General features: G+C 46.7%; 5 protein-coding genes and 1 pseudogene across 7 annotated transcripts in view; 3 read left to right on the forward strand and 3 right to left on the reverse strand.

The window, feature by feature from the left end:
• Positions 1–30,124: 30,124 nt before the first annotated feature.
• CRYGS (crystallin gamma S) lies at positions 30,125–36,571 on the reverse strand. The gene is made up of 3 exons (XM_041002816.1): positions 36,295–36,571; positions 31,652–31,894; positions 30,125–30,599 (listed from the first exon to the last, which is right to left on the reverse strand). The coding sequence occupies exons 1-3, from the start codon at positions 36,427–36,429 to the stop codon at positions 30,324–30,326; spliced, it is 654 nt and encodes a 217-aa protein (XP_040858750.1). The 5' UTR covers positions 36,430–36,571; the 3' UTR covers positions 30,125–30,323.
• A 3,258-nt stretch (positions 36,572–39,829) lies between these two features.
• Positions 39,830–76,024, reverse strand: TBCCD1 (TBCC domain containing 1). 2 transcript variants are annotated; one of them, XM_041002864.1, is made up of 8 exons: positions 75,960–76,024; positions 72,718–73,096; positions 58,172–58,327; positions 53,704–54,070; positions 50,901–51,087; positions 49,900–50,397; positions 46,204–46,352; positions 39,830–40,430 (listed from the first exon to the last, which is right to left on the reverse strand). In XM_041002864.1, exons 2-7 carry the CDS (start codon positions 73,051–73,053, stop codon positions 46,223–46,225), a joined length of 1,674 nt encoding a protein of 557 aa, XP_040858798.1. In that variant the 5' UTR covers positions 73,054–73,096; positions 75,960–76,024; the 3' UTR covers positions 39,830–40,430; positions 46,204–46,222. The 2 variants fall into 2 exon arrangements, with proteins under 2 accessions (XP_040858798.1, XP_040858799.1); XM_041002865.1 differs by lacking the exons at positions 58,172–58,327; positions 75,960–76,024 and having other exon boundaries at positions 72,718–73,340.
• Positions 76,025–80,904: 4,880 nt separating this feature from the next.
• On the forward strand, positions 80,905–100,081 carry DNAJB11 (DnaJ heat shock protein family (Hsp40) member B11). Of its 2 annotated transcripts, XM_041002681.1 has the most exons (10): positions 80,906–81,164; positions 84,245–84,401; positions 89,309–89,406; positions 91,669–91,801; positions 95,778–95,920; positions 96,396–96,478; positions 97,140–97,197; positions 98,288–98,399; positions 98,821–98,980; positions 99,642–100,081. In XM_041002681.1, exons 1-10 carry the CDS (start codon positions 81,097–81,099, stop codon positions 99,704–99,706), a joined length of 1,077 nt encoding a protein of 358 aa, XP_040858615.1. In that variant the 5' UTR covers positions 80,906–81,096; the 3' UTR covers positions 99,707–100,081. The 2 variants fall into 2 exon arrangements, with proteins under 2 accessions (XP_040858616.1, XP_040858615.1); XM_041002682.1 differs by lacking the exons at positions 91,669–91,801; positions 95,778–95,920 and having other exon boundaries at positions 80,905–81,164.
• A 12,016-nt stretch (positions 100,082–112,097) lies between these two features.
• On the reverse strand, positions 112,098–112,174 carry LOC121171424 (annotated as a pseudogene).
• Positions 112,175–115,990: 3,816 nt separating this feature from the next.
• AHSG (alpha 2-HS glycoprotein) lies at positions 115,991–123,724 on the forward strand. Its single transcript, XM_041002934.1, has 7 exons — positions 115,991–116,281; positions 118,196–118,306; positions 119,247–119,331; positions 119,956–120,119; positions 121,159–121,260; positions 122,380–122,463; positions 123,006–123,724. Exons 1-7 carry the CDS (start codon positions 116,066–116,068, stop codon positions 123,369–123,371), a joined length of 1,128 nt encoding a protein of 375 aa, XP_040858868.1. The 5' UTR covers positions 115,991–116,065; the 3' UTR covers positions 123,372–123,724.
• A 2,986-nt stretch (positions 123,725–126,710) lies between these two features.
• The window catches only part of FETUB (fetuin B), a 26,004-nt gene continuing 10,483 nt past the window's right edge, over positions 126,711–142,231 (forward strand). The window contains exons 1-4 of the mRNA XM_041002874.1: positions 126,711–126,778; positions 128,065–128,272; positions 128,713–128,823; positions 141,435–141,522. Coding sequence (XP_040858808.1) covers positions 128,066–128,272; positions 128,713–128,823; positions 141,435–141,522 — 406 coding nt within the window. The 5' untranslated portion in view covers positions 126,711–126,778; position 128,065. The remainder of the gene's footprint in view (positions 126,779–128,064; positions 128,273–128,712; positions 128,824–141,434; positions 141,523–142,231) is intronic.

Here is a 142,231-nt window from a genome sequence, read left to right on the forward strand (position 1 = left end):
GTGCAAGAAGGCCATGCCAAAGGCAACAGGAGGCAGAATAAACACAAAGACCTTACTTTTACCAGAGCCTGGCTGCTGCCCCCGGAGACTGCCTACCCTTCTTTTCCTAGCAGTGTCCTCAAACAGAGAGTTTTACAGGAAAGAGCTGTCATTCCTGGGTCACATGATGGCCGCCACCTCTCCAGCCTATGGCCTTATCTGTGAAGTCAGAGGGGCTGCGTGCTGGGAGCTGCTGGTCTTTACATTCTTTCAGAATTGTTATTAAATCAGGATGCATAGTCACCCGTCAATGTTCTCAAGGGGAATAGTTCTGGGAAACCCCACCATCACCCTTGGACACCAAAATCTGTGGATACTCAAGTCCCTTTTGTAAAGTGGCATTAGGGGTTGGCTGTAGCATATCATCCCCTATGCTTCAAGTCATCTCCAGATTACTTAGGTACCCAACACAAGTCAATGCTATGAAAATGTGCTTATTCTGAGTGGTGAAGGAAAGCATAATAAAGGGGGAGGGGAGTCACTACATGATCAGCACAGACACAATTTGGGGGGGACTCATTTTGATCCAACGTTGACTGAATCCTTGGATACAGAGCCTGAGGACTTGGAAGGCTGACAGTGTGGTTCTCTCTTGTCCAGAGACACCAACAATTTCTCTTAGTATGCCTGCAGGAGACTCGTACAGGACATCGGGACAAAAGAAGTCTGGAGTGAAAAGGAGCGTGCTGAGGTTGCATGAGTAAGTGCCTTTTCAGCCATCATACTCAGCATGGACACCCCAGAAAATGCCAGCGTCATCAGTAACACTGTGAGAACTGAACTATGGAGCCCATGCTTGGGGGCAACTCTCTCCCCAAATCTACTCCTCAATAAGGTGCACCTGCAAGCTGATTTAATAGATGGATGAGCACTCGGAGAAGCAGAAACTTGTTTCCCAGAGGAAAGATCTTCAATACCATTTGTGCCTGTCTCTGGCGTTCCCTTTGCCTTATTGAAAAGAAATTTGAAAAGCTAGAAATGCTGACCTGTTTCTTTTTATTCTTCCGCATGTAACTGACAAGGAGAGAGCTTTTTGAGGAGAGGAAGAGAGCAGTTTAAATCATTTTTTATCATCTTACTTGTAGGCAGAAAACTCACTTTTCCAGTTTGGTAAAGAGACCAGGAGAAATGCAATGAGTCACAGGGGAAAAACAGAGGAAAGAAAAAAGAAGCAAATGCCATTTCAGAAGGAAGTTGACAAGACAAGGGTCTTCAAAAGATTCACAGGAAAATAGACTCAAAAGCAAATGTATTTTGCTGCAAAACTTTCAGAAATCTGTGCAAAGATTTTTCAAAGTATGCATTTTACACAAACTCTTAGAAGTTTGCCATATAACTCTTTTCCAAAACACTCTTGGAAAGCATACCATCTCCAGTGTCACTTCCAACTTGCTATTGCTCTAAGGTAGGACAATGGGGGAAGTGCAGGTGCTGAGTTCAGAACCTGGCTTGGACCACACCACCCTCATGACCATGGATAGGAGCCTGGACCTCTCTTAGCCCCAGTTTCCTTGTGTGTGAAATGAGAGAATCCACAGCAGAGGGCCATGTGGATGTCAGCTGTGTGAGCAATGTGGCTAGCTTACAAACCCTACCTACCTGTAAATAATCACTCACTCACTGAAGTGATGCTATACAGGTATTTTGTAGATGTGGCTAACATCTACACACCCTCCAGTGACTTTCAGTCAAGGATGTTGCCCTTGATTATGTATCTAGGCCCCATTCATTCAACTGAACAAAAACCATAGCTCCCAGCTGCCAGGAATTTTGAACTTGTCTAGCCCCCACAATTGCATGTGGTAATTTCTTCAAATAAACCTCTGTCTCTCAATAAACATTTATACGACATGCATTTTGTTATGTTCTGTTTTTCTGGAAAACCATGACCCATCCACATGTAGGGAATGGAGATGACACATATACTAGACATGTGTGTGGACCTGCACACCTGCAGCCTGTATAAGGAGAACCAGCCTGGCCACAGGCCCTGTTGATTGAAAGAGAACATAACCTCTGGCCACAGCTGACTAGACAAAAGCAGGAATCCCTTGACCTAAAGGCAGCCAGTCATGGACTGATCTGATCTGATCTGATCTGATGTGACACAGAGGAATGAGCTAGGCCAATTGTTTTCTTAGGGGCTCACATAGGAACGTGAGAAAGAGTCCACCAGGAGGTAGAGTACAGTTCAGGCCAACTGTCAACACAATCGAAAAGACACATCACCAGTAGTCATGGAGTAAAACCCGTCTCATCCGGCCCACACGGTGTTCTACATTTCTGCTCATCTGTTACAAGTATTTAAAACTTGAGAGATTTTTGGCATAAAACCCCCAGATCTCTGTGTCTCTTTAAAAATCCAGCAGCTCTGCAGTGTGGGTTCTCTGTGACTGCCGTCAGCCAGAGGTGGAATGCCATAGCCACCCAGACCGCACCTGCCTCAAGCAGCAGCCCCCAGCATGCCCTAGTAGGCACCAGCTGGCCAGGCTCAGACCGCAGCTACCTGCCTAGCACATCCCTGGGCAGGTAGTGGTGTACAAGCAGACAGAAGGTCCCAGAACAACTGGTTCTCAGAAACTAGAGTTGCCTTCAATCAGAACCAGAGACAAATCTGAATATGGTTTCTGTTCTGAGATTTCCTTGAGGCTCCCTTTATCCTTCTACACAGTGCTTTTCAATAAACCCTCCTATACTCCAGGTGACCTGAATGAGTCAGCGGACAAGGCCCATGTTGACAGCAGGGATGAAAATTACAAGCAGGCATTGGAGGCAGCTGTTGATGTCTATATTTCATACAGGAGTGTCCAGGTTCAAGATCTGGCTCCACTCTCAATTTAAGCATCCTACTAGTTCATCCTCTGAGAGGCCGCAGATGATGACTCAAGTATTTGGGTCCCATCCACCCATATAGGACACCTAGATTGAGTTTCCAGCTCTTGGCATAGGCCTGGCCCAGCCTTAGCTGTTGTGAACATTTGGAGAGTGAACCTGAAGATGGAAGAGCTTTCTTTCTCTTTCACATACTCTCTTTCCTCATCTCTTTTTCTAATTAATAAATAAGAATTTGAAAAAAAAAATCTCACTTCCCGCTTCTCTTCCCAGGTCTCCCAGAATCCACATCTCCCAGAGGCTGGAGTCTGTACAATGGGTTCCTACCAAGGGGTTACACTCAGAGAACATTGCCCAGGGATTAGCTGAGCACCAATAGTGAGGATCAGATTCATTTTTATCAGAGGAGACACTGGGAGGAGTGCTTTGGTGTGCTGACTTTTGGCCAACAGTTGGTGAGCACTGAGGTCTCACAGCCACCTATCTGGGACTACCTGGGACCTAGTGTAGGCAAGGTGCAGACTAGTCCTCTGGACACCTGGAAAAGCCAAAGGTGATACATGTCCAGAAGCACTTTAAGGGGAACTGATCCACCAAACAAACAGAATGGAATCCTGGCCTAGATTTGGGGGCCCCCAGGTGGATGATGGGAGGGGTTCCAAGGCAGGTGGAGCAATGAGTTCTATACTTGAAGGATTCTGGGCAGCATCAACTTCAGGAGCAATCACAGAATGTGACGACCACAGATACGGCTGAAGCTCGGACTGTGGGACCTTAGCTCACACAGAATATCCCTTCGTGAAGTAGTCATTACAGACACCGGAGACTCACTGTTGGTTTACCACAAGTGCAGCACTGGCACTTTAATGTGTACATGGGGGTACAGCTCTGGGTGTCGCCCTACAGCACACACAGTGATCACTGCAAGTCCTGCTTTGGTCAGCATTCAACTCAGAGTGGGGGTGAACTTCAGCCGACTATAGCTGATATCACAGACTCCCAGGGACTCTGGGAGTAAGTCACCAATCTCAGGGAACAATGAGGCCTTCACCTGGAACAGTGCTATCACGCATTTGGGCCATCAAGAAAATGAAATAGGACTCTTCTCAGTCCTGGAGCCCAAATGTCCCATCCCACTGTCTGCTGTCCTAGAAATATCAGCTTGAACAACCATCAATACATGAAAATTCTTCACAAGATCTAAGGAAGTTGAATGAGAAATTCCAACACCTGTGTATTGCGCAAAAATAAGAAAGGCTCATTGAAGAGTATAGCAAGGAGAGCTTTTCTTTATCTGAATCACTACTGCCCCAGACAGCAGAGTACGAAAAGAGACAGCCTCTCTTATCAGGAGTTGTGGACAGGAAAAGAAAATGCCTGACCTGGCCATGGTCTGCACCACTGGGCCTGCCCCCGGCAAGCCAGCACTCACACATACCCTCAATGTAAGTCCCTGCACAACCCCAACTCCAGCCTTAGACCAGCCCAGAACCAGAGCAACCCAAACAGCCCCAGGTCAGACCCGCTCTAGTGGCAGACTGACAGGTGTGGACACAGGTTCCAGATCTGACCAGTGCCAAGGCTGGGACCTGCAGCTTATACTCCTGCAGGCACCCAGAGTTCAAATGCATCATAAAAAGGCCTAGCGCAGGGGCAGCACATGGACCCAGACTCAAGGACAGCCTCTGTGCGACCAGATCCCATAACCTGTGGACCCAGGCTAGCATCTACATACCTAGCCTCCAAGGTGTCCCTAGGGCCCAGGCTACAGGGTAGTCCCCAGGGCTCTAGGCACCAGGCTAGTACCTGTGAATTCAGGTTCTAGACTGACGCGACAGCTCCACTCCTGACACCTACTTTTACCCCAGGCCATCTCCTTGCTGTATCCTAGTCCCAGGAGTCCCAGAGTCCACTAAACTCAGGACCTAGTCCTGTTCTGATGGATCCAGTTTCTAGGGTCACCCAATTGTACTGCTACCAACTCTAACCCTACAGATTCAAAGTCTGGAACCACCCTAGCACCAGACCAATCCCTTCAGAGCCAAGTGCCAGGTCTATCTCCCTGCTGATCCAGGCACTAGGCCAGCCTGTCCAAGAATCTGACAAACCTGTAGTGGACCAGCCAAGCAGCCTGGCCTGAGTCTTTGGAAGACTGAATGTGAAAAGCTTTCTAAGACTAAGCCAGTTTTCAGAAGCAAGAATAAGTCCCTACTTCAAGTGCAAACACCAACATATGGCCATAAGAATCCAGCACAATCAGGAAAACGTGACATCACCAAGGAAACAACTGAAGGCATTAGTAACCAGCCCTAAACAATGGAAATGTGTAACTGCCTGATGAGAATCTCAAAATCAACAATTTCAGGGAACTTGGACTGCACAAATATAGAGAGGATGTGACAAAATCATGAAAATAATAAATGGCCAAAATAAGAAATTTAACAAAAAGATTGAAATTATGGATGCATTGTAGACCTGACCCACAGCCTAGCATGGGTCCCTTCTACTGGCTCCTTGCAACATCTTGACAGTGAGAAGTACCTACATGTCAAGTTTTAGGTCAATAGCTGGAGTGAGAAGTGTGGTTATCCAGGATGTAAGGAAAATGAGGTTGTTTTCTTAACATTTTCCTTGGTTGGATAACTAGAGACCACCCAGGTTCTTGAGCTGTAACTCTCATTTGAAAACAAGTGCTTAAATATCAGATTATTTTCTGGATCTAAAATTACATTTAAGGTAAGTAATTTGGAGGAATACACAGGACAGAGAAGAAAATAACCATTCCTGTTACTGGATGGCTATAAGGGGTACTGCTGCAGATGCCATGGTTTGTATCACCCTGACACCATGCCCTAGCATCCCATGGCCAGGGTCTGTGCCAAGCCCTGTGCCAAGCACCTGTTCCCGCTGATAGTTACCTGCTCCTAGAAGCTGCCTCCACAGTCAGCTCTATGTCTAAATCCCCTTCTAACCCTCTTTAATAGAGCACATTCTTTCCAAGGGCCAGACTGGAAGCAACTATACTAATACCTTCTGTGTTGTTTCATACAGCATGCCTGTAAAGCCAGAATGGAATCAGTGTATGTCTCAGAAGACAAGTAAATTCTGTGGAACCTTAACCTGCTGCCTCCCACCCAACTCTCATTACTGCCTGCTCCACTAACATCCCCTAAGCCCCAGGCATCTCCCTCTGCCAGCTCAGTAGCAGATTTGGAGTCAACTGGTTCTTTGGGGCTAACTGGTTCAGCAGGTGTTTGTGCAGGACCAGGTCTCATGCAATAAAACAAGGTCAGCTTCAAATAAGCTGCTCCTCACCAATAACAGAGCTCCCGGGGTGTGTCTGCTTTCGTGCATGTTTATTTATGACCCCTGAGTCTGTCTCTAACCAAAATAAGTTCCTTGAGTCCAGCTGCAGCATCCAAAGGAATTCATTTGCACCATGAACCTCTGCTAAGCACCTAGCATGTTTGGATTCTGTATGGGTGCAGTAGAGGACACCAGTTGGTTAGCACAGTGCAGTGACAGGGCTCCAGCAAGGAAATGTGGAAAACCACAGGAGACTTCAGGGTCAACCTCCTATCACCCTGGAAGGAAAATGAGGCCTGGTGAGAAGACCCAGCTTCTTTCCCCAGGGTGACATGGTTAATGTCAGAGTCAGATCTCAAATCCAGGTCTGTGGATTCTCTGCCATTCCACCATGAAGAATGCTTACAGCAGATGCAGTTGGATGAGCTGGAGGAGTTCAGAGGGTTGAGTATGGGCTATGTTGAATGGTACAGAATAGACCCCAACCAAGGCCACCCTGTGTCTTAGTCTTGTACTATTCAAAGTGAGACCAGAGGAAGGTGGAGAAAATCAGGTGAGGGTCAGTCCCTGGGCAAAATCCTGCAGTAACTGAAGCTTGTTTAACTTCTTTGTATTGGCCTAACCACAGGGCTCCAATTCAATGGGTGTAAGAATTGTCTGGGTGACATTTTAATGTATATTCCAGGACCCTTCCCAGAGAGTCTAAGTTAGACCCTGATTGCCACCATCCTGCGGTGACACTAAAATGACGAGGAACTCTTGAGGGCCTGGAAAAACAGGAACCGCCACCGCAACTGGCACACACACACCGAACGAACACATGAACACACACACCAACGAACGAGCGAACGAAAAGCCGAACGAAAAGGGGGCGAATGAAAAGGGAAGGCAAACAAAAAAATTTATTGCTGAAAGCAGGCTGCTTATATACAGTTCTCCACCAATCACTTCTCCCCGTGGGTCCACTTGGCGCTACGTGATAGGCCAGTAGCAATGACATAATTGCAGCGGGGGCATTAGCCTATTCCTGTGACTTCCTGTTTACCTGCTGGCAAGACCAACTCCGCCTCCTGGCCAGCTGCCATCTTGCGACAGCCTCTCACCGGCCCACAGGTCCCCACACCTGATGTTTCTGAGCCCCCCAAACATACATGCACACACACACACACACTCACTCTCCCAGGCCAGTGAAAGCCACAGGGGAGGAGTCAGAGCCCTGAGCTGGTCTCTGAGAGACTTGGAATCTGGAGCTAGCTGAATGAGCTAGCTGAATGAGCTAGCTGAATGACTTAGAGCTCTTCACTTCCACGAGCACTGTTACACCCAGGGGCTGAGCACGGTGACACAGCAAGCCCTCTGGCTCTGAAACTCCAAGGTTGGCTCATTTGACAATTCCACAGACTCAGATCCCTTGGTTTGGCCATGCAGACAGGCCTCTCTTTGGACATTATTGTCTGCTGCAGATGAGCTGGAAGGTGAGTCTATTACCCAGTGGGAGCACCCCAAGCCAGTGGGTACTTCCCCTCAAGAGTACCTTTCCCAGGAACTCTGAGAACAGAGTTTGACCAAGGAGTCTACATCCCTACCTGTGCGGAAACCTGCTGACACACCTGGGAGGGGGTCGGCCCAGAGAACATAGGATGGATGGTGCAGGATGTGAGAAGAGAAGGGGTTCCTGGGGACACATCCTGGGCCAGGCGTGGAGTTTCATCTATTGCCTCAGACCCTCGAGGCACCATGGAAGGGATAGAGGGGTTGGCATCAGCCAATTCAAGTTCCAGTCCCAGCTCTGCCTTTTGCCTACTGGCGTGAGTCCTAGTGACTGAGCCTTTTCTTTCTTTCTCTCGCTCTCTCTTTCTTTCTTTCTTTTTTTCTTTCTTTTTTTCTTCCTTCCTTCCTTCCTTCCTTTTTTTCAAAAACCCAATGGGCACACCTAAGCATCGCTGTGGGGTTGCAGACAAGACTCTACAGAGTAGACTCCAAACTGGCCTGCACTGGGAGGAGCCTAGTGATACCTCCCCATCACCGGTCACCGCCTCCAGCTCTTTGCGCCGCCACAAGGGGCACCGAGAAGGCATTACCACCCACTCCCTCCAGTCTTTAGGAATCATCCAGATAGGGCGCGGGTGGGAGGAGGACTCCTCTTGAGCACTATTGAGAAAGACTCAGAAGAAACATTTATACCAAAAGCAACTCTGGGCAAACAAAGGGGACATGAACAAAGCTAATATAACCCATAAAATAAAATCTGCATTAACAGATCCTACGAGGGTCGCCAATAAACCTAGGAACAATGGGGCCAATTGAGCGAGTGCTGTCTTTAGCTGAAGATTGCAGTCCTGGCCTGCTTTTCCAGGCCTCCTCTGCCTCCGGTGTGTTTTCTCGGCATGGGGATACGTGGGTGCTGTGAGCTGGAAGCACAGAGAATACATAGGCTTGGCTTGGGCTGTCCCCTCGCTAGATTCTCTGCTTCCCACGCCCCCACCCACTGGCAGCCCCTGGTGAAGGAGGCAAGCACAGCCTTGTCCGCACAGAGCTGAGGGGCACTCTGGGCTCAGACACACTTGCTCCCTCTCAGGTGGGAGCTGGACCAGCAGCCAGAGCCAGGTTGGCATGCTGCCTTCTGTGCTCCTGGGCTGGTCAAACTACAGCTAGTAGGCCTGAAGAGAGAGTGAGAGCCTCAATTTCCAGAAGCGTCCAAGAGTTGACAGGAGTAATGTCACAACTCAGGCTGCCCTTGCAGGATCAGGTAAGGCATCCTGGGCCTGAGCAGGGTGGCCAGGGTCTGCCAGGAATCTGATTTAAGCACCTGAGAGTATTTAGATCGGGAGAATCTTGAGGCAGTTAAGTTGACGTAAGTGGTGAGGGTCCAACCATGGGAGAGAAACCTGCCACAGGCAGGGCATCTCGAGGCAGAACTGGACCATAGGGTGGGAGGTACAGAAGGAATTCCCACTCAGTGCACCAGGCCATGAGGCAGGCTCTGTATTGGGGTTGCTGGAGGAAGAATGTGTTTGGGATTTCACAGTGAATCCCCAACGGGGATCTATTGCTGGGAATTACCACTAACAGTGCCAACAGGGCCTCAAGAGCCCTCCACAATTCTGTGGGCACATGAGTGAGGCACAAGGTGACGGGGCATGTTTGTGTGGGCTCACCGGGCACAGCACAACAGTGAGCAAATATAACCAACTGGGAACTCCCACAGCTGGTCCTGCCAGGCTCTGGCCCTCAGTTTGAAAGCCTGACCATTTGAGGCTGCGCCGGGGAGCAAGCTGCAGGACCACATGGAGTGACGGAGCCCTGGGTAACTGTGCCAAAAGGAGGGACTGGTGGACGCTCACACCATGTCAGGTATTTCTGGTGCAACATCTCCCTTAGTGTCACACCCAGGTACAGTGTGTCCAGCTGCTCATCCCACCCTCCCCATCCTGTTTGGAATATATGTGGTTTATGGTACCTCTGCAGGGGAACTCCATAAAGGGACAAACCCAATGCATTTCCTGCAGCTCAGCCCTGGAGCAGACTCCCATCATAGAAAACTAGCTCCAAAACCTTCCAGAACAGCTATATCTTTCCACAATCCTGAGCAAGAATATGTCCTTTTGGTATCAGGTTACAGGTGCTACCTCTACACAGGAAATGTAACCAGGAGGGAAGAACTGATGGCTTCTTTCCCTCGGCGCTCTCCTACCCCAGTGTATTGGTCCATCACTGCAAGGTTTCCATTGATGCATTCCTGGGATACTAATACCAAGTCCCTACAGCAGCATATGAACCTTCGACTTGGGTAAGCAAGACGCCTCCACTTCTGTATGCTTTCTCTTGCCTGCATGGAAAGCTGGCACCAGCTTTTCCCAAACAATGCACAATATCCCAGGAGGGGCAACAGGATGATTCTCTGAACACCAGTTCTCTCTGCCTTCGAAGGAAGATCCTGGCTTTTCTTCTGCTGCCAGTTAGAGACTTTCCTGCCTAGAAACTTTGCATTTCCTTTGAGGGGATCTACCTGTCTCCTGCTGTGTGCACACTGCTGTGGGGCAGATTAGGGTGTCTTGCTCCCCACTGCAAAGCTGAAGGATTCCTGGAGACTGCCCTCATCACACTTTTCCTTTGTCACCCCGCACAGCCAAGGAGGTGGGCATGTGACCTAAGCCCATCCAATCAAACTCATGTCTAGGATTTTGAATATTGAGCAGAATAAATACAAAAACACCAAATGGTAGAAGCAGCACCCTTTCAGCCATCTCCTGCCCTGCTTCCAAACTGTCTTCTGTGACCTTCCTGATAGACTCGCAAAACATTTCTCTTTTTTGCTTAGATTATGTTTGAGAGCTTGGCCAAAACCAAGGAGATAACTCTTTTTCTTAATATTATGTTTGATTCTTTATGAAATAAACACCAAAATGAAAGAATCAATTCATCCAAAGAGTAAAACTCAATGGATTTTAAAAAAAAAATCAATGGACTGATGCCGCCATGGTGCCACACGGACTAACCTTCTGCCTGTAAGACCAGCATCCCATGTGGGCATCAGTTCTAGTACTGGCTACTCCACTTCCAATCCAACACCCTGATAATGGCTTGGGAACTCAGCAGAGAGTGACCCAGCCCTCAGGCCCTTGCATTGACAAGGGAGACTCAGAAATAGCTCCTGGCTCCCAGTTCCAGATCAGCTCAGCTCTAGCCGTTGCTGTGACTTGAGGAGTGAACCAACAGGTGGAAGATACCTCTCTCTGTGTCTCTCTCTTTTTTTTTTCTATAGAATCTTTCTTTCAAATAAAAATATGTGATTTTTAAAAAATATTCCTTTTTTTATTTGAAAGACAGATTTACAGAGAAAAGGAAGGACAGAGAAAGCTCTTTCATCTGCTGGTTCATTGTCCGAGAGGCTGCAAAGGTCAGAGCTGAGCTGCTCTGAAGCCAGAAGCCAGGAGCTTCTTCCAGGTCTTCTACAGGGATGCAGGGTCCCAAGGACCTGGGCCATCCTCCACTATTTACCCATGTCATAAGCAGGGAGATGGATGGGAAGTAGACCAGCCAGGACATGAACCAATGCCCATATGGGAAGTCAGCACTTGAAGGTGGAGGGCTAATCTGTGAGCCACAGTACCTGCCCCAAAATATATAACTGTTTTAAAACAGAAAGCCCAAGGGACCTTTCTGCTGTCTGCTTTACTCTCTACTTCTTAGGGATGAACTGAAAGCAAACTACTTCAATTTAACCAAGTGTTGAATCCAGATCAGACCTCTCAGAATCCATCTTCCTTGTTCCTGCGAGTAGTATCTGCTTCACATCACATGCAGAGGGCCTAAGCCCATCTGCTTCAGCTTCAGGTAGGGGTGAGCTTCATCCAGATTCCAGTGAGCCACAATGCTAGGCAAACCACTGAACTGGATGAGATCTTTATAAGATTCCCAGAAAAGATACCCATTCTTATGTCAGGCTCAGGAACTAAACAGATCTGCAGAAACAAGAGCCAGGCTGGTGGGTGTGTAGAGTCCTTGCCTCACAGCTGAGTATACAAGTACAGGTCGAAGGCCTGGGACTCACCATGTTCAACAGCAAGTGATTGTTTTAAAGATTTATTTTATTTATTTGAAAGGCAGAGTTTCAGGGGAAGTGGGGTGGGGTCTTCCATCTGCTGATTACTTCCCAAATGACCACAACAGCCAGGGCTGGACCAGACCAATGTCAAGAGCCAGGAGCTTCTTCGGTGCCTCCAATGTGGGTGCAAGAGCCCACGCGCTTGGGACATCCTCTGCTGCTTTCCCAGGTGTGTTAGCAGGGGGCTGGATAGGAAGTGGAGCAGCCAGGATCCAAACTGTCACCTATATGGGATGCCAGTGCTGTAGTCATGGCTTAACGTGCTGCACCATCACACTGGCTGAGGTTTAAATGACTCAAGAGCATCCCTCTCAGTCACATAAACAATATTAAAAAGAAAATCAAGATTTTTTAAATGACTCAAGAGTCACTGGATTGATGTGTGACATCCCATATGTTCATTCAATCTAGAGATTCATTCCAACGATGCCTGAAACCTTGGGGCCAGCTCTGTGCCCCACATTGAGGCACATGAGCACCAGAAGATAGAAATTAGAACCAGAGAAATAGGAGACTCAGGTGGAAAAGAAGAAGGAAGTGGGCAGCTAGTTGAAGCACCATCACACCCAAGAGGAGATGGCGTTTTTCCACAACAGGGGACAAATCCAAAATGAAGGGTGGCCCTTCTATGCATGCAGATGAAGATCAGAATAAAAATATTTTGATCAACAGCCAAGCAGGCTCTCTGGGGGAGGCTGATGCATGGGAGATAAGAACTTGGCCTCAGGAGGCAGCCAACAGAGTCAAGTCAAGTTCTATCTGTTACAATCTTGTGACCTTGACCTCTTTGTCCTCGTTTGTAAAGGAATAGGGAAAATGGTGCCTAGCCCTGATGGTATTTGCGAGGTCACTAACATTTGAAAAGGGCATTGAATGGTGCCTGATATCCATACACACCTGCTATGGAAGTGCAGTGTATTGACTAGGACTATGCACCACAGTATGCCCCCCACTGGTAGAAGACATTGAACCTGGCTACTAGAGGCGCTTCCTGCATGGTGAGGGTGCTGGGACCAAGTTATCATACAGAAGAAACCACTGGCTTCACATCACACAGCTGCCACTGCAATCTGGGGTCAAGCACATAGTCTCTGGGTCTCACCTGCATGTCTAGACATGAAGCTGATATCATTGCATCACAAGGAGTCAGCCTTTATGTGTGCAGATGTCTCTGCAATTGTTCACATTTTCTCTGTTCTTCAAATCTCACATGAAAACGCAAGGTTTTTGCAGACTGATCGTGTAGACGTGGGCCCTAGCATGCAGTGGAGCCAGGGGAAGACGGTGGGGAGAAGGGAAGGATATAAGCATCACCAGTCTGCTACCTGTTAGTCTGGTTATACAACAACCCTCCTCCTTTTCCCTCCCCCACCCTTCCAACCCCTACTCCTCCGCCCCCCTCCCCCAGCCCCAGGCTGTTCTTTCTGCCCCTCTCTTTCAGGCACTGTTGTGTGACTCATCCTTCTTTGCAATGAGCTGTTATGTTCTGCTGCGCGCTTTGGCCTCACCAGGGTCTGGCAGTACAGATTGTTTCACCTGCATGTCTGGTCCCCTGCCCAGTGCTGTCCCTTGACCTGGATGCTCCCAACACAGGCAGTCCACAGGGCCCAATCTGTGTGCTCACTCACACATGCCCACCAGCACCTGGCTGGCCTGCGGGAGCCAAGAAGCCAGGCTGGCTAGGAAACTTGGCAGGGGGAGAAATCAGCTTCTTCTCTTGAAGTCTGTCTGCATTGTGACACAGGACTCTTTAATTGCACACCTACCTGTGCCAGGCATGCACAGGGACCAGCCAGGGCTCTACAGAGTCCTTCACTGCCCCTAAGCTTAGAGCCAATGGGAGGTGAAGTCAGGCCCAGATGAGTGCTTAGACTTGTACGGGCATTGGCAACTGCTGCAGATACAGGAAGGAAGGAAGGTCTCCGACAACTGCCATGGTCTGAGCAGCTACTGAAGTGCTGTCCCCAGTGCCTCACTTCATCCACATGGCTCTCCCGGGATTGGGATTCAGATTTCTCCTTTCCTAGACGAGAAAACTTGGGTTCTGTGATGTGAAATAATGTGCACCAACAGTAAGAGGTAGAACCAGGGCAGGATTCTGCATCCCAGGAGACGAGGCACCCACTCCAAGAAAAGGTAGAAATCAGGGGGGACCCAGGTCTGAACCAGATGTCAGGCAGCTCTGGGTGTCTGGAATTCTTTTCTTGTAATCCCCCCCCCCCTTTTTTAAAGCAGATTTGTTGATTTTATTGAAAAGGCAGATTTACAGAGAGGAAAGACGAAGAGGCAGATCTTCCATCCAATGGCTCACTCCCCAGGCAGCCCTCAATGGCTGGAGCTGTGCTAATCATAAGCTAGGAGCCAGGAACCAGGAACCTCTTCTGGGTCTCCCACACGGGTGCAGGGTCCCAAGGCCTTGGGCCGTCCTCGACTGCTTTCCCAGGCCACAAGCAGGGAGCTGGATGGGAAGCAGGGCTGCTGGGATTAGAACTGGTGCCCACATGGGATCCTGGCGCGTTCAAGGTGAGTACTTTAGCTGCTACACTAACATGCTGGGCCCCCTGCTGCTACTTCTAAGCAAGGGCTTTGAAGACAAGTTGATGAACACCTATCTGTCGTCCTCCCTCTCCTCCAGGGGCCAAGGGAGCCTGACAGCAGGTTTTAGTCAGGCCATTCACTGAAATGCCTCTCTCAGTCTCCACCTATGATTCAACACTGAAGAAATACAGCCCAGTGTTCATCTGAACAGAACACCTGCAACCCAGATTTATTTAGCACCTACTGGGCACCATTACTCAGTTACACATCATTAATAACCCATTCAGCTCTAAATCACTAAGCACAAACTCATCCTGCATGCCACCTCAAGGCAAGTTGGTTCGCACTTATGAAATGTTAGATCATTGACATTGGAAAATGATTGAAGCTCACAAAAGGAAAGGCAAGGGCTGGCTTGGGCTTCCAGAAAAGGAACAGATACAGTGCAAGTATTGCCCTGGTTATTATGCTTTCTCATTTTCTCTTTATCTTAGTCCTGCTATAGGACCCTGACCTCCATTTTCAGATGAGCTGAGGAGTCATGGGAGGTGGCCAAGGTCACATGAGAAGCAGCACAGCCAAGGGGAGAACACACCTGCTTGACTCCAAAATCCACCATAGAATGGAAGGAAGCTGGTACTTTACCCTACCTCATCTGTGTCTTGCAAAATGGGGTTGGGTTTAGTGTGGACCCAAGAGGACTAGGATGTAGTTTCCCCAACACTGGACACTCTCTCAGAAGAAGAGCTGAGCTGCCTAAAGTAGGGACCAGCCCCAGGAAAGCACCAAGTGACAGGCTGAGGGAGCTTTTGTACACTTCCTTCACCCGCTTTGTTCCTGGGTGACTCATGCAGCCCACAGAAAAAATTAATGTCTTCCCCCAGCAGCAGCAAATTGTATTTCCACATATATATATAAAAAACACAACTCAAAAAAAGGCCCTGGTTTATGCTGGGGACATGGAGCCATCCTGTGGCCACTTCACTGATCAGAATGGACAGTCAGGACCCCAGCAGCGTGAGGTTTTGCTGAAGATATCTCTGTGCTCTGCTCCAGCTGGGAGCCACCTGCCATGCCCTGGTCCCCTCTAAGCTGGTTGGTAGCAGAACTGACCCAGCAATTGCAGCCACCAGCATATGCATAAGCTAAATGGGGCAGCGGACTGTGCTGGACCCTGTACTAGCATTCACACATGCAAGAATCAGGTCTGGGATCACCTCAGACGAAGTTTCTTTGGTGATCTGTCCAACTGAACTGCTGATCTCAGAACCCCAACCATGAAGAGAAGTGCAGGTTCCATGGTCTGACCATGAAGTGCATGTGTTTCAGCTGAACCTCCTCGGTGGCTCAGAGCAGTGGATAGCACATCCAGGTGCACATGGAAGATACGGCAGTCCATCAGAACCTGCAGAGAACACCGGGTACCACAACAGAGGACAGAACAAATCGATCAACTGTCCCAGTCATGTGTTGGCAGTGAAAATCTGGGCAGAGTCTAAGATGGATTATGTCAGCCAGTGGATTCTGGAGAGATTACATCGTGCTTGGAATGGCAAGATCGGCAGCAATTCAGAACTGTTGTGTCCTCAGAGCATCCCCCCGTAGGGGACCCTGGGATGGGTGGGAGGCTGGGTGGGACGTCTCCCTTTATCTCCCCTCTTACCCTAGAAACAGAAAAAAGAGAGAGAGAGAGAGAGAGAAGGAGGAAACAATGGTCTTACCCACTTTCCTGTAGCCTTTGATCCTTTGTGCCTAATCAACTATGTAAAGATTATCTAAATAAAATAATAATTTTTAAAAATGAAATCAAATTCTTCCACAATAAAGAAAAGTTCCTGTTGTTGGTTTTGTTTTGTGGCTTTTCACTTGGGAGGATTTATACTGTGCAGTGGGGATCTACATGTCCAGATGGGAGGAAACAGTGCAGTGTGCAACTCTGCTTCCAGATCGAGGATGGACTCTCAGTGAAACTGTTGGATGTGTCTTGACAATGGGATGCTGGATTCTCTGCCATTACCCATGCCCACAATGACAGACTTACGAGGAACTATGCTGTTGTAATGATACGGGAGAACTCAGCAGCAGGGTGTAGCTGTGTAAAAATCATGCATTGGTTTAAGCCTGAAAACAAAATCACAGAACAGTTCTAATTAGGGTCTGAGATGGTTCTTATCCCTTCTCTTGTGTTGATTATACTTACCAAACTTAAAAGTGTGAGTAGTTGGTGGACAAAGACACTGTTGCTGGCAGCAGGGAGACAGGTAACAGTGCATCTGGACAAGCCTTTTCCCTCTCTGCCGCTTACACTAGAAGAGCCCAAGGCCTCTCGCTGTGCATCACACGCTCGCTGATTAAATCCCAGGCCGCTGTTCCTAGGAGAGTTTGTTACGTTAGCCAATATGCTGCTCTTGGTAAGGAGCCCAGCCAAGTGCGCTGTGCGACGTGCTGTCTCGCCTCTTCTGACACGCTGCCCACGGTTCTACCCTCGCCTCTGCCCACGCGTGTCTTCCCGCTTGCCAACTTCCCTCGTGCTCCCCTCCACCTACTCCCAACTGTGGGCCTCCTTCCGGCCCACCCGTGCACAAGGAGCGGCGTGCCAGCCCGCAGCTTCAAGCTGTGTTAAGCCCCATCTGTTCTCAGCGGCACTCAGGCCAGACCACCCACTACCTCTAGCCGTCCGCAGCACACAGGCTACTCCGAGAGTGCCCTCTCCGCAGGGCCAGGCGAGGGAGGCTCTTGATGCTGAGTCCCACTGGGCAAGAGCATTGGTCATGTGAGTGGACAATAGCATTTCACTGTACCTACTGAGGACATCCTTGTCGTTGCAGGGGGCTCCATGAGTCAGGGTCCATTCTAAGACAGGGAGTATCGCTGGGGTGAGGACCACACAGTCCTGGGCACCACCAGCACAAAGTTCCAGAAACTTCATTCAGTGTGAGATTTGGGTGTGAGGGGAAGTAACTGCATCATGGGAAGTATTGGGTGCTAAACCACCTGTGTTTCCCTGTATTTGGGTGCTACACACTTAGCATCCCATCTCATGTTCTCAACAATCTTCATGGTAGAAACTATTATCATAACTTTGCATTTAGATGAGGAAAATGGAAGTTTTGATGGGTTGGGTTCTTCTCCCAAAATATACTAAGTGATAAGACTTGTTGAAGGATTGGTCTTGAATTCAAACTGATTGAATGTGGACTCTGGTTCGGCCACTTACAAAGTCTGTGTCTTTGGGTGAATGAATAATCTATCCAAACATCAGCGATCTCTTCTGTTAGTGGGAGTAATGCTTTGGAGATGCAGGCGTGTCAGACAGATACGTACGGATGGAGTGACATAGTCTGTGCAGAATGTTCAGCATAATGTAGGATGTTCTCGCAATACATGCATGCATGCTGTGGTGTCAGCTGGATCTGATCCAGCTCCCCCTGTGAGTGCTGCAGAAGGGCTCCTGTGCATGCCACATGGATCTGAGTGCCCCTGCACACAGCCCCTGGGTGCTGGACTCACACAGCACCAGGCCTTCAAAGACCCAAGCTGAAGAAGTGATCTCATTCAAAGCCCACCAGCCTCCATATGGCAGCTGGTTCATTTCCCAGCTGCTGTACTCCGATCCAGCTCCCTGCTACTGAGCCTGAGAAAGCAGAGGAAAGTGGCCCAACTCCTCAGGTACCCGCCAAGCACATGGGAGACTAGAATAATTTCCTGGTTTCTGGTTTGGATCTGACCCAGCCCTTGGCCATTGCAGCCATTCAGGGAGTGAACCAGTAGATAAAAGATCTCTCTCTCTTTCTCTCTCTCTCTCAGGAACTCTGCCTTTCAAATAAACAAATCTTTTATTTAAAAAAAAAAAATTAAAAAGCATCCAGAACCCAGGCCATAGACTGGTAAGCAGGTAAGCAGACTGAGGCATGGACAACATTCTTAAGAAAGGACTCCTGTACCCGCCCACCCCCGCCCCTTGGAGGACTGTCCATAATGTCCACTGCTTGCAGCCACTTGGAAGCTGGGATGGTGACTGGCGAGCTCACTGCTGGATGGACTGCACTAGGAACGCTAAGGGAGCTCCTCCCCTTTCCTTCCAGAGCCAGCCAGCCCTGGGCTCCTGGGCAAACAAGGCTGTGGGTGTACAATTTGCAAGCCATTCCTGTGCTGCCTCTTGGCTCTGACAGGCGAGCCCTCTGAAGGCACAGGGGCCCCCCTCTGTCCCCTTTGGTCCCTCTACTGTAAACCTGTGCTCTCTTCTTCCTCACTGCAATGTGGTCCTTCCTCCCTCTCTGAGGTCAGGTATCTCTTCCCTCCTGCGCTTTTGGGAAGTGGAGTCCTTGCCATGAGGAACTGTAGTTCATGGCCCACCTGTTTCCTAGCAAGGTCCCCCTGGCTTGACCTCCCTGAGGACTCAGTCCTAGTATAGCAGCTGTTGTCTTGGAATGCTGGGCTTTTCCATCCAGATTTGGTCTGGCTATCCGCTCCAGTTTTCATTCAGAATTCCCCCTGACCACAGCACACTCCTGCATGCAGAACGAAGAGGAAAGAAAGCTGATGTGAGAGGAGGGGTTGGGGGAAGGATTAGGGAGCCAGAGCAGCAGAAGACAGGAGACGGGAAGAGGAGACTTTATAAAACGCTGCCTAGATTACTCTTGATCTTCTAGGTCCCGCTTGTGGGATTTCCAGAATCTAGCTATAATCCTTTAAGCCTTTATTATGTAAATCAGCTCCATTTCCTGTCCCTCAAGGAACCCTGATAAATATCTGAAGCTGCTCCCGGACATGTCTAAGGCTCTGCTGTGTGTGCCTCCTTTTCTAGAGTTTTCTGGGGCAGGTGAGCTGCCCTGCCTCTCTGCCTTGGTCGCACACACACATCCCATATGTGATTATGATCTGAGGAGCCATTTACCTGACTCCCTACCCCAGGCCTCTGTGGCAGGAACAGAGCATATTTCTAGACTAAGAGCCGGAAGTCTTCACCTACCTACATAGCAAATGGCCTGGGGCAGTGTTGTTTAATTAATGCTGCGTGAATGAATAAATCAGTGAACCAATGAAAGAATAAAGTGCCAATGCTGTCAACAAGTTGTAGTAAGCCTTCTAAGATGCAGCACTTCTAGAAATTTTCATTCTAACTTAAAAATTTTAAGAGTGCCATTATGTCCAAGAAATATGATATGAGACCAATTGAAACACAGCCTTGAAAAGAAATGGTAGAAGCCTTTCAACAGGGCTTTAGTGATGTGGGCTGTTTTCGGAGAACTTTCCCAGCCCACTTTTCCTAGCAAAAGCCTCCGTAGACAAAAGGGAAGGTCCATGACCCTACCCTAGCCCATAACAGACCTTGGATGACCTGTAGCTCCCATGTTCCTTTCAAAATGGAGGATGGCTACTTGCTGGGAAACAGACTGGGTCAATTTGGCCTCTGAAGCCAAGACAAGCAGAGGAGAGAATAGATGGAGAGCTGGAGACCACCCTGAACCTCAAACAGGTGTTTTGGCTCACCCTGGGAGAAGCCCACATGTCCTCACCAGCTTGGAGAGCAATGTATTTTCCTTCTTGGCCTGTTTGAGTTGGGTTTCTGAGCTGAGAAGGTAGAGGGCCCTGCTTAGTGAACGTTATAACTTGTGCACAGATCTGGACATGATGACCACAGCTGCCCAAACCAGCCAGCTGTGCAGTGCTAGCCCTTTCCTTCCACTTCTATCTGGGAAGTGTCATTTGTGGATCTTTCCTTTTAGCTGCAAGGGATGTCTGTAAGCCCAGGTGTCCCAGATGAAGAGGCCCCTGGCTTGGTTTAAGCCTGGCTTTTACTAATCTCCAAGACACGTGATGCAATAAGAACAACACACTACAAACCAGTGTGGAGTCAGTCATGATTGGTGTGCTGAAACATGGTGCTTAATAGCACATAAAATGCATGTAGAATCTGGCAAGGACAGAGACACCAATTGAAAGCAAGCTCTTTCCAATGTCTAGAATAGACATTCAGAAAGCACTCTTTAAATTGGGCTAAATAGAGGGGACCAGGGCAGTGACACAGCACGCTAATCCGCCACCCTACGACACTGGCTTCCCTTATGGATGTTAATTTGTGCCCCAGCTGTTCTGCTTCCAACCCAGCTCTCTAATTATGGCCTTGGAAAGCAGAGGTGGGATGGCTCGAATTCTTGGGCCACTGCATCCACGTGGAAGACCCAAAAGAAGCTCTTGGCTTCAGATTAGATCAGCCCTGACCATTGCAGCCACTTGGAGAATGAACTAACAGATGAAAGATCTTCTCTCTCAATCTCTCCTTCTCTCTCTGCATTCAAATTTTAAAAATAAATCTTAAAAATGAAGGAAGGGGAGGAGGAAAAGGTAAGAAGGAAGAGGACAAAACAAAGAGCCCAGCCCACTGGCTTTGAGGATTGGAACTCTAGGTTTTCCCTTGGGCAGCCCCATAGCATCCTGTCCTTCCCAACGCAGTCACTTCTGCTTAGTCACTAACTGAATTTGCTGGTATCTGGGGAAATGAAAAGGGGTCCTATGCACTTCACTGGGGCCAACTCCCATGACAACAGACAGCAATATATCCAAAGGCTGACACCCAGCTGCAGGAAGTACAACCCCTGCTTCAGTGAATGCTGAGGATGCTGGCACAAGGCTTCCCCTTTTGGGGGAACCAGCTAGACAGAGTTGCTTATCCAACAATTGTCTCTGGAGTGCCAGTTTTCTTGGGTATGATGGCTGACAAGCCCCTCCTGTTTACTAACTTGTTTCTCCACGAGGGAAACTTGCTTCTAATCGGGGCACAGAGAGAAACCAGGAGGACAGGGAGGGTCTCCCTAGGATGACGCAGTGGTGGCCTGGTGAGGAAGCAGACAGGGGATGTGAGGCCGGCCACATTTGGGACACAAGCAGAGGGGCCAGTGTGGCTCTGAGAAATCCACACAGGGTAGATTGGACAGGATTTTGTGGCCAGTGAGATGAGGAAAAAGAAGCTGGAACAGGAAAAGGGCTGGGTCCTGAAACAGAACGGAGAATGGCATTGGAAACAGAGCCTGGAGATCAGGTTGGGGAGCAAAAAGCTGAATCCCTGAAAGAGGCTAGTGGGAAGGCGACCAGAGGAGTCAAATGTTAGGGACCTGGGGAGGCAGGGATAGGAAGAACTGTACGGGGAAGGAGGCTGGGCGGGCACTATCCCCAAGCTTCCCTTTTGCTGCTAAATGGGAGCGGGGGTGTCTCTGTAGTGATTGGGCTGTGTAGCGGGCTGGGACCTGAGGAACATGAGAAGCAAACAGTGCCTGGGAGAGTAGGCGAGCGAGCTGATGGGACACAGCGGAGGGACTGCCAAGCACGGGCTGTTTTCTCCTGCCCTGCCAGCTGCTGTCAGTCAGGGGAGCAGATGGAGAAATGAAGGAAGAGCCACTCAGGACAGCAGCCATACCCTGGGAGCGCGGGAGCACCCAGAGACCCCTAGGGAGTAAATGCATTGCTGAGAACCCGCCCAAGACCTCGGGGGCCCAGGAAGGCATAGGAAGGAACTCCTGAATGTCCTCTACCTGCTCAGTAAGGTCCTACATAACACTCGTAAGCCAGGAAGAAGAGCACAAATACAGGCCAGTAGATTAGATGCCTAAATAGTCACATACTATAAATGACGTCTCCCTGCCGGCCTGCCTTCCTAGCCAGAGGTCTCACAACTTACTAGGATCACCCTTACAACCCCAGAGGCTTCGGGAGCCGGGCTTGCTAGGGGAACTTCCGAGGGAAGCTCAGATGTGCAGAAGCTGAGGCCCTGGTCTCGCAGCTGATGGTGCTGTGAACACACTCGGGAGTCCCAGGAAGACATTTGCTGGGTGTCGTTTTGCCAACTCTGGATTTCTAGGAGGCTCTAGGCACCTGCTAAAACCACATCACCTGAATAGAGAGAACAGCAGGAGCATAGTTCTCTTGGGAAATCTGGCTTGGATAGACATTTTGAAGTAGATGCAAACAAAAGCAGTCTTACCAAAAACAACCAAACAGCCTTCAGGTAAAATGGGGTATATCCACACTATACAATACTGCTTGGGCCCAGCACAGTAGCCTAGTGGCTTAAAGTCACTGCCTAGCACACACCAGGATCCCATATGGGCACCGGTTCTAATCCCGGCTGCCCCACTTCCCATCCAGCTCCCTGCTTGTGGCCTAAGAAAGCAGTCAAGAATGGCCCAAAGCCTTGGCACCCTGCACCCGTGTGGCAGAACTGGAAGAGCTCCTGGCTCCTGGATTTGGATTGGCTCAGCTCCAGCTGTTGCTGCCACTTAGGCAGTGAACCATTGGATGGAAGATCTTCCTCTATGCCTCTCCTCCTCTCTGTATATCTGACTTTCCAATAAAAATAAAATAAATCTTTAAAAAAAAAAAAGAAATGTTCATGGAAAATTCAATTACAAAGTAAGTTTACTTGGAGACCAAATATTTCAAATCTGTGCCTAAGGGTTTTACGGTAATACACACTTCTCCACAAACTTTTTGAAGATCCCCAGTAGATGAGGCTCAAAAGCACACTACTAAGTGAAAGAGAGGCACAGAAGGCTGCCAGCTGCCTGGTCTGCTGTGACTCTGGAAAAGGCAAACTGTGTGGTGAGACAGCTGGACGGTTCTAGAGCAGAAAGTGGGGCCAGGTGAGATGGGCTGCTGGGGCCCGTAAGGGAATGCTCTGTGTTGATTATGTTGGCGGCTACCCAGCTGAGTGTGTTTGTCAACAAACCATCCAAATGAGAAAAGGTGAGTTGTGTAGCTTATAGATGCTGTATCAATAAAGCCAGCAACCCAGACAAGCGAGCAAGCAGACGGCTCTAAAGCAAGCCATGGGTCGCAGCCTCCTTCTCCACTTGCCCAGGGCAGAGGCTGCCAACCTCCAGGCAAGGGGGGCCAGCTCCGCCCTGATGATCCCCTCCTGTAATCTCCCTTCACACACAAGACAAAGGAGAGACAGCAAGAGACAGAGGGCTTCAGGCAGGAAGCAGGTCAGGCTTCACAGCTTGGAGTTGGTGGTAAGCGGGCTCTTACATATCCATGGCAGAAAAAGGAGCTCTCGTTTCCAGAGCTGATGCGAACGCCAGGCTAAGGGAATCACTTAGTTTGGGTCTTTTTCACCTTCTAATCTATGCATCTTCTAACCCTATGCATTTTCTCTCTTCCATCTCTTAGATAACAATGTCTATGGACATGAGTTTTTTTTTAAGATTTATTTATTTTTATTGGAAAGGCAGATGTATAAAAAGAAGGAGAGACAAACAGAAAGATCTTCTAGCCGCTGGTTCACTCCCCAAGTGGCTTTCAATGTTTATTTTAAAAAAATTTTTTTACTCTAAAGATTTAGAAGCAGCCCCGGCCTTCAGGGCAGCCCTCAACATGGCACGCGGCTCTGGTTCATCAGCAGCCCACAAGAAGCTCCTCTTCCCTATTCCTTCCTTTCCTCTCCTTCCACTCCCAGGAACACAGCCCAAAAAGTTCTTTGGTCTTGAACGCTGGCACCTGGCACAGCAGCCTGATGGGGTCATCAAGTTTACTGTGAGCTCCAGGCGAGCCATCCAGCGTAAGCCGAGAAAGCGCAGAGGTCAGCAGGAAAGCCAAGTCCCAGCATTGTGAGGGTCCCACGGTTCAGTGAACAAGCTAATGGGGCCTCTGCACAACAGGATCCAATCTCTGCCTGCTGTGTTCCCCAGAGGTGAAGTGCTGGCAGGATTTCCTCTGAAGGCTAATCCATCCCAGAGCCACTCAGCCGGGGTGCTGAGGCCCTGTGATTGCTGACTCACAAAGGGGCACACTGGGGTTGGGGAAATGGGACCAGAGTGAAAGGAAATGAGATCAGGTAAGATCCTGAGGGCTAGCACAGGGTCTGGCAGAAACAGAGAGGACAGATTAGCTTCCCCTTCCTGAGGCAGCAGACGCTCCGCTGGCCCACCCAGAGTGCCTGGGCACTCCTGGATCCTGCACTGCAGCCTTGGGCTTCTCCAGGGAGGGTCTTTAAGGTGACTAAATCACCGATCACAAAACCACAGTCGGCTGGTCCCCAGTTTGTCACCACCAAAGATTTCTCTTGGACCTCCTTGTTAGGAATTCTCTAATTGGAAGATTCTAGAAAAGCTGTCTATTCAGGACCTGCTCCTTAGGGTTGCTTACTAAGCTGACAAATTTCCCATTAATATCTCATCAAATACCAACAAAACTTCTGGGAAAAGAGGATGGCCCAAGTGCTTGGGTGCCTGCACTCACGTGGAAGACCCCAAAGAAAAGCCTGGGGCCTGGCTTCAGTCCAACCCAGCCCGGGCTGGAGCAGCCATTTTGGTGATGAACTAGTGAATGAAAAATATCTCTCTCTGTCCCCTTTCCTCTACCCCTGTCTCTTTGAAACCTTACCTTCCAAATAAAATAAATCTTTTAAAAATCTGCTGGGGAATGGATCTAATTATCTATCTTACATTTGTGAAAGCTAAGATTAAAAAGGGCTTGCCCTATATCCTACAATTAGAAAGTAGGGAAGCTAGTATTCAATTTAGTTTCGTGTGACTTCAATTCCCCACATGCTGCCAGCAAGAAGAAATAGCCCAAGCCTGCCACACTTGCTGGCACACACTGGGACTGGGTGCAAGTCATGTCAGGCTGGAATGTAGTTATCCCCTAGTGCAAGATCCGGGATTGGGAACAGGCCTGGTGGGGGAACTGTAGGCATTCCCCTGCTGGGATGCAGTTCCTGCTGATGAGCATGAGAGCCAGAGCTAGGGGCAGGCCAGGCTAGTCAAGCCAAAAGCACCCATCAGTGAAGATATGGACTGGGTCTGGGGGTTGGGTGGGCTGAGCTAAGCTGCACCCATGGGTGTGCAAAAGAGCCAGATGGGATGTGGGATAGACCAGGCTAGGCAATAGCACATGCCAGCACAGGCAAAAACCAAGGCTGGGGGAGAGCCTGGTGGGGATTATTGGGGAGAGGAAGTCACCCTAACTAAGCCACAGCATCCTTTGCTGTGCCTAAAGACCAGACCTGGGGCAGGCTAAACTGGGTTGGTCCACAGTACCAGTAGGTTCATGTGAGAGATGGGGCTAGGGGTGAAACTGACCAGGCAACTGCATCCACCAGTACGTGCATTGTCTAGTACAGTGACAGATTTAACCTGATCCTAGTCTGGCTGACTCTCGTAAGAGTCAAGTCTGAAGCACAACAGGTAAGGTTTCTTAGAGGACTCCCCAGCTAGATGGCTGGGCTCAAACTCCGGCCACAGGGAAAGTCACAATGTATGTGTTCCAATCTTGGAGTGCATGTATCAGACTGGACCTCCTTAGTTACTGATGCCTGTGCAGTGACATTTCCAGATGCATCCAAGGGACTAAAGAGCCAGCTTATCTAGGTAAGCAGGGAATGTCACATGCCTCAAGAAACCACTACTGACTCTAGCACCCTCCAGTGGGTATCCTGGCCTGATCAAGGCAACCCTCCAGAACCCCTACCAAGCCAGCCCCAGACACAGTTATGGTGCAAGCCAGTGGGTGCTGTAGCCAAGTCTAGCCAACCCCAAGACCTTGCACTTGACATGCTATTGGGTGTTGTGGCCCAGCTAGGTAGACCCCTGAACACCTACTAGGTTCCTCATCTGCTCCATCACCTGACCTACTACTCTCTTGTTGACATGTATTTGCAGTAACCTGTTCTGTAGAAATCTCTAGCAACCATTTTATAGTCCTCAAGTGGTCCTCTGTGGTCTCCCTCTGACCCATCCCATTTGGTTCCATCTGTTGATTCATTAACCAATGAACCCTCAATAGCCAAAGCTGGACCAGGTAAGTAAGCAGCCAAGAGTTCAACCCAAGTCTTACATTCAGTTGGCATCACCTGCTGCCTTCCAGGATGTGTATGAGCAGGAAGACAATAAATAAGAAGCTGAGACACGAATCTAGGCTCTCTGATGTGGGATGCAGGTGTCTCAAGTGGTGTCTTTTTCAAAAAGATTTATTTTTTTCATTTGAGAGAAAAAAAGTGTGTGTGTGTGTGTGTGAGAGAGAGAGAGAGAGAGAAAGAGAGAAATCTTCCATCTGCTAGCTTACTCTCCAAATGGCTGCGGTAGCTGGAGCTGAGCTGTCTAAAGCCAGCAGCCAGGAGCTCCTTCTAGTCCCTACATGGGCGCAGTGGCCCAAGCATCAAGTGTTGTCTTAACCACTGCACCAAATAGCTGTCGCTGGCTCTTTTCAAAGGTGGTATTATGGTTTGTGTCATTTTGATGTGTTTCTCTCCAACTAAAGTGTCTACTACACATGTGGAGATGTTTTTCTGAAGATGATTAGGGTACAGAAAGATATACTGAAAGAGCTAAACACATTTACAAAGAGAGAGAAAAGAAAATCAAATAACTTGGTACTTGAGGTATGTTAGTGCCAGGAAATGATGCTAATCTGATAAGCATGGTGGAAATGTAGAGCTGCTGCCCATAATTTCATTGATCCCACATGATGAATTCATCTTGCCATAAAAATTTCTTTGTCTCAGTTCACCTCTGCTGGTGCTCTCATGGTCATTTATGAGACAGACAAAGTAGCAAAAATGCCCAATTGTCCAATAAGCGTGTTCCTGGCTGAGGCTGAGCCAACACTCTGCCTCCTTGCTCCAGCTCTCAAACTGAAAGCAAGAGCCTAATTACTGGCCACTTAGTGCCGTGTTCTTGTCATTGACTTTTCATTCATTTTACCATGTAAAACGAAGCCCATGTGTGGTGCAGGAAGCAGTGCTGCTAGCATCCCTGGACATGGGAAGGCAGTAGTACACCTTCTCACATACAAAGTATGTATGAGAGTGCTAGTGCTTTCAGATGTGAGGGCCAAGTTAATGAATCAACAGTGCATGTTTACCTGCCTTTACACAGAAACCCACATGGGAAGAAAATCCATATTGATTACTGAACAAACAGAATGTTGGGACAGGAGGCTCATAGGAACCTCAGCTTCTGTTTCCTACAGGAACAGTAGTTCTAGCTCTGCATTGTAATGGCTTTTATGGGGTACACCAACTGGAAATAACAAGAATTGACTATAGCTTTGTGTTTTATTTGTTTTCTCCTTTTAATGCCCACAAAGTCTTCTCTGTTTCACAGATAAGTAAATCGAGATGATTTGGATTAAATTATGCAATTTACAGGTAACATGTGGAAGTGAGAGGTTTTGACTATTTCTGACTCCCAAAGAAAGGAGAGCCAGTTCTTTGGTAAATGTGACCAGTCCCATATGAGGTTTGGCAGAAAGGCACAAATGAGCTCAGCTCAGCTAAGAGCAGTGGAAATTGGGCTCAAAGAATCAAATCCGGTCCCTTAGGCGGGTCTGTGCTGGTCAGAGTGCAGTGAAGATGGTGGGGAATAGATTACAATCAGCACAGAAAGGCCCAGGCTGGTGAGGGGTCTAGGAGCGAACTTGCCTGGGAACAATGGGAGGAACAGGGATTGGTCGGAGTAGAAATAACAGCACAGGGCCGACTGGAGGGATCTGAACAGGCATCTTGTACTTGGAGAATTAGATGGACAGCAGGACCAAGACTATAGGCTGAATGCTGTATGGGAGCAGATCTCAGCTTGAACGTAAGGAGCATTTTCAGATTCAGAGCCCTTGTACAAGCCAAGATTGGAGAGTCTATGGCCCAAGGCCTCCCACAGACCTGCGATGTTGATTTGCAGTGTTGTTGCTGTTCCTTTTGTGTTTTGAAAATGAAACCACATGTCCTTCTGTGGGGGGTGCATCCTCATTTGCATAGCCTGTATCACTCCCTGTGCTTTTAGTTCCTTCACTCATGTGTCACTCAGTCCTGCCTTAAAGTAAGGTTGCTCGATTTAGTAAATAAAAATAGAGGATGTAACTTCAAATTTTAGGAAAATGACAATTTCTTTGCGTATGGCCCATGCAATACATGGTGCTGTATTTGTATTCTAACACTTTGAAATTTGTTGTATTTAACCTATCAGCCATACTCTGGATGCTTCAAAGGGGAGCCCTCGATGTTTGATTTTGAGGAAGTGAATGCTCCCTGACCTGCAATACTGAAAGGAGTGCTTGATATTGAAGTGGGGCTGAGATGGCTTATGTGTGCGTTTGCCCGATAGTTCATGAGATTCCCCTGTTTCAGAGGACCAAGCGACATGAGGTGGGTGGTAACTGAATAAGCCAGGTGCAGCTCTGGGCCCTTTGATAGGTAGGACACTGACTTCTTGTTCTAACGATGTTCTATTAAAAGACTGATAGATGAGGACATCAAGTTTTTGGGGGAGAACTCACAACAAATATACTGGAAAAATCCCTTGTAAGTGAGAGTTGATTGGTGTGTCTGCAGCTGAGGAAGATGCTGGCAAGCTTTCTGGATGAACGCCTGAACCAAGAGGCATTTAACGCCCCCAAACAATCATTGTTTTTATCTGTCGAAAGCCATCTTCTGTGATGATTAGTCATCCTGACACTTGCCTATTCTGCTGCCAGAAATGCTTTTCTGGTTGTTTTGAACAGACTGTGACCAACTTGCCAAGGAACACTGCAGCAGTTGGTATGAGAGGAGAGATTGATGCTAACTTTCTCTTTTCACAGCCTGTTTGTTCGGTACAAAATGAATGACAGGGACCTCTGGGGTCAAGTTCAGAAAGCCAGAAATCATGCCTGGAAACACAGCAGTAACCTGTGGTCATCAGTTGGTCTTCTGGGTTTCTCCTTCCATCTGCCCAGCACTGTGAGTGCTGCTGCTTAATGGAACCTCAGAGAACAAATGGCTCAGTTCTCATTTTGGACATAAGGAAAGTCAACTTCATGCTGGGATTGACAAGGTTCAGGGTAGATGGCTGTGGCCAGCTTGTGTACTGTGAACCCTCCACAGGTCCACAGCTGGCTTCTAGTCCTCCTTGGTTCACTGTGCCCCTCCCCCTTTGCTTTCACCCATTTCTCTCAAAATCTCTGACTTGAAACAGACAAAATGAAAAAACGCAGGTAACAGAACAGAAGTAAAAACACCCAGGGAAGAAAACACACTGCAGTCTATAGGTAACACAAAAGAAGCTTTACCAATTCTAATTCATTCTTTTTGGGAAAAATCCTAGAAGACCATGGCCTTGTTGTCTCTTTGAAAGGCAGGTGTGATCAGCATACGCCCAGGTTCCTGCAACTGCTCAGCAAAGACTTTTAGGGATGCTATTCCCTTCATCACTCTCCCCTTCATCCAGATGAAACCGGTAAAACCTCAGCAGCTACTGAAGTCAGCATAACTAAGCAAAGCAACAGGTCAACTACTGTGAAGTAAGAAAGATCTAATGTGCCTTTTCTTTTTACCAAAAACTCAAGCTCATGTTTGAGGAGTAACTGGCTCTGAGTCTTTGGATCTTCAACCAAGAATTTCAGGTGACCCATGGCTCTCCTGTGTTCCAGTAATAACCCTGGCCTCGCTGCTTTTGCTTGACGGGTATTCTGTGTCCTCAGCAGGACCTCGAGGGAACACTGTGCTTTCTAGCTTTTAACTATTTCAAGGGCTTGCACTTTCATAGCTAGCCAATAGGAACAAACTCATTAGAAATAAATGAGAACACTGGCGTTTGATACAGAGCTATCCTGAACCAAACTCTGCCTCCTCCGTTCATTTATATGCTGGTGAGCTATGGTAAGTTTTTAAACTAAATCTCAGTTCCCCTGATAAAGCATCTTTGTCACAGAGCTGTGAAGAGGAACTGGGGTAATGTAGACACTCACTACATGGCAATTATCATTGTCATGCCTGTTGAATTTGTGTAAAATGTAAGGAAAAGGAAGTACTACATAGCAGTGCGATTTTATATCCGTTTAATGCCATCCCATTTTGGAAATCTGACAAATGAGTTAGTTGCCTATGGAGCTGTTTGCTGTGGCTGGCACTACATTGCTGGTCCCTAAAAGCATTTAAGAGAGTGGTTACAGTCAGCAGTGGCATGCAAGTCAATGATTTTACTTAGGCTATCTCTTGGGACCGCGGGAAGAAGCCTATGGCCCCCTCCCATCATGACTCCACAATGCGGCGAAACGACTGGACAGCTGGGGAGACTGCACCCCAATCAACGGGCTTCCGGTACTCCTTCTTGTCGAGGAGGTGCTGCCTGCCACGGTAGTTGGGTAGCTCATAGAAGACCCAGGCACCCTCCAGCACCTTACATGAGTGGATCTCGCGCATGTGAAACTGCTCCAGGATAGAAGGGCAATCTTCAGTGGTCTCATACATCTGACCATTAAAATCCCCTTTCTCAAAGATCTGAAGCTTATAGTGGCCTCCACTAGGCTGAAAAAAAAAAGAAAGGAAACATCAGGAGGAAACAAACAACTACCACCATGGAAATGACCAAGAACTCAGAGACAGCGGTCTGCTTCAGAGCTCAGCTTAAGAGCCTGAAGAACAGAACTGAATCACCAGTTTGCAAAACAAAGCAGCATGGATGTTATGTTGGGACTTTTTTTTTTTTAAGATTTATTTATTTTATTGGAAAGTCAGATATACAGAGAGGAGGAGAGACAGAGAGGAAGATCTTCCATCCGATGATTCACTCCCCAAGTGAGCGCAACAGCCGATGTTATGCCGGTCCGAAGCCAGGAGCCAGGAACTTCTTCTGGGTCTCCCTCACCAGTGCAGGGTCCCAAGGCTTTGGGCCGTCTTCTACTGCTTTCCCAGGCCACAAGCAGGGAGGTGGATGGGAAGTGGAGCTGCCGGGATTAGAACCAGCATCCATATGGGATCCCAGGGTGTTCAAGGTGAGGACTTTAGCTGCCAGGCCATGCCACCAGGCCCTATGTTGGGACTTTTAATTGATCAGGATGATACTCTGCTGGCTCTACCTTCAGACCAGAGATGGTCTCCCCAACAAGCCGTTGAACTTATCTGGACAATAAGATACTGGACTCTATGCTTGGTATATGCTTGCAATGAAAGCATCTCAACTGAACTTGAACTGTGGTAATGCAACAAGGTGGAGGAATCCACCATGGGGGGAGGGTTTGGGGAAGGGTGGGGGGAATCCCAGTACCTATAAAACTGTGTCACATAATGCAATGTAATTAATAAAAAAAAAATAGCCATATAGGGATGATCACAGTAATACAAATTTGTGTAAATAATTAGAAGCAAGAAATATAATATCCACAAAAAGTGAAAGAAAAAAAAAAAGCAGCATGCCATTCCTCAGGCAACTCAAAAAGTAGAGAAAGACCCCAGGAATAACTCAGGTCTTTAATCTTGCCACTAACGGATCTAAGGTTTTATTCACGCTTCTTTGGCAGCTGACAGGAAGACACGAGAGAAAAAGAGAGCGTGCCAGCCCGGGCCTGCCCTGCACTCACCAGACGGACAGCTCGGCAGGAGCTGAGGCGATCATTGAGGCCCATCCAGCGCTGGTACTCGGGGTACTCTCCCTGAGGCAGGATGTACATGTACCCGGCAAAGTTGGGCCGTTCATACACTGCCCAGGTGCCTGCTTCCACTCGGATGGAGTTGCAGCAACTTAGACACGCGTGGAAATCCGAACAGTCACAGTCGCAGTCATACCGGCGGCCTTGAAAGTTTTTGTCTTCATAGAAAGTAATCTGGCATGCAGGATGAATATAAAGAGCTGAGGAGTTGGGTGCCTATAGCCACACATTATACAAAAATTAAGAGGGCTGGTACAGGAGCACAGTCAACTAATCCTCTGCTTGTGACGTCAGCATCCCATATGGATGCTGGTTCATGTCCCAGCTGCTCCAATCCAGCTCTCTGCTAATGGCCTGGGAATGTAGTGGAGGATGCCTCAAGACCTTAGACCCCTGTACCCATGTAGGAGACCTCGAAGAAGCTCCTGGCTTTGGATTGGCTCAGCTCTGGCCTTTGCAGCCATTTGAGTCATGAACTAGCAGATGGAAGAGCTCTCTGTAACTCTAACTTTCAAGTAAATATAAATACGTCTAATTAAGAACATATTGCCAGTTTTAGAAATTCCTCTTGCCTCAATTATAACAGAACAAATTTGACTTCACCCCACATTTTGCTTCCTGCCAGGCAACTTCAGTTATCAACAACAGGCATGAGCAGTCTGAAGGTCTAACCTGGTGCCATACGTGAGAGCGCTCTCGTGGGTTTTCTAGTCGAGTTTATTGCTTCTTCCTTGATGTCCCCAGAGCCCTCTGTACTTGTCACACTGTTATAAATTACCCCCCTTCCCATCAGACTTGTGCCAGACTTTCTAAGGGAACGACCAAGTCTTACTTAATACGGATCTGCTGTGCTCAGCACTTTACCAACTCTCAGTAAAGTCTGATGAAAACGAGCTCCAAGTGCAGAAACCCATGCCAGGTCATATGGTAGACACACAAGAAAAAAAAATTAAATTGATTTTACCTCAGAGAGCTTATTTCAGATGTATACAGAGCATAAGCCAAAAAAAAAAATCTTATTACTGTGTTATTAATGAATTGCCAACGGAGTAGCTGTGGAGTAACAAGATAACAAGCTTTTTGCTTGCAACTTGACCAGGTGTCCGCCACAATGCCTTGGGGAAGCCTCTGATGGTAGGCTGTGGGGAACCAGAAAGAGCAAACGCAGACTCCAGAGCGACATCCTTACAATCGTTCCTGCCATCTTCATCAAGTCACCCCTGCAGAAGTCAGGCTCCCACGTGCCAGATGGCCTGCAGAGTCACTCTGAAGTCCTGGCTGGAAAGCAAAGCTCAACAGCTTTTCTGATTGAAACAAGAGACAGAACTCCCAGGTATTCGCAAAGCAATTTCTGAAAACCACAAATGTTAAGAAAGCCACAAATGTTCTAAAGAGTTGGTCTCTTCTTGTTCAGCAATTCCACAATGCAAGATCAATGCTAGGTCACAAGTTGAAGTAAAACCGCAGGTGAGGGGTCAGTTTTCTGGCACAATGCTGCCACCTTGTGGCTCATTTACAATACTCGTTTAAAAGGAAAAAAAAAAAAGGGAAAAAAAAAACTTTTAACAATGAGAGCCAACTAATCAAGCAGGTGTTTTACAGAGGCAAAGCAAGTGAGATAAACCTGTTCAAAGAAGAAAGGAGTAAAGGAAAGTGAGCCATTGCAAGGACAATAAGTGGTTTATTAAACCTGCTTTGGCTAGGTGGTGAAAATCAGGAAATAAAGCCAGAAAGGGGATACAGAGCCTGTTAGAATCTCCTTGATTACGGGAGAGGCCTACACCATAGCTTGCACCTGGAAATAGATGGCTGCCACACTTCAGGCAAGAGATGATGAGGACGAACCAGAAAGTAACTCCAAGGTGTATGAGGATGAGGAAGAAGAAAAAAAAAAAAAGGCAGGATTTAATTGCTAAGCACATGTAGGCAATGAAAGAGGGGAAGAAACTAGACTCCCAAAAGAATAAATACAAAATCTCATTTTCTTCTGCCCAGGCTGATCCGTTCTCAAGAGTAGCACACGAATAATTATTTTTTTCCTTTTTTTAATATTCATTTATTTTATTGGAAAGGCAGATATATAGAGGAGGAGACAGAGAAAGATCTTCAGTCCGATGATTCACTCCCCAAGTGATGATTCACTCCCCAAGTGACCGCAATGGCTGGTGCTGAGCCAATTTGAAGCCAGGATTTTTGCTACAGTTGTCTCAGATGAAGTGAAGTGGCTTATGTTACTAACAGTTGCAAACAAGTCTGCGGACTGCAGTGCAAACTGCTGGTGAGTGGCGCGCGGCTCATCTGGTTTTCCCTGGCTGTCTTCCCTGCACAGCTTAACTCGCCTCAACACGGCATTCACCCTGGCACACACAGAGGCTCGGGAGCTCCTCCCGCAGCCTGCATCCAGGCCTTCGGAAACATCAAGGAACTTCTCTAAAACAGAAATGGATTTGAAATTCTCTCATTCACACACTTGTTTGCAAGGGCTGGTCAATGCAGAGATGAGCATCATGCTTCACTTCCTTGTTTCTCAGGTTCGCTGCCTTCTGCACGTCTGTCCGACTGACATCAGTATCCGAGAAGTGGACATACACACAACGTTCTGCAAGGTCACCCTGCTCTTTGCCACCACTCCCGCTGCAACAGACCCGCCAACCGCCCCAAGACTGAAGCAAGTCACTCATGTTGCTCCCAGGGCCTAAGCTCCCACTGCAGGGAAAGACCTTCTAACTCCTGGAGCCAGACAGCGTTGCACCTAGATACAATGCACTTGTGTTTGGGAAAGAACAGTGATATCCATTCCATTGTCACCTGAGAAATGACCTTTGGACCAAAAAGAGAACAGTAAGAAATATGGAAATTTTCCTATTACAAAAGTTATTCGCAACATTTTCAAGTTTATTTTTTAAATAACTAACAACAAAGAAAACTCTTGAGTATACCCAAAGTTAAAAAACAAAATAACCACATACACATAGTGAATTTGTTTTTACCCAGTCTGTAACATCTCTGCTTAAATTGCTAACAAGGTCATAGAAAAAGGAGATGCAAGAAGTAATTTAGCATCTCCCTTGCCTGTGCAGCAAGCTGACTAAATGAACAAGCCAGCTACGAGAACGAAATATGCTATTATCAATCTAGAAATCTTTGCAAGCAGGGAATGTTATCAGAGTAGTTTAAGTAGCAGCTTCTCCTCCAGGCAGGCAGCTATCCCTTTAAGGACTTTAAATCCTTCTTAATGGGATACGCCTGGGCGTTTCAAGACATTCAGAGTGGTGAAGACAGTTGTCTCCAAACCTACCAGATTTCAAGAATGATTATTGGTTCTATTTTCCATGTGGAAAGGCCAGCCGATTACGTAACATATTAAGAGGTAGGCCTTGAGAAATGCAATGGGAAATACAAAACACTGCCTATATAGATTTTTGTCAAAGCTGTTTAGTCAGAAACTAAACAACAGGAAATGATCAGACAAGTCTAAATGCAGAGAGCTCTGCCAGACCCCTGGACCAGACTGAAAAATGTCAGTGTTCCCAAAAGCAACAAGAAGTGGGAGCTGGGGAGGGAGGTTGTTCTAGATTGAAGAAACTCAAGAAAAAAAGAAGGGGGCTAAAAAGGACAGCAAAGTGCAGTGCATGATCTTGGACTGGGACTTGTAAGAGAAAAACTGGCCGGCCCTAATGCCTGTTTTGGGGAACAATTGGGAAAAACCTGAATAGGGTCTGAATATAGTGTGATATGATAAATCTTAGAAACATGATAGTGATGCAATGTATACAGAGGGGATGTCCTTATTTTTAGGAGTGACATGCTTATATACTTAAGTGTAATAAGTATGCTGTTTATTTTCAAACAATACAGCAAACAGTGATCAGATATAGCAAAACGTTAACTACTAGAATACATACACATGCAGAATATATAAGTATGCATTTCATATTTTTTTATTCTCTCAATAGTTACTACATTTGAAAAACAATTTCCTTAGATTCATCGGAGAGTGGCAGAGCTAAAAAGAGAATAACAAGTGTATCTCCCTTGTCCCCAGATCCCTCTGAGGTCAATTTCCAGCCCAGCAATTGTGAATCAGTTATTTTAGAGGCAATTTCCCTAATGTAAATGAGAACTGTGGGAAAAGGTAAGAATACCTGTGTGAACGAAGGAGGTAGATAGGATATAATTATCACTTGATTTGCCTATCCACCATGGCCTGTAAGAACAATGGTTGAGGCCGAATTTCAGAAATACATTATTAACCAACTACTAAAATTTTCTACTGCACATAATCCTCATTGGCATGTTCTGTTCCGGCGGAGACAATTCATGACATACTTGTTGCTGCAAGGTACAAGTGACAATGACATTTACACATTATTTACCTGCATAGTATTCGACACAGCACCAGATATGGGCCCTTAATAAAGAGTTTAATAAAACCGTTAAAATAGCCCATACGCTACACATATTATCTCTTGACGCCAGGTTCTAACCACTGTCGTACTCACCTTCTTCCTTCTGTCAATGTATCATCAGGTGGTAAGTGGGAAGGCAGAAAGTCACTGGGGCCATTCACTTACCTTTGTTGGGGTTTTAGACATGTTTAGTTCATAGACTGGCTTCCCAGTACAGAGAGAAATCCAGGGATAGCCACAGTGAGAGGCCCCGAGACATTTATAGTGGGCTGATTTCAAACCGAACACTTGCTTAGTCATGAGAATTGGATCCAAAAATTGAGTCAGTCATTTTGAGGCTACTGATGGTTTCTAGCAAAACAATTGGGATTATAAAATAAAGGACAGCTTCACTACCCCTTTTAGTGCCTACCAAGTCCTGCTGAGCTGCAGGCTTCGCTGAGTCAAGATACCCAAACCCAGCCCAAATTTTGAACATCAAAACCAAATTTTCTCTCCCCTAGGAAATTCGGTTTTTGTTTTGTTTAGCCAGCAAACTGTTTGAAATGTATAGTCTCTTTCTTCCTTCGGTGAAGCCACACACTTTGGTAAGAATCCCAAGATCACCCTTTACTTCTGGACAAAAGTAAAACGTCCCAAAGACAATAAAACTTATATGACAACTAAAGGTAACATATGATCTTGTGTTTGCAGGAAAAATCGCTATAATGGACTTTTTGGGATAATTAGGGAGAAAAAGTAGGGCTAAGGCTTTGGTGGTGTTGTTTGGAGTTTGTGGGGGATGCCTGCATCCCGCCCGAGTGCCTGGCTTCCAGTCCTGGCTCCACTCCTGAACCCAGCTGTCTGCCTCCACATACCCTGGGCCACAGCAGGTGATGCTTGAAGCAGCTCTGTGTCCTTCCCACCCATGTGAGAAGCCTGGACTGAGTTCCTGACTTCAGCTTGGCCCAGCTCTAGCTTTGGGGGCATTCTGGGAGGCAACCAGCAGATGGGAGATCTTTTTATCTCTTTCAAGTAAAATTTTTTAAACACGCAAAAAAATAAATTTAGAAAATAAATAAGTAAATTTAGAAAAAATTAAGATTTACATAGAATGTTATTATACCAATGCTTAATATCTTGAATGTGGTCATTGTAAAATGACTAAAGAATATATTTCACTGTAGGAGATACATGTTAACATACTTAGGGTAAAGATCTAAATGGCTGAAGTCCTCGCCTTGCAGGTACTGAGATCTCAGTTGGGTACCGGCTTGTGTCCTGGCTGTTCTACTTCCCATCCAGCTCCCTGCTTGTGGACTGGGAAAGCAGTCTAGGATGGGCCAAAGCTTTGGGAAGCTCCAGGCTCCTGGCTTCGGATTGGCTCAGCTCCAGCTGTTGTGGCCACTTGAGGAGTGAGCCAGTGGATGGGGGATCTTTTTCCTGTCTCACATCCTTCTCTCTGTAAATCTGACTTTCCAATAACAGTAAAAACTCTTTTTAAAAATTCTTTTAAAAAGTGAGTATTTAAAAAGATCTAAATGTCTGTGATGTACTCTCAAATTGCTGAGCCAAAATAAAATAACCATATAGAGGGGAAGCCTTGTGACATAGCAGCGTGAGCTACCACCACTTGGCAATGGCAGCATCCTACATCAGACTGCTGGTCGGAGTCCCAGCTCTGCTTCCCATCCAGCTTCCCGGGAACAGGTATAAGCAAGCAGTGGGCAATGGCCCAAGTGCTCAGGCTTCTGTCACCCATGGGAGAGACCGACATGGTGACTTCAGCCTGGCCCAGAGCTGGCTGTCGCAGCCAGCTGAAGAGTAAACCAGCAGATGGAAGATCCCTCCCTGTCATATCAGAAACAAAATAAAACAAACAAAAACCACGTAGGGTGGTAAAGTATGGGAAAATGTTAACAACTGGTACACAAAGATATGTGGAAGTTCACTGACCTATTCTTGCGATTGCTTTTTAAACTTGAAAAACTTTCACAACAAAAAGTTTTTTTAAAAAAATGCACAAGAATATCGCAGTAGTAGCGAGAAGGAAAGCTACTAAAGGACTCTTTCTCTGTGCCTGATACCACAGTGACACCCGGTCAAAGAACATTTTAGGTATCTGACACGTGTAACTCTAGGAATGAGATGACAGCTTATGAACTCAAAGAAACAACAAATTAACTATTCTCCATTTTAATGTTCCTAGTCAAGGATATTCTTATGCAAAGTGTCTTCCTCATCTTCTACTAGAGAGGTACACAACAAATATGTTAAAAAATGGGATATCTCGAGTGGCAAATCAATTTCGAAAGTGGCAAATGTATTAATTTTTATTCAAAGTCAGATATACAGAGAGGAGGAGAGACAGAGAGGAAGATCCTCCGTCTGCTGATTCACTCCCCACGTAGCCACAATAGCCAAAATTGAGCTGATCCAAAGCCAGGAGCCAGGAATCTTCCCGGTCTCCCACGTGGGTGCAGGGTCCCAAGGCTTTGGGCTGTCCTCGACTGCTTTCCCAGGCCACAGGCAGAAGTTGGAAGGAAAGTGGAGCAGCCAGGACACAAACTGGTGCCCACATGGAATCCCAGCACATGTAAGGTGAGGATTGTAGCCACTAGGCTACTGTGCTGGACCCAAATGTATTTCTATATAAAGATTTCTGAAGAACAAAATACACAATTTTCTGAATTTATGAACTTTTTTAAGATTTTATTTTTATTGGAAAGGCAGATTTACAGAGAGAAGGAGAGACAGAGAAAGACTTTCCATCACTGGTTCACTCCACAATAGTTGGAGCTGAGCTGATCCAAAGCCAGTATCCAGAAGCTTCTTTCAGATCTCCCACACAAATACAGGGTCCCAAGGCTTTGGGCCGTCCTTGATTGCTTCCCCAGGCCACAAGCAGAAGAGCTAGATAGGAAGTGGAGCAGCCAGGACACAACCCGGTGCCCATATGGGCAAAGCGAGCACGCAAAGCGAGGATTTAGCCACTAGGCTATTGCACCAGGCCCATATATATAAAATTTTTACAAAAGCATGTGGTTAATACTACTAATTTTATGAATATACATTAATATGTAACAATCTTCAAAACACACTTAAATTAATTCTAATGTTTCTTTATTTGGTAATGTTGTGCTTGTTTGAATTTCATCATAAAACAAAAACTGAAAACTTCAATTAAAACTAACAAACACTCTGGGCCTAGCACCATGGCTTAGCAGCTAAAAGTCCTCACCTCGCACCTGCTGGGATCCCATCCAGTTCCCTGCTTGTGACCTGGGAAAGCCGTCGACGACAGCCCAAAGTCCTGGGGCCCTGCACCGGTGAGGGAGACCCGGAAAGAAGTTCCTGGCTCCTGGCTTCGGATCAGCACAGCACTGGCCGTTGTGGTCACTTGGGGAGTGAATCATCGGATGGAAGATATTTCTCATCTCTCCTCTTCTCTGTACATATATGCTTTTACAATAAAAATAAATAAATCTTTTTTTAAAAAAAATTAACAAACATTCTGAGGGTAATTTTCACTTTAGAAATAAAGCAGCAGTCCCTTTTTGATAAAATTACTAGTTAAATGGCCAACAAGTACATGAACCAATGTTGCTCAACTGATTTATTTCACTAGTTCAATCATTTCTTCCCTTTATCTGCAAGAACTGGGCTTGCCAAATCAAATGTAAACTTCACTTTAATATACAGAATGACACTGAAAACTTTGAAAATTAAAAATCTATATTTTATTAAGAAAAATACTTTTTTGAGTTTATTGAAAATTAAAGCTAGATGTGAAAACTAAAGATCTTTATGCAATCCCACTGTCTTATGCTTTAAAATATCTTCCTATCAAAGTATCTGCTACATGTATGATAACAAATCATACCCTCATTACAAGTGTTTTTCAGAGGATACTAAGTTCCTTTTATAAATAGTAATAAAAAACTATAAAACCTTTTTTAAACTCCACCAAGGAAGAAACCCTTTCATAATACAAATTAAAATATAATACATATATAAATCAACATTACCTTAACACTAACATATACACAATAGGGCTACCTTCACTAACTTCTTCAATTTAGCATCATGACAAGGAGTGTTTCAATGTTCTATAAATAATTTGTTTATAAGAAAAATCAAAAAAAAGCTAAAATTCAACCTAAACAGTAGCAATTGAATAGAATGGAAATAAGAAAAAGATTTAAAAGGGAAAAAAAAAAAAAAAGAAGAATCCTTGCAAGTCTCTGAAGCAGGAAAAACATCTTCCCTACTCAGCTGTCAGATGCGCACCGTCCTCCACTCACTCTCGTGCCTCCAGGCCCCTGAAGATAACAGAAGGAAAGTTCATAGCAATCACATTCTTTTGCTTTCATATAAGTAAAAGGGAAAAAAATATATTTACAAAATCACATAAAGTATCAACATCAAGTGATAGATTAGGATAACATACAAAGTTTAAAGTCAGTCATTTTCCTCTTTTCTAAGTATCTTATTAATTGGCAATCTGTGGGGATTAATTTAAACCAAAAATGTTTTAACTGAAACTTTTCAGACTTATAATTTTTAAACTTTATGAGAATATGGCTGTAACAACTTTAACATTTTATGTATTTGAAAAGGCAAGGACAGGGAGAGAAAGAGAGAGCTCCCATGTGAGGATTCACTGCTCCAACTTTGGCAGCAGTCATGTCTGGGCCAGGCCTGGGCCAGGGGCAGGAAGTCCATCTGGGACTCTAACATGAGTGGCAGCAGCCTAACTGCCTCAACCACCACAGCCTGTCTGCCCAGTGATATGTCAGCAAGAAGCTGGACTGGCAGCTAGAGCTGCGAGTGAAACCCAGGCGCTGTAACATGGGAAGAAGTGATGTGGACAATATGTTAACTTCTCTCTGTGCTCTTCTTGGCTTACAGCAAGACAAGCATTCTAAGTACAGACATGCAAAAGCTGAAAAAACTGATTTTTTAAAAGGTAATAAAGCCCTTGGTGAGGATCTAGGAGTCTTCAGGGTTGGGATACAAGCCTCCTCCTGTCTGCCTGCTCCACTCTGGGGTCCCCCCCTGCTCTGTGCATATGACCTCCTGTTAAGAGGTTGTTGGGATTGCTCCTGATTCCCCCCATATGCCTTTGTAGTTTTGCTATTGTCTAATGCTGATTTGAGTCTGTTGTCTATGAGTTGCCAGTTATGATCCTGATAGGTTATACTTCCCATCTTCCTCACACCTTCTTGGGTGATGTAAGATTTCTCTGCTCTCCCTCCCCCTTTCCGAGTAGCATAAGGCCTTACAAGTATATTAGGTTTTACAATTCTTTGATGTAGATCAGAAGCAGTCTGACTCATATCGATTGTTGATTCACTGGTTATTTCACAATATCTTATTGCATGAGATACAGGCTGTTTGGGGTTGAAATAATATTACTGTTTCAGACTGACATCATTTCATAACAGCCACATCAACAACAACATCAACAACAAATTATATCACCCTGAAAAAACATAACACACCACTGAATAGCCAACACATGCATGACAAAAAGGAAACACAGAAGTCTCTTGGTAAAAATGATGCCATCATATATTTCATGAGCACGTCATGAATTCTACTAGAGAATAGAGATTATTTGGAAGCAACCAAACTGAAATAAAACCATCAAAACTGAAGACTCCTAGATCCTCACCAAGGATTATCAGTACGAGCTCCAAGGACTACATCCCAACCGCTAAGGAGACCATGGGGAATTGGAGTGCCTTCGGAGGCCAAGAACTCTGAGGTCACCCACCTCCATTTGGATCTCCCACATGGGATTGAAGCCCATACCCTGCCTTGCAGGATCCAAGGTCATCGGAACGACAACCAGGAGAACTGAGCGGTCCGCAGAAACAAAACAGTAAACTTCCTTCGGGACTAGGGAGAGGAGCTTTCTCTGGTTCTTGCCTGGTTCCGACTTTGGGTCCCCACCCTCTCTCGTAATGACCATCAGGATCGCTCCAGAAACCCCCCAAAACAAACTAACAAATAAACAAACAAAAAACCCTAGAATAGATGGAGAACAGCAAGGAAAGCTTAGAAACAAGAAATGGGTAGTGAGGATGCACTTATAACTCACTGGGTGGGACACAAAGATTAGTTACTCCTCACTAGGGTTTTGAAGATTTCTCTGCACACCCCTCCTAAAACTGTTCACCTAAACTGTTGACATATGTCTTTTAGAGTTATAGAGTTAGACTACCTGAAAAACAGCCAGGTTCTGCAAAATCATGCTTCAAGGCTATAAACTGCTAAATACTAAAATTAAAATAGACATGAGACAGCTGAATAGTAATCTATAGCCATTTTAAGGTGTATAGAACCCAGTTGTATATAAACTGATAATGATAATGTCAATGTAGAAGTCATAGGATGTGGTTCAGAACTTGTTTTTTTTTTGTTGTTGTTTTCTCTCTCTCTCTCTTTTAACATGCTGGTTACACAATACCATGTCAACTAATTCCATTATGTTATAAATTGTTACCGATGTAATGTCGGGGTTTTTAATTGATTGGGATGATACTCTCTCAGCTCCACCTTCAGACCAGAGACGGTCTCCCCAAGAAACTGCTGAACTTATTTGGACAATAAGATGCTGGACTCTATGCTTTGTAGATGCTTGCAAGGAAAGAATCTCAACTGAATCTGAACTGTAGTAATGCAACAAGAATCCACCAAGGGGGGGGGGGGGGGTTGGGGAGGGAAGGAGGAATTCCAGAACCTATAAAACTGTGTCACATAATGCAATGTAATCAATAAAAAAAAAATTTTTTTTAGGGTAATAAAGCACACATACACATGTGAGCATGGGCTGCCCCACACAGAAAACACCTGAAATGAGTGGGCAGGTCCAGAATGCCTAAAAGGAAGCATGGTTAGGGAAGAGAAAGAGAAAAGGGAACCTGTGGGCAGCATCTGCAGCAGTGGTCAGCTGTGAAACAGAGTGCCCTGTCCAGTGGCTGGCTTTTTCATCAAGTACTAGGTGGTCCCTGTTAAAGCATGAAGCCACCTGGGAATTATACGGCACATCCACAAGTCCCGTATGGAGCTCGATATCACGTCATAGTGTCCTCCCTCAGGTTCTGGATGAAGCAGATGCTGCGTGGGAAAGGGAGCAATTTGACTGACGAGTAGGATAGACTTACATGTGCAAGCTTTCAGCAGCTTCCAGCTCAGCAGACATAAACCAACGACCTGCCATCAGCAGGTATCCCAAATGAGATCCTACCTGCTGTGTCCGATCCCTGCCACAGATACCCAATTTTCAATTCAGCTTTAACACTGACTAGATATTGAAATTCTTTTTTTTTAAGATATTTTAAAAATATAAATAAATGAATGAATAATAAAAAAAATCTTGTTGAGGCTTTGGAAAGCTGCAGCACCTTAAAAAGTTAAATATATATACCTATAATCCTACCTCTAGGTAAATATCCACGAGGAATGGATATACAAATCTACACACAACTGTGCACACAGGGACTGGTGTTGTGACACAGGTTTAGCCAGCACCTTTAAGACCAGCATCCCACTCCGGAGTGACAGTTTGAATCTCAGCTGCTTGGTGTCCAAACCAGCTGCCTGATGGTATGTCTGGGGAGGCAGAAGACAGCCCAGGTGTATGGGCCCCTGCCACCCATGTGCAAGGCCAATGGGAGTTCCGGGTTCTTGGCTGCTGCATGAACCAGAGGATATAAGATATTTCTCTTGTAATTTTATTCTGTATGGTATGATATTTTGAAATACATGTTTTTCCCTGTCACTCTCTCAAATAAATGAATGTTTAAAAGGTAAATGAATGTTTAAAAAGTAAATAAATGGTACTGGGCCCTATACTTGAAAGTACACACAAGAATCTGGTCTGGGATCACCTCAGACAAAGTTTCTTTTGGGATCTCCCCAATCGAACTGCTGGACTCAGAACCCTAACCATAACGAAAAGTGCAGGTTTCATGGTCTGCTATGGAGTGCAAGTGCCTCCTCAGAGGTTGAAATGAAGCAGTGGAGAGCATAATCAGCTGCACATGGAGGATATGGCAGTCTATTGGAACCTGCAGAGGATACCTGGCACCACAACAGAGGACAGAACAAATCAATCAACACCCCAGCCATATGCTAGCAGTGAAAAACTAGGCAAAAGGAAACTCTAAGGCAGACTATGTCAATCAGTGGATTCTGCAGCGACCTCATCGTGCTTGGAATGGCAAGATTGGCAGCAACTCATAACTGTTGAACTATCAAAACCACTTGAGCAAGACCTGGGATGGGTGGGAGACGGGGTAGCACTTCTCCCTTATCTCCCCGTTTACCCCAGATACAGGAAAAAAACAATGTGGAAATAATAGTCTTACCCACTTTCCTGTAGCTCTTGAACCTTTGTGCCCTAATTAACTATATATAAAGACTGTCAAAAATAAACAAAAAAATTTTAAAAAAAGATAAATAGAAACTGTACACAAAATATACAGAGCAGCATTATTCACAATAGATGAAAAATAGAAACGACTCAATTGCTTGTCAGCCTGAGGAGCACCTGGCCTGTTTTCTGTTTGGATATTTTAAGTGATGCTCCAACGAGCAATTTTTAAAAAATAGACTATTACAGGTTATAACACTTCAGTCAGACAGGAGGAATAAGTTCAAGAGGTCTACTGTAGAAACAGTGACTACAGTTAATAACAACATACTGTGTTCTCTGCTTATGAAACGCTGGAGGTATATGCCAAGTATTCTTGCCATTAAGATGACAATTGTATAATGTAAATACATATGCTAATTAATTAGACTCGGGCATTCTACAATGTATACATATCTTAAAACATCACATTGACAGAACAGTTACAAATTTATCTGTAAACTTAATAAAGTAAACAGATCTTTACATTCATAATTTATCTGTAAAATAAATTTTAAGAAGAAAAATTGCTAAGTTAAGGAGTATTTGTATTCTTAATTTTGATCTTGTCAAACTGGCCTCTAAAGAGGTAACACACATTTAGACTTTCTCCAGCAGATGAAATGTCTACCAAGTATATGTACCACCAGTTTTTGATCCCTGCCAATCTTATAGACAAAAAAAACTACTTTAATTTTAAAATTACAGTATCTATGTGAAGATGTGTTTCTTTATTTTTCTATGATCTACTACATATTCACATCCTTTTTTCTTGTTTTTTTTTTTATAATTTTTAAAGGGACTTTACTTATTTGAAAGGCACAGCAAGAGAGATGGAGAGACAGAAAGAGATCTTCCAGGACCAGCCTGATGGCTCAACTGCTTAATCCTCTGCTTAGAAGTGCCAGCATCCCATATGGGTGCCAGTTCATGTCCTGATGGCCCTGCTTCCCATCCAGCTCCCTGCTTGTGGCCTGCGAAAGCAGCAGAGAATGGCTCAAAGCCTTGGAACCCTGCACCTGCCTGGGAGACCCTGAAGAAGCTCCTGGCTCCTGACTTTGTATTGGCTCAGCTCTGGACAATGTGGCCATATGAGAAGTGAACCAGTGGATGAAAGATCTTTCTGTCTCTCCTTCATTCTATAAGTCTGCCTTTCCAATAAAAGTGAACAAATCTTTAAAAATAAAAACTACAATATATTTACATAATATGACTTCAGTAAATGTCTGTATCTATGTTCTTGCCTGTTTAATATATGATTTCTGGTTTCAATTCTGCTAATTTATTACACTTACAAGAGTAATCAATAAAGATCAGAAAATTCACAAAACATTCAGGTTGGGGGATTGGAAATAAGAAAAACATATTGCAAAGGAGGAATGAGACAAATGCGTTTGGGGGACAACAGTATTTTTGGACAGTACAACTTATGCCAAACAAAATAGCATAAAGATAATTAACCTGATCCTTAGACTCATATTTGTCCAAAATTTTATAGGTTTCACCTGAATATTCTGGTCTCACTATACAACATGGCACATATGAATATGTCAAAATCTGCGTATGTGGTGGGAATGGCAGAAATCTGGCAATGGTATGTTGGCAGGTTCATGCTCGGAAGGTGTTTGTTTCCCAAGGAATCTAGCTGAAGTGGCTACGTTAGACATGCTCACCAGTGCCGAGGCTGGAGTTCTATCCTGCCGCTTGTTTGGAGGCGACCGCAGGGGGCACGAGGCTGTCCAGCTGCTGGCGATGTCCCGTACTAACCAGCCACTCATAAAACTTGTTCTCCACAAGCACCTGGAACTGCTTCCTCTGCTCCCTAAAATTTCAATTTAAAGCATAATCACTAATCCATATAAATTCTACTCCAAGTGACTACTCAGCACTTTAATCAGGCAATGTTAGGTGATTTTTTTCTAGTTATCTTTTTATTCTTGCTCTCCTTAGACTACACAGATGGGAGTACAAAAATAAATAAATAAATAAAACAATAGATATTGCATGACTACAGAGCATTCCATTCACATTATGATCTAGTATGAAAACAAATATAAGATATAAAATTAAGTGGTTATTAAGTGCCTTGGAGTAAAAGCAGGATAGGAGACTGGAAAGTATCTGGATGCTACTCAGGCAACAGAATGGCTAGAGGCTCCTCTACAAAGTCAGTTAAGAAACTGAAGGGATTACCAGCAGAAGAAACAAAAATTAGAAAGATTGTGACGCTGAGAATACAGAAGTATTCAAAAACTTTATGGAAATGTGTACTATGAAAGGCACCAAAATAAATTTCTCTTTTAATTTAGTTTTTTCCTGAACTTTTTGAAGTCCCAGAATATATAACATGATTCAAGAAAACAAAGAGTGGCTCCATGGGCCCAGCGCGATAGCGGCTAAAGTCCTCACTGTTAACGGACCAGGATCCCATATGGATGCTGGTTGTAATCCCAGCAGCCCTGCTTCCCATCAAGCTCCCTGCTTGTGGCCTGGAAAAGCAGTTGAGGATGGCCCAGGACCTTGGGACCCTGCACCCACAAGGGAGACCTGGAGGAAGTTCCTGGCTCCTCGCTTTGGATCGGTGCAGCACCAGCTATTGTGGTCACTTGGGGAGTGCATCATCGGACAGAAGATCTTCCTCTCTGTCTCTCCTCCTCTCTGTATATCTGCTTTCAAATAAATAAATAAATCTTAAACAAACAAATAAACAAAAAGAGTGGCTCCCGATGGCCAGGAAATAGCTTAGCACTATTAACAGGCCTTAGTGGAGCAAGGACCTGGTGATTCCTCACAGCATCATTGTTAGAAAAGGCCATTCTGGGATGAAGATAGACAAAGACAAGAACTAAGCCAATTTTTTGTGTGATCCGAAGCATAAAAACAACCAGTCACTCTTTCTTGGTTAACTGGCTACTGCTTTGGGACACTTCTCCTGTCTGACTTCCTTAAGCTACAAATCAGTCACTCTTGCTTCTGGACGGCATCTGAAGCCAGTGCGCTGCTTCCTGGACCCAAGATGCCCAACACAAATCCAAGTCTAATTCTATCACTGAGTTGTTTGTAACTCTCTTAATACTAAATTAATTAATACAATAAATAAAAGGCTAATCTTCAATCAGGAAACATAGTTTCTCCCTCCTAGGATAGAGTCGATACAAGCCACCTTTTCTCTACCTATGTGCTCCTGGCAGTCTTTGGCCAGGAGTAACTACTAAGTAACAGCAAAAACACTGTTGTTTATTGGGACGGATTGAATGAGAGAATGGCAGAAAATGATGCAGAGGGAACCAGGTGGATACAATAAAGGCTTTGGATATACTCAAGTATTATAAGAAGCTATAATGGGGGCAGAGCAGGGAAATGACATGACCTAATTACTCTTAAAAGAATCACATCGGCACTTTATTTTCAAACTAACTTTGGTCTTCTATATATAGACAGTCCCTGACTTATAACTTTTTTTTTTACTTTTCCAGGGTGTGGCAATTATATACATTCATATATACAATTACATACATTCAGTGTAACCTTGCTTTGAATTTTGATCTTCTCCTGGACTAGCACTACTCACTGTGATACTCCATCGTGACATGAGGCAGTGGCAGGCAGTCACAACTCCCAGTCAGTCAGTGGCTAAGCTATGATGTTTGGCAGATCAGATGTATTTTCAACTCAATGTTTTCAATTTATGAGGGGGTTACCAGAAGGTAACCCCCTCATAAATCAAGGAACATCTGTATTTGCAAAGTTAAGCTGACTACTTTCATTGCTTCTAGTGTCGTAACAGATCTCACTATTTGAAAACACTGACTCAGTCAACATTTACTGCTTACCATATAGACTCTACACAGGTATCTAACCCTAAGCCTAAGCTTTTCATGCGTAACAGAATATAGGCACCTGAGTACAAAACTATTAGAACAATATAACTGCTTTTAAAATTTTTTTCAGTGACCAACCATTACTATATGACATTATAATTTTAATGAATTCTTAAAATTATATAACAGTAGTTAACAGAAATCAATAAAGATAATAGAGGCTTTTAAGAAATAAACTAAAAGGGTGAGACTCATGTGTGACCCTGGGTGATGTAAGAGGGGACTTCAAAAAGTCTGTGAAAAAATGCAATTAAAAGGTAAGTTTATTTTAGTACAAAAACTAATTTGAAAGTAGTGTATAGATTTTTTCATAATATACATTGTCCATAAAATTTGTGAAGATGCATATTAATGTCTGCATTCTAGTTTCTACATTTGTAATAGGACACTGTCTTGAAGAATAAATGACTTAGTACCAGAAGGTGCTTAGCATAGTTCTCTGTCACATACTAAGTGCTTAGTACATATTATCTGTTACCAGCAGCAGCATTATGCAACACTCTGCAATGAGAATGACCAGTCTGAAGTAATACTGTCTTGGTAGCTCCATCCACAAGACACAGACCAAGTAGACAAATGCTAGCAGGACTACAACAAAGGATTCCAGGTGTACCAGGCATTATGACTCCTCATGATCTTTATATTTTTTCCTAGGTAGCAACTGTTGCAAAGAATCAAAATGCTATTGCCTAACCACGTAATATATTTTCATTCCTTAGTCCATCTGATGAGAACAAAGCTAAGAAAACACTTCCAGAAAATACCATAATGGGATCAAAATGTTTTCAGTTACGATTTTTCTTAGAATGAGGATAATCCCAACAGATCAGGTAGCAAAAAACTGGGTTAAACAATCTCACCCAGACACACAAACATCACTCAACAGGGCTTCCTACTTATACTATTTAACACAGTGTCTCTCACACACACAACTACACATGGTGGGGTACACATCACACACCACTAAACACAAACATATCACTACTACGTCATCTTATTAAATCTTCACATTAGTCTAATAAGGCAGAAAATATACTATTACTTTACATCTACAATCAAGAATCAGAGAGGTTAAATGACACATAAAGGAAGTGGTAAAGCTCATATTAGCTCCTGATCAGAGTACTATCCAATATAGTACAGATACAACTATCCAAAGAATAATATTAAACTTAAAATCTAATTTTAAAAAGTAGACTTAAGTAAAACACACATTTTTCATTCATCCATCAACCAACAGTTTTAGATCACCAGAAATTCATCTAACTTTTACACCTGCCAATTAGACTTAAGCTTCTTTAAAGAAGGGAGTCTAAGGCTTTTGTATCAACCCCAACCCAACACTACATAGAACTCCAGTCTGATATTCAAGTCTTAACAAAAAACCTACTATATTATTTTAGCACAGCTGTAAAAATGTATAAATCAATTTGTTCTCCCACGGAGTTGCACATAGAACACAAACTGCTACTTTTAGAAAACACTCACTTTGTCAAATGAGCCTCCTTTACAGTCTTCTGCCAGATTTGTATCTTCTGCTCTCTTTGGCTCAGTGCTTTCTGATATGCAGATGGGAGACCCCCAGGTATCTCTGTTGTGTCCCCTTCCATTTCAAAGGGCGTAATAAATACATAGAATTCAGACGGCGGTAAAAGGCGGAAAGCATTTGTGTCAATGTTCTCTCTGCACACAACCATTGGATTATCCCAATAGTTAGGCACTGTAGCAAGGCCAGCCTTGGCCATATGGTCCTCTAGCATTGGGTAATGAGTATGAAAGGGGGCAAATGTTGCTCCCTGGTTTCCAGAGAGAATAAGTGGGCGTGTAGGTGTCAGAATGTGAAAGATGCAACCTGCTGTAGAAGAGATGGAAAAACGACGGCACACAGCAATGACTTTAACATTGTCACAGCTGTGGAGGTGAAGTGTGGTCTCCACAGGGCCCAAGACCAAGGTGCTATTCCTGCACTTCTCAACTGTCACAGAGCTGAAAAAGAAATGAAGAGGTAAATAACTGCATGGAAAAAGATTTTTTTTTTAATCTGACTTATGTACTACTAACTGGTTGTAAGAAAGGAATCATCCTAATGCAAAGATTTGTCTGCCTGTCAGGACACTAAGAAGACCGTGCTTATGGGCCAGGCACTTTAGCCTAGCGGCTAAAGTCCTCTCCTTGAATGCGCCAGGATCCCATAGGAGCGCCAGTTGAAATCCCACAGCTCCACTTCCCATCCACCTCCCTGCTTGTGGCCTGGGAAAGCAGTCGAGGACAGCTCAAAGCTTTGGGACCCTGCACCCGTGTGGGATACCCGGAAGAAGTTCCTGGCTCCTGGCTTCGGATTGGCATAGCATCGGCCGTTGTGGTCACTTGGGGAGTGAATCATCAGACGGAAGATCTTCCTCTATGTCTCTCCTCCTCTATGTATATCTGACTTTTCAATAAATAAATAAATCTTATTAAAAAAAGAAGAAGACGACGACCGTGCTTACCGTAAGGGAGAAAGCAGATATATAAAAGATTCATTGCAACGGTGAATCCTCACATGTGCCCCCACCAGGGTATCTGAGCTCTTGGCCAATGTCTGCTTGTAAACCTGACTCATCACCACAATGCGGTGTCTTCTTGGGGCCACATGAGTATTGCAAGTGATCTTGGCTCTCTTGGCTGTACCGTCAACTATTTAAGAAAACATGAATAAAGGAGAAAGTTTCAAATAAAATTAAAACAACTATATATGGTTACACATTTCTACATCTATTCATGACTAATGTGAGATGCATGTGAGGAAATAAATGCTAGATCTAAGCTTTGAGCACAGATTTTACTGTACTACTATTTTGGGGGTATATTTATGTAACATTTCATAATATTTATCATAATTCTCAAACCTATAATCCATTCAAGGTTGCCATAAGATTCTTTATCTTTTCTTTTTTTTCTATCAGTTGCTGATAGAGTTTTTTTTTTTAATTGCATCTCATTTTATGACATTGTTTCACAGGCTCTGAGGTTCCCCCAACCCCTCCCTGTACCCTCTCCCCATGGTGGATTACTCCACCTTACTGCAGTATTACAGTTCAAATCCAGTTTTGTTTCTTTGCAAGCATGTACCATGCATAGAGTCCAGCATCTTATTGTCCAGATCAATTCAACAGTTTCTTGGGGAGACCATCTCTGGATTAATAGCAGAGCTGGCAGAATATCGTTTGGACCAATTAAAAGCCATAACATAACATCAACAACAGTTTACAATATTACGGGGTTAACTGACATGTTATTGAGTGACTGATACATTAGAAAATGCAAGTTCTTAACCACATCCTATGACTACTTCATTGACATTTCAATTTTAGTTTATATACAACTGGTTTCTATCCACCCTAAAATGGCTATAGGATACTATTCAGCTGTCGCGTATCATTTTTCATTTTTGTATTTAGCTGGCTTATACCTTTAACAAGGCACATGTCAACAGTTGAAGTTGCCGATAGAGTTTTATTTGCAAAGTGAACAATTAATGTAAAATGAAGACACAATGCAACATGCATCCCTACTTCAAAACAAAAGATGGACTCCCAATGAAAGTGATGGACATATCTAGACAATGGGATGATGGACTGTCTGACATTGTCTGTACCAGCAATGTTGAAGCACACTAAATAGCAGGCTGATGGAACTGTAACTCCTTATGAAGAAATGTATTGTTGTGACAATATGGGAAAAATCAGTTGGGGGTGGAAATTAGAGGGAGGGGAATCCCAGACTATACAGAATTAATTGTACAATAAAATTTTAAAATTAAAAAAAAGTGAATGTGAAAACAAGAAAGTGGACAGATCCGTGACAAATCCAGAAGATAGGATATCTCCTAAAACAAGAGAGAGGAGAGAGAAGACAGGAGAGAGAGAGACACTGAGGTTTCTGGAAATATTTTGGATTTTTAAGGGTCCTCCTTGTCTGGGTGGGACCCTGCAGAAGACCTCCTCCTTTGGTGGTCTCCAATCAATTACAAAATGACGGGGCAATTCCTGTGTTGCCCACTTGATGGTGCTACTGGACCTCTGACAAATGATAAGTTTCCAATAAACAGTGCATGTGCAAACACAGGGCAATGAGATGGTGGTGACCAGGGACAATGGCCTCACAAGATCTGCCCCTGTATCTCTCAAGACTTTAGCAGGCTTGAACAGTCTCAGAACCCCTCTTAGAATCCCACTGCCTACTTCTTTAAGGGTAAGGGGCGAAGACGTCTTCTTGCTACTTCCTGCTGACACGGGGCATCATTTGGGTAAAGGAGCCCCTTGAAGCATGGGATTCACAGAATGGTGGTATGAGTCATCCAGGTTGCTGCCACAGAAGGTGGTCGTCATGCAAGGTTCCCTGTAAATGACCACCTGGAACTTGAGTATCTCTACTTGCTTGTGAAATCTCCCAGTTGACTTGAGTCACACAGCCCAGTTTAAATACCGTAGGTCTTGTTCATGCCCCACATTGGGTGTCAGGGAAAATGTTACAGGCAAAGTGCAGTGGGTTCTTTCCTCAGCTTAGTATAGAAATAAAAAGTCAGGAACTGGTTGCAGACAGGTACGTTTTATTTGCAAGTGAACATGGAAAGCAGAGAGAAGAGGAAAGTACCTCCTAGGAGATATCTGGAAGATGGGATCTCCAGAAAGGAGACAGAGACACCCAAGATTATTTTTCATATCTATCCCTCAAGTTAATATACCTGAGGTCACACATCTGCTAAGAGGTAATATTTGCCCACCTCAAAATCTTCTCCACTTCTCCAAATAATTTACTTCATCAACCCAACTAATCTCCCTGAGCCACTATGATATTAATTTTTTATCCCCATAAGTCGCTTTTCAAATCATTCCATGAATTCCATTGGAGTTCATGTGTTTATCCCAAAGATCAAATTACCTGAGAGCACATCCTCCTAACACACAGTGTCTAACCCAGACACTCAAAATATATGCATAGGTTACCAAAGTCTGTCATATTGTTAACAAATGAAGAAATCCTCAAGTAAGTGGGCAGATGGTGGGGAGAGGGAGAGAGGCAGAAAAGAGAAAAGCAGAACAAAGACCTACTGCAGCTGTAGTAGTGTTAACAGCAACCAGAGGAACCTTGACTAATGAGTCAACTGCGTTGAGACTGTGGCTTTTACAGCAGTCGTGTTTCTTAAGTTTCTACTGAAAGGATATGATCATTAGTACACCAAAAATCCCTGCATCCCTTAACTTGACATTCAGTGTCATATATGTTAAAATATTAATTTAAAAAAAATACCTTGGTGATCCCAAGCCAATTTTTTTCCAGACTTGAGGCAAGCAGATGTACCAAATGGATTCTCAGTCAAACAGGTTCTCAACCAGGCTTCCAGCTTGTAGAGAGAGAAAGTCTTAGAGATTTTTGAGAAGCCACTTTCCACATGCAGTGGCTGCCACAGTGCAAGTTCATGAAGTGGATAGATTTTCCTGGCTCCGCTTACTGTACCTTCAATTAGAAAGCTGAGTGCAACAACAGCTTCTGGAGAGACTAGACTGACATGGGATGAATGAAATGATGCAGTGAGTTGTTCTGGATCTAAAAGCAGCTCAAGAAGATCTGACAGATGAGAACAGACAAAAGCTTGATGACCGTAATCATTCCAATTCTAAAAAAAAAAAATCAAAAGAAAGCCCTGTGAACATGTCAGTGATTCTCTGAGATCCAAAATTGTTGTATTTCAATTGTTCCACATTTCTATTGTTTCAAACTCAAAAGAGAATTTACATAAAACTTTTTTATATATTTGATATGCAAAATCCAGATTCTTTCCCCGATAACAATACCAATAAATCACTTTGAATATGTGTCAAGCATTAATTATTTTTTAAAGATTTATTTTTATTATTTTTTTCATTGGAAAGGCAGATATACAGAGAGGAGAGACAGAGAGGAAGATCTTCCGTCCGATGACTCACTCCCCAAGTGAGCGCAACGGGCCGATACTATGCCGATCCGAAGCCAGGAGCCTCTTCCGGGTCTCCCACGCGGGTGCAGGTTCCCAAAGCTTTGGGCCATCCTCGACTGCTTTCCCGGGCCACAGGTAGGGAGCTGGAAGGGAAGCGGGGCTGCCGGGATTAGAACCGGCGCCCATATGGGATCCCGGGCGTGCAAGGCGAGGACCTTTAACCACTTGCGCCACCGCGCCAGGCCCTCAAGCATTAATTATTACACACAGTTTTACCTATCTAACCCCAGCAATAATCCTGAATTAGATGCATCATCATTCCCACTATATACACATATATATGAAAATGGAGATACTGAAGGGTTAACAAACTTGTCATAGAAATAGTAACTACTCTAAAAGTTTCAAATCAAACACGAATCTAATCATTATGGACATACAATGAAGCACTAGGTTTCTTCATTTATCTTCTCTATCACAGAAGGAAGCATAATTCTATAGGGCGTAATGAGGCAAGAGTCTTACAAGACTAGATCTGAGAGTTCTAACTTTGGAAATAAGCTTACAGTTGGCAAATGTCTCAGCACAATGGCTCATTTATTTGACAGACTTCTTTTTTTTTGTAAGATTTACCTATTCATGTGATTGAAAGGCAAAATGACGGAGTGAGAGGAAGAGAAAGAGAGAATCTTCCATCTGCCAGATCACTCCTCAAGCTGCCACAGCAGCCAGAGCTGCTCCAGGCTGAAGACAGAAGCCAAGAACTCCATCCAAACCTCCCATAGGACTGGCAGGACCTCAGGCACTTGAGCCTCATCTGTTCCTACCTAGGCACATTAGCAAGAAGCTGGGTCTGAAGCCTAATAGTCAAACTGGTGTTATGACACAGGACTCGGGCACCCCAAGCAGCAACCTAATGTGCAGCACTACAATCCTGTTCCTGAACAGATTCCTGACAGATGTTAGCAGTCAAGCACACAGACAAGGAAAAAGCATTCCAGGAATTGGGAACAGCACATGCTAAGGCACACAGGGACAGAAGCACCTGCTCTGCTCAGAGAATCACAAGTCCTGAGTGGCACACAGGAAGCATGCTGGGAAGCAGAAGCTGAAGTTAAAACGGCATGACTCACAGTCATCTCCCAAGATGAAAAGCAGAGGCAGAAGTGGAACTGGAAGGCCATCTGGTATGAGGTTCTGTTAGGAGCCAGCATCGCTCTGCATGTCTGGCCCATTCTCCCCTTTTTCTTGGATGACAAGCATTCCCCTGATTACCTCAGTTTCTAATCCCTCATAATTCCAGGAGACTTACAAGCATAGCGGTAATTCCAGTCCTAACATCACATGAGTTTTCAACCGGTCATTTCCTTGGTCTTTCTGGAGACTGATTTGTTCCACATCATCTAAGGTCAGACTCATTCCAAATGCACAGCAATAAATAGGCCACTCAAGTGTCCATCACTGAGCCAATCAATTGTGCGGGGGAAATCATGCAGAGTGCAAACAAGAGTCACCATTTACTGGCGCTTACTATGCAATAAGTGCCTAACTTAATTCAGGACTGAATTATCATAGCCATTTAAAAATAGATCTAGATCATTTTGACAAAGCCTAGACAAGTTAACAAACTTGTCTAAAATCATCTGACTACTAAGCAAGAAGAGCCAAATGTGAACGCAGATTACCTTAACTCAAAACACCATCTCCTGGGACTGATGCAGTAGCCTATTGGCTGAAGCCCTCACCTTGAATGTGCCAAGACCCCATGTGGGTGCTGGTTCTAATCCCATCAGCCCCGCTTCCCATCCGGCTCCCTGCTTCCCATCCAGCTCCCTGCTTGTGGCCTGGGAAAGCAGTAGAAGACGGCCCAAAGCCTTGGGACCCTGATCTCATGTGGGAGACCTGGAGGAGGTTCCTGGCTCCTGGCTTCAGATCAGTGCAGCTCCGGCCATTGCGCTCACTTGGGAAGTGAATCATTGGACGGAGGATCTTCCTCTCTGTCAGTGCAGCTGCTGGGATTAGAACCAGTGCCCATATGGGATCCCAACGCATTCAAGGTGTGGACTTTAGCTGCTAGGCCATTGCACCAGGCCCAAAATAAATAAATCTTAAAAAGGAAAAAAGAAAAAAAAACCCCACCATCCCCTAAGAGTACCCATTCAGCAGAAACTACACATTGGTAAGGCAGGCAGTGACTGAGTTCTCCAATCCTGCTGGACTGGGACATTCCTGATACCTAAGAGCCTCTACATGAAGAGGTGACACAAGGCTCTAGAGTGGAGTGCAAACAGAGGCAACAACAGAACATAAGGGCCAAGAAGAGAGACACTTATGAAGAAAAAGGAGAAGTACCAAAAAAAAAAAAAAAAAAAAACGAAGAAAGACAGATTTATCAAAAAGCAAACTATAAAAATATCTAAGAGATTTCCTGAGCATCAGAAAATGTTTAAAAAGCCAGAACATGGTATTAATTCTGAGATACACATTTTAAGCTTTTTTCAAAATACTTTCACAAAATAAGGAAAAACATTCTGATTTTCTTTACAAAAACAGGAAGAGAAAGCCCGTAAGACATTTTCTAAATCTTACAATGTGAGGTAGTTAAACTGAGCTTCCAGATTACTAAAAAACATAAAATTACTTAAACAAGACTAGGATTTTTATAGAAAATTTTCAGAGTATTTCAATAAATTTTGCAAATACTACATGTTCTCATTCATTCTATCTTAACTAAGTAGATTCAAAGTTGTTAATATTTGCAGGAGTAGGAATGCTAATAGGATACAGTGAATGATTTCCTAAGAGGCTTTTGTGTCAGTGAAGGAGCTGAAATCACTTCTCCAAATTGATTAAAATAAGTGCACATTTATTTTAATTAGGAAAAATAGTAAAAAGACAAAACAAACCATCAAATCACTGGCATATAAAGGATTCCAAGCTGAGAGAGAGACTGTGCAAGGAGAGAGTTCACACTTGATGGTATATTCCCCAAATACCCACAATGGCTGGTGTTGGGCCGGGGATAAAACCAGGAGTCAGAAACCCAGTCAAGGTCTCCCTCATCGGTGGCAGGAACTGAAATAGCTGGGACATCAGTTAGGCTCTACGTCAACAGGAAGCTGGAGTCAGGCATCAGCGCTGGCCATCACACCCAGCTACTCCAAAATGTAAGATGGGCATCTTAACAACCCGAGCAGTGGGGAACGTCTATCTTGCCAAGACTCATTTGGATATTTATAACATCAGTCATGGGCGACACACAAAATTATCAGGTTAAAAATTAGCCCATCAGATTTACTGAATTTTGAGTCCCACCTGTGGTTTCCTTGGAAGAGCCAGGTAAAATGATTTCATAAACCTTACATAGTCTGAAGACTAGAAAACCCTCATTCGGGTGCAAGGCTACATTCCTGCCTCGATGTAATTTTTTGCAAAGATTTATTTTTATTTTTACTGGAAAGTCACATACACAGAGAGGAGAGACAGGAAGATCTTCTCTCCAATGACTCATTCCTCAAGTAGCCAGGAGCCAGGAGCTTCTTTTGGCTCTCCTATGTGGGTGCAGGGTCCCAAGGCTCTGGGCTATCCCCAACTGCTTTCCCAGGTCACAAGCAAGGAGCTGGATGGAAAGCTGGGCCAGCTGGACACGAACCAGCCCCCATCTGAGATTCTGATGTATGTGAGGCAAGGACTTTAGCCACTAGGCTTTTGTGCCAGAATCTCAACTTAATTTTTAATGAGGTGAACCATTCCCCTCACAGATTGTCCCTTTCAGACAAACAGGTCAGATATAAACAGTACCTTATTATGACAATTTGGTTTTTCAGTCGGGTCAGGAGACTGAGCTCTGTTTCTGGGACTAGGCCATTCTTCCCCAATCAGAGATGTCCTCAGGGAGACCTTGTTTAGTTGCTGAATGTATAGGAAGAGCAGGAACTGCAAGGTGTCCACTGAGAGCTGTCCGCAAAGAAAAATAAGGGATTGACACATCTTTTCAAACAGTACCCATCACCATTTTACAACTAATTAGACACTGTAAATAAATTTACAAGTTTGTTGATCCTGAAGAACACATTTAGAAACATTGCTAGCATCTGATATGTATGTCTCTGCTATCCAGATATAAGAGTTTCTAAAACTAATGCAACAGCAATCAAAAATGCCTTCTCGGAAAGCTGTGTTATCCTCCATGACCATAGATACAATTCTCTAAAAACTGAAGGGGAGGATGAAGTACAAACCTTCTTAAAGTATAATATTTCAGGGTCTGGATGGTAGCCTAGCAGCTAAAGTCCTCACCTTGCACACACCAGGATCCCAGATGAGCACCAGGCCAAGTCCTGGCTGCTCCACTTCCCATCCTGTTCCCTGCTTTGGCCTGGGAAAGCAGCAGAGGATAGCCCAAGTCCTTGGGCCCCTGAAAGTCCATGGGAGACCTGGATGAGACTGCTGGCTTCTGGCTTCAAATCTTTTTCTAAAGAGATGTATTTATTCATTTTTTTAAAGATTTATTTATTTATTGGAAAGTCAGATATACAGAGAGGAAGAGAGACAGAGAGGAAGATCTTCCATCCGATGATTCACTCCCCAAGTGAGCGCAACGGCTGATGCTGTGCCAATCCGAAGTCAGGAACCAGGAACTTCTTCCAGGTCTCCCACGTGGGTGCAGGGTCCAAAGGCTTTGGGCTGTGCTCGACTGCTTTCCCAGGCCACAAGCAGGGAGGTGGATGGGAGGTGGAGCTGCCGGGAATAGAACCAGTGCCCATATGGGATCCGGGCGCGTTCAAGACGAGGACTTAAGCCGCTAGGCCACGCCGCTGGGCCCCAAAAAAGATATATTTATTCATTTGAAAGGCAAAGAGAAGCTTCCATGCACTAATTATACCCTAGATGGCTATGAACAGTCAGTGCTGGCTAGATAGGAGCCGAGCCAGGAGCCAGCTCTCCCATGTGGGTGCAGGACCTTTCCCAGGCACATCAGAAGGGACTGGATCAGAAGGGGAACAGTCAGGACTTGAACTGACTCCCATATGTGATACCAGTGTCACAGGTGGTAGCTTTAGCCACTTTGTCACAGCACCAGCTCCTATTAAATTCTTAAATTACGGTGGCCTGATCTATGCATTTTTATTTGAGGGAGATTGTGGTTTGAGGATCAAGATTATACAAATACAGGAGAGGCAAAAAAAAAAAAAAAAGTCAGATGATGTATCAGTTAATAGCTACACTGATCCCAATTCCCAACCTAGATGAATGAATTACCATCACTTAAGACATTAAAAAAAAAAAAATTCTCAGGATCACACAAAACTATTCAATTAACTGTCAGTATGGATGCCCAAACCCACGGATTTTTACATTCTTAAACTTTATGAAGTAACTGTAGAATCACATGCACATTATTAAATAATAGACAGGTGCCATATGCCCTTTACCCAGTCTACCCCGCTGCAAACACTATAGTGCAATGTTAAACTATGCTACTGACACCAATATAGTCAAGACAAAGAACATTTCTATCAACACACTGCCCTTTTACAGCTGTACTCTCTTTCCCGCCACCTATAGCACTTCCTTAGCCTCTAACAACCACTTAGCTGTCCTCCAGCTCCACAATTTTATTTTCAAAAGTATTATAAGAGCAAGACGGTGGGAAACATGAGGGCACACTAGAGTGGATGGAGAAGGATTAGCAGAGGAGAAGTAGAGAGGGCACAATCCTTCCTAACGTGAGTGGGCAGACGAACGGCAGAGACAGCAGAGCGGCGCTGCTGTGAACGGCTACCCCACAGCCATCAGAACTCCACCAGTGACAGGCGGGGGGGGAGCGCCCTAGAAACACAGGAGGAGAATCAAGCCCCAGAACTATGAGTCCTAATCATATTTTTAGTCTGAACACAAGCGGAAACAGAGCAATAGAGTCCTTGTAGACATGTGTGGGTGTGAGGTGAAGTTCAAAATCCAGTCTCCCAAAAAGCAGCACAAGTGGCACATGGGGCAGCATTTTCAGAACTGCAGCAAATCCCCTGAGGGGGTATAACAGCCAGGGGCACACGCTCTATGCCCAGGGAGAACCCACTTCCGGCTCAACACATTTTGTTGATTCCACCAGGAAAATCATACCTACTCAGCATCCCACACATTCTATCCAAAAAAAGGTACAGGTTACCCCTAGACCAGCTGCTAGCAGGTACCAGCAAGAAGAGGAAAAAAAATTCATGTGTCACCATCAGGCATGGGGTAACTGACAGCCCTGTGATCCAGTTAAAGACACAGCTGTGTCTCCCTGATCCAAGGCACTGCCGGGCCTATGAACGGCAGAAGGGCTGAGCAGAGAACAGTGCAGCCACCACACAGAATCACAGAGGGCAGAGTGAGATGAGCCGGGCACCATGGTGGAGCAAGCCACTGCAGAAGCACAGCACAGGAACCCAGGTCTGGAACCTGTAGGAGGGATTGGTGGGAGAATAAAAGGAGAATTGGCACTAAACAGGATCAGTAAAGTCAACCTGTAAACCTATGGACATCACAGCTTAAAAATCAGTCCCTAGGACAAAAGGCCATTAATCTGAACTGCAACGGCCAAGCGCAAAAGAATAGGCACAGGCACAAAGAAAAAAGTTACTGGGCCCGGTGCGATAGCATAGTAGTTCAAGTCCTCGCCTTGCACGCGCTGGTATCCCATATGGTTGCCAGTTCTAATCCCAGCAGCTCCGTTTCCCATCCAGCTCCCTGCCTGTGGCCTAGGAAAGCAGTCGAGAACGGCCCAAAGTCTTGGCACCCTGCACCCGCGTGGGAGAACTTGAAGAGCTCCTGGCTCCTGGCTTCAGATTGGCTCAGGTCCAGCTGTTGCAGCTGCTTGGGGAGTGAACCATAGAACAAAAGAGCTTCTTCTCTGTCTCTCCTCCTCTCTGTATATGACTTCACAATCCCCAAAAAAGGATCAAAAGGATATTTCAATTTCAGAATTAGCTGATAAAGACATTGAGAAATTTTCAAAAAACAAAATAAAACCCCATACGACCCAGCTATTTCACTCCTGGGAATATATCCACATGAAGTGAAATCTGAATATGAGAAAGTGACATGCAACCCTATATTTACAACAGCACAATCCACAATAGTGAAGACACAGAAACCACTGAGATGCCCATCGGAGGAACGCATACACAAACTGTGTTACATCTACTCCATGGAATACTACTCAGCCATCAAAAAGAATGGAATTCTACCATTTGCAACAAAACTAGAGACTATTATACTCAATGAAATAAGCCGCTCCCACAGGACAAACATCACATGTTCACACTGATATAAGGCAAGACTCATGCAAAACACATAACAAATAGATATACAGGTGAACAAATATATACACACGTTCTCTTAGATGAACTGTACAATGGAGACTAGCATACCAGGCTAGCATATGATGCCACATCGTAACAGGCATCTCTACTCCCAAACGAAAGAATTCCTGCTGAAACAGTTAAATATATCTTGGAAATATGATTCCATGTTTTCTTTATCTATAGCTACAATTCCATGATGTTCATAAATAGCAGAATATCAGACTTGTAACTTACTGAAGGACTATAGTGTTGTGAAAATATGGGGGGAAATGGTAGAAAAGGAAAATGGGGAGAGAGAAATGGGGAATCCCTATACCTAAAAAAATGTACCATGGAAAATAATAAAAATAATTGTAAAGGCCCCGCATAATGGCTCAATGGCTAAAATCAAACCTTGCAAATGCCAGGATGCCATGCGGATACCAGTTTGGGTCCCAGCTGCACAACTTCCCTTCCAGCTCCCTGCTTATGGCCTGGGAAAGCCGCAGAGGATGAACCCAAGCCTTGGGACCCTCACTCATGTAGGAGAGCCAGAATAAGCTCCTGACTTTGAATCAGCTGAGCTCCAGCCATTGCATTCATTTGGGGAGTGAACCAGCAGACAGATCTTTCTCACATTTCTCCTTATCTCCATAAATGTGATCTGCCTTTCCAATATAAATAAATATAAATATAATAATTTTTAAATAAGAAAAAATATTACAGAGTAGTCAGTTTAGTGGCATTGACTAAGCCTCTGTGGCACCAGCATCCCATATGAGCACTGGTTCGAGTCTTGGCTGCTCCACTTCCTTGTGATGGTCTGGGAGAGCCGTGGAGGATCGTCACAGTCCTTGGGCCCCCACACCCACAAGGAGACCCAAAAGAAGCTCCTGGCTCTTGGCTTCTACTTAACAGCCCTGCTCTGGCTCTTCAATAATTTGGGGAGTGAACCAGCAAATGGAAAAAATCTCTCTTTTTGTCTTTCCTTTTCTCCCTGCAACTTTGTCTTTCCAACAAATAAAAATAAATCTTAAAAAAAGAAAGAAAGGGGCCCTGCGCGGTGGCGCAAGTGGTTAAAGGTCCTCACCTTGCACGCCCGGGATCCCATATGGGCGCCGGTTCTAATCCCAGCAGCCCCACTTCCCTTCCAGCTCCCTGCCTGTGGCCTGGGAAAGCAGTCGAGGACGGCCCAAAGCTTTGGGAACCTGCACCGCGTGGGAGACCCGGAAGAGGCTCCTGGCTTCGGATCGGCATAGTATCGGCCCGTTGCGCTCACTTGGGGAGTGAATCATCGGACGGAAGATCTTCCTCTCTGTCTCTCCTCTCTGTATATCCGCCTTTCCAATAAAAAAATAATAAAAATAAATCTTAAAAAAAAGAAGAAAGAAAGAAAGAAAGAAAAAGAATATTGTAGAAACAGAATCATGCAATACGTAATCTGCTGGAATTCTTTTTTTTCACCCATGTTAATTCCCTACATTTAATTTGTTTTAAAGATGTATTTATTTTTATTGAAAAGTCAGATACATACAGAGAGAAGGAGAGATAGAGAGGAAGACCTTCGATCTGATGATTCACTCCCCAAGTGACCGCAAAGGCCAGAGCTGCCCTGATCCAAAGCCAGGAACCCGGAGCCTTTTCTGGGTCTCCCACACGGGTGCAGGGTCCCAAGACTTTGGGCTGCCCTCAACTGCTTTCCCAGGCCACAAGCAGGAAGCTGGATGGGAAGTAGGGCTACCAGGATTAGAACCAGTGCCCATGCGGGATCACAGCATATTCAAGGCAAGGACTTCAGCTGCTAGGCCACAGCCCTGGATCCTTAATTTTTGTTTCTTAAAGGTTTTTTGTTGTTGTTGTTTAGTTTTTTTTTTTTTTAAAGTGGAAAGTCACATTTACAGAGAGGAGAAAGATCTTCCAGCCACTGGTTCACACCCACAAGTGGCTACAACAGTCTGAGCTGAGCTGATCTGAAGCCAGAAACTTCTTCAGGGTCTCCCACACGGGTAAAGAATTCCAAGGCCCCAGGCTATCCTCTACTGCTTTCCCAGGCCACAAGCAGGGAGCTGGGTGGGAAGTGGAAAACCCAGGACACAAACCAGCATGCATACAGGATCCTGGCACATGGAAGGCAAGGATTTAGCCACTAGGCCATCATGCCAGGCACTAGAAAAAAATCGTATTATGAAAAGAACTACGCATTGACTTTAATTTTCTGGAACAAACAACAACAAAAAATTTTAATTCCACTCTTTGAAGCAACTATCTCTGATGAATGAAAAACAGTAATATCCTTCCTCTCTTTGTATGACAAATTTCAACTTCTAAAGGTTTGCTTAGACATTACCTACCACGCAGAGACAAGGTGGGTGATAACTCTATGCCTTTTCCCTTCTCCAGGACACAAAATTAGATGGCATTTCCCAGGGTCCCTTCTGGTTGGATGCAGTATAACTGAGTTACAGTCAATAGAGTGTGGTAAACTTATATTTACCAATTTTAAGTTTGGCCAATACAAATTCTTTCCCCAGGCAAAAAATAGAAAAGAGGATTCTGAGGCCCTAATGGGTATGGCTGCAAAATCCACTGATTGACATAGTCCATCACAGTCTCCATTTACTCAGTTTTTCACTGTTAACATATAGCTGAGGTGGTTGATTGATTTGTTCTGTCCTCTGTTATTTTATGGTCAGGGTTCTGAGTTCAGCAGTTCGGTTGGGGGAATCCCCAAAGAAACTTTATCTGAGGTGAACCCAGACCAGGTTCTTTTTGTGTACTAGCAAGTACAGGGCCCGGCACAGTCCATTGCCCTGATCAGCTGGTGGTAGCAATTGCTGGATTGGTTCTGTTTCCAGCCCTGGCTTCCACTGGAATCAATGGGTGTTGCAGTCCAGTCTGGTTCTGCCCAGCACACACTCGGCCCTCACATAAACCAGTGGGGGCTGCTAGTCAAAGCGACCTGCAATACCCCCCACCAGGCCTGCCCTCCGCCCTGGTTTGCCAGTACGTGCAGCAGACTAGTCCAGTCTGTCCCACATTCCCTTCTGCTCTCATACATGTCAATGGGTATCAAAGCCCAGTTCCAGCTAACCAGCTCAACTATCCAGCCCTCACGGATGTTGTTGAGTGCCTCTCTGTCTAGCCACCCCGTCCCGTCCTAGTTTTCATGCCCTCCCATGGGAGTGGTAACCCAAGAGGGAGGAGCCCACTATTTCCCTCCCAGGTCTCTCTCACTCCCGGATTATGCACTTTCCAGGTGGTTCTGGCATTTGACTTGACAGAACTAGCCCCCAGTGCCAGATTCTGCCAGCTGATGCTATGGCTAAGCCCAAACAACCCTCACCCACTCTAACTTATGTTTGTACCAGTAGGAATAATCAGCTCAGCAGGCTTTTCCCTGATCTAGTCCACATGAGGTACACAGGTGTTGTAGCCCTGCTTAATCCAGTCTACCCCCATCCCAGTCCACACTCTCCAGTGGGAGTGGTTGTCCAGCAAGGGAACCACCCCTTATTCCTCCTGCCGGCCCTGCCCACTCCCTTCCTTGTTCTCACGTTTGCTGTTAGGCACTGCAGTCACATCTGGGACAGGCAACCTCACCTTGGCATTCCATACTCACTGTTTTTGTCGCAACCGAACTTGGCTCAACCTACACTCTGTTTTGGTGTTCGGATTTGCCAGTGGATGACGTGAACTGATTCAGCCTGGTCTGCCCCTGACCTATGCCAAACGTATGCCAGTGGGAAACTTTCCATGGCCTGTTCTGGGCTGTTTCCTTTCTTGCTTCTTGAGCTTACCTTCCGGATCTGTGTCCTGCCAGAGGAGTTGCCCAGGCTCCTCCATCAGAACCTCTCCCATTGCCAGATATTGCGCATACCAGGAGGTCCATGAGCCAGACCTACTCAGTTCACGTCCTGTCCTAGCCGGAACAGTGGCCTTTCCTGACTGGCCTTCAATCCATTCTGGTTCTTACTGTTGGATATTTCAGCCCAGCCATGGCTCGTCCATACCCACATACAGCTCATACATGGCTCAGTAGGGTTTGAGACCTAGCCTAGTCCATCTCACATCTACCCTGGTCCTCCAGGACACCACACGGTGTTGCAGTCTGGCCCGGCCTGGTGCATCCAGTCTCAGTCTACACTCGTACCAAGGGAGACTACAGCCGTATCCTGATCAGAAGGCAGCCCCCATTCCAGCCCATGCGCCTCTTAGTGGGAACCTCTACTCAGCTAGGGTGTCCCCTTAGCTCCCCAACCGGAGCTGTTCCCAGCCATAGATCACCTGCATGCCAGTGGTTGCTCTGACTCAGCTTGGCACAGCCCCTCACCTGTCCCGACCCCTGCCTCAGACACTGTGGCTTAGCGTCCCTGGCTCACACAGACCAGTAGGTGCAAGAACCTAGCTGGGCATGTCTTGTGCTCCATGCTGGTTTCTAATTTTACTTATGGGCTAAGGTTTGCTCAGTTCTGCCTAGTACGCCCGTTCCATTGCCATTTCACACCCTGACCAGCCATTAGAGCTACTTTGCCCAGCTTGTCCAACCCCCAGGTCTGGGTCACATGTTCACCAGTGGGAGCTATGACTCGCCAGGGAAGTTTCCCAAGTTTCTCTCCACTTGATCCCCTCCCAGACCTAGTTCTCATACATGCCATTGAGTTTTAGGCCAGTGTGTGCCATAGCCTGGCCTTCCTTTTGGCCTTGCATGAGCTGGTGAACATTGCAGCCCGGCCCACCCCACACCCTATTCAGGATGCACATTCAGGTGCTATGGCCTTGACCAGTCCATACTACTGTCGGTTCTTTAATCTGTGACTGATGGCAGGCTCCTTGGTCACACCCAGTCTAGTCCATCACGACTCCATCTCTTAAACTAACCCGTAGGGCTAGAATTTCCACAGGGTTTGGCCCACACATCCCCCACAGGATCTTCCCCTGGATATGGTTCTCTAGCGTGCTTGTTAATGTCATGGCCCTGCCTAATGTGACCAGTCTCCACTGGGTCAGTTCTGTTTCCAGCCCTGTCATCCACCTGAACCAATGGGTATTGTACTCCAGCTCGATCCTACCCACTTCATACTCGGTCCTCATGCAAACCAGTGGGAGCTGCAGCCTAGTTGGGGCGACTCCCTATAACCCCCACCAGACATGCCCCCTTCCCTAGTTCCCATGCATGCCAGTATGTACCGCAGGCTTGTTCAGTCTGTCCCACATTCCATTAAGCTCTGGTACTTGTCAATGGGCACTGAAGTCTAGTTTGACCCAACCAGCCTAATATCCTGCCCACACACATACTGGCAGGTGCCTTTCTATTTAGCTACCCCTGCCCCATTCCTGGTTTTCATGCTCTCCAGTGGGAGTGGTTACCCACGAGGGAGGTGCCCACTATCTCCCTATTAGGCCACTCCAACTTCTGGATTGTGCACTCTCCAGGTAGTTCTGGCATTTAACTCAACAGAATCTGCCCCCTTTGCCTCTCTCTGCCATCTGATGAAGTGGCAAAGCCCAACCAACCGTCACTCACTCTAATTTTGCTTGCACCAATCTGTACAGTTAGTTCAATCAGGCCCTTACCCAATCTAGTTCACATGAGGCCTACAGGTGTTCATTCCTCTCACCTGTCTCAACCTTTGCCTTTAATGCTATGACATAGTATCCCTGCCTGCTGCAGACCAGTTGGTGTGAGAGCCTAGTTCAGTATGACATATGCTCCATCCTGACTTCTATTCTTTTTTGTGAGTTGAAGTTTGCTTGGCCCTGCTCAGTCTGTCCCCTTCCAGTTGCAGCTCGGCCCACCCCACATCCTGTTTTAGGATGCTCCTTCGGGTCATGCTGCCTTGACCTGCCCAGATTGCCATTGGTTCCTTTACCCATAAGTGATGACAGGTGCCATGGCCACTCCTAGCTTAGCCCCTCACCACTCCAGCTCGTGAGCTAACCTGCGGGACTTGTATTTCCACAGTGTTAGGCCCACACTACCCCTACAGAGTTTGGCCCTGGACCAAATTCTCTCACGTGCTAGTTATTGTCTTGACCCTGCTGAATGTGACAAGTCCACTATTCCACCACCCAGTCAAGTAATGGTGCTCTGCTAGACAGGCCCCTATCCATAACTCTGGTGTTGACTGGTGTGTGGCAGTCAGTTATGCTCTATGCTCATAGCCCATCTCAGGATTCCTAATTTGGCAGGTGATTCAGTCTGGCCCAAATAAATCTTATGGACACTCCCCTCCAAACCATCAGTCTCAGTCCCCAAGCTTACCTGAAAATTTCAGGACCCTGTAACTGGGATTCACCCAGAATTCATCTCTCACATACACTAAAGCTGGCCTTATTCATAGGAGTCCCTAAGCAGCAATTTCATATCCTAAAAACCCCAAAGCTCGCTGCTGGGCAGCCAGCAGGCAGAGCCTGGCACAAATTGGTGTACTAGCCACCCAAAGCCATGGACTTAGTCACTGCCTTTCAGCAGTGGCTTTGGCCTGAGTTCCCAGCCTTGGATCCGGCCCGGCAGGGGAACCCCCCACAGCTAGCTGTTTGATGCTAGTTGTTTGATGCTCACACAACATCTTCCCAGTTCTCTGCTGTGAGTCTTGTACTGTGAACGGTGGTTGTTTGCTGTTCTGTCTTCTCACTGCAAAGACTCCGAGTTCCTTAAGGACAGATTCCGCAGCTCATTCACTTCACATATTCGTTACTTAACATTGCTTATGTCAACCCAGAGGTGTTCAGGTGGATCTGCCTTATATCTGTCAGATGGATAAGTTAATCTCTGGAACACTGGGCAACTCTAGACTTATTCCCAAAATTATAACTTCCCCCAAATCTAGTCTTATAAGACCACTTGCCTCATTTCATCCCATAAGATTTCCTCATTCCATCCCATAGGACTTTCTTCTATAAAGAGAAAATAAACTAGAAACCTAGCCTTCATTGAATTTCTGCCTATAATGGCTATTTTGATGGATGATTTGAAGCTTTAAGAGTAGCTACTGGGGCCCAGTGTAGTAGCCTAGTGGCTAAAGTCCTCGCCTTGAATGTGCTGGGATCCCAAATGGGCGCTAATTCTAATCCCAGCAGCCCCGCTTCCCATCCAGCTTCATGCCTGTAGCCTGGGAAAGCAGTTGAGGACAGCCCAAAGCCTTGGGACCCTGCACCTGTGTGGGAGACCTGGAAGAAGCTCTTGCCTTTGGATCTGCTCAGCTCTGGCCATTGCAGCCACTTGGGGAGTGAATCAACAGACAGAAAATCTTTCTCTCTCTCTCTCTCTCTTTCTCTCTCTCTCTCTCTCTCTCTTCTCCTCTCTGTATATGACTTTCCAATAAAAATAAATAAATTTTTTTTTAAAAGAGTAGCTACTTGCTGTATGACAGGTTTATTAACTTTTCTGCATTTCTATTTTCTTCTATGAAAATGGATCTGGGTGAAACACAGGCAACAAAAGCAAAACTAAGAAAGTGGGATTATAGCAACTTTTAAAAGTTTCTGTATATAAACAAAACATTCAGCTTTTCAACAAAATGAAAAGCAATCTATCAAATGAGAGAAAATGCTTGCAAACCATACCACTGACATGAGGCTAGTATGAAAAACACATAACAAACTCCTACAACTCAAAAGAAAACTTAGGCCAAGACCTAAATAAACATGTCTCTAAAGAAGATAAGCAAATAAAGTATATATCTTCAAGTATATAAAAAGGTCCTTAATATCAGTAATGATCAAGGGAATGCATTGCTAAGAAGGCTATCATTTAAAAAAAAAACAAACAAGATTTAAAAACTGTTGACAAAGATGTAGCAAAAAGTGAACCCAATACATGTACATACTTGCAATGAAGGAACCATGACTGGATTTGAACTACTACTGCAACAATGTGGAGGAATCCATCATGAGGGGGGGAATCAGGAGGGGATGGGGGAATCTCAGAGCCTATGAAACTATTTCATAAAATGAAATCAAATAAGTGAAAAAAAAGTGAACCCGATACACTCTTGATGGGAATGCAAACTGGCATGGTTATAATAAAAATGGTATGGACATTCCTCAAAGATTTAAAAGTGGATCTAACATGATACAGCAATCCTACTTTCATCTACATCAAAAGGAACTAATATGAGGGTCCTGAAGACATAGCCGTTCTCCCATGTTCATTGCATCACTAACAATGGCCACTATAAGGAAACAACCTAAATGTTGCTCAACTGCAGAACAGACCAACAAAATGTGTGAGTAAAGGGGTATGTATAACAGAACAGTATTCAATCTATGAAAGGAAGGAAATTCTGCCAAGTGAAACGAGCCAGATACAGAAAAACAAACACTCATTTACATATGGAATCTCATGTGAACTCAGTTACATATGGAATCTAAAACAGTGAATTTCATAGAAACACTGTAGAATGGGGACTACCAAGGGCTGGCAAAGGGGAGTGATGGAAAGGTCATGGTACATGTATGAGAGCTGAATGGGGATGTGGGACAGACTGGACTAGTCTGCTGCACATACTGGCAAGCACGGGAACCAGGGCAGGGGGCAAACCAGGGTGGGGGTTATTGTGGGTTACTCCGACTAGGCTGCAGCTCCCATTGGTTTACGTGAGGGCCAAGTATGTGCTGGGCAGAACCAGGCTGGACTGCAACACCCATTGGTTCCAGTGGAAGCCAGGGCTGGAAACAGAACCAACCTAGCAATTGCAACCACCAGCTGATCAGGGCAATGGACTGTGCCAGGCCCTGTACTTGCTAGTACACAAAAAGAATCTGGTCTGGGTTCACCTCAGATAAAGTTTCTTTAGGGATCCCTTCAAACAAACTGCCAGACTCAGATCCCTATCCATGAAAAGACAAAGGACAGAACAAATCAAACAACTACCCCAGCCATATGTTGACAGTGAAAAACTGGGCAAATGGAGACTCTGTGATGGACTATGTCAATCAGTGGATTTTGCAGCAATTTCTTCGTGCTTGGAGTGGCGAGATTGGCAGGAATACAGAACTGTTGAACTATCGGAACTTCTTGAGCAGGACCCTTGGAGCATGCCCCACATCAGGGACCTGGGATGGGTGGGAGACTGGGTGGGGCTTCTCCCTTTACCCTAGATATAGAAAAAAATACGTGGAAATGATAGTCTTTTAAAAAAAAAAGGAAAGGTCATGGTAAAGGGTATATAATTCAGTGATGTAAGATAATTAAGACCTGGTAATCTTTAAAGCACAGTGACCATAATTTATGGTACTGTTCTGCATAGTTAAGCATTTCTAAGAAAGCAGAACTCAGGTTAAGAGTTAATAATTATAAAAAAAAGGTAAAAGAAAAATAGGGAGAGGGGCCCAGACGGTAGCCTAGCAGCTAAAGTAATCACACACCGGGATCCCACATGGGCGTTGGTTCTAATTCTGGTGGCCCCACGTCCCATCCCTGCTTGTGGTCTGGAAAAGCAGTTGAGGACAGTCCAAAGCCTCAAGACCCTGCACCCGCCTAGGAACCTGGAAAAGACTGCTGGCTTCGGGCCCTGCGCGGTGGCGCAGTGGTTAAGTCCTCGCCTTGCACGCCCGGGATCCCATATGGGCGCCGGTTCTTGTCCCAGCAGCCCCGCTTCCCTTCCAGCTCCCTGCCTGTGGCCTGGGAGGGCAGTCGAGGACGGCCCAAAGCTTTGGGACCCTGCACCCGTGTGGGAGACCCGGAAGAGGCTCCTGGCTTCAGTTCGGCATAGCATCGACTGTTGCGCTCACTTGGGGAGTGAATCATCGGACGGAAGATCTTCCTCTCTGTCTCTCCTCTCTGTATATCCGCCTTTCCAATAAAAAATAATAAAAATAAATCTTTAAAAAAAAAAAAGACTGCTGGCTTCGAATCAGCTCAGCTTTGGCCTCTGTGACCACTTGGGGAGTGAATCATTGGATGGAAGATTTTCCTCTCTGTTTCTCCTCCTCTCTGTATATAAAAATAAGTCTTTAAAAAAAAAAGAAAAGAAAAATAGGGCAAGGTAATAGGCACATGCATGGTCTTGCTGTTGGTGATGGTTTCACAGTATATACTTATCGCAAAACTCAGTTGCATATATGCATTTAATAGGAGAAATATAAGGCATTATGACTTTCCACCTGTTCTGTATCTCTTCCCTGCTGTTACAAGAAGTCATGACCTACAAAGTTTTCTTTTGCTCAGTTCCCAAAGGAAAATACGCAGACGGTCCAGCCACAGCATGGAAGAAGCATAGCTGAAGTGCAGCATGCATGTAAAATGTTTGAGACAGAAGCTTTCATCACTAAGCCACTGGAATTTTTCTCTTGCAGCAAAGCTGATCAATAACCTCTTCAAACTCCAGAAGCAAATGTGGGAGTCATTACGTGGATAACAGCATCCCAAAAATCCATCCCACCAGGCACAATGACATTGCCACATGAATATAAAATAAAATTACTGCTCTGAGTTACTGAAGTGAATGCTTCTATAGCCTATGCCCAATTAGCATGCTGATTAAGACTTTGTGAAATCTTTCCTAATCACTAGAATCAATCACTCTCTATTCCATTTCTGTACTTTATGCGTATTTATGGCTGAAAATGACCTGAGCAAATAGCACGTTTTTACCAGTCAGCTTTGTTCCCCAGCTCTGAGCTCTGTGAGGGCAGACAGGCTGTCCTAACCATTTCTGAATCCCAGAACACAGCAGGTGCTCACTTAAACACAACCAGCCACTGTGACCATAGCAATAGCAATGATTCCTAACACTCATCCCAAAATATCCTTGAAGGCAATGAGAACAGTTCCCTCTCTCAATTACAAGGATCCTATAAGGAGACTGCTTTGGGACTGGATGCATCAGCATTGGTTAGGAAAGACTAATTCAGTAAATATGTTAAATACTAACAGCCTGCAACTGCTACAACTCAGATGTACTCCAGGATCATAATGGTCATCAACCTAAAGACTCAAGTTACATACATCTGTAACAAAAAAACACAGATGCCTTATTTTTTAAATCCAACACATACACATACACCCAACCATACCTGACTTCTCTGCTTTTCAATCTCATCCTCAGACGTACAGTTGGACAGAAGCTCAGACCACTCCAGGCGCTCTTCGGGTGTCTTCACCACAAGACCATCAAATATTTCAAAGTACAGCCACGCCAGCTCCTTGGGCAGCTGCAGCTTCCCACAGGCAATGCGCCTCCACGTGGACCAGGAGAGGCGGGGGTACGCCCCCTCGGCCGCGCGGGTCCGCACGTAGCTGGATATCTTCCTGAGATAGTGAAGACTGAACTTGGAGGGAGGGGGGGTCTGCAAGGCACCCACTATAAAGGGGTCTGCTTTCACCCAGAGGAGAACTCCAGGCTGCTCCATATTCTCTCCGAGGACATCCGGAAGAAAAGGCTTCTTTGCATACCTAGGAAACAAAGTTTCTTCACATTCTGATGTGAAAGGAGTACCATGTATAAATTTTTTCACTGCTTTTAAAGGTGCTACGCGTTCAGTTTAAGAAGCAGCTCACAGAAGAACAGATTTTTGGTCAGGACTTATTACAACCTATTTGAGAAAAAACAAAAAAAAACGACCTTACTTGGAATGTTAGGAACCTACTTGAGTTGTCAGGAATGGTTGTTTTAGCAAGAATGTGTAAATGCTTAGGGCAGGAAGCTACACAGGAGCTTGCCACCAGAAACCTTGCTCTCACCTTGGTAGGAACACTGGTCAAAACAAGGGGAACACAAAGTCACAGAGATGGTTGATTGAAGCTTTGGATGCCTCAGCAGACCATGCAAGCTCAGCAGGGAGCCTGATTTAAGATGCAAATACAGGCTGCAAAAATAAACCAGGGGGTGGACCCAGCACGGTGGCACAGTGGTTAAGGTCCTCACCTTGCACGCCGGGATCCCACTTCCCATCCAGCTCCCTGCCTGTGGCCTGGGAAAGCAGTTCGAGGATGGCCCAAGGCTTTGGGACCCTGCACCCGTGTGGGAGACCCGGAAGAGGCTCCTGGCTTCGGATCGGCATAGCATCGACCGTTGCACTCACTTGGGGAGTGAATCATCGGACTCCTCTCTGTATATCTGCCTTTCCAATAAAAATAAAATAAATCTTTAAAAAATAAATAAATAAACCAGGGGCAATTAAAGCACCTTTCATCTCTGAAAGGGTGACACACTCGGGCATATTTTATCAAAACCAGTTCATGTGTAGTACTTTTAGATTCTGTTTGTTGTTTCTTTGCTAAACAATGATACATAATTTTGAGGAATGTTTATAAAATTAAAAACAGGTGGAGGACTCATCCACAGTTTCAGAACTGAACAGCAATTAGCTAATGTTATGCCTTTTTCTAAACATTGATATTAGATTTTACAATTTTATGAGGACTCATTTATGTATTCTATTTTCATGTGTAAAAGTTTCTTGTCAACTGCTTTCACCAGCATAAATATTGCTAGCACCGCTACCCTTCTTCATATTTCCTGCATGATGATTTGCTAGGGGAAAAGCGCATTTCAGAAGCGCATTTGTAAAATAACTGACACTTCTGAAGTTCCTGACATATACTCCTATTGCTTCTCAAATTATTTTTATCAAACTCTACCATCCGTTGGTCACTAAATTCACTTCACTGATCATTCTCAGTATTAAGTAACATCAATAAAAACAATAAATAAAAAGTCTTTCTGGGGCAGGTATTGTAGCACTGTGGGCAAAGCTGCCACTCGCCATACCTGCAGCCCATATGGGCTACGCCACCTCCACTGTAGCTCTCTGCTAATGGCCTGGGAGAAGCAGCAGAAAATGACTCAAGTCTCTGGGCCTCTGCCACCACATGTAAGACCTGGATGAGGCTCCTGCCTTTGGCCTGGTCTTGCCTTGGCATTGGTGGCCATCTGTGGAGGGAACACCACTAGAGGGAACATTTCTTTATCTCCTTCTCTTCATTTTCATTAGAAAGGCAGGTCAGATTTATAGAGAGGAGAGACAGAGAAGGATCTTCGACCCACTGATTTACTCCCCAAGTGGCCACAATGGTCAGAGCTGAGCAGATCTGATCTGAAGCCAGGAACTTTTTCCTGGTCTCACATGGGTGCAAGGAACCAAGGTTTTAGGCCACATCTTCTACTGCTTTGTATTTTTAATACTTCCGTGGGCCCTGCAGGATGGCTCAGTGGCTAAACCCTACAGAATGTGACAGCATCCCATAAGGGTGCCTGCTCTGTCCTGGCTGTTCCATCTCCCACCAGTTCCCTGTTTATGGCCTGGGAAAGCAGTAGAGGATGGCCCAAAGCCTTGGGACCCAGCACCCCCGTGGGAGACCAGGAAGAGGCTCCTGGCTCCTGGCTTCGGATCGGCCCAACACCGGCCACTGCGGTCACTTGGGGAGTGGATCATTGGACGGACTATCTTCCTGTCTCTCATTCTCTCTAGATATCTGACTTTACAATAAAAATAAGTACTTCTGTAAAAAATATATTTCCTCATAAGTTTGATACAAAATATTTATTATAGTATAGTTTGCATCTGAGTCTAAGAAAATCGTGCTTGAGAATGATGTGTTCAAAAATTATCAGACACGGGCTACATGCTAGACAGCGCAGCACTAAATATTTTTGCACTACACATTGTTCTTTCAGATGAGAAAACCGAGGCTGAGAAAAATTAAGGGATTTACTCAACTAGCACAGCCCTGGATTATTTAGGATTACTTCACAACTGCATTGTTTGGGGACGTATTCTTGGAATCGGGTTTGGGAAGAATCCCAAACGATTAAAGCTTGGGTCAGCGGGCCCAGAGGTGTGAGAAGGGTGGAAGGGTGGCTGTCCACCGTCCCCGACCAGCGGGGTGGCTCGCTGTCGTTCTGACCAGATCCAGATGATCCAAGTTACAGGAGGGAGAACTTCGCTCTAAGACCTGGAGGGAGTCCCTGGGAGAAGCCGGGACGCCGTCCTGAGGAGAGCAAGCCAAAGCCACGTCCCGAGCGCGCAGCCCTCCACTGGGACTCGGCCTGAGTCCCAAATGATCAACAACAGGTGTTCTTTCGGCCAGGGCTGAGGGTGTCTCAAGACCCGAGGACACCGCCCCTCGGAGGAGGTACGGGGCTGACCTGGCTGGGGCCGCCTCGCGCCCCGCCCGCACTTGGAGAACACCACAGGCGTCCCGTCCCGGCTGACAGGTTAGGTCGCAGCCCCGACCTCCGCCGAGCGCCAGGGCAGCCTCCCCGGGCCGAGCCTGAAGCCTGCCGGGCCCACCCCGCCGGCCCCTGGGCGGTTACCTGCAAGGGCCGGCACCGCTCCGCCGCACCCCTCAGCCGCCGCGCCCCGGCGTCCGGCTCGCCGCTCCGCCCTCGCCGCGCCCACTGCGCAAGCGCGAGGCCGCAGGCCACCGAGAAGCGGAAGACCCTGTTCCTAGAGCGGCGCACAGAAACTCGGAGGACGCCCATTCCTAGAAGCCGACCGGCGAGTCTTAGAGTGCGCGCCTTTCAACTCCAGGGGTTGGAGGTCTTCCATTCTTCCACCGCACTCTAGTCAGCCAGCAGAGGCTGGAAACAGTCACGCGCTTTGGTTAGTAATCATGGCAGTTTGAGAGCGCTCGCTACGGGCTGGACGCTGTGTAAATCACCTTTATGTATATAGCTCTGTCACCCTGAAGTGCCTTTGTTTTACAGTGAAGAACCTCAGTATCAAAACCCCAACCGTTTGTTCATGGCTTATTGCTACTAAGAAACTGTGAGCTTGCAAGCAAAACGGCCGATGTGACCTTTAGCAGCCTATGTGACCTTTAGCACTGATGGGCCTCAATTCTTGCTAATCCAGGCCCACCTGAGCCTGGTCATCTCACAGGTGGCTCCAAATGATTAAGTGGGTGCTTCCCTTAGTTGCTGGAGGCATGGGCTGTCCAGCCGAGATAGGTAGGGAATGTGGGCTATTTCCCCTCGCCCTACAGACTTATTGAGTTGCCCTTTTTCAAGCTATTGTGGACTGCCCCTATTAAAACCCTATGAATGTGCAGTTTGGGGCCACAGTGGTAAGGGGTATTGGTCAGCCAGCTGCCTACTCTCAACCAAGAACCCAGGTTTGGATGTGCTGAGCTTGGATAAACCATCCTTGTGCACTTGGATCGACTTCAGACTCCTGGTGATTTCTGGGGATCTCAAAATCTGGGCACAACAACAGCTGGTAAAACTAGGGCATAGAAAGGGGAAGGCCAAAGCAGACCATCGGGTTTGTAGTCTGGGCTGCCCCTTTGTCCAGTTCGGTGACCTTGAGCTGACTGCACCACCTCTCTGTTAGATTTGCCACTTGCCAAAATGTTAGATTTGCCAACCACCAGGGAAAGAATAACTCAGCCAGATATATGAAAAGAATTTAGATGGCCTTTATTTCAGGGAACCACGGTCACGGGCTTCCCTTCCCCATGCAGCAGAAAGGACAGACATGAAGGAGTGAGCTGCAGAGGAAGAAGAGCACGGAAGAGAGGGGGAAGGGGCCCTTTTAAACTCTCCTTGACTCAGAAACCAAGACAGGGGTTACCTCGGCCCTTGTTGGGGGCGGGGAGGGATATGGGTCTGTGCCCCTCATTGATGCAACAGTGGTCTCACTGCATGAGAGGCCTACCAGAATTCCGCCATCCTTCTCCACCCTTCTCCTGCCAGTGCAGTAGCCATCTCTCTGCACCTTGATTTTCTGGCACAGCAGTGATGGTTGAGTACCAGCCGCCATGTGTCTGGCACGGTGCTAAGCACTAAGGTGATAGTAGGTGAGCAAAACAAAACACACGAGGGCTGCTTCTTCTCGGTGTGTGTAACAGAATAGGAGATACTGTGCACAGTAAGGAGCCATAAGTGATAAATGCTATGATGATGGAGGGCAGAAATGCAGGAACTGCCTCTGCCGAGCCAAGTTTGAGCTGAGGCCTGTGAATTAACAGGGCTGACATGAGGGGCTCCCTGTTGAGTGGGGCTCCATCTTAGCTGAGGCAAGCCCCCAACCCTTGTGACTAACCCAGCAAAGAGAACCACATCCTGTTTGGCAGGAATGCTGGAACCCCTGACTAGGCCATTCAAACACGACTAGGAGAAAAATGAGTTTCACTTGGTTCATCAACAAAAGGCTCAAAGTTAGTAATTGTTTTATTTCTAAGGTAGTTCCATTTAGCTCAGCCCCTCTGAGCTGTTCACGGTTTATGTTTTTGTTTTTTTAAACCCTGCTGTTTTGTAGTTTGGGGTCAAGAAACCTTTGCGGCACAAGCCCCTCATCACTGAGACCATCTTTCAAATCTTGATCAATGCAACACGTGAAAAGCCACACAGAGATATCTGAGTTTAAAAGAGATTGAGGGGGCCAAGCGCGGTGGTGCGTGGTTAAGGTCCTTGCCTTGCACGCCCCGGGATCCCATATGGGCACCAGTTCTAATCCCGGCAGCCCCACTTCCCATCCAGCTCCCTGCCTGTGGCCCGGGAAAGCAGTCGAGGATGGCCCAAAGCTTTGGGACCCTGCACCTGCATGGGAGACCTGGAGGAGGTTCCTGGCTTCGGATTGGCATAGCATCTGCTGTTGTGCTCACTTGGGGAGTGAATCATCGGATGGAAGATCTTCCTGTCTCTCCTCTCTGTATATCTGCCTTTCCAATAAAAATAAAATAAATCTTAAAAAAAAAAAAAAAAAAAAAAGAGAGATTGAGGGAGAGAAAGAGCGGCTTTTTGTTCAGGGAGTGTATTACCAGTCAGGAGAGAGAGTATGACCGGCCACTTTCACACTGCGGGATGACCTTGTGAGGGAAATGGCCACCCAGGGTTTTTATACATCTTAGGAACCGGGATGGGAGACGAGACGGCAACAGCGTCTCCATTTGTGCATGCGTATAGCACGTAGCTGGATACTCGTCCTGGCAGGTATTGACCTTCTGCAGGGACAAGGTTAGGGTATTCCACATTCCAAACACTCCTGGCTGAAGTGTCCACGTGATTTCGGCAGGGTGGTGGGGTCACTTCTGCCATGCCCAACCCAACAGTACCCTGTGCAAGGCCCTCTTCCTATGGCACTTTATATAACCATGAGGAGGACACTCTAGCTGCAAATCTTCATGAAACTACCGTTTCAGTATCAGAGGATGGGAGCAGCGATGGAAACAATGAAATGGAATGATACATGAGTAAGAGACCCAGGAAGGACTAATTTTAATTGATCAGGGAAATCTTAGTTAATATCCAAGTTTTTAAAAGAAGTTCCCCAGCTGAAGACCTGAGGGGAGGGTGTTTTCAATAGTGGCAAGAGCTGCTACAAAAGGCCCAGCCACCTATGCGCTAATAAAAAAGAAAATAGAGGCCAGCTTTGGTGGAATATGGTAAGAAGTCTAATCACTTAAGGATTTGTAAGCTAGTGTGGAGTTGCGGTTTTGTTTTAAGCACAATGAATTTAAGATTTTTTTAAAGATTTATTTATTTTTATTGGAAAGGCAGATATACATAGAAGAGGATAAACAGAAAGGAAGATCTTCCTTCCAATGATTCACTCCTCAAGTGAGCTCAAAGGCTGGAGCTGAGCCGATCCGAAGCCAGGATCCAGGAGCCTCTTCCGGGTCACCTAAACAGGTGCAGGGTCCCAAGGATTTGGGCCATCCTCAACTGCTGTCCCAAGCCACAAGCAGGGAGCTGGATGGGAAGCAGGGCCATCGGGATTAGAACCGGCGACCATATGGGATCCCGGGGTACGCAAGGCGAGGATCTTAGTCACTGCGCCACCAAACCGAGTCTGAATTTAAGAATTTTAAGCAAGAAAACAGCATGATTTGACAGTTTTCAAATGCATGGGTTAGGGCAGGGGTGACGATGGATGTTTGGAAACTAAGAGCAGGAGCTTAAATGGTGGTACAGTGCCAAGCTGCCACCTGGAACACTAGTACTGAAAATGGGTGCCAGTCCTACCTGTTCCATTTCCCATCCACTGGCAGATGGTCCAAGTGCTTAGGTCCCTGCTCCCACAGGAACAGAGGTAGAGTTCCAGGCTCCTGGCCACTGCCTTTCAGAGAGCTGAGGGGATGAAGCTGGGCCCCGTAGTCTAGTGGCTAAAGTCCTCACCTTGTATGCACCAGGATTTCAATATGGATGGCTGTTCCAATCCTGGATGCTCCACTTCCCATCCAGCACCCTGCTTGTGGTTTGGAAAGCAGTCAAGCATGGCCCAAAGCCTTGGGATCCTGCACCCCTCCACCCCCCCACCCCATGGGAGACCTGGAAGAGGCTCCTGGCTCCTGATCGGCTCAGCTCCAATGTTGTGGCCACTTGGGAAGAGAAGCAGTAGACAGATCTTCCTCTCTATCTGCCTCTCTGTACATTTGACTTTCCAATAAAAATAAATAAAGAGTGGATGCATGCTGACCTGCTAGGAGGTCCTTGGCATGGTGGAGGTATTTGGGGATAATAATGGGGTCACAGATCAGTGTTGTGAGAAAGGAATCGGTTCTTTTAAATTGTGCTGGACAAGATGGTGCAGTTTACTGCGATGGACAAAACTGGAAGTGGGCCGAATTCAAATAATTCGGCTCGTTAATAAGTTTCTGCTCATACTGGGCAGCCGTTTTACAATTTTCCTGTTAAAAAGGCACAACACTGTTCGTGGGTGGGTTTTTTGTTTTGTTTTCCTCTTTTGTTCATTAAGAAACTTGGGTTCAGGCTGCAGTGAGGAAGGCAGGCGAGTCCAAGCTTAGATTAAGTAGGCCTCCTCGGCCGCTCCGTGTCTATGAACCCGGGACGATCTTCGGGGTTGCTAGGAGAGCACACATTAACATCTCGGCAGAGTCCGGTCCCGGCCCATTCCGCCGCAGCACCTCAGCTCCGGCCGGCAGCTCCCGGTGAATGAAATTCCGCGACTCGACACCGAGATAAAATCTTCCTCTCGTGATTGGCCAGGGCTGGCGGAGAAGTCTCGTGATTGGTGAGAAATCTGAGGCGCCGGACGAGGAGGACCCGCCCCCTGGCATCACCCTTCAGCCTTTAACGTGAATTTCTACGCCCCAGGGAGCCGGGCTTGACAGTGTTGAAGCGGCGGCGCGATCGTCTGACGTTGCCTCTCCTAATTGGCCGGGAGCTGCGGCTGCAGTGCCGAAGCGTAACTGGCTGCGCGCGCCGCCTCGGAGGTGAAGTGTACTGTGCTGATTGGCTCCAAAGGGCCGGCAGCGTGTGATGCCCCGGGCCGCGATTGGCTCTCGCCGCCGGGGGCTTCTCTCACCGGGACTCGGACTCCCGGGAAGTGGTCCGTCCCGGTGAAGGGGACGCGGCAGCTGTGTCCGCGGGCCGAGGGAGCGGGCCCCCGGCGTGAGGTGGCCCCCCGAGGCCGGGTGGGCCGGTGTTCAGCTCGGCGGCGGAGGGAGCGGTGCTGAGGGCTCCAACCAGGGACCGGCATCGAGGAGCCATGGCCCCGCAGAACCTGGGCACCTTCTGCCTGTTGCTGCTGTACCTCCTCGGGGCCGTGATCGCCGGGTGAGGAACGGGCACCGGGCGGGACAGAGTCAGGCGAGAGGTGGCGGGGAGACCCCCGGGAGAGCAGAGAGGGCCTCGCCGTGGGACAGCGATGGGGGGTGGGAGAGCTGCGGGTGACCCCGGCGAGCGGGCCTTCGAACCACAGGCCCTACAAAGCTCAGTTGGCCGGGAGAAGTGGGAGTTGGATGCTGTGCCCGAGGCAGGAGCTGGGGGTGGAGGAGCAGAGGGAGTTGAGGGAAAGAGGGGGTCGTGAGCGGATGTAGTGTCACGCGCCGCCGGGGGGGAAAGGGGGCGCCGGGCCCCGCAGAGGGTAAGAGGATGGACGCTGCGGTGCAGAACCTGCGAGGAACCAGGGGCAGGCGGCCATGGAAGTGAGCGGGTGCTGATGCCAGACCAAGTGGGAAGAGCAGGTGGGAAAGCCATGCAGGCAAGGAGTTGGAAGAAATTGGGGTTGAGGTAGCAGAAAGAGCCTCTTAAAGAGCCCTTGTGTTGAGTCCAAGCTGTCGTCGTGCCCGCTGTCTCTCCATGGCACATTCTTGGGAAGGTAACTTGTCTAAGAAGTTCCCCAACTGGTAGTAAAGTGGTATTCATTCTAGCCTATCCTCTCACTCCATGAATTCTGTAACCCTGAAGGAACCGTGTAGCTCTCATGTTCCACATGAGAATAATCTCGAGCTGCCCCTCGGCGTGGAGTAGGAGCAGGTGAGCGCCGCAGGCTCCTCCCAGGCTTTCAGAGTGGTCGCTACAGCCTGCTGACCCAGGGCATGCTGTGCCAGGAGCCTGTTCCGGAAAGCAAGGAATATACACCTCGGTTTTTCTAGCAATTTATAGGTTGTTCTAAACGAGATGGTACAGCCTAGCAGGACTTAGAATTTTTAAGCGCTTCTTACTCTCAAGATTTTTTTTCCTGTGCATATACGCTTAAGCACTGTTGTCGTTTTTTCTAACAGCTTGAATTTCAGATAATGAACTTCTAGATAACGCTGATTATTTTCCTAGTATGTTTTAGTAATTCTTATACTTAAGCAGCAAGTATTCTAAATTGTTTAATAAAGACATTAGTATAAATGTTGTTAATACTGGAGCTTTCAGTGTTGGTTGGTTGTAAACACATCTCTTACGACCTATAAGCTTTGGTTATTGATAAAAGCTTCTCTTAAGAACTACAATGTTGGGGCTGGGACGATGGGGCAGCAAGCTGATTCTCCATCCTGTGACATCTGCACCCTGTAAGAGTCAGGTTCTACTCCTGGCTGCTTCACTTCCCTTCAGCTCTCTGCTTATAACCTGGGAAAGCAGTGGAGAATGGCCTAAGTCCTTGGGCTCCAGCACCCCCATGGGAGACCTGAAAGAAACTTCTGGCCCTTGGCTTCTGACCAGCTCAGCTCTGGCCATTGCTACCATTTGGAGAGTGAACCAGCAGATGGACAGTCCCTCTCAATCCGTATCATTCTCTCTGTAAAATCTGCATTTCCAATAAAAAATAAATTTTTATTTTTAAATGAGCTAGAATGTTGGCAGTGAGCTGTATCAACCATCTTTTTCCTGCATTTTCCCAAGCTATCACTTAACTAATTTATATCAAGTATATTGTAAATATGCCTCACTCTTTATATACTTAGTCCTTTTGGTGTTAACTTTAGCTTTACTTTTGATCTTATTTTTAAGGGATATTAAGTATAGATTTTGCGATTGGAAGAAGAATGGCCTTAACACTCAGAAACCCTCGTGGATGATGATTTTTAAATACTAATGTGTGAAGTAATTAGATTATTTTTCCCTGAACTGTGATCATGAGTTTTAATGTTCTGTCATATATCATTAGAATCTTGATATCTTGATGCATTTTTTCTGATTCATGTTTAAATAACCTCTCTCTTGTTTATAAAGGATTGATTGATTTACTTGAATGGACAGTGAGAAAGAGGGGGAGATCTTCATTTACTAGCTCACTTTCCAAGTGGCACAATAGCCAGGACTGGCCGGACCGAAGCCAGGAGCCTGGCGATTCATCTGGGTCTCCCATGTGGGTGCTCAGATATGGGATACCAGTGTTGCTCTTGGCAGCTTAACACACTGCACCAAAATGCTGGCCCCTAACATTGCTTGTAGGGAGTAGGCATTTGACTTGGTAGTTACAAAGCCCTCCTCTGTATGGTATTATTTGAGTCTGACGTCTGACTCCAGATAGCGGTTCCAAGATGAACCCCGCTAGGCAGTGGACGGTGGCCCCAGCCCTGCCCCAGCTTCAGCTGTTGGCATGCATGTAAACGGGGATCCAGCAGATGGGAACACTTGCTCTCTTTTTTTGTCTCACGAGTAAATGTTTTAATTAAATCAGTACAATTACATTACTAAGTATCTCTGTTGTGAATAATTTTGCATTCCTGATGAAGAATGCATTTTTAGAATAAATTCTCCTGGCTCAAAAGATTAGAAGAAGGAGTTGACTCTTTTGAGCATTCATTTCATTTTAAAGAATTTTTTAAATTGGAAGGTCAGGTTTGAAGAGAGAAGGAGAGACAGAGAAAAAGATGTTCCATCTGCTGGTTTACTCCCCAAGTAGATGTAATGGCTAATGCTGATCTAAAGCCAGGAGCCCAGAGTCTCTTCTAGGTCTCCCATATGGGTTCAGGGTCCCGAGGCTTAGGGCCGTCATCGACTGCTCTCCCAGGCCACAAGCAGGGAGCTGGGTGGGAAGTGGAGCAGCTGGGATATGAACTGGCATCCATGTGGGATCCTGATGCAAGGCAAAGATTTTAGCCAGTAGGCCACTGCACCAGGCCCCATTCATCTTTTCCATGAGCCAGGTCTGACCCTGAAAGTTTATTCTGCTCTTAGTGTACCTTTGCATTACTACTTCTCATCTTCACAGTGGGTTTGACTCTAGCACAGTCCTTAGCAAGGTGTTCCATAGATCTTGGCCTTTTCTCACAGTTCCTGCTATGTGCTTGCTCAGATCTGCTGAGACAGAGGTTTCTGGGTAGACTTAAGCAGCTCTGTAGGAAAGGCTTGACACTGTAGAGTCCACCATCCACAGAATACCTGTGTAACAAAGTTTTCTCTTTCATGCCTCTCAGACGTGATTTTTATAAGATTTTGGGGGTACCTCGAAGTGCCTCAATAAAGGATATTAAGAAGGCCTACAGGAAACTAGCCCTGCAACTTCATCCTGATCGGAACCCTGATGATCCACGAGCCCAGGAGAAGTTCCAAGATCTTGGTGCAGCCTATGAGGTAAGTTAGGAAGAAAGAGAAGCAAGACCACCTAACAGAAACACTCCCTTTGGGTCACTTCTGCTTGAAGCTAGCAGATAAAAGCGATAATGGATTCATTCATGTTAGTAGATGCCATTTCCTGCCTTTTTCATGTTAATGTTTATTTCAATAAGGAGAATGATGTTTACAAAGAATGAGTGATTGTAAGTAAAATGTAAGGATTAATAAGTAGATTAACTGATGAGTTTATCCACCAGTGCCTCTGGGATCCAGAGCCAGAGAGAGAAACACATCCTAAGTGAGAGCTGCAAAGGCCTGTGCTGTAAGGAACAGAAAGGGTGTGCGGGCAAGAGAAAGGCAGCACAGCACAAGGAATGTCCCGTGTCCCTTGGGAACAATAGGGTTTGATAAGACTGTGACCAGCTAAAGCTTTTTAACCCATTTCAAGGGAGTAGAAGTACTCAACCTAAAACTGCATACGAGAAGAGGATCTGTAATCCTATATTTACAGCAGCATAAGCTACAATAGCAAAGACATGGAAACAATCCAGATGTGCGTCCAAAGAAGAGTGGTTAAAGAAACTGTGGTACATCTACTCTATGGAATATTATTTAGCCATTAAAAAGAATGAAATTACACCATTTGCAAGTAAATGGTTTGTACTAGAGACCATTATGCTCAGTGAAATAAGTCAATCCCAAAAAGTCAAATATCATATATTCTGTCTAGGAAAAGGAAATCATCATGCAAATTAGAATGTATAGTGGTGGAGTAGTGGAGACTACCATAACCAGATGCAACATGCATCCCTACTTCCAAATCAAAGATGGACTCCCAGTGAAACTGTTGGACATATGTAGACAATGGGATGATGGACTGTCATTGTCTGTAGCAGCAATGTCCTGGCACACTTAAATAGACTGATGGAATTGTAACTCCTTATAAAGAAATGTATTGTGAAAATATGAGGAAAAAGAAGTTACTCAATCCAGCCAGTTTTTGCTACCTACACATGCAAACTCTGTATTGCCAAATGTAACTTTTTTACAAGAAAAAAATCTAAAACTTTGATTAAATCAGCTTTTTTTTTTTTGTTCTTAGTGCTCTGAAAAGCAGAGTGACAGAGTGAATAGTGACTAGCTCAGGTCGCCACAGTAACCACAACTCACAACTAGTCTAAGCTGAAACCAGAAACCAGTTTCGCCACAGGTGGCGGGGACCCAGGTGCATGGGCTGTCATCTGTTGTTTTCCCAGGCGCATTAGCAGCGCTGGATTGGAAGCGAAGCAGCTGGGACTCAGACGGAGACTGTGTTACAGGATGTAGGTGTGCACATAATCTGCATGCCAACCCCTAATTTTTTTGTTTGGCTTTTGGTTTTGTTTTGGCATTTGGTTTGCAGATCAAACAAATTCAGTTTGTTTGAATTTTCCACCTCTAATCTAGAGGTCAAAACATTGTCATGTGTTTCATTCTACTTAATCTTCATTAGGACACTATGAAGTATGGTGGAACTGGGCATATTTTTATTCTCATCTTTTAAAAGACCACACCAAAAAAATAAAAAAAAAAAAACTCCTAAAGTCATAAACTGAAGCTAAAATTCTTTGAATTCAAGTTTAAATTCTTACTGAGAAGTTTGAAAGCACATCCCCCTAAGGCCTATTTTAGCAATACAAAGAACTCCAAAGGAAGGGAGCCTGGTACTATGGAACAGCAGGTCAACCGTCCCTTGCAATGCCAATTTTCCGACCTCTCCACTTCCCGTCCGGATTCCTACTAGTATACCTAAGGAGACAGTGGAAGACGGCCCTGGTTCTTGGTCCCGTTACCTGTGTGGAAAGCTCCAATAAGCTTCCTCTCATGGCTCTACCTTGGCCAAGGCCTGGCTGCTGTGAATGGAAGGTCTTTCTCTTCTTTTTTTCTTTCTCTGTCTCTCTTTCTGCCACTTTGGCTTTCAATAAACATAGTTTTAAAAAAAGAAAGGAAGGGATCCCAAAACCTTATAACATTGTTCACAGGCCACACAAGATTACTAACTTAAACATTAGACTGCTGTAGATTTTATTGAATGTTGAGTTCCACTGACAGGGTCAGACCTCACGGTGTCACAGGCCTGTGCAGCCTGTGCTGGACATTCCCCACTACTGAGGAACTACTGAGCTGAAGCCGTGACTTGGAGCAGACGAGCCCTACCGCCGTCCTTCCCACCCTCGGGGAGCACTTAGAACAGAAGGCTTAACCTGGCAAGGGTTGATGGCACACCCTTTAACTTCTTGCTGTTTATACGGACTCCATATTTCTTAACTGTTTCTCATCAGTGTTCTGTTGTTTGCTAGGAGCCAAGTTCTCAGACATATCTTCTAGGGAAGCTGAATCAGCTTGGTCTCTGAAGAATCTATCACGTTCTTTAATGTAGACCATTGAGGAAACTGCAGCTTATTAACTAACATTCTGATCGCTAGTCCAGACTTTATCGTTTCCGTTGTATCATTCAAGCTCAATTTCCTGTAGCCTTAGGTAAATGTGTGTTTACAAATCAGAATCCTAGGGCAGTGTGATGAGTCTCTGCGAACTGATCTGGGGTTACTGGTGCCATTTTAATTGGTTAAGAATCTGCAAACTGTTAACTAAAGATTACTTTTTTTTTTCTCTGAAAAATGGTTTCTAAGGCCATAGGATAAAATTGTACTTCTGAAACAAAGTGAGGAGGAAGTGAATGATCAGTGACTTTAAGCATAACTTTGAGAAGGTTGTCACAGAAGCTCTTGATGTCCAAAAAGAAGCCAACTGAAAACTAGTCTTTCAAAATTTAAAAAAGATTTTTTTTTTAAATAAACCCAAATAAAGTGTTTGTTTCTTTGCAAAAACAAGATCAGAGAAATAAAGTGAAAATATTTGAACCCACATTGTATGATAATAAGAATTTGCTTGGGTTTTAAAATTAACTCTACTCATTGTATCTCCCCCAAGTGCCTATCTTCTTAGGACCTACCAGAATATTCTTTTTTTCCCACCTGATCTCTTAGTGGCTTTAGTCAAGTACTGGTCGCCTCTAGACCAATCCATTGGCATCTGCTTTCAAGAATACTGATTCTCCTGTGCACTGAATTTTCTATTTATTCTCCTAGATATTTCTTAGCTTAATAGAAATTTTGCTCTGGCTCCTTAAACAGAGTTCAAGTGCTAGGCCAAAAATGTTTTCTTTGAAAGTGCTAATCAAATCTTCCTCTCCTCTGAGTCGACAAGCCCTGTCTACCTCCAGCCTTTCTCTTCCTGGATGACCATGAATACAGATTTAGAATAGCTTTCTCTCTCTCTCTCTCTCTCTTTTTTTTTTTTTTTGAGATTTATTTATTTTTATTGCAAAGTCAGATATACAGAGAGGAGGAGAGACAGAGAGGAAGATCTTCCATTCAATGATTCACTCCCCAAGTGACCGCTATGGCTGATGCTGTGCCGATCCGAAGCCAGGAGCCAGGACTTCCTCCAGGTCTCCCTCACCAGTGCAGGGTCCCAAAGCTTTGGGCCATCCTCGACTGCTTTCCCAGGCCACAAGCAGGGAGCTGGATGGGAAGTGGGGCTGCCAGGATTAGAACTGGCGCCCTTAAGGGATCCGGGCATGTTCAAGGTGAGGACTTCAGCTGCTAGGCCACCACGCCAGGCCCTAGAATAGCTTTCTCCTTCAGTCTTATCTAGGTAAAATTTATAAAGAAAGGTTTAAAAATTTTTTCCAAAGATATATAATGTGCAAATTTTACAGTATGGAAGCTTATTTTGTTCGTACATTCTGCAACATAGAAAGAGTAGACTCACTGAGAAGGCTTATAGCCACCAGTGAGAAATACAGTTTTCTAAAGCTGTTTATTAAAATTTCAAAAATTCTTCTGAAGTAGTAAAGTTGTCTTTGAACAACTTTCATTGAGGAGTGTTTCTTATTATTCTGTAGGTTCAGACTTGGGACACTGTGAATTTAAGCACACACATGAAAAAAGCAGACAACATTGTTTTACAAATGGGTTTCTACCTTTACCAAAATGAACATAGAGAATGTAGACCTGTTCTGGAGGGGGATTGTCCTCTGATCCCCTTGGTTTGTCAGTCTCTTGCTGTGTGCGGGGTGGGCACAGGGCGCCCTGCTTTAAGACTGTCCTGATCTAATGCTTCTGTTACTGATGACTAGCTGTCACAGTCTCGTCCTGGTTGGCAGGTTAGATAATCTAGCACGGATCCACAAACTGGATTCAGACGACACCGGAGAACCGTCTGGGGAATCCGTCCCTCCTGCTTCCATCCTGACCTTCACAGCCATATCTCTAATCGCAGAGATGAGGTTTATGTGCCTTGGGGAGGTTTGAAAACCATTAAACTGAAAACATGTGGAATGGATAGCATATCAGTAACTTATTAGGGAAAATAACATGAAAAGATGGCTTAATACCACGAATAAGTGAGAACAGCATTTCCCTGACATCTTGGATACAGTACCAGAGTTAAAAAAAAAAAAAACCATACATTTGAGTACATTTTTTTTAAAAAGATTCATTTATTTTTATTACAAAGTCAGATATACAGAGAGGAGGAGAGACAGACAGGAAGATCTTCTGTCCGATGGTTCACTCCCCAAATGAACCCAACAGCCTGTGCTGCGCCAATCTGAAGCCAGGTACCAGGAACTTCTTCTGGGTCTCCCATGTAGATGCAGGATCCCAAAACTTTAGGCTGTCCTAGACTGCTTTCCCAGGCCACAAGCAGGGAGTTAGATGGGAAGTGGAGCTGCCGGGATTAAAACCGGTATCCATATGTGATCCCGGTGTGTCCAAGGTGAGGACTTTAGCCACTAGGCCATGCATGCTGCTGGGCCCTATGAATGCATCTTAACTGATTGCTGGAACCTGATTATGCTTTGCTGGATTTTATCCCAGGTCCTATCAGACAGTGAGAAGCGGAAGCAATATGACACCTATGGTGAAGAAGGCCTGAAAGATGGTCACCAGAGCTCCCATGGAGACATTTTTTCACAGTAAGTAGTTTGCCCCTTTGCCAAGTATTAGTGTTTGAGAATGGATCATTTAGTGAGTATTTTAAAAAACAATGTGCTACACACTGTTAAAGATCAATTATCATTTTACCTGGGGGCATTCAGCCACTTTAAGAAGCTTCAGCAGGGCCCGGCGCGGTGGCGCGTGGTTAAGGTCCTCGCCTTGCACGCCCGGGATCCCATATGGGCGCCGGTTCTAATCCCAGCAGCCCCGCTTCCCTTCCAGCTCCCTGCCTGTGGCCCAGGAAAGCAGTCGAGGACGACCCAAAGCTTTGGGACCCTGCACCCGCGTGGGAGACCCGGAAGAGGCTCCTGGCTTCAGTTCGGCATAGCATCGGCCGTTGCGCTCACTTGGGGAGTGAATCATCGGACGGAGGATCTTCCTCTCTGTCTCTCCTCTCTGTATATCCGCCTTTCCAATAAAAAAATAATAAAAATAAATCTTTAAAAAAAAAAGAAGCTTCAGCAAAGGGATGGCACTGAGAGGCCAACCCTAACTTAGAGCAGCTCTCACAGTCGTGGTGATGGATGCTGGAAGCCAGTCCCTCCTCAGCTGTTTGCTATCACGGAATCTCCAAACATTAAATCAAAAGTAGTTTGGTAAAGCAGAAGGAAAGGAACAAGTTCCCTTTCCATCAGCCAGAGTGGCCTTTTTCATCCTGTCAGGAGGGAATGCTCACGACCCCAAGCATCGATGGAAGGAATTGCAGTAGAGTCCTTCATCTCCTGGCATGCTCAGCTTTCTGAGGCCTGGTGCCTGCAATACTAAACTTCCCCACTCACTTTTTGTGTGGTGATGCCTGTACCAGATCTTAATCTGGGGGTTCAGATCTGAAGTTACACACAGAACAGTGCTTGAATCGCATTTTTTTTAAAGATTTATTTTATTTTTATTGGAAAGGCGGATACACAGAGAGGAGAGATAGAGAGGAAGATCTTCAGATCTTCCAGCAGGGAGCTGGAAGGGAAGCGGGGCTGCGGGGATAGAACCGGAGCCCATATGGGATCCCTGGCGTGCAAGGCGAGGACCTTAACCACTGCGCCATCGTGCCGGGCCCTTGAATCGCATTTTTATGGAGAGAAATTCCATTGCCTTCTTCAGATCCTCAAAGAGTTCTGTGAAACCTGCTCCAGAAGGATGGAGAGTCACTGCTGTACACAGCAGCTTCTCCCATTTGGTGTTTGGGGAAGACAGGGATGGTAGGACTTGCCAAGTTGTTTATATAGAAGTCATATGGTTAGGCTGGTCTTTTTTCTCTACCAGGACTAAGGGTTGTTGTGGCCTACCATGGAATTACCTGTTCTCCTTGGCTGTTCATAGTGATATCTAGGGATGCTAGAAAGAAAAAAAGCCGCTCCCACCTCATCACCCTGTCTTCCCTCCTTTTTTTTTTTCTTTAAGATTTATTTTATTTTTATTGGAAAGTCAGATATACAGAAAGGAGGAGAGACAGAGAGGAAAATCTGTCTGATGATTTACTCACCAAGCGACAACGGCCGGCGCTGTGCCAACCCGGATCCAGGAGCCAGGAACCTCCTCCAGTTCTCCCACATGGGTGCAGGGTCCCAAGGCTTTGGGCTGTCCTCGACTGCTTTCCCAGGCCACAAGCAGGGAGCTGGATGGGCAGTGGAGCTGCCAGGATTAGAACTGGCTCCCTAATAGGATCCCAGGGTGTGCAAGGCGAGGACTTTAGCCACTAGGCTATTGCACTGGGCTCAAGAGTAACAATTTTTAAACTTATCAGGAGACTAAAAATTTTTAATACTTAGTACCAAAGAGTAGTAGCTACTTTCATCAAAGATAATTTCTTGAAAAAGCATGCTAAGTGAACGTTACTTGTACATTCAAAATTACTGCTACTAACACCAACTGTGAACCATTAATTTTGTATGAGTTTATGTGTGCTGTACTTGTTCTCAGTAGGCTCACTACGTCTAAATTGTCCTCAATATCTTATCAATGAAGTTCAACATTGGATTCATGGACAGTAAATACTTTATTGTGTATATGGGCCAGATTGTATTAAAATGTGGTGTGTGTTGGGTGGGGGGTAGAGAGCAATGTAGCTGATATTGTGTACGTTAAAAATTGCAGTGTATGGTTCCAGTGCATTATAAATGTCCCAAAAATTGTGCAGTATGTTGTTTGGGAACTACGGATGATTTGACAGTGTGAAGAAATGTGAGGCATTTTGAGACACCGACTCAGACTGCCTTTCTTGATGATTTTGCACTTGTCCGCAGCTTCTTTGGAGATTTTGGTTTCATGTTTGGAGGAACCCCTCGCCAACAAGACAGAAATATTCCAAGAGGAAGTGACATTATTGTAGATCTAGAAGTTACCTTGGAAGAAGTATATGCAGGAAACTTTGTGGAAGTAAGTTCTTCATGACTTTGAATCTGAGAGGTTTCTGCGTACCTTCTCCATTTTTGGAAAAAACGTGGAAAAGAATGGTCAGCTGTCCAGAAGTGAGATCATCATAATCCTTGGATCAGGATAAACCGATATTGTTCCATGAATTCTTGATCCAGCCCAAGAGCTCCCTACAGGCTCTTTCTCATTCCATGGCTCCCCCTCCCTTCTGACTTAACCACTATCCTGGCTTTTGTGTTGATTGTTCATTTGCCATCCTAAATTGTTTTATGTTTTCTGTGTATGTTTGAACACAGTAAGGTTTTGGTTTTTTGCTTATGAAAGTGGGATATCATTTATTGTCCCCTGGGACTGTCTATTATTGCTCTATTCCATTTTCCTTTTGTCCTCCTTACCTCGTGTGTCGCCGTGCTCGCTTAGGCTCTGGATCTGTTTTCTCTAGTCCATTTTCTTCAAACATGTGTGCTCCCTAGTTTGTTGAGGAACAGGCACTTGTTCACCTGAGGTCTCTGTGTCTCGGCCTGTGCACTCACCCCCATGTGGGCATCCACAGGTATCTGTCCCTGTGGGGCCTTTTGGGCTGACCCTTTGCTCAGAGTGGTTTTGACTTTATTTTGTTTGCTGTTATGATGTATTTTTTTGGCGTCTAGGGAGTTTTGTTTTCTGTAGAGTGGTGCCAACAGTACCTGTCCCAGAACAGCTCAAGAGAGGCCAATGTAGAACTTGACCTGCGTTTGGCCAGTGTCTCTTACTTCTCCAGCGTTACAGTGCCCAGGGTGTAATCACTGCCCTGCACACATGCTGTCTCCGGGATGCTCTCGTGGCATCCATGTTACTGATCCATGGGACCCATGTGTTCTTCTAGTTCTCCTAAGGTCTTACAGGAGCCAGCAGCCTAGGCCTGTGTGTCGTCTTGACAGGAAGTGTTTTCTTCTTAGTTGGGGCCTTTTCTCTAGACATTTGAGAGAAGAGAACTGGACAACTGCGATGTGACTGGCTTGGAATACTGCGATTCAGGCTGCAGGGCAGGAAGAAGGGGCATGACTTCTTAGACTGTCCACAAATCGGAGAGGTGGTTTAGGTAGAAGTGGCATGGGCCTGATTCACTCCCATCTTCTGGACTCCTTGTTCTTCAGGTATCACTAGTACTTAGCATATAGAGCGGTGGGTATTTGGCCGAGTGACAAGCCCTCATGCCCCAAGCTGCAGGACTTGACTGTGGGTCTCAGCTCTGCTCCCGTCCAGCGTCCTCCTGCTGCAGACCCTGGGAGGCAGCGGTGGTGCTCTGCTCAGGGTGTTGAGTTTCTGCCACCCACAGCAAAGGTCTGGATTCAGTTCTCAGCTCCTGGCTTCAGCCTGACCCAGTCCCGTCCGTTGTGGGAAGTGAGCCAGTGGATGGGAACTTTCTTTTCCAGCACTGTCTTCCCTTCTTTTTCTAGCTGTGTGTCTATCTGCCCCTTACTCAAAGAAAAATATTACAAGCTCCTAGAAATTTAATTAAAAGGTTAGTTTATTTTGGTACAAAATTCCTTTTTATTTTCATTTTATTTGAAAGGCAGAGAGGGAGCAAGAGAGAGATTTTCTTTTTTAAAGATTTATTTTTATTGGAAAGACAGATGTACAGAAAGAAGGAGACATAGAAAAATCTTCCATCCAGTGGTTCACTCCCCACGTGGCGGAGATGATCCGAAGCCAGGAGCTTCTTCCAGGTCTCCCACATGGATGCAGGGTCCCAAGGCTTTGGGCCATCCTCTGCTGTTTTACCAGGCCACAAGCAAGGAGTTGGAATAGAAGTATAGCAGCTGGGACACGAACTGGTGTCCATACAGGATCCTGGTATGTGCAAGGCAAGAATTTAGCCACTAGATTATCACATTGGGCCTGGTACAATTTTTTTTTTTTAAGATTTTTATTTATTTTTATTGCAAAGTCGGCTATAAAGAGAGGAGGAGAGACAGAGGAAGATCTTCTGTCCAATGGTTCATTCCCCAAGCGGCCACAACAACTAGAGCTGAGCCAATCTGGAGCCAGGAGCTTCTTCCTGGTCTCCCAGGTGGGTGCAGGGTCCCAAAGCTTTGGGCTGTCCTTGACTGCTTCCCCAGGCCACAGCCAGGAAGTTGGGTGGGAAGTGGGGCTGCCAGGATTAAAACCAGCTCCCATATGGGATCCTGGCGCGTTCAAGGCAAGGACTTTAACCACTGTGCTATCTCGCTGGCCCCACAAATATTTTTTGTTAATACTTATTTATTTTGCTTGAAAGAATTATAGAACAGAAAAGGGAAAGACAAAGAAGCATCTTATCCATTGGTTTACTTACCAATGGATAAGAGCTGCTGAGGCCAGAACTGGACTAGTCTGAAGCTGGGAGCCAGAAACTTCCTTTCAGGTATTGCACATGGGTGCAGGGGCCCGAGGGCATGAGCCGCCACCTACTGCTTTCCCAGGCCATTATCGGGGAGCTGGATCAGAAATGGAGCAGCTGGGACATGAACCAGTGCTCTTATGGGGATGCCCACACCACAGGCAGAGGATTAGCTGGCTATGCCACCACGCTTTTCCCCCAGTGCAAAATATTTTAAGGCTATCCATACAATAGATCTTAAAAAGTTTGTGGAGAATTTGTATTATGAAAAAAGGTATGATTGGATTTGAAAATTTTTTTGCAGAAAAAATGAACGACTTTTAATTCCATTTTTCCATGGGCTTTTAAAAATACTCAGGTATTACAGTGAGTGTGCCCCTAAAAAAGGGGGGGTGGAAATTCTGTTATAATTTAATCAAAATATAAGATGCAAATTTTAAAAAAGACTGCCTTAAGAGATGGGCTAGTATGATTAGAAGCACATCCTCTTCAGTTAGTCTGCTTTGTTTAGAATTGTGGTCCTGCTGCCTGTTATTTGACCTTGAGCCTGTCACCTGGTCTGCAAGATGGAGATAGTAACAATACCCGCCTCCTAAGGTCGTGCCATGACCATGCGGTAAATGTATAAACATGTGAATGTTTAGAGCATTGTTTGGAGTAGTGGTCGCTCTTCAGTGTCTGCTCTAGTTTCTGTCATTGTTCTGACTGATTCTGTTGACTGGGACTTTGATACCCTGCCCGTCTGTGAGGGACTCTCCTCCCGTGCCGCCGTGTCATCGTGCCGCATGTATGTTGTGACTAGGCATTCGGCTCATTGGGCAGGCACGCGTGGGAATGCCTTTGCTCATATGTATAAACTTCTCATACCCAGAGGGCTCAGGCCGAGTGCAGCCAGCTGCAAGGCAGTGGTCACTGTGTTCTGCTATGAGTTCAAGTGTCTGAATGGAGATAGCCCTGGAAGGTGGCCTGGGATTGAGTTACTTCAAACAAGGAGCCGTTTGCGTTGGGATTAGGTGGCCACTCCATGCCAGCTTCTAAAGGCCGTGATTGTTTTTCATGGATGAAACTCACATTTCAGCAAAGATAGTATTTTGTTTTTTTAAGATTTTATTTATTTTTATTGGAAAGGCAGATATATAGAGAGGAAGATCTTCCGTCTGATGGTTCACTCCCTAAGCGGCCGCAATAGCTGGAGCTGAGCCAATCCAAAGCCAGGAGCCAGGAGCTCTTCTGAGTCTCCCAGGCGGGTACAGGGCTCCAAGGCTCTGGGTCATCCTTGATTGCTTTCATAGGCCATAAGCAGGGAGTTGGATGGGAAGCGGGGCTAACGGGATTAAAACCGGCACCCATATGGGATCCTGGTGCCTGCACAGCGAGGACTTTAGCCACTACACTATCATGCCAGGCCCAAAGATAGTATTTCTGTAAACCACCTCTGCTCAGTGGCTTACAAATGCTGCTATCATCAACCCTTTCTTCTTTCTTACTCTCCTCTCCGTTTTTGTTGCTAGAATTTGAGTCATTTCTGTGTGTTTTGCTTCTTTTCTACTTGGGGACGCAGCTCTGCTTGGCTGAGGCCGGGCTTAGTGGAGCTGATGTTGTTTATGCACTCCTCAGGTAGTTAGAAACAAGCCTGTGGCCAGGCAGGCTCCTGGCAAGCGGAAATGCAACTGTCGGCAAGAGATGCGGACCACCCAGCTGGGCCCAGGGCGCTTCCAGATGACCCAGGAGGTGGTCTGCGACGAGTGCCCCAATGTCAAGTAAGTGCGGCACCTTCATGGTTTCACCCATGAGCACTTGACCCATCCCCTTTGTCTAATGAGACGTCAGCGGTTCATACCGGCTCTTCCTCCCTCCCCCTCACCTGTTCTACCAAAGCAAAGAACACGAAGGGACTTTTTTTTTCCAGAAGTATTTCTTCTAAATACTTGTATCATCGTTAACATTTCTGAAGTATTAAACAGCACACTTTATTTCTTAATATGCTTCACAAGTGTTAAGGTTTCGTTTTCTTCACACTTGGGATAGTAGAGCAATCTTATGTGTCTGTGTGCCAGACAGTAGTTCGCCCTAAGTGTTGGCATTTGGAGGGTGTAGGTGGGTGTCAGGTGGCTTTGTTGTGTAGTGGTACACTGTGGCCTACCACGATCTCTAGCATAGATAACACTTTGATTATCTGTGTCCTGGGTTTTCATTTGTTTCTTCATTTCTCATTTTAAAAATTCTCTGTCGTAGACTAGTGAATGAAGAACGAACTCTGGAAGTAGAAATAGAACCTGGAGTGAGAGATGGCATGGAATACCCCTTTATCGGAGAAGGTGGGATATTGGTCATAACTTTCTGCTCTCCACCCAGGAATACTTCTCGCCCCGTCTCATCCCATATCTTCATGGCCTCAGAGTACATGCGTGTCAGACCCCCAGCGCACCTCAGCCAGTTTGAAGCTGTGGGAAGCCTTTCCCGACCACCAGGGTTCATCACCTGAAGCAGAGTTACCGTCCACCCCTCACATAGCGTGACCAAGAGTTCCTGTCGGGTAGCCCAGGTTTCTTCACAAATGCAAAGTGTCCGGACCTTAAGGGATTCATTTTTGCTTGACAGTGAAACGAGATTTACTCTCAGATTTTACCACTGGTTTTAACTTTGAAACTCCTAAGTGCTGGTTTCGGTAGCACATGTACTTAGTTTTAAACTCTAAAAGGAAAATAGCTTTCAGAGTTCAAGTTTGGAACATCCGTGAATCATTCTTTGTTTGAGAAGTAGGTCAGGTTATTTATTACTGTGCCTGAGATACAAGTGATCTCATCTTTACTAATGATCTGAAATTCTGTAGCCAGGCAGAGACACTTCCCTTCTCACAGATAAGCTGGACAGAGTCAGTGCCCAGGTTGTGACCTTAGAGAAGGCTCTGAGCTGCCAGGCGGATCTGTGATGTTCAGCTTGCAAGACTTAACACTGTGCTGTCATCTGCTCTGACAGGCGAGCCACACGTGGATGGGGAGCCTGGAGACTTACGATTCCGAATCAAGGTTGTCAAGTAAGTGACCTGGTTTTATGGGCTCCTCCCCGGCCTCTGCTTCCCAGAGGCATCTAATGGTAGAGCACACCCAGGCGTTCTGCCCTTAACAACTTTTGTTTTTTTTCTTAACTATTTGTAACTCTCAAACAATACTGAAAATTTGGACTTGGGAACTCCAAGACTGAGCCCCGATTATTTGTTTATTTAGAACAAGTCCAAGAGATGTGACAAGGAGAGAAAAGGGTAAGACAAGTAAGAACTTATGAAAGAGAAACAAAAAATAATTCTGTTCAAGGGGAACTGAAACTGTAGCTGAGGTGCTGTGGCACCATGAAGAAAAAAAGCATTTTGCCATAGAACAGACCTTCTGCTGTAAGATATGCAACTCCTATGGAGAAAGAACTGTTCTTTCATGTTCCCTTTCAGCACAGAGGGCTACCCCAGCAGTCATCCTGCCTGGGTCTCAGGCTTTCTTGTTTGTTCTCTCTTGTTAGCACTTTGGATACCAGTGATTCCTCTGATGTAAAGATTCGCTGGAGCAGGGCTCCCCCTAGAACGTGGGGAGACACTCCTCACTGCCTGTAATCTCCCCACAGTCTGTAATCTCTAGGACTTTTCCTCCAGCCTTCCTTCCTGACCCTGGCTCTCTTAGCACTTCCCAAAGAAACTGGACCTTATGCTGTTCCCTCAGCAAGCTTGGTGCCTCTGCACATCCCTGCCTCTGCAGAATTGCCTCTCACCCTGGACCCACATCATCTGCCTCTGCACCTCTGGCCAGCTCAGAAACCACTCCAGACCCATTTCTGTCTCCCAGCTCCCTAGCACACCCAGCTACCACTGCTAGATGTTTGCCTTTCTCTCTTTTCCACTATCTAGTGACCAGTCCTTCCAGTTACACGCTTTGATTTCTGATTGTGAGCTGCTTGACGGTCACATCTGATACGTGACTTGGTCATCTTGGTCGATAGAGACTGCACAAAGGCATCTCCTCCAGTAAATGCTTGTCCTTTGAAAGAGTGATGTTCTTCCTCCAGGATTTTTCAAACAATGTTTAACTGTTCCCAGAAAAAGATGGAAGTTAATCATTTTCACCTTGATCTGTTTTCAGGCATCCAATATTTGAAAGAAGAGGGGACGATTTGTACACAAATGTGACCGTCTCACTGGTTGAGTCTCTGGTTGGCTTTGAGATGGATATCACTCACCTGGATGGTCATAAGGTAAATGGACCGACCTGCCTGTTTTCTGTCTTGGTGAAGCCTCCGCCTGGGTGGCCATCTCAGTCGTTTAGAACCACAAGGAGCCCCCTTCACGAGCTTGCTCTGCCTTCTCACCTTAGTCCACAGCTGCTCGCCAAGCAGTGGCAGCCACAGGCCTGCCAGCTACTCTGTCACCGGCCTTTGGCAGTCTCATCCTTGCAGTTTCCATTGACAAGAACGTCACTCTTTTTCACTTACTCGTGTATTTGATTTTTCTTTCTAAAGCCTTTTCTCTCTGACTCTCATTGTCTTGTTTCCCTTGCCCTCTCATTCTTTCTTTGCTGAGCTGTGACACTAGCCATGCGCAGGCACCCACCAGAAGCTGGGAGGCATACTCCAAGTGGACTGGTTCTCTTCCACTCCATTCTGTTCTGCTTTCCAGGTGCATATTTCCAGGGATAAGATCACCAGGCCAGGTGCCAAACTGTGGAAGAAAGGGGAAGGGCTCCCCAACTTTGACAACAACAACATCAAGGGCTCTCTGATAATCACTTTTGATGTAGATTTCCCAAAAGAACAGTTAACAGAGGAAACAAGAGAAGGTATGGGGTATACTGAGTGAGTGTGTGTGTGTGAGAGAGAGAGAGAGAGAAAGAGAGAACGGCAGCTATCAAAAAACAAAACCCTTGAGTGACCTGGGACATTGACCATTAATACTAGAGGAACATTAGAATAGAAATGGACTTTGTAAAATCGTCTGTCACTGTGTGAAAAAGGCTGTGTAAGCTAGACTTTGAAACCTGGGAAGTGGCAAGTTTTAATGGGAATGAGACAGAATGGGCCAAGCTCAAGGGGACGGGAGGCACACAGCAGCAGTCTACAGGAGTCACGTCTGTGAGGACTGTTGATAAAAGCTCCCGACTAGGGAACTTAAGTGAAAAACTACCATGGTGATGGAGGTAAAAACCAAAAAGAGAACAGAGAAGGAACTGAAAACTTAGGTGATGAATGTTTTCCTGGTTCTCACGACACTTTGTGGGTGTGAAGGCCAGAGGGCAGAAGGAGGCAAGCGATTGTCTGGGTCGCACATGCGAGTGTGGGGGCATAGCCGGTGAAGTTGGGTATTGCTAGTTGTGTAACTCGTGTAACTCAGACCCGTGGTTGCCATGAGATCACCTGTGAGTCTTTTCATGAAGCACTCTCTACCAATGCCAGGGAAGCCACTTTGTCGCTAATGGGGTCATTTGTCCATTCTTTTTGCAGGTATCAAACAGCTACTAAAACAAGCGTCAGTGCAGAAGGTATATAACGGACTCCAAGGATATTAAGAGTGAATAAAATTGGACTTTGTTTAAAATAAGTGAATCGGCGATATTTATTATCTGCAGGGGGTTTTTTTGTGTGTGTTTATTTTCAATATACAAGTCTTTTTTTTTTTTTTCCTAATAATCATCATGATTGCATAAGAGGGCATGAGAATCTGTCTGCATTCAGACAAGAATGACCAGCAAAAGGTTTACTAATACCTCTCCCTTTGGGGATTTCCTGTCTGGTGCTGCCGCCTGAGTTTCAAGAAGTAAAGCTGCAAGAGGACGCCAGAAGCAAAAGAAACACAGCCGAGAGGGCCGGAGTCCATTGTTAGCTATCTCACTGAAAATGCCAACTGGAGAAGTCTGTTTTTAAATACATTCGTTGTTATTTTTCTCTTGACTCCTGTTTTTTCTGCTGTGAGTTAGTTGGGTTTTCCTCCTCCTGTCAAGCAGGATGAAGGCACAGCATGCAAAAGAACGTCAGAGACCCAGCCCTGGCACAATAAACGCACACGGCACCTTGGAGAGAGGAGCCGGAGGAAACTGAGTACCACTGGCCAGGGCTGCGGCCTGTCAGGTAAAGCCACGCCTACAACACCAACATCCCATATGGGCACCGCTTTAATGTCCCCGCTGATGGTCTGGAAAAAGCAATGGAAGATGACCCCAGGGCCTGGGCCCCTGACACCCGTGTGGGAGACTTAGAGGAAGCTTTTGGCTCTTGGCTTCGACCTGGCTCAGCCCTGGCCATAGTGGCTGGATGGGGAGTAAACCAGAAAATCAAAGATCTCTCTCTAACTCTTTCAAATAAATTAGCAGATTTAAGGGGGGGAAAAAAAGAAATTGGGATACAAGAATCACGGTTATACAAAGAACTGATGATCTTTGAGAAAGTTTTATTTCCTCTCATTTAATTTGGGAATAATAAAATTGGTATTAAGTGCTGTTTAGAAATTACTTTTTCATGTATCTCAGTTGATTTCAACGAATTTTTGGTTTGTTTTAGCAATTAGATGACCTCTGGTTCTGGAGAGGAAATGCTATAAGTAGTTGCAGGTTATATTCACGTCTTTGGTGGCACACAGTGCAAATCGCTGGCTCAGGCACATGGACGTTTGAACCTCCTTCGCTGTTTTACATCACGCAGTCACATCCCACTGTGCTGTTTCACTTCAGTGCTGTGGAGCCGTTGCCATCTGTAGAGCTGCCTTTCAACTATCTGCGTGCTTCCAGCAGTGCCTGGCATTGGACTGTTGCAGGAGCCAGTGCTAATCTGAAACTGTAGCTATTTCCCTTACATATCTTAGCCCAGGAGAGTTTTACTATTGCACTTGCTAATTCCGATCTTCTAAAGTTGTATATTCCATTTAGTCATGACACTAAACTAAAGGGTCTGTTGTGGCTAGAAAGACCTGGCAGAGATAATGTGCTTCCTGTAAGAATTCATGGGGCTTTGTCATTCCTTTTCACCCCTGTTCTAGACTGTCTCCGTTTTTAAAAGAAATCCTTTCCTGTTTGGACTCCTTGAGTTTGGGTTTGTTTTGAAGTGCTGTGAAGCACATTGGAACTTAGACAAATAGGAAAGTTCCATTGATGTTTGCCTTCGTGGTAGGAGCACAGATGACAAGAGGATCATAAAAATAGACTCCAAAGTCCATGTGTTTGTGCTGTGATACAGCTGTCTTCCCAGGAGTTAGTGCTGTCCACAAATGCAGTGGTGGGCCCTGAGCACAGACAGGGCTGCAGATGGCGCTCCTAGGTTTGGGGGTTCATGCTAGATGCTTTTGTAGGTATCAGGCTGCAAAGGAGCAACAGTGAAAACTCGCTGGCTTATTCACTGACTAAAATAATCGTGTCTTTCAGGAGCTAGGCTCTAAGCTCCTAAACACAGCATCCCCAATTTGCAGGTGAAGAGATGGAATCACAGCTTACAAGTCAGGGGACCAGCAAGCTGCTCTGGAAAAAACACTCAGCTGCCATGAATTCATAAATGCAAAAAACAAGCATGATGGGGAAAATGATGCAAGGTGATCATAACGATAAAAAAAAATCAGATAACAATCTGGATCAAGTCTTTAATCCCACAGAAAAAAGTGTCATCTCAGGGAGATATGTCATGAGGTCTGATATGTCATGTTGGTCTGATACAGGGGAAATGGGCAACTCGACCTCAGTTTGGACGTCTGCGACATGGAGATAATCGACATCTCTGTTGATTGATCAGGTTTCATTTAATTCACATTACCTTTCTGCCCTCAGTGGTGATAACTGTTGGTTGCTAGGTTTGTAAGTCCTAGCTTGATGTTTGTGCTTGGGAATGAAGAAGGGAAAAGAACAGCAATGGAAAACTTGAAACCTGTTTGAAAAGTTCCATTGGGTGTTGCTGGAAATGGGGATGGAAAGATAATTTTGTCCTGTTCCTCAAAAACAGGCTAGCTCCAGTAGCATCCTTGCCTGTTCCTTTCGGGGCTTCTGATCATGCAGGAGCGAAATTGGAAGTTTTATGTGCCAAGGTGGTTAAAAGATGCACTAGGATCAGACAGGTCAGTTTGAAATCCTAATTCTACAAATTGCTGTGCCTCAGGTTTGCCGTTTGCAAATGCTGGTCATAGTACCTGCCTTCTGGGCTTGTTGATTGATTGGACATTTACAGCTAGAATTCCTCTCTTGGGATACACGAGCGAAAGGGAGCCAGTGAGAAGCTCTTGTGGCTGAACTGATGTTTAGGAAGGTTTATCATTTTTCCCTCTGCAATGTACAACATTTGTCTCCAGGTGGTGCTAAAATAATGCTGTACAAGCTGTGAGATCAGCCCTGGAGTACTTTTTAAATTTAAGTCATCTTTGCTTATTGTCACTACCAATCAAGCCATTACCTAAAACGATAATAATTTTCAAAATGAATCCAAATAATGTGCCTTTACTGCTCTCCTCTCGTAGGCTCCTTTAATCCTAATGTAGAGAAGGCACATACTATATGGGCTAGATTGGATTTGGTAATTCTGCCAAAAATAGCAATAACATGATTAAAAGTAGAGACTGGCTCCTAGGAGCTAATTACAGTTGTGAAAACCACATCTAGGAGCTAGACCATGTGATTAGGAACATGCCAGGGACTTAAAGCTGCTGCCTCCTCTATCTTAAATGGTTAAACTGGGAGAATGGGACCTTGTGGTTTGCAGCAGGATTTTTGATGGTGCGTGCTGTGATAGCCCTGGGGACCACACAGAGCTGTGTGATTGGATTTGCACTTCACTGGTTATGCTGAACATGATGTTGATGCAAGCATCCGTACCACTCTGGAAGACAGCGTGTGTGCTGGCATAAAAAAACCCCTGTGTTCAGGCCTGGTCTGCGCCCCGTTTCTATCCCTGTGAGCTTCCCAGGGAGGTAATACTGAAGTGCCAGCTGTCTGCTTAGTGTGGATGTTAGCCCAGAAAGTCCTGGCAGAGATGCAGGACACACTACAACTGGCCAGACAGGCTGTTGCCTCTGCTCGGAGAAGCAGCTGACTGTGGGCCGAGTTGGGGGATACACCAGCTTTGTTCACAGCACGGACGGATAGCAGCATTGTCAGTGTCACTTGAATTACTGTCTGGCAATAGTCACAGATGTGTTGTACTAAATTTTGTAAGCAGAATAATCATAGTTGTAGCAATTGAATAAAAAGTACAAGACTTAGGCTATTACAAGATAGATTTCAAATCATGAGTGTGAAGTGCATCAGTGTCTTGGGGTTTGGGGAAGGGTTTTTTTGTTTGTTTGTTTTTTTGTCTTAATTCCTTATTATTTTATTGGAAAGACAGATTTACAGAGAGAAGAGAGAAAAGTCTTCCATGTGCTGGTTCAGTCCCCAAATGGTTGCAATTGGAACTGAACCGATCAGAAGCCAGGATCCAGGAGCTTCTTCCGGGGCTCCAACATGGGTGCAGGGTCCCAAGGCTTTGGGCCATCCTCCACTGCTTTTCCAGGCCACAAGCAGGGAAGTGCAACAGCTAGGACATAAACCAGTGCCCATAAGAGCCTGCGGATGCTTGCAGGTGGAGGATTAACTGATCCAGCCACGGCAACACCCTGGGGAAAGGGGTTTGGACACTGATGACAACCTGCTGTAATGCTGTTCAGAAACTGCGACAGAAGAGAAGGCGGAGCCTCACTTGGCAGCCTGGTGATACCATACTGGGCCGCTTGCGATGGAACAAACTACTCCAACACTTTCAATCAGCTAAATGGATTGTTTTTCTTCAGGACTCAGCAGTATGGGACAGGTCCCTTTGCCATGCTCTGTGTGCCCTAGGACAGTGCAGAGGCTCTGGCTTGGACCGTGTGAAGGCTCTTTGCTCATTCACATATCCAGCAGGCGGTTATGGGAGCACCTGGGCAGGTGGGGGCTGCTCCGATAAAGCTCCTTGGCTGTCTTTGGTCTCCATGCAGCCCTTGCAGCACATGGCATTGCAGTAACTGGACTTCCTACTGGTCAGCTTGGGAATCCCAAGTCACACATCCCAAAAGGAGGAGGGAGCATAAATCAAACCTCACAAATCCACGAGCATCTTTTCCACTGCATTTCACGGGAACAGCCACAAGAGCATCCATAATCTGGGGTGGGGAACATAGGGTTTAGACTCTACATTTCAGCAAGAGTATCTTCACGGATCTGAAGGAGTGTTTTTTTTTTTTTTTTAAAGATTTATTTTTATTATTTTTTCATTGGAAAGGCGGATATACAGAGAGGAGAGACAGAGAGGAAGATCTTCCGTCCGATGATTCACTCCCCAAGTGAGCGCAACGGGCCGATACTATGCCGGTCCGAAGCCAGGAGCCTCTTCCGGGTCTCCCACGCGGGTGCAGGGTCCCAAAGCTTTGGGCCGTCCTCGACTGCTTTCCCGGGCCACAGGCAGGGAGCTGGAAGGGAAGCGGGGCTGCCGGGATTAGAACCGGCGCCCATATGGGATCCCGGGCGTGCAAGGCGAGGACCTTAACCACTTGCGCCACTGCGCCGGGCCCAGAAGGAGTGTTTTAAGTGTCAAACAGAACCCTGGCTATTTCTGGAAAATACGATTCAGCCCAGTGATCATGTGAGATGGCTGCACTAGGCTGCAGCTGCATCTGTGAGGCTGTGGTATGTCAGAACCGCAGCAGAGGAACCCCAAGGGCCCACGGGGCCTGAAAGGGGTAGGGGTGAGGGACGGGGCGCTCAGAACAAGTGAGGCAGCTCTCTGCAGGTAAGGAGCCTGTCCTCCAGGCCAGCCATCATCTGCACTTTTTGTCTTCACCTGGCCCTGGAAGGCAGGAACTGCCAGGAGGGACGGGTGCTACACGTTAGATAAGAGAACGCCCAAGCAGCTCCAGGAGAGGAGAACAGGTGTCTCAGGCGCTGGCCCGAGAAGGGCCACCTGGAAGGTGTGTCTGCAGCATGAACCTCCATCCCAGACAAACCGCGATCGATGGTCGGTTCCCCTAAGCCCCTGCATCGAAAGGCTCCTTGCAGAGAAGTCCCTGCAGCTCCTGTGTACCATGGCTAAATGCAGGGGGGTGGTAGAAGAGACCAGAGGAGCTAGAGCCAGGCTGAGTCCTGACAATGTTCCCTGAAGGAGAAAGCCATGAAGGACCAGACCTTCTGACCTGATGTCAGAAGATGAGCATGTTGGGGGCAGGGCCAGACCAAAGGAGTCCTTCCCAGACTCCATCACAGATTGGCACATACTTAAAATAACATACCACAGGCCTTGCAATGTGGTGTAGTGGGCTGAACTGCCAGTTTGAGTCCTGGCTGCTCGGCTTCTAGTTCAGCTCCCTGCTAATGCTCCTGGGAAGGCAACACAAGTTGACTGAAGCACTCAGACTCTGCCACTCACACAGGAGACCTGGCTGGAGTTCCAGGCTCCTTCCTGGCTCTCGCCTGGTCCAGCCCTGACCACTGCAGCCACTGGGAGAATGAATTGGCAGATGCAAGACCTCTTTCCATATCTCCCTCCCCTCTCTCTCTGTGACTCTGCCTTTCAAATACTTATTTTTAATATAAAATATCATCCTATACTGGACAAGGAGAAAATTATTTTCTTTGGTGAAAAATTGTACTACATTTCATTCTTCATTTGGAAAGCAAAGGATTTTTTGGCATTTACTGGTCATACTATAAAAATGTACATTTAACTAGCATTAACTTTCAAAGTTTTCTACTGATTTAAAAATTAACTTCTAGCGCCCGGCACTGTAGCCTAGTGACTAAAGTCCTCACCTTGTACACACCCTTATCCTACATGGGCACCAATTCATGTCCTTGCGACCCCACTTCCCACCCAGCTCCCTGCCTGTGGCCTGGGAAAGCAGTAGAGGATGGTCCAAAACCTTGGTACCCTGTACCTGCATGGGAGACCCGGAAGAGGCTCCTGACTCCTGGCTTCTGATTGGCTCAGCTCTGGCCGTGGCAGCCACTTGTGTAGTGATTCATCAGACTGAAGATCTTCTCTTTCCTCCTCCTTGTATATCTGACTTTCCAATAATAAATAAATAAATAAATCTTTTAAAAATGCTTATCTTCAAAAAAATAAATTAAAAATTAGGTTAAAAAAATTTTTCTGGCTTCATATTGACCAAATGCCCCAACCCCCAAACACACACTTGCTATATTCTATTTTCTCTTTTTATTTTTGTTTGTCTATTTTGGGATTGCATTGCATGTGGTTGTTTACGAGTCTTGAGCCAGGCATCTTCCTAAGACCCACACCTAGGAGCTTTTACAGTTAGCTCAGAAAATTCACCAGTTGTTTGCTAGAAACAGTGATGTTTCAGAGTTTCAGCTTTCTCTGGCGAACAGCAGCTAACAGTCCACCGACTCTCCTGGGAGACTGTTAGCCTGTTAAAGCCCTCCGTCCACGAGAACATAGTCATCATGTGTCTTTATTTCCACAAGAGGGCGCTATCTACTTGAGAAGGGTTAGGGTTAATGCACACCCTGCTTTCTGCACGGCTACTACAGAAAGTTTATGGGAAATAGAATACAATTGGAGCAACTTTCTAAATCCACACTTAGTTTTTGTCATAATATGCATTTTCAGTGAACTTTTGCAAGTTCCCTTGTATGCACAGATATCAATTATATATATATATTTAAAGATTTATTTATTTTTATTGGAAAGGCAGATATACAGAGAGGAGGAGAGACAGAGAGGAAGATCTTCCACCCGATGATTCAAGCCCCAAGTGACCGCAATGGCCGGAGCTGCACTGACCCAAAGCCAGGAGCCAGGAACTTTCTCCAGATCGCCCACACGCCAGGATCCCAAGGCTTTGGGCTGTCCTTGACTGCTTTCCCAGGCCACAAGCAGGGAGCTGGATGGGAAGCAGGGCCACCGGGATTAGAACCAGCATCCATATGGGATCCTGGCGTGTTCAAGGTGAGGACTGTAGCAGCTAGGCCACCACGATGAGCTCATAAAAACACATTTTAAAAACAGAAGACATAATGGAAGCTTGGGCAGCTGCACAGCTTCTGCATCGGCGCCCCACACTGGCTCCCAGCCTGTGGCATGCTGCTCGGCTCATCTGCTTCAGGCAGGGGCTGCTCACTATCTTGTCAGCCAGAGAATTACAGTGTCCGAGGCAGAGAGGAAGAGGGCCAGATTGCAATGGGGCGAAAGAACAAGCTGGATTGGGAAAGCTTTTGCAACTTTAATTTTGTATTAAAATTAAATACAGGTAGGAGCAATTGTAGGTTTTTCCAATAGGAAACAGAAAACGAAAGAAATCTATTCCATTGGTCCGTTAGAAGCTGCTGAAGCAGGTGCCATTGTGCACAAGTTTCTGGAGACACTGAGCACCGGGCATGCCTAAGCCCAGCGGCTGCGTGGAGGAGCACTGGCAGGGGCAAGGCAAATGCTGACCTCGCACCCCAGCCGGGATTCACAACTCATCCTTCACCTCAGAGCCCTTCCCTCCTAGGGGGCCACTCTAGGCCCCTGTTGGCTGAAGACAGATCCAGTTAATCAGCAGACAGCTCCTACTGGCTCGCTGGGTCCAGGGTTGAGTTGTTTGTTATCATTCCTGGAGTGGGGCCTCCATCTTTCTCTGCCTCCTCCTTCACTTACACTCTAGTTTGCCAAGGTCAAGGTCCCACCCCCATGGATGGATGGCCTAGGGCTAGAGCCCTGCCCACTCAGAACGCACAAGCCAGCCGTGGCGGAAGAGATGCAAAGCAGACAGGGTATCAGGCAAGCTGGGGCTGCAGCAAACCTGACGGACGTCCCGCCAGGGCCGATTTTCCCTACTGCAGCACATACCTGGGCAGAAAGTGCCAGAATAGCATGAACTTGACACCATACTTGCTTGAAGAGCTAGCCAAATGCCTTTGCTAAGGGAAAGTTCAAGCACTTGAGTTACTGTGGTTTCAAAATACCCAGGCCCGCCAGCCACCATGGCTGTAACCCTGCTTTCCATGTTGCAGGCTCCCTGGCTCTTATCCTTCTGCCCTACAGAGCAGTCTCGCTTACAAGTGGAAGACTGTGTGTGTGGCCGGGAGGCATTGAGAGTTAGAGTCTAGTGAAAGAAGGGGCTTAAGATAACCTGCGGGTAAGTGGGGAATAAATAGGAAGAGCAGCCGACACGGTCTAAAGTGCCACTCGCACAGCACTTCATGTCACCCGGAGGAAGCAGCTGTCATCCTAAGCACAGGCACAAGAGTGTGAAGGAGAATTAAAGAACAGAGAGAGAGCCCCGCCTCCACCCACTGCGGGTCACCCATCACGGTCCTCCCCCACACTCTCTGTTCAGGTTCCGCAGCCAAAAGCTTCACCCTGGGATTCATCTTTGAGCCTGTGGACAGTGGACACATGAACAGCAAACTGACTTTGACCTTAACATTTCATTACATCAGAAAGCAAATCAACCTTGAGCTGTTAGCTTTGGATTTTCTACAAAGAGAGCAAATTTCCACCCCTCTCCACAACCTGCAGTTTCTGTTGGTTTAGCCTTTCCTCATTAACCATGTCCTATCCCTTCTCAACTGGAATATTCCTGAATTTCTTTTAGTTAAATCTCTTATTCTCTGTTTACTTCTCAAAATGTGCCATAACAGTGAGTAAATGACTTGGGGACAAGGAGAGCACCACCCTTGTCTTTAGGGAACTGCTGTCTGCCCCCCGGGCACCACTATCTTTCCCTGAGAACCACAGCTCCTTTCCCTGAGGGCTAGCCGGATACGGCAGAATGCCTAGCACCAGGGTTTGGATTTGGGTTCCCCCTGACTGTCTGGAGGGCACTAACCCAGCTGAGCTGCTGCTCTGCACCTGCTCTCCATGCTTCTAGCCTCTCTCCATCTTACCTTCCTGCCAATATCCATCTTCCCACAGCCTCAGTCTCCATGAGAATCTGATCCCTGGAGTCTCAGCCTGTTAAGGTCCGACGCATGATTCAGCACCAGTTGTACAATTCCAGCAACAGAAACTTTTTGCTCATATTGATGGGCTAACCCTGGGATCCTAGCACACAAGTTCAAGTTTCAACAAGAACACAGGAAGCAAAGATGTCCCATAATCTTAGGAGTGTTCAACAAAGAGGAAAGAAAACACTACCCACTGAGAGAGCCTTGTCAGAGTCAAGGTGAGCAGGTGGCTTAGCTCCCTGTCACAGGTCTTCTCAGCCCACAGCCTCTCTCTTTTCACTCAAGAAGAGCAATCAAGGCAATCCATGGGGGAGAGAGGCCTGCTTGTTGGTTTCATTCTTAATCCTTCCAAACCCAAGCATTAGGAAACCAACATAAATCTTCCTGTCCTGTTCCTGGTAGTTGGCCAACCTCCATCCTATGATTCTTGAATTGTTCAGTTGCCCCACATCTGCACGTGCAAGTCTTCACCCACTCTGAGGGCTAGTTGTGTAATGAAATTGACCCTGATCACAAGGCGATTCAGCCTAGTGTTGAACCACTGTCATGTCTCCTGCCTATTCAATAAAACAATGAGAAAGACTAAAAGGTAACTCAGTGAGATGGGGAACAGAGTACAACAAAGCTGCTTCTAAATCCTTGAATCTCAATGTGGAAATCAGGAGTTTAGTCTGTGTAGTTGAACTTGCCAGTGTAGTTCCTGAGGTCGAGTCTGTGCCCCTCAGTGATGCCACTAGGCAGGTATGTGTTGACTCCACATGAAGAGAAAATTTCTGCTAACTAGAGTAGTCCAGCAAATGGAATGGACTTCCGAGGTGGTGACAAGGTTTGTGGATTTGAGCCTCCGCCTGGAGGGAGGCCCTTCACTGAGTGGAGGCTGGTCCAGAAGCCCTCAGTTGAAGAGCCTGGATGGGGCTCACTCCCTGTTGGGTGGGAGGCAGTCTATGAACATAACATAGACACTAGTGTCTGACAGGGACCCTTCCAACTTGCAGGTTCTGCTGGATTTAATGCAGGCTGAGGGCAAGAACCACAGCTTCCATGTCTGTGTGCTCACAAGGCTACTCTAAGCATCTGGACGGCAAGATTGATCCCTGCCTCTGCTTCCTTAATGCCTAGCACAGGGGAACATCTAAGAAGTGGTCTTGAAGTTCTTGAATAGGTGTGAGAGAAGACTCAATACATGGCAATCAATGGATCCATAGAACCTTCAATACTGAGTAAAAAGGACCCCTTCCAACTGCCACCCACCAAATGGGTGAAGTACCCAAACATACTCAAGTCCAATGAGTTACTTGACTCTAGTGGCCCCAGGACAACCTTCGGTGATAAGACAATGGCTGCCACGAAGATCTCCCCATCCAAGGGTCCAGCAAGCACCCAGTGTGGCTCGTTAGGAGCCCACAGGTCCACCTCCCCTCTGCCTTCCTGTCTGAGGAGCTCCGGCCACTCAGGCTCCTTGTTTTCCCTTGCTTTTTAGCTGCTGCTGGAACCCAGTTTCAGCATTGACTGACATTTCCCCGAAAAACATCTAGAAACAGAGTAATCATTGACCACTTATTTACCTTCTAAACCTGTGTTTGAGATAACTTTGATGTCTGCTGAGACAGCACTGAAGTCACTAGGTGAAAGTATTTTCTGAAAAATGGACTTCCGGATAGTCTCAATTGATAGGAACCAAATTTGATGTCTTTTTCTATTTCTTTAGCCTTTTCTTTCCTTTTTTTTTAAGATTTAATTTTTTAAATTTTCATTACAAAGTCAGATATACAGAGAGGAAGAGAGACAGAGAGGAATATCTTCCATCCGATGATTCACTCCCCAAGTGAGTGCAACGGCCTATGCTGTGCCTATCTGAAGCCAGGAGCCAGGAGCTCTTCCGGGTCTCCCAAATGGGTGTAGGGTCCCAAGGTTTTGGGCCATCCTCGACTGCTTTCCCAGGCCACAAGCAGGGAGTTGGATGGGCAGTGGAGCTGCCGAGATTAGAACCGGCACCCATATGGGTTCCCGGGCACGTTCAAGGTGAGGACTTTAGCAGCTAGGCCACGGTGCCAGGACCTTAGCCTTTTCAAAGGAAGTAAGCAGCTGTATTTCCTATGGTGAGAATGATTTACTGGCCCTGAGTATCTAGCAGCCAAGTGCCCCGGCTTTCTTTGGCCCCAGATTTTTTGGGGGAAGTGAGGGGTTTGAGATTAACATAGGGACACAGCAACTGGATTAAATCCAGGCTCTACTAAATATTTGGTTTGTGATGTGGTCAAGTTCCAGAACCTGAGCCTGTTTTCTTTTGTGTAAAGGAGACAGGACAGAAGGAGTAACGCTCTGAGCCTTCAAGCACAGGAAGCCAATACCCTCAGCCAGGACAAAAACTCTGATTTCTGGGGGAGGTTCGGCTCCCCTCTCCCCTAGGAAACCTCAGCCCTCCCCCATTTCTTTCAACGCTGAGTGGTGCTTCAGAACATTCTAGTGGTGTCAATGTCACCATGAAATATACACATTGAAGGAAGTCTTCCTTCAAATCCAAGAGACATCTTGAAAAGCCCATGGCCCAGGATCACCACGTGCTTGGGCCCACTGTTCACACAGTCAAGAAGCACTCCCTGAAGGCTAGAAAGGTGAGATGAAGTGCCCGCTGCTCTTTCAGTCCAAGGTTGATACTGCCCCTTCTTTAGGGATGCACTCGGATGCATGAATACAGGGGTCAGGACTGAAAGAGGAACACCGCTGAAGGAGCTGCCTCTGTACACGCTGCCTCTTTGCCGGATCCTTCATCTGGACCTCGCCATTCCTTTCCCCTGAGAGGCACTCCAATGCAGTTCCTTGGGGATCTGGATTTACAGAGCCAGGTCATGGTTATGAGGACAAACTTAGGGGAAGGCATTTTCCAACCCCTCAAAAGTAGCAGTCACCTCGAGTCATTGTGGTTGAATCGCATTTGGCATTCTGTGGTCAGGTCCCCAACTTTCTTGGCACTGGGTACAAAGAGCTGTTTCAAATTATTGCTGATGACTTCCAGGGCAACTGGGGCTGTTTTATCCTTGCACAGGGGCCATGCTAATCTCTGTATTGTTCCAATTTTAGTATATGTGCTGCCGAAGCGAGCACATGGGGGGCTAAGTTTTCTTCTTCACAGGTGACCTGGTGGGTACTTGGACAAAGATCATTTGCATTCTCTTGACTGATGCTTTCCACCGACGAAATAAATCCTAATCTGTCTTCTCAGAAAAGACATAATGACAATTTTGTGTAATGACTTGGCCGAGTCGAGATGAGCTTCTTGGCCAGCCAGCGTCTCCTCACTCCATGTCCAGATGCCTAACTTTCCAGGTACTAGGTGTTTGATAAATGTTTGTTCATCGGACATATGAATGAGGAAACACCGACCTTATCAGAAATTAATAGCCTAGTCCTCTCAGCGTCTAGGTCCTTTAAAAAAGTATCAGAAAGGGCAGAGCCAGGAATCCGGTCCAACGACTCAGACACTAACCACGGCTACTTCCTCCCGGCTCGGCCAATCATTCTACCTACTTCTGCGGGCGTGCACTTGCCCCTGTTCCGTGTGGTGAGAGGCTGGGTGCCCGCTCTCGCCTCAGCTCCCGCTGCCCGAGGTCTTCCACGGCCCTTTCCGGCTCAGGCCTTCTTCTAGACCCAAGTCTGTGTCAGGCCCACCGACAGGAAATTCGGACCCTGGGGTGAGCTTCTCCTGCCTGTCCTGGCTTCTGAACTCTTTCGCGCCCCAGTGGCTCCCTGCTGAGGGGTCCCTTGGACCAGCTCAGAGGCCATGAGCTTTCTCGAGCCACCATCTCGAGCTCCCCGCTGTCAGCTGCGGGCAGGCTTCCCACACCCCCGACGGTGTGTCCGGTGCCCGGCTGGTATCCCAACCTGCTTGCTCCAGCAGCTGGTGCTCCGGCTCCTCCTCTGCTTCCTGAACTTCCAGCCCACCTCCCAAGCCCCTGGGAGCCACCACACACTTCCACACAGCACAGGCGGTGTGGGCCTCCCGAGAAAATGCACAGTGACACAAATGGCGGGGGGATGGAGGTAATGCCTGTCTGGGATTGACATGCCAAGAAGCTGGAGCCTGGTGAACAAGGCTGACCCTCGGTCACCCGTGGGTATGAGTGACACGTGCGTGCGAGTGACACGCATTCAGCCTGTGAGAGTCTTCTGCAGAGTTGGATCGGTGTCTTTGGACACAGTGAAACACACAGAGCTTCCCTTTGGTATATGGCTACAGCTGTCCGGGAAAACACCAAAAATGTTATCCATGATCCCCTGCAGTGTCAGTGAGTAAATGGCAACATTTATTTCTAAGGAAACGCAAACAGACCTGAATAAGGGACCATCTTGTTCGGTTTGACAGCAAAGTTCAATGTTAGCGTGTCAAGTATTGGACATGTGGAGGAGTTGCGATAAATCTGACAAATGTTTAAGTAAAATTGTTTGCAAAATGCAGTTCAGTTGATATTTACATATCTGAGTTCCCACGATTAGCATGGAAGCAGTAACGAAGAATAGAAACCCACTGAGCTAACTTAACACGCCAGCTAAATGGCAGAGGTAGATCGGCATTGCCTCGCCGACAGGCAGTCTGACAACAGAAAATAACAACTTCAAAAATGTTCATTTCGGGTCGGGCATTGTGGAATCTGTTCCTTTTTTGAGCCGCTCCCTGCTAACAGCCTGGGAAAAGCAGTGGAAGATGGCCCAAGCGTTTAGGCCCCCGCCACCCACGCGGGAGACTTGGAAGATGCTCCTAGCTTCAGCCTGGCCCCGTCCTGGCTATTGTGGCCATCTCGGGAGTAGACTAGCACATGAAAGAGCTTGGTGTCTCTCCCTCTCTCTGTAACTCAGACTTTTAAAATAAAAATATAAATCTTTTTTCTAAATTCATATTGAGACAGCATTATGGCATAGCGAGTTAAGTTGCTGCCTACAACATCAGCATTCCACACTGGTTTAACCTTTTCACTTCTGATCCAGCTCCCTGCTAATGCGTGTGCCTGGGAAAGCAACAGGGGATGCATGGCCCCTGCCAACCATGTGGGAGACCTCGGTGGAGTTCCTGACCCCAGGTGGTGGCCATTTGGGAAGTGAAACAGTAGACGCAAGACCGATCTCTCTCTCCCTCTCCCCTCTCTCCTTTTCTGCCTCTTAAATAAATGAATCTTTTTTTTTTATAATGCCCATATTACTTAATTCAGTAGTTCACTTCTAAGAACCTATCCTGAAAAACAAACAAAAAAACTAGAAAGACAATAGTTCCTAAATTTAGAAAATTAATTGCAACTTAAAAAAAATGGTTTACATTTATTTGAGAGGTAGATAACATGAGAGACAGAGGGCTTCGTTCACTGGCTCACTCTCCAGTTGCCCATAAGCACCAGGAATGTCACCTGGGTGTCTACAGGGGTGGACCCAAAGGAAGCGCTTGAGAGCTGTCACCTGCCCACTCAAGGGCTGCAGCAGCAAGAAGCAGAAATCAGGAGCTTGGACTCAAACATAGGCAGTCCTGTCAGCAATCAGGTTTCCCACTCAGAGAATACTGCTAGGCTGCAAGCTTTGTAGCTTTGTGCACAACAGTGATCAATTGAGAACAAACTAAATGCCCAACAATGAAAATAACAGGTAGCCATTAAAAGCTTTGTTTTGAGAGGCAGAAAGATAGGAATCATGGTTCTGGTTCATTCTCTAAGTGGCAGGACAGTGGAAGGTAAGGGCCTAATCCAGAAACCAGGAGTCCGGAACGCTATCCCAGTCTCCTCTGTGGGTGACAGGATCCAATGACATGAGCCGTCTCCACTGCCTCCCAGGGTGTGGAATTAGGAACCTCAGTCAGATAGCAACTCCAGGTACTTCAGCATGGGCCATGGGCATCTCAACTGCTGAGTCTAAGCATGCGTTTAAGTTTATTTCATGACATATGAATAGCCAACTGATCATGGTTAAATTAAAAAAAAATTGTAGATGCAGTATGTGCTAAATTATGGTAAAACAATGTAAATATTTTGCATGGGAAGAAAGACAAGATGGAAATGCGCCCAGCCAATAAGAATGCCTGTAGACGGTGTTTTTTTGCTAAGGGTGAGGAGGGTGCTGGGATCACCTGTGCCCTTAGCTGCCCCTGCAGGATCTCAGCCTACAGGGTGGGACTCACACCCACAACTGTGTTGAGTGAGCAGCTGGGAGGCAAGATCTACACTTGGGTATCGGCTTGGGCATCACTCAGAACACCAGGACCAATGCCTGCATGTGCTGGCTCTGCAGGGCCCTGGCAGGAAGGTCTGGAGAAAGGAGAGTGAGGGGGCAAGGTGCCCCACACTGCCCTGTTCTCCATAGCTCTTGCTGGCCTTGCCACAGGGACTCTCTTCCTTCAATTCTTTTCTTCCCCACTTTAGGCGGAAACCCCACCCTCCCTTTCTTCTCATCTTTCCATTGTGCACCTGTGCCTGGGTTCTGTCTGTGGGCTGTGTCTCCCCCTCTATGAGCCCTTGCAGAGGACAGACCCCCCCCCCCCCGACATTAGAGAACGTTCCCCCTTGGCTGAACACTGTCCCTCCCTGATGCCAGATCCCTGTGCAGGTCACTTCCATGACCGCCCAACCCACTGCACCCCAGGCTGGCCGTGTTTGCCTCCTCCTCGTCCCCTCAGCCACCTCTTCTCTGTGTTGCTGTCCCCAACTTCCAAGCAGACTTTGGAGCATCTCCCACGCAGCAGCATTGACTTTGGCAGATGTCTTGGGATTTGGTGATGTCCTAACCTGTTTGCTTTACTGAGGTTGATGTTTGCAGAATTTCTTTGTGTGTGTGTTTTGCGTTGGAACCAGAACAGAAACCATCCCCTGTCTTTATGCAATTCCTCCGACGAGCTCCAACAGATAAATAAAGCCCTCCGCCCTTCCACCAGCCCACCTTGCCCCAGCACAGCACCTAGCTTGCTCTTGAAGCTTGCAGCTGACCGCCCACGTGCTTGGAACTCTGCAGGGGGGGACAGCCATGAAGTCCCTCATTCCTCTGCTGGTCCTGGCTCAGCTCTGGGCCTGTCACTCGATCCCGCTGCAGTCAATTGCCCCAGTGCTGAGACTACCCAAATGCGATGACCCCGAAGTGGAGGAGGCAGCCCTGGCGGCTGTGGACTACATCAATCAGCACCTTCATCAGGGATACAAGCACACACTGAATCGGATCGACAAGGTGAAGGTGTGGCCCCGGGTAAGTGAACCTGCTGTGCAGGTGCTTCTGGCTCAACTCTGGGTCCCCAAAGATCAGTGCAAATCAACACAGAGAGGTAAATTCTCTGCTTGCCTGCTGGGAGGGAAGGTAGGGGCAGACGGAGGGCAAGGCTAGAGGAACTTCTGCATCCAGGTCTCAAGGAAGGTGCCAGGCTGGAAAAAAGGGTTAGATGAAGGACAATGCAATTTTGCAGCTTACACACGGCCAGTGTGGCTTCCTGGAAAACTAGGGTCTGAGAGCCTGGGTGAAGGTTGCCGAAGTATCACTGACTCGAATCATCTTCCTTTCCTCTCTGATGAAGACTTGAGTGAATGAAACCAGCGTTTGGCAGGTGCCCCCTGTGTGCCTTCCACATAGTTCATCTCTGCTAACCTGCCCTGTCTCACAGAGGCAGAAAGCAAAGCTCAGGTGCACGTAGCCATTTGTCATCTAAGGCCACATCATTAGCAAGCATCCAAAATAGGCTTCCACCCCAGACCTGGGTTCTCCCCTCCATGCTAGCTGCCTCCCAGACGGAGGGTGCCCCGCATCCCACGCAGCCTTTGCTGGGAAGAGGATTTGCTTCTTCACACACTGGACAAGGTCCATGCAGCCTCGAGCTGGTGACGAAGCCTGCAGGGAGGGGCCAGGGAAAGGCACCTGTTGCCGCTTGTTTGAAACTTACATTTTATATCGGATGTAGGCTAATTCTTGTCATTGTACAGTTATTGCAATCTTTCTTTAGGCAAGAGCCAATGGCAGGTGTTAGGAGTGGGTACTGGGCTGCAGCACATAAAACTCATGTTTGCACATCAAAGCAGCCAACTCTGGGTACATTCAGAGGTTCAACCTGATGCAAAGGCGTAAAGAACACATTTAGTGCCTTCGAGGGTTTTAAAGTCCAGCAATCTGTGGGACAGCTGAGGTCTTAAAACCGCGAATGGGTTTTAAGAGTGCTGTAGCGTGGTCCAGTATAAATGGTTCAGAGGACACTAACATATGACTGTGGGAAAGGATGAGAGAAGGCACCTCAATTTTTTGCTAAAGGCAGGGCCGAGCCCATCCCTTGAGAAATCCAGGCGTCTCTTGCCCCTGTGCGCTGCAGCTCACAGTGTCTCCTTGAAGCGGCTTTGGCTATGTTTGTATACCAAGAAAATGAGAACTTCCTGCAAAAGGGTCCAGGCTGACCCTGCAGGTCCCAGTGAGTCGGCCAAAGCCATTCCGAGAAGCAAGCAGAGCTGGGCTGGGAGGGAAAAGTGTGCTTGTCCCTTCTAGATGTTCTAGCATTGGAAGAAAAGCTACTTAAACAGGCGAACCGACAAGAACTACCCAAAGAAATTTCCCCCAAGTCCCTTACAGCCCTGGTAACCATAGCTTCATCAGCATTGGGGGGAGCGGGGAAGACTAGGCGCTCCCCTCTCCTCACCAGCAGAGAGCAGCAGAGAGCAGCTTCCCCCGCAAAATCTTTCCAGCAGGAAAACGGGAGAAGGGAGAGTAGAGAATGAGAGGGGCAGAAAAGAAGAGTTAGAGGGAAGAATCTAGAATTGGAAGGAGAGACAGGAAGATATTGTCCCATGTTACTTTGCAGTTTGACTAAGACAAATCCTAAGCTGACTTTTTAAAAGCATTGCTTGAAGGGTAACATCGTAAAGACAGAGCTCATCTGTGAAGCCCCAGGAGTGCTTGGATAGGTTGTATCCGCTGGTCCGAGGACACTCCTCTTTCTTCCGGAAGACCAGGGTAGTCCCGGCATAGCCTTTCACAGGCGCCGGGTCCAGTCAGACACGTGTGCAGGCTTGTCCTTGCCCTGCTCTGAAACCTGGGAGGGCCCCAGCCTACCAAGGCTCACGTCCTGGCCCGCACAGCAGGACCAGTGTCCCGAGTAGCTCACCCTTTCTTCCTGTGTCTCCACAGCGGCCCTTGGGAGAAGTGTTCCAACTTGAAATAGACACGCTGGAGACCACCTGCCACGCACTGGACCCCACGCCCCTGGCAAACTGCAGCGTGAGGCAGCAGACAGCGCACGTGAGTGTCCTGCAGGGGGCACCCAGCCACGCTTCCCGGTTCATCAGCACAGCGCATGCTCCTGTTCTTAAACAGATGTGTTTTTCCCTTCACTCCATTTGGTTTAGTATTGTAATAGACTATTTCAGTAGCTGCACAATATTGTTGGGTGATAACATGTGTGAACAGTGTGGAATGCCCAAGTCACAGTAATTAACATTTCCTACTCCTTAATATGGATCATTTTTAAGTTTCAAAATTTTTAACTCCTGGAGCAGAACTTTAAAACACACACACACACACACACACAATTATATATAATATGCCACAAAATATATTATACAATAATTTATATATAACAATACAAAATATATAACATAATACATAAATAATATAATACACACATGTAAATTATATGAAATTATTATTATATATAAATATACATATAAAGCAAGAAAGAGAAATTTTTCACCCACTGGTTCACTCACCAAATGACCACAACAGCCAGGGCTGGACCAGGCTGAAGCCAGGAACCTAGAATTCCACCTGGGTCTTCCACGTGCGTGCAGGTATCCATGGACTTGGGCCATCTTCCATTGCATTCCCAGTTGAGTGAGCAGGGAGTTGAACTGAAAGTGGAACAGCCGGGACTCTGTGTCCATATGGGATGCCTGTACTGCCGGTGCTGGTTCAACCTGCTGTCACAGTGCCAGCCCAAGCAGGCCTGCTTATCTGACCTCCCTGGTGAGCCCAAGTGTGGTTTCTGACATGCTGTGGAATGCCGCCTTTTCTGGCATTGGGCTTTACAACAGTTCACCTTCTTGTTGTAGAGGTCCCGGAGAGCAGTGAGTGTCAGCACAGGTCCTTTTGTGCCTCACAGGCCCTCTTCCCGCGGGGTGGGCAGGCGGGCAGGTGGGCCGACTGGCTTCCTGGGACCCTCACTGTCAGCTTCCCTCTCCAGGCTGTGGAAGGAGACTGTGACTTCCATGTGTTGAAGCTGGATGGCCAGTTTTCTGTGTTGTCTGCGAAGTGTGAATCCACTCCAGGTAGAGATGGTTTATTCTTCCCTTTGCTTTTCCCTTTATTTTTCTAGAGCTGGGATTGGGGTTGGGGGCAGGGATTATCTGGGTAGTTTCTAACCTACATTGTTCTAGCCACTTGGTCAGTGAGTGTGATGGCTCAATGGCTAAATCCTCACTTGCAAGTGCTGGGATCCCATCTGGGTGCTGATTCATGTCTTGGCTGCTCCATTTCGCACAGCTCCCTGCTTGTGGCCAAAAGCAGCTGAGGATGACCCAAAACCTTGGGATCCTTTACCCATGTGGGAGACCTGGAGAACCTCTACTGGCTCCTGACTTTGGATCAGCTCAGTTCCACCTGAGCTGTAGGAAGTGAGCCAGCAGATAAAAGATCTTTATCTCTGTAAATCTGATCTGCCTTCCCAGTAAAAATAAATAAACCTTTAAGAGAGAGAGAGAGTAAGGGAAGCGAGATATGCTGGATCCTGGAGGCAAGGACCAGCTCCTGGTGACATCATGGACTGAGCTACAGACAGGGTCAGGACAATGCAGGGAAAAGGCTGGAAGTCAACATGGTCCATGTCTCAGCCTGGGTTCCATAAGCGCTAGGGTGCACAGCGGGGAGCATCAGCCCTCATTTCTCCTCTGCAGACTCTGCCGAGGACGTGCACAGGGTATGCCCAGACTGCCCCCTGCTGATCCCGCTGAATGACTCCAGAGTGACGCACGCTGTGGATGCTGCCCTGGCTGCCTTCAACGCTCAGAATAACGGCGCCTATTATCAGCTGATGGAAGTTGCCCGGGCCCAGTTTGTGGTAAAGACAGAGACCCTTTGGACAGATTTGGGCAGTTTAGTAGCATTTGGGAAATGCCTGTGGCAAAGGAGTGAGGGGTGAACAGATATCGGGACAACAAGGGAGAAAGCAGGGGTGGTCCTGGTTGGAAGGGGGAGAAAAGGGTCCCTGCATGTCACCAAGATCCCCAGACTCTGCAGGGAGGTGCACCCCAGTCCCCTGGCTCCACCACATGAAGCAGGGGGAGATGCCCACTTTATCCCAAACTGCCCATTGTCCACTCTCTGGTTTCCACACATTTACCATACATCACTGCTGAGCATCTGTGACAATGAATGCTTATAAAGGCATTGACCTCCTTGTCCTGATAGACTTCCAGCAGTAGGATCCTAGAATGCCTCTTGAATCCCTGGGGGAAACGAGCTACTTGCATACTTAAAGGCAATAGTGCTATAATACTAAAGAAAACTGGTGTTCTGGACACACCAGCCATGATGCAGCCATGGCGGTCTGTTAACCAGAAAAGTCCCCATCCCAGACCACACTCAACACTTGACAAGTGTCCACAAGCTCCAAATATTTTAAGAGAAGTACACAAGTGTCTGTGTACATTCTTTTGTCTGTCTCATGGGATCCTTCTCTCTGGTGTAAGTGGAAGGGATGTTAAATTCACTTTCCCGCACCAACAGGAGTAACCTCAACCTTAGATTTCAAAATGCAGTCCCAAGAATGAAAGCCAGGAGGACAGGCAAGGCCCCTATTCAAGGCAGGCTAAAACTGAAATCCTGATTTTCTGTTTCCTGCCTGAAAACTCACCTGGTGGGCAAATGGCCCCTACTTCTGTAGTACTAGCCCCAATTGGTGTGCAAGTCCTGACACCTGCCCTTTGTAAACCATGCAGAGGTACATTTCCTGGGCCACACAATGTATTCCACACCAATGATGCTCCAGGAAGTTGTGCCCAGCCATGGCCCTGGCTGCTTCCCTCCAGCCCTTCCTGCCCCGCCCCTTTCATTCAAAGCCACGTTGCCTCAAGTGCATTTTCCTTTATCTTCACTAGCCTCTCCCAGCTTCTACCTACGTGGAGTTTGCAGTGGGTGCCACTGACTGTGTTGCTAAAGAGGTCACCGATCCAGCCAAATGCAACCTGCTGGCAGAAAAGGTGAGTGACAGCAGTTCCGTTTTGCTGTTGGAGCTATCCCCGGAGTCAGTGCAAGGAGCTGGGGCTACTGTCACACAGGCAAGCCTGCTGCAGAACAGAGCAGCTGTTCATGGTCTGCAGCTTTGGGTGATGGGAAGAGAACAGCAGGGCACACTCCCTGCGGTGGGGGGCGGGGGGGAGGGGCAGGTCACACCAGGCTTTCCTCTGGGATGTCACCCCACCCCCAAGAGTTGTCACCCCTTGCACTCACACACTGGAAGCTCAGGGAATCAGGAGAAAGACAGAGACCGCTTCTTAATGAAATGCATTCATGCCCAGCTGCGGGAAGGGGGAAGGGCAGATTTTCTAGGCATACTTGTATCTTAGTATTTAGAACCTGCCAAGTACTTAAGCCAATGATGTCCCCATCTACACTAAAGAAACCATCAGAGACATTTGACAAAAATATATCTAGATAGGTGATTTATCATAGATACAAATGACTAAAAAAATCTTTGTGTCCAACAAGCATATCATTGAACGATATGTAACATATCAGTAAATAGAAGAGTATGCAGACACTAGAAATTATGTTTGCAAAGATTGGTAAATGATATGAGAAAATGCTATAATCTTATAGTAAGTGGAAAGAGAAAGGATAGCAAAAATGTTTGGTTAGCCAATCTCCATCTTTAAATGATACAAGAATTCTTAAAAATGTTCATGAGAAATAGAGTTAAAACATAACTTTACTTTGGTGCAAAATTGTTTTATATTTACAAATAGTTTTTCAAATAATGTTGCTATAAAACAAACTGATGTCTTACTACCGTTTTCCATGAACTTTTTGAAGCACCATCTTATTTAATCAAGATTTTTTATAAACAAGAAAGCAGCAGAAGGGTATTAACAGTGGTTTTTCCCCATGTCATCATCACATCTGGTATGATTGGTGATATTTATCTCACTTTAGCATTTCTGTATGCAGGATGGCATGTTATAGGTCTCCAAAAAAAAAAAAAAAAAGCCATAGACTTTTAGAAAAAGTGAAGTGTTTTTCCCCTCATTGTATCGGAGTTTCAGTGAAACAGGGTTACACTGTTCTATAAATGCACTAAAATCGCTACTTTGTGTGGGCAGCAATATGGCTTGTGCAAGGCAACGGTCGCTGAGAAGCTTGCTGGGGAAGACGTGTCGGTAACCTGCACCATATTCCCAACCCAGGTAAACACCTAAGTGGCTATTCTTGCCTGCACTCACGCAATGCCTCATCCTGGAGATGGTAGTGTGTTGCCTTGACCCAAACTTCACAATGTAAGGTAACCTTAGAGGGGTATGGAGTCATTTCCAAATGCAAGGATGCTTGAGCTGCCCCCTTCTCCGTAATGCATCACAACAGGACAGAACCATTCTAATGTGCAGCCGATAAGGCAACCTGTCCATCTGCGGGAGGTGGGAATGGTTTATTTTCGGAGAAGGGGACACCTGCCAGTGGCTGTAGGTATAGATGGCAAAGGCTGAAGCTGGGACACAGGTGAGACATGGGTATGTAAATCCGTGGTCACCAAGATAATTCTGGTGACAATGAGACAGTAAAAGAACTAGTCGGGCACCAAAGAATGTTGTCAGGGTTGCAGGTGGTTCTTCTGTTCCCCTATACCCAGCAAATAAAAAGACAGTTGTGAAGGAATGGTGTCTGGACTCAGGGGGGTGGGACTTCTGGGAGGAGCAAGCCAGCTAATCAAAGGAAATGGTCTACTCTCCAGCCTGCCGCCCCACAGCCACAGCCAGATGGTGTCGGTGCACCAGCGGATGCTTCAGCCGCCCCCCCAGCAGCGGAGCCAGCCGCCCCAGCAGCAGATGCAGCTGCACTCGCGGCCCCTCCAGCTGGTCAGCCCTCCCATCCCCAGGTGCTGGGGCCCATCTTCGTCAAACATCCCATAGTACCCAAAGTGCACAAGACGCACCACGACTTGCGCCATTCCTTCTCCGGGGCGCACTCCATGGAGTCAGGTTCCGCGGAAGCCTTCCGCCCTTCAAAACCGATTGGGCCAGCCGTCGCTGTGTCCCCTGCTGGCGCCGCCCCCCAGGTCCCGCCATGCCCAGGGAAGATCAGACACTTCAAGATCTAAACTAGACACAGATAGAAGGTTTGGCACAAAGAATGCAGGCACCATTTTGTCCAAGCCTGAATATGAGTAGATGTCTTGTGTGCTGTCAAAGTCAGTGCCACATGAGGTCTAGGTTAGCATCAAGTCTTGCCTCTCACCTCTTTTCTTTCCTCGCGGACTGAAGCAGAGGGGGCGGGGTGAGGCCTGAGGACAGGTGTAAGGCTGGCATCTCGATTGCCGTCTCTGTCTTCTGGTTGCTTTCACACAGCAACTGGAACGGGGACTTTAAAAGGTGCTCTAGCCAGTCCTGTATCTGCCTGTTCATAAAATTGCCTAGCCAACTTTTTCCTTAATAAAGAAGATTCTAAGCTCAAGTGTGGCCCTGCTCATTGCCTGGTTCATTCAAATGTTGCCTACATGTATGGAGTCTGTCATCGCAACAATCACACAGTGTCCCTAATTAAAATTTATGTGAGGGCCCAGCGCAGTGGCATAGCTGCTAAAGTCTTCACATTGCAGGCACCAGGATCCCATATAGTCACCAGTTCTAATCCCAGCAGCCCCACTTCCCATCCAGCTCCCTGCTTGTGGCTTGGGAAAGCGGTTGAGGATGGCCCAAAGCCTTGGGACCCTGCACCGGTGTGGGAGACCCAGAAGAAGCTCCAGGTTCATGGCTTTGGATTGGCTCAGCTCCAGCCACTGCAGCTGCTTGGGGAGTGAATCAATGGACGGAAGATCTTCCTCTCTGCCTCACCTCCTCTTTGTATATCTGCTTTTCCAATAAAAATAAATCCTTTTTTTTTAAATTCATGTGAAAAGAGAACTGAAAGAAAACAAAAGCCAGTGTTGCCAAATACAGGAGAGAGGCACAAATCTGTTCACAACTCGTAGAAAATGACCTTCCTTTAAGGAAAAATAATTCTTTCACTTCATAAGTGACAGAAAATATGACTATAACAGGATCATTTACCTGAGATTAGAATGGTTTTTATTTTATTTTATTCATTTCTTGAGATTGGAATGTAAAAGCCACTGATTCCCCCCCCAATACCCAGCTAAAAGGATTGGTAATGAACACAGCAACAGGTGAAGCCACCACCTGGGATGCCAGCGTCCCATATGGGCGCTGGGTCAGTGTGCTGGGTCACGTCCTGGGAAAAGCACTGGAAGATGGCCCAGGTGTTTGGGCCCCTGAGAGATGTGGAAGATGCTCCTGGGTTTGCTCTAGCCCAGCCAGCCCTGGTGGTCGTGGCTACCTGGCAAGTGAATCAGCACACTGAAGATCTGTGTAAGTCTGACTTTTGAATAAATAAGATCTTTAAAGACATACACAGTGACCTCATATACTGTTTATTTGCTGTTTATGTTTAAAATACTCAAAGAATGGGCCCAGTAATGGCTTAGTGGCAAAATCCTCATCTTTTTCTTCTTTTTTCTTTTTTAAAGATTTATTTCTTCTTGTTGCTAAATCAGATATACAGAGAGGAGGAGAGACAGAGAGGAAGATCTTTGGTCCGATGATTCACTCCCCAAACAGCCACAATGGCTGATGCTGCGCTGATCTGAAGCCAGGAGCCAGGAGCCTCCTTTGGGTCTTCCATGTGGGTGCAGGGTCCCAAGGCTTTGGGCCACCCTCGACTGCTTTCCCAGGCCACAAGTAGGGAGCTGGATGGGAAGCAGGGCCACTGGGATTAGAACTGGTGTCCATTTGGAATCTCAGCACATGCAAGGCGAGGACTTCAGCTGCTAGGCTACCGCGCCGGGCCCCAAATCCTCCTCTCGCATGCACCAGGATCCCATATGGGTGTCTGTTCTAATCCTGGCTATTCCACTTTCCATCCATGCCCCTGCTGTGGCCTCCAAAATACCCACGGAGTGCCCTATATACACATCATTTTACATCATATAGAATTGATCTCTCTAGTTGATATACTTCAAGAGCCCAAATTAAAGCTTTGGCTTGTGATCTAATCAGGTGAACTTGACCCAGACAGGTGAATCCAGTAGATATTTACAAGCATTCTCCAGGTCCCCAGAGAGTATATGGGAGTAAGCAGTCCCCATTATCAAATGGTGCCGTGGTCACTTCAATTCTCACCTTTCAGGGTTACGTTTTCCTGATCAGCCTCAGGGATGAGTCCTTCCAGGTAGAGTCTTAAAGAGGTGGGACTACTAGCCTGTTGAGTGACTTCACTTAAATCAGGGCAACTGAGCCCTGATCCCTATCCTCACCACATTGTGTTAGCCCGGAAGGTTTACCAACATCCCAGTGCCCAGAAGAAATGGCTGGAGAGGTAGGAAAACCACTAGGCCTTCCAGGAGCTGAGAGGGAAAGGAAGGTAGGGGCAGGGGGACTAAGGGCTACACCAAGAGAAATGAGGCTGAGGACTAGGACGCAGGCTTGAGGAGTCGGGGTTGGCAGGGGTCAGCTGGCCAGTCCAGCTGCCCTGGAGGGGATGACAAGGCTGCCAAGGGCTGACTGGTGGGACATGCATGCATTCTCTTTCAAGCAGTTTGATGACAAAGGGTAGAAGAGATAGGATGGTCTTTATAGGATCATGAGGAGGAGGAAATGTTTTCTTTTTTCAGGAGCAAAAGGAGGATTTTGAACATACTTGGGGTGAACAACAGGCAGAGGAAAGGGAGAGAGGGACAGAACCCTGAGGAGCTTCAGGTGGAAAGCTGGGAAGGGGATTCTGGTCCTTGATAATGAGAAAAATGAAGAAAATCCTGAAAGGCCTGTCACCCAAGACTGACAGACACTGATCCACTTTTTACACCTGCTGCCCACAGGTGCATCTGCCAGGAAACTGGTGGAATAGGAGCCAGCAGGTGGCCAGCCCGCCTCCAAGTGAGCAGAAGTGATGACTGTGACTGCCTTGTGACTGTAGGGCACAGCTGCATCCAAAGGGTCAGAAGACGTCCCCAGATCTCCCTGCTTCCGCTCACTCCCCACCTCTCAGCAGCGCCTGCCTGCCAGTGTCTTTCCTTCCAAGATTGGCTACTGGCAGCCTCACACCTACACCAATCAACCTTAGGGCACAAGCTAAGGAAGAGGGAAGGACCAGCTAAGCAGCACCAAGGGAGGAGCCATCCAGGGGGACAGCAGGCACCAAGGGCCTGCGCCAGGAAACAGTGAGGAACTTAGGCTGTGGCTAGATAGAAGATAGAGAAGAGAACTCGGGGCGATGAAGGATGATTCCTGCCTGAATTAGTTTTTACAGTGATGATTGGAAAATGGTGATTTTTGCAGCTCTATTCTTCTACATTTAGTAGTTATTTTACTGTAAGCAAAAGGTTTTCCTGCTTCCTTGTTTGGTTAGCGGATGGCAGAGGACAGAGACCCATGGACAGGGGGAGTGGCAGACAGCGAAGTGGTGCTGCAGTGAACAGAACCCCAGTACAGTCAGAGCTCCACTGGTGGCCAGGTAACCAGTTTTTTTAGGACTTTTGGATTACATTAATTCCTTCTGAAACATGTGCATGTATTTATGTGTTAAGTATTTCTTATTTCTATTTCTTTTATATAAAATTATTATACTCATGCTTTTATCTTAATGATCTATTCTTGTGAAATGACAATAAAGGTTTTTATTTTATACAAATAGATACAAAGTTTTATCCATTTGTTTATTAGTCATCACATCAATATTCCATGGTGTATTCAGTATCATTTGTGCGTTATATATTTGGATGATTTTCATTTTCCACAAATATTGTGCTGAGATTGTATCCCTTCATAAGCTTCTTTTTTAACGATTTATTTATTTTAAAATTGGAAAGGCAGATTTACAGGAGAAGGATCCCCCATCTGCTGGTTCACTCCCCAAGTGACCGCGATGACCAGAGCTGAGCTGACCTGAAGGCCACAAGCAGGGAGCTGGAAGAGAAATGAAGCAGCAGAGACATGACCGTTTTTCAAGGCATTCTGAGAACTGGATATCCTGTACGTAATTGTAAATGCAAGGGCCAGCACTGTGCTGTAGCAGATAGATCCGCTGCTTATGATGAATTAGCTTTCATACAGCTCCATAGCAGGGGAAATAATCTTGGAGTATGATGGAAAGATGTCCCAGGAACTCTTTCTATTAAGTAAAACACCTGTTTTAGAAGCATTAAATGAGACCAGAGAGAATATGATTCTCGGCCACATGCTCAAATTGCATTAAAGCTCACCAGTGCTCATGGGATGTGCTTGAGGAGGGCTGGGTCTGCTTTGAGGTCTAAGGTGAGTGGTGAGATGTGAACTCACGGAGCAGCCCAGAAGCCCGCCCTGGGTTCCTGCCTGAGCTCACCCATGTGCCTGAGGAGGCTGGCTGCAGGAAGGGGGTTCCAGGCTTGGGAAGAAGACAATGGCTTCCAACGTTTGGTCCGAGGTGTAGACACGGGCCAGACTCCATTCATGACCTCCTAAGGCCCTTGGCTAAATATTTGTTAGGATTGCCCGGAAAAAACGTTGGGAAACTTGATCCTGTTTACATATTCACCCGAATGTGAGATTACTTAGGGGTTTAAGGTTACAAACATCAGCAGATCCTATCTGAAGTACTGACTCAGGGAAATCCATGTTTAGAATTCAGGGTGATAAAATGGGACAGTCTTTCTAATCCTAGCAGCCATTCTAATTAGGATTACAGGACCACTCAAGTGTGCTCTTCAGGAAGTCCCACAAGCCAGCCCATCCCTCCAGCTCCACGTCCTTGCTCCCTGACAGAATGGGTCCACTCCAAATCCTGGTGCTCGGTACCCTGGCCACGTGCTGTGGGGCTGTGGCTGCACTCAACCCGATCCTCCCCCGTGCCTGCAACGACTTGGAAGTGTTAGCAGCTGCAGACTTAGCTCTGCAAGACATCAACAGAGACCAAAAGGATGGCTATGTGCTGAGCCTCAACCGAGTGAGCGCTGTCTGGGAGCACAGACAGGCAAGTGACTATCTCCCCTCTGGGGCAGGGACGGGCCAGGGGCTGGGCTGCCTCAGACACAGGTCGGCAAGGGCTTTTGCACTCGGGAACCTTGTTGAGAACCTGACAATGTATTGCTGTCTTCTGCCAGGCATGCTTCCATGCTCTTGCTGCTATCAAGAGCAAGTGCAAATAGGAATCCTACTCTGACACCTGCCTGGGATCCAGTAGCTTCCAGGTGTATTCACAAATACCTTGCTGGTGACAAACCTAGTGCAGGGGCTGTCTTATCCAAATGTCATATCCTTTAGCTCTCAAATAAATAAATAAATAAATAGATAAATAAATAAATAGATAAACAAATAAACAAAACAAAACAAAAAGCAGACCTTTTTCAGTCCAGTCTTTATGGGTTTCAGCTTCATGCGGGTTGTGCTGTGTTTCTCCACCCCTGCCCGCAGGACAGCCTGGGGTCTCTGTTCTATCTCGTGTTGGACGTGCTACAGACTGGCTGCCACGTGCTCAGCAGGAAGGCGTGGAAGGATTGTGCTGTGAGGTTCCTGCACGAATCGGTAAGTGCCCATATTTAGGGACACCAGGAAAGAAGCCAGGTGCCCTCTGCTACAGGGTACAGGTTGTTCACCATCTGTCATTCTATGAAAGTCCCTTTTGGGGGGTCACCTTGTGGTACAATGGGTTAAGTCCCTGTCTGTCTCATTGGCAACCCATATAGGCACTGGTTTCTGTCCAGTGGTCTCATTTCTGATTCAGCTCCCTGCTGGTAGCCAGGGAAAAGCAGCAGCAAATGGCCCGTGTGTTTAAAACCCTTCCACCCCAGCCCGGCGGAGTACCCTAATGGCTAGAGTCCTCACTTTGCGCGTGCGCACACACCGGCATTCCATATGGGCGCTGGTTCTAATCCTGGTGGCCCTGCTTCCCATTCAGCTCCCTGTCTTTGGCCTGGGAAAGCAGTCAAGGACGGCCTAAAGCCTTGGGACCCTGCACTCATGTGGGAAACCTGTTAGAGGCTCCAAGCTTCTGGCTTCAGATCAGCTCAGCTCTAGTTGTTGTGGCTACTTAGGGAATTAGTGGACCCAAGATCTTTCTGTCTCTTCTCCTTTATGTTTATCTGATTTTCCAACAAAAATAAATAAACCATTTTTTTAAAAACGTCCTGCCACCATGTGAGTGACCAGTATCAGGCTCCTGGCTTTGGCCTGGCCCAGCCCTAGCTGTTACAGCCATTTGTGAAATAAACCAAAAAATGGAGATCTTTCTCTCTCTTTCTGCCTTTACAAATAAATAAATAAATCTTAAAAAGAGCATAAATGTCCCTCTCCACAGCCTAGAGAGACAGTATCTTATACTTACTCTGATGCTGTTTAACCTGTATTAAAGAGGTTTCTGGGAAGTTCCACTGGGATCATGCTACCCAGAATTGAAAAGGTGTCCCCAGATTGGTTTTATTTTATATTTTTATTTAATATTTTTGCTTTTCTTTTTAAAGATTTATTTCTATTACAAAGTCAGATATACAGAGAGGAGGAGAGATAGAGAGGAAGATCTTCTGTCTGATGATTCACTTCCCAAGTGAGCACAACGGCCGATGCTGTGCCGATCCGAAGCCAGGATCCAGGAACTTCTTTCTGGGTATCCCACACAGGTGCAGGGTCCCAAGGCTTTGGGCCATCTTCGTCTGCTTTCCCAGGCCACAAACAGGGAGCTGGATGGGAAGTGGAGCTGCCGGGATTAGAACCAGTGTCCATATGGAATCCTGGTACATTCAAGGTGAGGACTTTAGCAGCTATGCCACTGCACTGGGCCCTGCTTTTCTTTTTTTTTAAATTGACTTTTTTCAAAAGATTTTATTCATTTTTATTGGAAAGACAAATCAGAGTCATGTAGAGAATGAGAAAGATCTTCCATCTGCTGGTACACTCTCCAATTGGCTACAATTATTTGGAGCTGAGTGGATCCAGAGCTAAGAGCCAGGATCTTCCTCCAGGCTCCCACATGGGTGCAGGGTCCCAAGGCTTTGGCCCTTCCTTGACTGCTTTCCCAGGCCACAGGCAGGGAATTGGAAGGAAAGTAGAGCAGCCTTCCACTAACACCTACGTGGCCTGCAGACTCTAGACCGGGGCTGGCAGAGAAGAGCAGGCCTGAGAACACCCACATGTGTTTGGGTCCCAGGCCATGGGGGAGAGGGGGCGTTATGGCCCCAGGATGGCATGCTGACATGATGTGCTGGTAGACTGGGTTTGGGGACTCATTAACAAGCTTGAATCCCAGGTGGACAGAGGGGTGCAGTCCTAGGTCAGCATATGTATCACAGGACTGGTTATGGCATCCAGATGATCAAGTAGGGTTCCAGGCCAGCATGCCACGCTGCCAGAAGACTGGGCTGGAAAACCCATGTGCTCGTGGGCACAGGAGCTATAGATTGGTTAGATCAAGGGTTATGGGATGTGCATGAGGGAGGATCTCTGAGGGAGTACATTACAGGTAAGGAATGACTTCTGGGGGACTTCCACCAACAAGGTCACTGTGCTTGCAGGTGAGCAAGGGGGCTGAGACTGAGTGATTTGGATGAGGGGAACTGAAGGATCTTTCTGGGTCAGACCAACGCACTCACACATGTGGGAGACCAGAGTTGGGTTAGTTAGCATTAACTACCACCCACTAGTGCACAAGAAAGTTAGGGCTAGGGGGCCTACCTGGCAAGGTTTGACCACAGAACCTGCCAATGAGTGTTGGGGCAGGAAATGGGTCACTTTAGGCTGGGCCATGACACTAACAAGCATGCAAGAGAACCAGATATGGGGGCAAATTCTGAGAGGAATATGGGGGCTCACCCTTGTGCAATTGCAGCATCTGCTAGTTTGCTCAAGAGTTGGGGATAGTGACACATCAAAATAGGTATGACCATGGAGCTCTCCAGCATTCCTGGGTACTGGGGTTGGTAGAAGACCAGGCTGGTCCAGGCTGCAACAGCCACAGGTGCACCCGAGAATTGGGTGTGGGGTGGCCAAGGCCACAATATCCACCAGCACACCCAAAGACCGAGACTTGGGGGTAAACTATATTGGGTAAGGGCTAGCACCCGTCGGCACACTTGAGATCTGGGTCTGGAAGTGGGCCTGTGGGGCAAACTTGGGAAACTCCCTTGGTGGGACATAGCTCCTGCTGGTGAGCACATGACTCAGGGCTGAGTCTTGGTCAGGCCAGGCAAGGCTACTCCACCTTCAGCAAGTGTATGGGTTGGCTCTGGGGTGGCAGACCGGGCAGGTCCAGGCCCAACAGTAGCACACTGCCATGTGCAGAAGCCAGGATGGGATGTGGGCCATACTGGGCTAAGCTATCACACCTACCAGTTTGCATGAAAGCCAGGAATGTGGGCAGACTGGGCAGGGTTAGGCAACATCCAAAGACAAAGGCCAAGCCAGAAGTTAGGCTATGCCTGGCTGGGAAGAAGAAACTACCGACATGAGCAGGATCTGAGACTGGGAGCAGGCCAGTTGGGGAGCAGCCTGGTTGGGTTGAGGTTCTTACTGGTGAGTGTAAGAACCAGAATGGTGGTGGTGAACTGGACTGGACAATGCCACAGTATCCCTTGGCATGAGTGTGGACTGGGTGTGTCAGACTGGGCTAGCCTCTAGTAAGTGCTGGTACTTGCAAGAGCCAAAGTGTGTGCATAGCAGACTAGGTTAGGTCTCAGCATCCACTGAGCCTCATGAAAGCTGGGGGTGGGCCAGGCTGGGCTGTAACACAACAACAAGAGCTGGAATGGGTATGGGTCGGTCAAGCAAGCCCACTGTACCTGCCAGGACAGAAGATGTGCCAAGTCAGGCTGGGTCAAGAACACACTGGTATATGTGAGATCTGTGCACGGGAGGAGACCTGATAGAGGAGCTTGAGAAATTCCTCTGCCGGGATGCAATACCTGCAGGTGAGTGCAAGAAGAGAGGTTGGGAGTAGCTCAGACCAGGCCTTGTTACAGTTCCCACCAGCATACATGTGGTTCAGGTCTGGGGGCAGGCTGTGCTGGGTCAGGTGAATGCCAAGGTGAGGCAGGCCATGCAGGACTGGAATGCAGTACCCACCAGCACATATAAGACCCTGGAGAGGGGTGTGAGTCTGGTAGGGAGAAGCCCGGACTCCCCTGTGAGGCTACTGCTCATGCTGGTGAGCATGAGAGCTGGGACTTGGGGTGGAACAGCCTGGGCAGGGCTACAAAATCATTGGCTTTCATGTGAGCTGTATTGTGGGAGAGCTAGGCTGGGCTAACCAATTATACCTACTGGTGTATGCATAAGCCAGAGTTAGTGCAGGCTGGTATCAGCTGGCAAATGCTAGGGAAAAATCATGAGAATCTAGACCACAGAACACCTGGAAAGTGCAAGATCTGGGACTGCAGATGTGCTTAACAGGGAAACTGTGGGTACACCTCTGATGGACTACAGTTTCCACTAGTGAACATTTGAACCAGAGTTTGGGGTGGGCCTGGTTGGACAGGCGGTGGTACCTGGCAGTATAAATGCAGACTGGATAATGGGGTCAATCGGTCAGCACCCATCAATGTGTACAAGAACCAAATAAGATGCGGGACAGACTGGACCAGTCTGCTGCACATATTGGCATGTGTACAGACTGAGACTGGGGGTGGGCCTGGTGAGGAGTTTGGGGGTCTCTCCGACTAGGTTGCAGTTCCTGCCAGTATGTGTGAGGGCCAAGTGTATGGTGGGCAGAGTTGGGCTGGGCCGGGGTGCAGTAAACATTGGTTTGTATAAAAAATGGGACTGGAGATAAAACTGATTGGGCAACTGCAACCGCAAGTATGTGTGTAGGCTGATGTGGTTGATGGATTGAGCCGGATTCTGCACTGGCTGGCACACACAGGAGACAGTTCTGGGGTCACCTCTGGCATGGATTCTTTAGGGATTCCCCCCACCAACTGGACTGATGGCCTCAAAACTCCAAGTACAGGGAAAATTGCAGGATCTATGGTCTGACCATGGAGTGTGTGTGTCAGAACTAGGCCTCCTTGGTTCCTGAAGCCTGTGCAGTGGGTGGCATGTCCAGATGCACATGTGGGACATGATAGATCATTGAGGCCTGCAGAGGACATAGAGTACCTTGGATGGCAAAACAAATTGGACCACTCTCCCAATCAAGCTTTGACAATGAGTATCTGAGCAAATGGAGACTCTAAGGTGGACCATATCAGCCAATGAACCTTGGAAGGATTTCCTCAACCTTGCAATAAATCAACACACCTCTGAACTATCAAAACCACTTGGGCAGTGTCCATGGAACAAGCTTCACATTGGAAACTGTAAGATGACACTGAGTGGCCATCCTACATTCCAGGTGCTAATGCAGCTGGGACTGGCCCTCTCCCCTTCTCTCCTACCTTCCTCCAGATATAGGAAGAGAAAAAAATAATAGAACCAATGGTCTCATCCACTTTTCCACATTCCTCGACCCTACCCACCCTGATTAGTGGTCCACAGGGGCATCTGTCCTTCTCAACTATGTAACATCACCAAAAATTAAAAAAAAAATTAACTGGAGAAGCCAGGACATGAACTGGTACCCATAGGAGATCCTGGCACTTGCAAGATGAGGATTTAGCCATTGAGCCATCATGCTGGGCCCTATTTTTTCTTTTAAATAACATGTAATGCTTGTAAATTTTTAGGAAGTACAATGCAATATATCCATGCATGCTTACAGTATAAACAGATCAGATCAGATGAGATGAGATCATCCTCCTTCTCCTCTAACCCTTACCAGCCTTTGTCATCACTATTCTAAGTTCAAATGACTTTTTAAACTTATATGTCATTTGGCCTCGGGGCTGGGGCAAAAGGAGACTCCTACAGTGTGGCTGCTGCAGAGGGTGCCCCAGCCAGGCCAGACCCAATGCCGGGGGCTCAGGCCATAGTCACTGCTGCCAAGTGGTCACAATGTCCTAGGCTTTGGAGCCAGTCTCCACCTGCTGGCTGCCTGGCAGTGAACTCTGGGGTTTTTATTGTATGTAATTGCTGCCTAGGGACATTCATGCATAAGCCCAGTGTGAGTGTAGGTGAGGGATGAATTCTGGGTGATTCCTAGCGATAGGGTCATGGAACTTGCTTGCAAGCATGGGGACTGAGACCTGAGGGTTTGGAGGGGAGTCCATAAGTTCTATTTGGGCCAGACTGATTCACCAGCCCACATGGGAATCCTGAGATGGGCTGTTAGCATAGAGCATTACTGACTGCCACACACCAGTCCACATGAAAGCTATGGCTGGGGGCCTGTCTGGCAGGGCTAAGTACCAGTACCTGACTGAGTGGTGGAACAGGGGAGGGGTCACACTTGGCAGGCTCAAGACACTAACTGGCACATGAGAGAACCAGTCTGTGGATAGATTCTGCGGGGGAAGTGTGGGCCCAACCCTGTGGAAATACAAGTCCCACTGGTTAGCTCACGAGTTGGGCTGGTGATAGGCTGAGCTAGATGTGACCATGGAACCTGCCATCACCTATGGCAGGTCAAGGCAGCAGCACCCAAATGTGCATCCTAAAACAGGATGGGGGGGGGCTAGCTGCAACTGGAAGGGGGCAGACTGGGCAGACCTTCATTTACAAGGAAGAACAGAAATCAGGATGGAGCACAGGTCATGCTGAGCCAGGCTCTTAAACCAACTGGTCCGTTTGAGCCAGGGATGCTAGGCCATAACATTGAAAGCAAAGGCTGAAACAAGTGAGGGACTAAGCCAACTGGACCAGAGCAACCACTGGCACTGGCACATAATCTAGGGCTGGGAATACAGCCAGTTGTTGATCTAAGAAGACACCCTAACTGTTTTGGGATACCCACTGGTAAGTGCAGGGGCTGGAGTGGGGCTGCGTTCTGGTCCGGACATGGCTGCCGCCTCCCTTGGCACAAGTGTGGACTGGGACTAGACACACCAGACTGGGCTAAACTCCAGCACCATCTGGTGCTCTGGAGGACCAGGGTAGATGTAGGATGGACTAGTCTAGGTCTCTGCCCCTACTGAGCCATGTGTGAGCCATGTCCAGGTATGGATGAGCCTTGGCTGGGCTGAAATATCCAACAGCATGCACCTGAATGGATTGAAGGCCAGTTAGGAAAGGCCACTGTTCCTGCTAGTATAGGAGGTAGACTAAGTAGGGCTGGCTCATGGACCCACTAGTATGCACGAAATCTGGCAATGGGAGAGGTTCTGATGGAGGAGCCTGGACAACTCCTCTGGCAGGACACAGTCCCTGCAGGTGAGTGCAAGAAACACAACAGGGAGCAGCCCAGACCAGGCCAGGGAAAGGGACCCAGTGGCATACATTTGGCATATGTCGGGGGCAGACCAGGCTGAACCAGTTCACATCACCCTTTGGTGAATCCAAACACCAGAACAGAGTGTGGGTCAGGCCAGGTTCAGTCACCACATAAACCAGTGCACATTATGGAATGCCAGGGTGAGGTGAGCCATACTAGACTGGGCCGCAGCACCCAAATAATACACGTGAGAACCAGGGAGGGAGGAGGCAAAGCCGGTAGGGGGAATGTGTACTCCCTTGCTGAATAACCACTCCTACTGGAAAGCATGAGCTGGATGGGGGCAGACGAGACCAGGCAGGGCTACAAGACTTGTGGGCCTCATGTGAGCTAGATCAGGGGCAAACCGGCTTGGGCTGATTGTTTCTACTGGTGCAAGCCTAAATTAGAGTGGCTGATGGTTGGTTGGGCTTTGCTACAGCATCAACAGGCCGGGGCTGGAACTGGGAGCTAATTCTGTCAAGTGAAACTCCAGAACCACCTGGAGAGTGCATAATCTGGGAGTGGGTGTGACCTAAGAGGGAAATAGTGGACACCTCCCTCTTGAGTTACCACTCCCACTGGAAAGCATGAAAACCATGAATGGGGCAGGGGTGGCTAGACAGAAAGGCACCTGCCAGTATGTGTGTGGACTGGATAATAGGGCAGATTGGTTTGCACTAGGCTTCAATGCCCATTGACATGTATGACAGCTAAATGGTATGAGGGACAGACTGAACAAGCCTTCGGTACATACTGATAAGCATGGGAACCAGGGTAGGGGGCAGGTGTAGTGGGGGTTATGGGAAGTCGCCCCGACTTGGCTCTAGCTTCCAGTGGTTTGCGTGAGGGCTGAGTATGAAGTGGGCAGGATCGGGCTGGACTGCAACAACCATTGTTTATACACATTGTGAGAAGAAAACAAAAAAGACGCAAAGATTCTGCATGTGGAACTAAGGACTATAAAATTATGGAAGGAAAGCTTTTTTTTTTTAAAGATTTATTTTATTTTTATTGGAAAGCTACATATATAGAGAGGAGGATCTTCTGTCCTTTGATTCACTCCCCAAGCAGCTGCAATGGCTAGAGCTGCACAGATCTGAAGCCAGGAGCTTCTTCTGGGTCTCCCACATGGGTGTAGGGTCCCAAGGCTTTGGATCGTCTTCACCTGCTTTCCCAGGTCACAAGCAGGGAGCTGGATGGGAAGCGGGGCCCCTGGGATAGAACTGGCGCCCATATGGGATGCTGGCGCATGCAAGGAAGGAACTTTAGCTGCTAGAGAACTCTTTGTATTTGTTTACTTTATGGTTTGTTTTGTTTTCATAAACACTGTTATGAAGTCTGAGGCCAGAGAAAGGGGTGGCTTCTGGGGTGGGAACTCTTCAGGATGCTGTGGGAGTAGTTCATCAATCCTAGAATCTCAACAGCTTCGGAGTGATCCTTTTAAAGTGACAAGGAGAGCTTGAATGCAGTCAGTTTCACTTTGACTCTGGAATTTTGAGTATTCTCATGTACTGACATGAACTGTATACCATGGATGCCTGATAATAATATATTTGTGGAAAAAAAAAACTTTTCAAGTCATGTAACCAAATTTTTTAAACCACCTTAACTGATTTTGAAGAGCAAATAGCTTGGCCCGGTGCCATGACCTAGCGGCTGAAGTTCTCACCTTGAAAGCACCAGGATCCCATATGGGTGTTCCTATATGGGCACTGGTTCTAATCCTGGCAGCTCCACTTCCCATCCTGCTTCCTGCCGGTGGCCTGGGAAAGCAGTCAAGGACAGCCCAAAAATCTTGGGATCCTGCACCCGTGTGGGAGACCTGGAGGAGGATCTGGGCTCTTGGCTTTGGATCAGCACAGCATCGGCCGTAGTGGTCACTTGGGTAGTGAATCGTTGAACGGAAGATATTTCTCTCTGTCTCTCCTTCTCTCTATATATATATCTGACTTTGCAATAAAAATAAATAAATCTTTTTAAAAAAGAAAAGAAAACAGCCAATTAGCCAATTTACCCGCTATGGATTTATTAAGGTGACACAAGGTATCTTGACACGTACAAGAACAAGGATATGCTCACTCTAACATGATAGATGTTTAGCTCTGCATGCAGAGGTCAAAGAAGCTCCTGATGTGGTGAGGGCTTTACTGCAGCTTCTTCTGTGTCACGACTCTGGCACCTGTTATTCAGGGCTTCCACGAGTTCCCTACAGCATAACCGGAACAGCTTTAAATCCAAGCAAAGGATTTTCATAATATGTTTTGAAGACTTCCTGCATGCTTGAATGTCAACATTTTTGGCACAAAAATAAACTTTTTTAATTTCATTTTTTTTCACAAACTTTTTTGAAGCTCCTTTTTACACTCACACTGAATCATGAGGGAGGCTGGCAAGAAAAGGTTGAACAATTGGGTGGTGTAGCTCCTTCCACATGAAATAATATAATCTCTTTTTGGAGCTTATTTATTTTTTAAATTATATTTTTGACAATCTTTACATAGTTAATTAGGGTAAAAAGGTTCAAGGGCTATAGGGAAGTGGGTAAGACTATTATTTCCATATTGTTTCCTTCTTGTATCTGAAGTAAAGGGGATATTGAGGGAGAAACCCCACCCAGTTTCCCACCCACCCCAAGTCCCAGATGTGGGGCATGAGCTGAGATACTTGCTCAAGTTGTTTCAATAGTTCACCAGTTATGAAAGTTATGAATCGCTACCAATCTCACCACTCCAAGCACGATGAGGTCGTTGAAGAATCCACTGATTGACACAGTCCCTCATAGAGTTTCCATTTGCCCAGTATTTCGCTGCCAACAAATAGCTGAGGTGGTTGATTGACTTGTTCTGTCTTCTGTCCTCTCATGCTCAGGGTTCTGAGTCCGGCATTTCGACTGGGGAGGGCCTGGCACAGTCCATCACCCCGATCAGCTGGTGGTTGCAATTGTGGGTTGGTTCTGTTTCCAGCCCCGACTTCCACTGGAACCAATGGGTGTTGCAGTCCAGCCTGGTTCTGCCCAGCACATAGTCGGCCCTCACATAAACCAGTGGGAGCTGCAGCCTAGCCGGAGCGACCCACAATAACCCCCACCAGGCCCACCCCCTACCATGGTTTGCCAGTATGTGCAGCAGACTAGTCCAGTCTGTCCCACATTCCCTTCTGCTCTCATACATGTTGATGGGTACTGAATCTTAGTTCCATCCAACCAGGCTCAACTATCCAGCCCTCACGGATGTTGTTGAGTGCCTCTCTGTCTAGCCACCCCTGCCCCTCTCCTAGTTTTCATGTCCTCCCCTGGGAGTGGTAACCCAAGAGGCAGGAGCCCACTATTTCCCTCCCAGGTCTCTCACTCCCAGATTATGTACTTTCCATGTGGTTCTGGCATTTGACTTGACAGAACTAGCCCCCAGTGCCAGATTCTGCCAGGTGATGCTGCGGCAAAGCCCAAACAACCCTCGCCCACTCTAATTTATGCTTGTACCAGTAGGAATAATCAGCTCAGCCCAGCCCGGCTTTTCCCTGATCTAGTCCACATGAGGTGCACAGGTGTTGTAGCCCTGCTTAATCTGGTCTGCCCCCATCCCAGTCCACGCTCTCCAGTGGGAGTGGTTGTCCAGCAAAGGAACCACCCCTTCTTCCCCCTGCCGGCTCTGCCCCCTCCCTTCCTGGTTCTCACCCGTGCTGGTTGGGTGCTGCGGTCACATCTGGGACAGGCAACCTCACCTTGGCATTCCGTATTGTGCACTGGTTTTTGTCACGACCAAACCTGGCTTGACCCATATTCTGTTCTGGTGCTTGGATTTGCCAGTGGATGACATGAACTGATTCAGCCTAGTATGCCCCCGATCCATGCCAAATGTATGCCAGTGTGAAACTTTCCATGGCCTATTCTGGGCTGTTTCCTTTCTTGCTTCTTGCGCTCACCTTCCGGGTCTGTGTCCTGCCAGAGGAGTTGCCTAGGCTCCTCCGTCAGAACCCCTCCCAATGCCAGATTTTGTGCATACCAAGGTGTCCATGAGCCAGCCCTACTCAGTTCACCTCCTATACTAGCAGGAACAGTGACTTTTCCTGACTGGCCTCCGACCCAATCTGGTTCTTGCTGTTGGATGTTTCAGCCCAGCCACGGATCATCCATATCCACATACAGCTCACACATGGCTCAGTAGGGGTTGAGACCTAGCCTAGTCCATCTCACATCTACTCTGGTCCTCCAGGACACCAGACGGTGTTGGGGCCTGGACTGGCCTGGTGCATCCAGTCCCCGTCCAGACTTGTGCTAAGGCAGGCGGCAACTGTATCCTGATCAGAACGCAGCCCCCATTCCAGCCCATGCGCCCCTTAGTGGGAACCTCCACCCAGCTAGGGTGTCCCAATAGTTACCCAACTGGGCCTGTTCCCAGCCATACATCACTTGCATGCCAGTAGTGCTCTGACTCAGCTTAGCTCAGTCCCTCACCTGTCCCGGCCTCTGCCTTAGACACTGTGGCCTAGCATCCCTGACTCACGCAGACCAGTAGGTGCAAGAGCCTAGCTCAGCATGACCTATGCTCCGTGCTGGTTTCTAGTTTCACTTGTAGGCCAAGGTTTGCTCAGTCCTGCCCAGTACATCACACTCCATTACCAATTCACAAAATGGCCAGCAATTGGAGCTACTTTGCCCAGCTTGTTCAACTCCCAGGTCTGGGCCACATGTTCACCAGTGGGAGCTATGACTCGCCAAGGGAGTTTCTCAAGTTCTTGATCCACTCCCGGACCCAGTCCTCATACATGCCAATGGGTTTTAGGCCAGTGCCTGGCACAGTCTGGCCTTCCATTTGGCCACGTATGAGCTGGTGAATGTTGCAGCCCGGCCCACCCCACACCCTATTCAGGATGCACATTCAGGTGCTGCTGCCCTGACCAGTCCAGATTGTTGCGGGTTCCTTTACCTGTGATTGATGGCAAACTCTTGGTCACACCTAGCTTAGTCCATCACCACCCAGACTGTTGAACTAACCAGTGGGGCTAGAATTTCCACAGGGTGTGGCCCACACCTCCCTCACAGAATCCGCCCCCAGATATGGTTCTTGAGAGCTAGTTAATGTCATGGCCCTGCCCAGTGTGACCCGTCAGTTAATCCATCATCATGTCAGATAATAGCATATCCTGCTGGACAAGCCCCGAGCCTTAGGTTTGCCATCAGCTGGTGTTCGGTGCTCAGCAGTTAAGTGATTACAAGTTCTTCAAAGGAAGAGTTACTGTCATTGGGAATCTTTACAATTGACTCACATCCCAGAAGCACAGTGGGTTCTACCTGGAGCTACCTAAGCAGCAATTCAAAGAACCCAAACCCCAGAGCTCCCCAGTCGGGCAGCCAGCAGGCGAAGCCTGGCGCCAAATGGCACACTGGCTGCCCGGGGACAGCTCACCACGTGCACATGGTGGCTGGCGTGTGGGATCCAGGCATGAGATGCCCTGTCCCGAGACCCACCCGCAGCCAGGAGGCTGCAGGAAGTTTAAACTCCCAGGCCCAAGGTTGCGCCCCTCCCCAATCCCATTCACCACCCAATGAGGGCGACAGGTGGGTCCCCGACCTGCCCAGTAATGGAGACCTTCCAACTCAGTGTACTTACCCCAAAGGGAGCAGTCCCCGGAGCCCAGGCAGGCGCAGGGACAGCTCACCACGTGCACATGGTGGCTGGTGTATGTGATCCAGGCATGAGATACCCTGTACCGAGACCCATCTGCAGCCGGGAGGATGCAGGAAGTTTTGAAATCATATAATCTTAAGTTTCTCACTACATAAAAATAAACTGTGCAAATTTCACTTTGGAGGGATAGTATTTCATTTCACAGTGTCATATAATGCATTTATTGGTTGCAGGTTTATGGACAATGCAAAGCATTGTTTTACCTAAACAAGCCAAGAAGAATCGCCTATGCACCTGCTTACAACTGTACTCTTCGCCCAGGTAAGAAATGTTCATTTCAATGAAAGAGGGGAGAAAGCATTTAGCCAAAATTTTGCAGAGTTGATACGGCTTCCATCATGTTTATATTATCTTCATTCCCGTGCAAGTTGTACAATATTTCTAGGACTTGTCTCCTCTCTGCATTTCAGCATGTTTGTTCTCCACACAGTTAATCTTCCTAAATCATTTTTAATAGTCTCCATCGTGTCTGTCCCTCAACAAATCCTAAATGCTTAGCCTTCTCTATGTGGCATAATTTCTAGGACTGGCCCGTAGACTTGCTTCCTCTTGTTGGTGCGATTATTTCCTTGGCACCTGTTTTCTGCACACATATTGCCCTCCACAACCTGTGCATCATTTGGCTTGCTATCAGCTCTCCTCCAAAGATTCCAGCTGTACCTAGCTTAATCATTCTGTCTGATCACACAATGATTAGACCATTTGTTGTTTTCTGCCTCACTTGCCTTTTTTAACCAAAGAGAGTTGCTTCCAATTTCCATTACACCCTTCACTTATTCATTTATCTAGCATTTCAACTAAGCCCTTACTGGATGTCAGGTACAAGGTTGTGTGTTAGATATTAAAAGGTAAGTAAGACCCAACCTTGTAAGACATCAAAATATTTTAAAGATACACTGGTGAAAAATATATCTAAATAACTGGGAAGAGCAGGTCTTCTGCCAATAAGTAATCTCTTGAATAAAAGCCT

This window comes from Ochotona curzoniae, unplaced genomic scaffold (genome assembly GCF_017591425.1).
Source record: "Ochotona curzoniae isolate NIBS_2020 unplaced genomic scaffold, NIBS_Ocur_1.0 scaffold_2587, whole genome shotgun sequence".
Classification (NCBI taxonomy): domain Eukaryota; kingdom Metazoa; phylum Chordata; class Mammalia; order Lagomorpha; family Ochotonidae; genus Ochotona; species Ochotona curzoniae.

What these genes read in the sequence shown, in the direction of transcription:
- CRYGS (XM_041002816.1), bottom strand. Translation starts at nt 36,429, where the DNA reads ATGACTAAGCAAGTGTTCGGTTTGAAATCAGCCCACTATAAATGTCTC. An exon ending in TGTCTAAAACCCCAACAAAG is followed by an intron (nt 31,895 to 36,294) that starts GTAAGTGAATGG and finishes CCTGCATGCCAG; the next exon opens with ATTACTTTCTATGAAGACAA. An exon ending in CCTGCCGAGCTGTCCGTCTG is followed by an intron (nt 30,600 to 31,651) that starts GTGAGTGCAGGG and finishes TTTTTTTTTCAG; the next exon opens with CCTAGTGGAGGCCACTATAA.
- TBCCD1 (XM_041002864.1), bottom strand. Translation starts at nt 73,053, where the DNA reads ATGGAGCAGCCTGGAGTTCTCCTCTGGGTGAAAGCAGACCCCTTTATA. An exon ending in TATCTGCTTTCTCCCTTACG is followed by an intron (nt 50,398 to 50,900) that starts GTAAGCACGGTC and finishes TTTCTTTTTCAG; the next exon opens with CTCTGTGACAGTTGAGAAGT. An exon ending in AAGGAGGCTCATTTGACAAA is followed by an intron (nt 46,353 to 49,899) that starts GTGAGTGTTTTC and finishes TTGAAATTTTAG; the next exon opens with GGAGCAGAGGAAGCAGTTCC.
- DNAJB11 (XM_041002681.1), top strand. Translation starts at nt 81,097, where the DNA reads ATGGCCCCGCAGAACCTGGGCACCTTCTGCCTGTTGCTGCTGTACCTC. An exon ending in CTCACCTGGATGGTCATAAG is followed by an intron (nt 98,400 to 98,820) that starts GTAAATGGACCG and finishes TCTGCTTTCCAG; the next exon opens with GTGCATATTTCCAGGGATAA. An exon ending in AACAGAGGAAACAAGAGAAG is followed by an intron (nt 98,981 to 99,641) that starts GTATGGGGTATA and finishes TTCTTTTTGCAG; the next exon opens with GTATCAAACAGCTACTAAAA.
- AHSG (XM_041002934.1), top strand. Translation starts at nt 116,066, where the DNA reads ATGAAGTCCCTCATTCCTCTGCTGGTCCTGGCTCAGCTCTGGGCCTGT. An exon ending in GAAGTGTGAATCCACTCCAG is followed by an intron (nt 119,332 to 119,955) that starts GTAGAGATGGTT and finishes TCTCCTCTGCAG; the next exon opens with ACTCTGCCGAGGACGTGCAC. An exon ending in TTGCCCGGGCCCAGTTTGTG is followed by an intron (nt 120,120 to 121,158) that starts GTAAAGACAGAG and finishes TATCTTCACTAG; the next exon opens with CCTCTCCCAGCTTCTACCTA.